Consider the following 137,200-nt stretch of genomic DNA (forward strand, 5'->3'; position numbering starts at 1 on the left):
ATTGTTGAAGGTCTGTGCATAAACCCCCTGAGGGAACTGAGCCTGAGAGGCGGCCCTGCCCTGACCTGAGCACCTGAACTTAATCTCACACTGAATAGCAGCCCTGCCCCAGCCAAAAGCCCTGAGGCTGGAAGCAGCATTTGAATCTTAGACCCCAAACACTGGCTGGGAGGATCAGGAGGTGAGGTGGGTGTGAGGAGAATATTCAGAGGTCAAGTCACTGGCTGGGAAAATGCCCAGAAAAGGGACAAGAAATAAGACTATAGAAGGTTACTTTCTTGGTGAACAGGCATTTCCTCCCTTCCTTTCTGATGAGGAAGAACAATGCTTACCATCAGGCAAAGACACAGAAGTCAAGGCTTCTGTGTCCCAGCCCACCCAATGGGCTCAGGCCATGGAAGAGCTCAAAAAGAATTTTGAAAATCAAGTTAGAGAGGTGGAGGAAAAGCTGGGAAGAGAAATGAGAGACATGAAGTCAAAGCATGAACAGCAGGTCAGCACCCTGCTAAAGGAAACCCAAAAAAATGTTGAAGAAAATAACACCTTGAAAAATAGGCTAACTCAATTGGCAAAAGAGGTTCAAGAAGCCAATGAGGAGAAGAATGCTTTCAAAAGCAGAATTAGCCAGATGGAAAAGGAGATTCAAAAGCTCACTGAAGAAAATAGTTCTTTCAAAATTAGAATGGCACAGATGGAGGCTAATGACTTTATGAGAAACCAAGAAATCACAAAACAAAACCAAAAGAATGGAAAAATGGAAGATAATGTGAAATATCTCATTGGAAAAACAACTGACCTAGAAAATAGATCCAGGAGAGACAATTTAAAAATTATGGGACTACCTGAGAGCCATGATCAAAAAAAGAGCCTAGACATCATCTTTCATGAAATTATCAAGGAAAACTGCCCTGAGATTCTAGAACCAGAGGGCAAAATAAATATTCAAGGAATCCACAGAACACCGCCTGAAAAAGATCCAAAAAGAGAAACTCCTAGGAACATTGTGACCAAATTCCAGAGTTCCCAGGTCAAGGAGAAAATATTGCAAGCAGCTAGAAAGAAACAATTCAAGTATTGTGGAAATACAATCAGGATAACACAAGATCTAGCAGCCTCTACATTAAGGGATCGAAGGGCATGGAATAGGATATTCCAGAAGTCAAAGGAACTAGGACTAAAACCAAGAATCACCTACCCAGCAAAACTGAGTATAATACTTCAGGGGAAAAATTGGTCTTTCAATGAAATAGAGGATTTTCAAGCATTCTTGATGAAAAGACCAGAGCTGAAAAGAAAATTTGACTTTCAAACACAAGAATGAAGAGAACCAGGAAAAGGTGAACAGCAAAGAGAAGTCATAAGGGACTTACTAAAGCTGAACTGTTTACATTCCTACATGGAAAGACAATATTTGTAACTCTTGAAACTTTTCAGTATCTGGGTACTGGGTGGGAGTACACACACACACACACATGCACACACGCACACACACATAGAGACAGAGTGCACAGAGTGAATTGAAGTGGATGGGATCATATTTTAAAAAAAATGAAATCAAGCAGTGAGAGAGAAATATATTGGGAGGAGAAAGGGAGAAATTGAATGGGGCAAATTATCTCTCATAAAAGAGGCAAGCAAAAGACTTATTAGTGGAGGGATAAAGAGGGGAGGTGAGAGAAAAACATGAAGTCTACTCTCATCACATTCCACTAAAGGAAAGAATAAAATACACACTCATTTTGGTATGAAAACCTATCTTACAATACAGGAAAGTGGGGGATAAGGGGATAAGCAGGGTGGGGGGGATGATAGCAGGGAGGGCATGGGGAGGAGGGTGCAATTTGAGGTCGAGGGAGGGATAGGATCAAAAGAGAATAGAAGTAATGGGGGACAGGATAGGATGGAGGGAAATATAGTCTTATACAACACAACTATTATGGAAGTCATTTGCAAAACTACACAGATTTGGCCTATATTGAATTGCTTGCCTTCCAAAGGGAAGGGGTGGAGAGGGAGGGAGGTAAAGAAGTTGGAACTCAAAGTGTTAGGATCAACTGTCGAGTAATGTTCTTGCCACTAGGAAATAAGAAATACAGGTAAAGGGGTATAGAAAGTTATCTGGCCCTACAGGACAAAAGAGAAGATGGAGACAAGGGCAGAGAGGGATGATAGAAGAGAGAGCAGATTGGTCATAGGGGCAATTAGAATGCTTGGTGTTTGGGGGGGGAGGGGAGAAAAGGGGAGAAAATTTGTAACCCAAAATTTTGTGAAAATGAATGTTAAAAGTTAAATAAATAAATTTAATAATAAATAAATAAATAAATATGGTGGTAACTTAGTGCTTGTGTATCAAAAACAGGTGTTCAGGAAACCTGTGTATACTGATTGAACAAATCTATGAGCTGGATCAGGCCAAGGGTCCTATGGACAGAGATCACCCATAGGTGTGTGGCGTTTTGACCGAGTCCAAGTTTTACAGAACAAATCCTTTTATTAGAGGGATTTATGCTGTGAAGTTTGGATTTAGTCAAAGGGTTGCATTTGAGAATCTAGAGAGTCACATGTGGCCTTGAGGTTGCAGGTTCCCTACCCCTGCATAGGTGCTTTGTTTGTTGGTTTGTTTTTTGAGTTTTTTTTCCTGGAGGATTGGTGTTCCAGGTGGGTGCTGCATATGTACTGTCTTCCCTAGACAGTTAGATAAAGCAGTGGATAGAAGGCTGAACCTGGAGTCAAGAAAGCCTGAGTTCCCCATTGGTTCTAATTCTTTTTTTCAACACAACTAATGTGAAAATAGGTTTAATATGAATGTATATGTAGAGTCTATAACAAATTACATGCTATCTTGGGGTAGGGAGAGGGAAGAGGGAGAAAAATTGGAATTCAAAATCTTATGGAAGTAAATGTTGAAAACTAAAAATAAATAAATTTAATTTTAAAAAAGAAGAGGAGGAGGAGAAGGAGGAGGAGGAGAGAAGAAGCAGAAGAAGGAGGAGGACAAGAAGAAGAAAGAAGATCTGAGTTTAAAATTAGCCTTATCTTTGACACTTATGAGCTATTGGACCCTGGGAAAGTCTCTCAACTTCTGTCTGCCTCTGTTTCCTCACAGCGCCCATTGTCTAGGGTTATTGTGAGGAAACAGTGTGATATTTGTCAAGTACTTTACAAACCTCAAAGAACATCTGTCATCGTTATTACTGTTATTCATTCCCTGGTGCCAAAACATCTAGTAAAAACAATGTAAACTTTATCTAGCACTTTCACATTTATAAACTACTTTCCACGAATTATACCTCTTAACTCTCACAGAACTTTAGGAGGTAAGCACAACAGATGTTATTATTCTCACTTTACCGAAAAGGAAACTGAGGCTCCAACAGGTGAAGGAATTTGTCCAGATTCACTCATCTAGTAAATGGTAGAGGTAGAATTTGAACCCAGGTCTTTCTGACTCCCATGCCACCACTCCATCCAGTAGGTCATGCTGCCATGGTGAAATTAAGGGTACAGGTCAGGACCACTCAAGAAAGTGAGCTGGTCCAAGCAGAGTTCATATGTATGATCCTGGCTTTATTAGTAATACCATCAAAATAATTAAGCTAACCGTACTGGGCCCCCCTCATAGAACGTACAGGTTGTAAGGCAATATATGTAAAGTGGTCTGCAAACCTTCTAGTGCTATCGAAATGTTAGCTGTTATTATTCTTTAAGTGAAGAAATACTTCTGGTTTCTTTAGAACTTGTCCTCACCAAGCATCACAGTATTTGGTGATCTCTTCTCTAATGGCTTCCTGTTAGATCATGGGATTTAGAGCTGGGAGAGACCCTCAGGATATAAAAGTAAAGACCATATCTCTTTAGCACTTTACAATAGCCCTGGGAGGTAGGGAGGGTATTGTCATCATTTCATAAATGAGGAAACTTAGAAAGCCCAAGATCACCCAGGGTCAGGAATGAACCTGGGTCTTGACTCCAAGTCCAGTGTTTTTTCCATGATAGTGTCTTGCCTGCGGGCCCCTGAGGCACAGAAGCCATAGCCTCTTTCTCCTAGGGCCTAGCACCTACTTGCTGATAATGGACTAAATAACAACAGCTAACATTTAAATAGCCCTTTAAGCTTTACACGGTGCTCCTGCTCTCCCCCTCTCTCTCTGTCTTTCTCTGTCTCTGTCTCTGTCTCACTCTCTCTGTGTCTCTATTTCTCTCTCTGTGTCTGTCTGTTTCTCTCTCTCTCTCTCTCTCTCTCTCTCTCTCTCTCTCTCTCTCTCTCTCTCTCTCTCTCTCTCCCTCTGTCTTTATCTCTGTTTCTGTCTCTCTCTCTGTCTCTGTATGTCTCTGTCTCTTCTGTTCTTCTGTCCAGGCCCTCTGTATACTGCCCAGACTCCCCAGTAGCCTCCCTTAAAGGGCATTTTGTTTTGGGTCTGTGTAATGCTAAGCAGATGACTTCTGTATCTCTTTAAGAAACTAAGTTCTATGAAGTCAGGAACTAATGTCCAAGCTAAATTATTCCTTTTTCCCAACCCTCACTGTAGCGCTTTACAAACTGTGAGTTCTTTGGAATTCCCCCAAAAGTATGAGGTCTGAGGACAATTAGGGGACAAAGATTCAAAGGTAATGAAATTTTAGCTTGGTATTAAAATCTCATTTTTCTAGCCATATTTTTTTTTGGTGTGTGTGGGAAAAATAATGACTTAGCACTTGCCTCTAGAAGGGGGCCATCATGAGCGGCAGGGCAAAGAAGAGGAGGGTCACCACTTCTGTGTCATGGACCCCTTTGGTAGTCTGGTGAAACCTACAGACCTCAGGAATCATGTTATCAAATAACTAAAGAAAATGCTCAATTTCAGTTTCCATCCAGGTTCCCTTGGGCCTCCCCTCCCCCCCCCAAAAAATATATATACATATACACACACACAAACCTCTACATGTATATTTGTGTGTGCATATATGGAAAAGGGGGGGAGCCATTAACACCTTGTTTAAGAACCACTGAAGAGCATGAGGTAGGGAACTCTTAAGGGGAAGTCCCAATCAAGAGAGATTAATTTGGGGTAAGGAGACTCTCTTTGAAATTTGCCCCTTCCCCATCCTTCTTTACCCGCCCCCATCCCTACCCCCAGCAGAGTTAATGCGCTTCTTTGTGAATTCAATTCCTTTGCTTCCTCCTCAAAGCAGATTGAGATCAGACTAGGCTCTAGTCCTGAGTAAAGCACTGAAGTGAGAGAGATTTGAGCACGGATAGGGGAAGCAGACAAGCACTGGCCACCCAGGGGGCAGTGAGCAAAGGGCAGCATGAGGCAGGAAGACACCCCAGGTGGGCAGTCTACGCTGTAGACTACAGTTGAAAGCATGCTTTTGATTCACAGGCCTCAAAACAGATTTTTCTTTTCATAAGTTATATTTTTTAGGCAAGAAGGGTAGATTTAAAAAGCTAGCATTTATATAGCCCTTTGAGGTCTGCAAAGTGCTGATTTTTTAGCTGAAGAAACTAAGACTGAGATTTAAGTGACTGTCCCAGGGCCACACAGCTTAAGTAAGTGCCTATGGCTCAGACACTTGAACTTTCAAGTCTTTCTGAGTTCAGGCCCAGTGGTCTCTCCACAGAGCAGATATGCTGCAATCATATTATGATGAGTTTTAAATGGAAAAGGTCTGGGGTCTGTACTTAGAGGCAAGAGGGAGCCACTTTTTTGATACTTTTTAAAGGAGCAGTTGTGTAACATGGTCAGAACTTTGCTTTAGGAGGATCTTTGTAAAGTGCTTAGAATAGTGCCTGGTACGTTGTTATTAATATGAGTTTTTTCTGTCCAGTCCAACTCTTCAAGACCCCATTTGGGGTTTTCTTAGCAAAGATACTGGAGCAGTTTGCCACTTTCTTCTCCGGTTCATTTTACAGATGAGAAAACTAAGGCATACAGGGTTAAGTGACTTGCCTAGGGTAATAAAGCTAGAAAGTATCTGAGGCTGGATTTGAACTCAGGTCTTCCTCACTACAGGTCTGGTATTCTATCTACTTCACCACCCTACCTGGTACATAGTAATTAATAAAAACTTGTTTCCTTCTCCCCCCTTCCTTATCAGAAACTGGAAAGTTAAGAAGACTGGGTGGGGAGGCTGTGGGGAAAGATGAATTCTGTGTTAGACATGTTGAGTTAGAGATGCCTATGACACATCCAGCTTGAGATATCCAATAGGTCATTGGTAATGGGAGAGTGGAACTCAGAAGAGACATCAAGGATGGCTATATTGATCTGGAGGTCATCTGCATAGAGATGATAACAGAGTCTATGGGAACTGATGAGATCATTGAGGTAGAGATGTCAAAAGAATGTCCACCACAGAGAGCTCTGCACACTCACAGTTAGGATGACAAGCATGGATGATGAGACAAAACAATGCTCTATCAATTATCTCCAGTTTTCCTGTACATATCTCATTTGTTTATAGTTGTTTTCATGTTGTATGTGTGAGCTCCTTGAGAATAGGGACTGTCTTCTACCTTTCTTTATATCCCCAAATGTGCCTGGCATATAGTAGGTGCTTAATAAATGGTTGTTGACTGACAGTAAACAATTACAGACATTGTATGGATCTCCTATGGACAGTATCCTTGTTAATGTGGTGATATTAGTGAGACTAAGAAATCTTGTGATGAGTGCCAAGTGGAACCCTTTTGGTTAGTGACTTTGAAAGCTTCTGTGGTTGTTGCCTCCATTTCACAACAAGCAAAACAGGGCAAACCTCTTTTGTTCATGCTATCCACCCAGCTTCCTGTGCAGTGTTTCCTGGAAAGAGACTCTTAAAGCATTTCTGAGGCCAGATTTCAGATAGTTCTGAAATCCCATCCTTCCTGAAGGCAGGGGCATGAACTAGATGACCCCTTGAAATCTTTTGTAATACAATGATCTTAGGCATGGGCAGCTTTGGTTTGTCACAAACCACATTCTAGAACTTGGCCCATAATAATGATGCTGCTTCAGATGGGTTAGTTTCAAAATATTATCTATCGTTGACTCCTAGAGGGATTCTGTTTTACCTGTAATTAGAGCAGTGAGCATGGCGCCATTCATTCCTAGTGTCTGAATGAGGGCCACGCTGACAAAGTGATAGATCTTGACAACTGAACTCATTGTAATACCATCTCCGGTCTATAATTATCAGTTATCTCTTATCTATTTCTTGCGGTGGGGCCTAGACTTCTGACTTCATTTGTGAAGGGAATTCCAAGTGTGGGAACTCTGCAGATTTGCAGCTGCTCTGTATGCAGAGAATACCCAGGTTCTGAACCAGGGGTCTGTGAATTTAATTTTTAAAAAATACTTTTAGATTTCAATATAATTGGGTTTCTTTATAATACTAAAATTTATTTCATGCATTTTAAAGACATCATTCTACAGAGGAGGTCCAAAGGTCCAAGATTGCCCAAGGAAGGAAACAAACATGTATTAAGCACCTACTATGTGCCAGGCTACTTATATCTTACATTATTAATATTATTATATATTATACTATGTACCAGGTAACAAATATTTCATTTGATCCTCACAACAGTCCTGGTAGGAAGGTAATATTGTTATTCCTGTTTTACAGTTGAAACTTGTCCAGGATCACGCCATTAATAAATGCCTGGGGTCAGTTCTGAATTCAGGTCTTCCTGATGCCTACCTAGTCTGATGCTCTATCCTCTAACCACTTAGCTGGATCTAAGACTCGAACTTGGTTAAGAACCCTTGTCTTAGAGAGTGACCTGGAGGCACTGAGAAGTTATGTGACCTGTTGGTATTGCACTAGAAACCAGGTCTTTCTGACCCCCAGGCAAGTCTTAATCACCAGTAACAATGCTCCCAGCACCTGTCCTACCCTGCCGTGGGTTATTCTCTACTTTTTTTTTTTTATAGGTTCCTGCTATAGCTTTCTACCATTTTGGAATTGAGTAGAACCTTATTCTAAGTTCTTGAAGGCAAACCTTATTCTTTGTCTCAACCCCTTTACCCCAAGCCTCAAGTGCTCTGACTTAGTAGATGGAATAATTGTGCACCATTTGTAAAGGACATTTTCCAGGGAGGCTTCATTCTAGGGGAATTATTTCTTTTCTTGATCTACAGAGATCCTCAGCTAAAGAACTATTTTAAAATTTGGCCTTTTACTAATGGAGTGAATCCATTTTTTTCTAGCTCGTATATTAAAATTTTTCTCTGAAGGCCTGTTGTAGCATGGAGAGGATCCTGGCTTCTTCGGGTTTTTGCCAAGAGTACAGGCTCTGAAAGGTGCTAACAAAGCTAGATAGGCCCAGAAACAAAGATCGCCAGCTGTCTGACCACTAGGGCGCTGAATTTTCTGGGCCATTTTCTGAGGTGTAGACTGGCCTACCATCTACGTCCCGGTGAAATCACTGTTCCTTTATTTGCATAAAGCTGTGGGATCTGGCATTCCTTGGAAGGGAACTTGGAGGCCATGAGTCCGACCTCCTCCTTTTACAGAGGAGAGAACTGAAGTTCAGAGACACACAGTGACTTCCCCGAAGACCACACGGACCTCGCTTTCCACAAATCTGTAAAATGAGAGTTGACCTCTCCGGTTCCTTCCCGTCCTAAATCTTTGACACTGATACCAGCTGATCTCTAGCCTCCCTAACCAGAATTCTAACATCCTGTTCCAACACTTTCAGAGACGTGTGATTTCCTCGGTGTGGATGTCCCTTCATCTGTAAATGAAGGGGGTGGGCCCAGCTTTCAGTCCTGTAATCCGGTGCTGGAGGTGTGACATTCTCCATCCACTGGGCAGCACGGACTGGGCACCAGCCTTCTAAAGGGCATCTTGGCTTCAGGCCCTCTTCCTCTGCAACTTTCTTTTGAAACGGAATTGGGTGCTGGAGGGTGGAAGCGGTCCTGCGTGGTCAAAGACAGAAAAAAGGAGAACCAGGCCCGAAGCCGGCCTCGAACAACCCGGGGCAAGCCCAAAAGGTTCTTTTGGCAAACTTCAGGGAGCCAGCTTTTAAAATTCCGGGCTGCCATGCGGTCCTCCTCCAGGACACGTCCCTTTCCCTTCGGAAGCCGTGCGCTTCTCGGAGCCTCCTCTCCCGGGGTTTCTAAAACGTGGCCAGAACTGACACCGGGGCGGGGCTGGGGGTCCCGGCCGGCAGGAGCGTGGTTCCGGCCCGTACACAGCCAGACTGGGTCCCGGGACGGCTTCCGAGCGGACGTCGGCTACCCCGGCTGTCAGGTCCGGGCGTGGGGGGATTGTCTTTCCCTGTCCGCCCCCGCCCTCCTCGGGCCAGCGCCCGGACTCCGGCGCCGGGCTGCAGGCGAGCAGCAGCGACCCCTCCGCCAGGAGAATTCCCCAGGCGTGGAGCGGGCTGCCCGGCCCGGCCCGAGAGGGGGGTGGCGGCGTGGGGGGAGCTACGTCACCGGTTCCATTCAGCGCGCGCGAACTCAGCCCGGCAGCGACAATCGCCCGGAGGAGCTAGGGCTGGTGCGATTCGGTAGGGCGGGGAAGTCTAGGGGAGGAGGAGCAGAAGAGGGGCGGGGGCAGAGCCCGGACGGCGCTGCTGATTGGGTGGAGGGGCAGGACGTCACCACGTTCCAGGGCCCGTTCTCATCTCCTAGCTACATTCCCCATCCTTTTTTTTTTTTTGTGCGGCGTTTCTTCGAGGGCTCCCCCCAACCCTCCCTAACACCCCCCCGCCTCCTCCCTTTTTTTTCTTCCCTTCCTCCCTCCGGGCTCGCGTGCGCGCGCACTGCCCTCCCCACCCCGGCCCCGGCCCCTGCCCCTCCCTCCCCTTCTCCCCCGCAGCCCAGCACTGAGGGGATTTGAAAAGCCCGGTCCGCCTGCAGCGCCAGGCTGGCAGCCAATCAGAGGCGCGCACTTTTCCCGCTGCTTCTCTCTCTGCCGCAGCCGCAGGGCGAGGAGCGGGAGGCGGGGTCGGCGCCGGCGCGCGCGGAGCAGCCTCAGCCTCGGCCGGCGAGCCGCTTCTCCCCCCCCTCCCGCCCCCCCCAACCACCCACCCGCCCCCTCGGAGCGCCCGCCGCCTCCGCCGCCGCCGCCAGCCCCCCTCCCTCCTCCCTCCCCCGCCCCCGCCCCGTCCGTCCGTCCGTCTGTCGGTGCCGACCCCTGCAGGAGCCGCCGCCGCCGCCGCTCTCCCTCCAGCCGCCCGCCCGGGAGCCTGGGCTCCCCTCCCTCCCGCGGAGCCGCCGCCTCGCCGCGAAGCCGCCCCCTCGGAGGATGCGACACGGCACAGGTCATTGAGAGCCCCGGGCCGGGGCCCCGGCCCCCCCTCGCCCTCCCCCTCGGCCCCTCCCCGGCCCCCCCGACCCCCCCCGCCCCTCCCCCGGCCCCCCCCGCCCTCCCCCCTCCCGGGCCTAACCGACTTCCCCAACCGCCGCAGGCCGGGAAACGGCGGACGCGCGGGGCGGGCGGGCGCAGGGAGGGGGAGGGGACCGGCGGGCTTGCGGGGGGCTCCGGGCACTGGAGAGGGGGCCGGGGTTGTCTCCTCCGGGCCTGGCAAGGGGCGGGTAGGTAGTGAGGGCTCGGGGGTGGGGGCAGGCTATGATCCCACCCTCCCCTTCCCTCCCTCCCTCCTCTCCTTCCTTTTCTCCACTCCCCCCTTTCCCCACTGCCCCCCCCAGCCTACCCCCCCAGCCTTCTTCTGGGGGAGGCTGGTTGAGTCCCTCTATCTCCCATTGAAATCTGGAGGCTGTAGGTGGTGCCTGGAGTTGCCTCTGCCTCCCCTCCCCCTCCATCCCCCCCACCTCCCGCAGGGTTGGGGGAAAGATTGGGGGGAGCAGCTGCAGGCTCCAGCAGCAGCACCCCCACCCCCACTGCCCAGCGGGCGCTGGTGCGGACGCTCCGTGCCGACCCCTGTGCGGGCTTGGGGAGGGGGCTTCGATGCCCTTGTGCCCCCCACCCCCCATGAAGCGGGATGGACTCGGGGAGGGGATGGTTGGGCCGTCGTGGAGAACGGTCACTTCCCTCCTCGCAGGGCTGCCCCAAGGAAGGCTCGCACACATGCTGGCTCGGAAAAAAATCCTGGGCTACATGAAATGATGGGAGTGGGTGATCCTGCTTTGGGCCCCCCGCCCTCCCGCAGCGCTTTGTATGGCCCTGGCCTTTATTGATCGCTGTAAATGAACCGGTTCCAGGGAGCTCGGGGGCTGCCTTTTTAGACTGCATGAGATTGGGGATGATGATCTGGCAGCAGTCAGGGAAAATGTAATTCTCTAATTCTCGCAGGCTGTATAGAAGAAGGGGGGTGGGGTGGGGAAGCAGCCATGTTAGATCCAGATCCTTTATCCCTACACCCGACGAGGAGATGATCCTCCACGGAGAGCCTCCGTGTCGGTCCCGCTGCACCTGTGTCACCCTCAGCCTCCCAGGAATCCCCAGCTGGAGGGTGTAGGTGACCGAAGGGAAGCCTGCTGCTTCTAACGTGGATGTGATTTGCTCTGCCTTTATTTCTAGCAGTGATACTGGTGATAGAAAGCTGAAGAGCTCTGCAGGTAGAAGAGACTCGTTTTCAAACCCTTCTAGGTAGTTGTTCCTTGGCTGGGATGATAACTTGTCCTCCTGCTGTGTGTAAGGAAGCAAGTAAAGAACGGAATTAAATCTTTGTGGAATGAGTATGTATAAAATTCTTAATGTCTGTTAAAGGAGGAGCAAATTCTAATGAAGAAGATCTACAGAAACACATTTTGCTAGGTCTAAATGAGCCTAGAAGAGAATGAGAGGTTTGTTTCCTGAATCTATTTGGCTTTGCCATTCATGTTCAGTTTTATAGCCATTTGTCGTCTGAAGGGGGAGTTAAGGGCTGCCGCTTCTGCTGAGCATTTTAATTCACAGGAAAAGAAAATAAAGCACGATTTTGAGATATTTCTAGTTTATAGGCCTTGAAGTTTTTAGGATAGCTTGTCATATGTGGTACAAAGTCATGGGGTGTTGGTTAACATTTTTATCTACTAACTTCAAAGTGTAGAATGAGGCTCTACTGCCTAGTTAAACATTTTTGACCAGTTGGCGAAAGCTGTTAAATAATTTTGTCATATTTTGTTAGCATTTTGAAAAGTTATGAATGTTTGCCATTAGTATTTATTTTCAGGGTTCTTTTTTTTATCTAATTACAGATATTGTATTTGGATTCTGCAGAAATTAGAGTACTGCTAAATCAAGATACTAAAAAGAAGGTGTCTCCTCTCTGTAGTTCTGTTTGACTGAAGGGCTGAGAGTAATCATGTACAGTACTGTTGTCATAGAAATGTGTTAAAACATCAGTGTTTCAATATGCCATTTTCATTGAAACAATGTAAAAGATGAAGTAAATTGGTAACTTAGTAATTTCACATATTGGCATTTTAGACTTTGGGGTCATTGTGCTATAAAAACACAGTTTAAGGTTTCAAAGGGGACCCGTGTTAAGGATGGTGCTGTTGTATTCAAACTTGGCCTATTTTATTCAGATAATTAAGGTAGGAGTTTACTGCTCTGATAGAAAGTGAGCTTGCAGGTTGATTTGCAGATGGGTTCAGGGGACAGGCAAAGAGAACTACCTTAATATTAATAAGGAATTCTCATGACCTTGTTTAAAATGTTGTTAAACAGTAAACAATATGTGCTTCTCTTTAACTGCTATCCATGACAAAAAAATAAAACCCTTAATCTGGAATCGAAGGGGGTCATTGTTTATGTACATTTAAGGTATTCTTTGTTTTTACACAAAATGCATATTCATAATTTAAAATGTCCTTTTTCTTAGCATGAAAAACATTATACACTTTTCTCCTGCAGTGATAGTAGTTGCAATTTAGATTTGGAAATGAAGAGGATTACTATAGCTTTGAGTCATTTCCTCTTCTTCTTTTCCATTTTGACATTTGCACAACACATAATTTAGGGTGAGGGTAGTCACAAGAACATTCAAAATTGTGAAATTGTTGCATGATTTTTATAAGGAATATATACTCAATAATCTTTCAGTAGGATTTTCATGCATCCTTGTAGGATAGGTTGGTATCTATAAGGGTAAACGTAAAATTTATATATTCCTCTCTTTAAAGGAAGTGAGGAAATCCTAGAATGATCTGTAGATGATCTTCATGCTTGAATTTTGACTTTCATTTTAACTTTTAAGGGGAGAACTCTACCTTTGTAAAAGGATATTGGACCAGGGAGAACCAATTAGTTTTGTGGTTTTTTAACTGAAATACAAACCAGAGGATGAATTTTTTTTTAGTTGACTAAGCTAGATAAGCGAGCATATCTAGTTCACAGAATAGCAAAGTGCTCTTAAGAGACCGTCTGTCCTAACCCATGCTCCACAATAATCCTTTCTACCATAGTACTTACCTGACAAATATTCTAATCTTTGCTTAAAGACTTCTAGTTAGGGAGAACCCACTGCTTCAACCCATGACACATTTCAATACTTGTAATTGTTAGAAAGGCCTTATTTACTGTCAAGTCCAAATTGCTTCTTTTCACCTTCTCTAGTTAGGGAATTGATACCTAGTTTTCCGAACCTCAGGGGCCAACCAGAACAATTCTCCCTGTGTTTCCTGATAACTACCCTTTTCCAAGCTAAACATACCCATAATCTTGGTCCCCTTCACCATCCTGTTTGCCTTCTGAATATTCTTCTGTTTGTCAACAGCTTTTTAAAAATGGTGTTCCCAGAATGGAATATAATATTTAGTATGTAGTCTGACTAAGGGAGAATAACAGCATATCTCTGAGGCCTAGTAGTTTATATGACCATACACCATTGCTATTCTCTATGCCTCATTTACTGCATCTGCAAAATGACAATAATAGTACCTTATGATAGCCCAATTAGATAATGCATGTAAACAGTTTTGTAAATCTTAAAAGTGTTAATAGATGTCAGTTGTTATTATTTGTCACTTCCTACTGATGATTCCTCTTAAGCTTGCAGTCCATTCCCCACATATTTTAAAGACAAACTATCCATTGTTGTTCGGTTATTTCAGTCATGTCTGACTCTTTGTAACCTCTTTTGGGGGTTTTCTTGGCACAGATACTGGAATGATTTGCCAATTCCCTCTCTAGCTCATTTTACAGATTAGGAAACTGAAGCAGACAGGGTTAAGTGACTTGCTTAGAGTCATACAGCTAGAAAAGTCTAAGGTCAAATTTGAATTTGGGTCTTTCTGACTCTAGGCCCTGTACTCTATCCATTGCGCCACCTAGCTGTGAAAGTACCGATACTTTCTCCCATCTTGAAGAGTTAGTTTTTTTAACCTGAGTTCATGACTGTGTTCATCCCTATTACATCTCCCTCCACCCAATCCAACAGACTCTTTCCTGTAATGACTAGTTAAGCAGAGCAAACCAGGACAATGCAGTGTAACCTTTAACACCCTTAACAAAGGGAAGTAGGTGCTTCCTTTATCTCTTCTCCAACACTTAGCACAGTTCATGGCACATAGTAAGCATCTTTTAAATTCTTACTGACTGAGGAGCCTTCTACAGGGTCAAAATTGGCCATTTGGCTTCATTTTAGATTTATTCTTTTTTGTATTATTATCATTGTATATGTATTGTTTTACTTTACTCCATCAGTTATCTTTCCAAACCTACTAATTCTTTAGGTCTGATCATTTAGCTAGTTCCGAATCAACCCAATTGTGTTAATGTCTAGACTTCATTTCTCCCTGTTTTCCGCAAGAAGAGGAGAAACTGTAAAATGCGTTGCTAAAATATCAAATATCTTTTAAGTTATTAAGATTTAATGCTGCATGAAGACTTTGGGAAAACATTGTATAACTTAAGGCATTTTCTGATATACCCCTCCGCTAGGCCTAGGGATAGGGACCAGACTTGTAATTTCATTATTATTGGGAACTCTTGGAAGAGCTGACCTGGACTTTGGGGGTTAAGGGGTTAAGTGACTGATCCAAGACCACAGAGCCAGTACATAGCAAAGAAGGTCTTGAACCCTCTCTCCACCAAGCTAGGAGTAACTCTAATAACTGCCGGAATGGAAATCTGCTTTTGACAAAACTATGATGATTTCTGTAGTCAACTTTTACTTCTTTAGACATTTACTAACGATACTGTTAATTATGTTGTAGCATTTTGTCAGAATTGTTCACCAGTTTATGGAATGGTATGGAAATCAAGACCAGTAGGAATGGAATGCCCTAGTACATGTGGTACTAATAGTTGAAGACCTTGAAGGATAAGTAAACTCCTGTAGTAACTAGAGGTTTGCTTAAGCAAATTAGGTGGACAGTACTTTTAAATTAATATGCTTTACTTAAATTATAGCATTTCTTTCTCATTATAACTCTGAAGTAGCTACAATTACTATCCCTATTTTGCAGATAATGAAAATGAGCCTGAGAGGTGTTAAATGATTTGTCCAGGTTCATAGAGCTAGTAAGTGTCTAAGGTAGGATTTTCACTCAGGTCTTCCTTACTTCAAGACCAGTATACTACCCACTGTGCCACCCTTGCTGCCTAGATCATAAACTGAGTAAGGCCTGTTTGGGTGTTGAAGATTTCCCTTAAAAGCACTTCAAACTTTTAAATGTGTTCATGAGTGACAAATTGTAGACTTGATGATTTGGTCTCTATAACTCTGAAATATAAGTAATAATTTAAGTTTAGAATTAAAAACTACTGTAAGAGACTAGGAAGTCTCTTCTGAGTAAAAACTTGTGAGTCAATATGTAGTTGACATAGTGTATACAAATGCCATCAAGGATAGTGATCCAAACTTTTTTTTTTGTTTTGTATATTTGTTTTGGGAGGGTATCTTATCTAACTGAAACCTTTAAATCTGGTGACTTGTGGGCATGATTTGAAGGAGTTTGGTTTTATAGTAAGCATATGTTCTTTTTTATGTTTAAATCTACTTAGAATACATAAAATTACAATTTAGAATAAATGCACTACTAGTTTTGTATATTCCAGGATTATGTTCATAAAGTATGCATGCAAAATGAACTAATTTAGAATAGAAGCCCATTTCTCTTTAATAGAATTTTATGACAAGAAAAGAACTTAGAGATAAGTCATTTATATGGTACTTTTAAGGCTTACATAATATAATTTTCTTAAAGCTCTGTGGAGCAGAGGAAGAAATTGAGAAGCAGATGTTGTAATTGCTAGAAGGCTAGAATTTGGACCTGCCTTGGAAGTGTAGCAGTCTTTTCACTATAGCACAAAGCCTAATCCAGTCCCTTAATTGTGCTGATGACGAAACTCCTCAGTCTGGCCCCTTCATTTTACAGAAAAGAACACTTCTGGCCTTTAGGGGTTGAATGATTAATGTGACCATGGGTCACGTGGTAATGGTGGCAATCTAGATAGCTCTTCAGATCTCCTCTTTCCTATGCCAATTTGTTTTTTATTATCAAATTCAGAATATGAAAAGAACAGGTAGAAAAATACTGAGAAAATATCTTAGGTAGACAATACTCACTTCTCAGCCTCCTCTTTCCTTTTTTTCCCTCTCCTATATAATTGGGTTTGATTAAGGTTTTTTGTTTTTTTTTGAATCCTGGGGTCCTAAGCAAAGCCTTATTGACCAAACAAAAAACGAGATTATTTCACATTTTGGATTTGAATCTTTGTTCTACCACTATAAGTTTTGAAGGAGTTGACTATTTTCATGAAGTTTTGTTACGTTGATTATCAGGGCTCAACTCTCAATCAGATTTGTGGTTCAGGTTGCCATTTTAAAGTGACATGATAGTAGACAAATTTTCAGATGCATGTACTTTCCATGATTGTACTGAATTAGATGAGACATATTTCTTTATGAAATTAAATCAGTATGATTCAGGTAGCAGCTAATGCTTGCTGGCTGATATTCAGTAAAGGCATTGGAATCTTGTAGTTCCAAAATCATATTAGATACAACATTGATATTAATACCTTTTCAGTTCCCATATCACAAGGATATGGGATGTTATAGATACTACTATAACCAGTGAATGGTGAAGAGCAAGACTGTAGTGTCATAGAATTAGAACTGAAAACATCCTTAGGGATCTTCCAATCCACTTCCTTTTATAGATAAGGAAACTGAAGTCTAGATACCTTAAGCTATTTGCCTAAGGTCACTCAGGTTGGTAAATGGCAGTGAGGTGAGTTTTAAACCCATCTTCTGATTTTAAACCCATTATTCTTTTTATGATACCATTTTGCCTCTCCATTTCTTTTCAAATTTCAGTAAATCATTATGTATATATTTAGAATCATAGAAACCAATTGATACACATAATCACATTTAAATAGTTATAATTTTGATAGTCAAATATAATGTTAGAACTTTGTTTTTATTGTCATTAAAAATTCAAGATAGCAACTTTGGGGATAAATGTTCTTTGGAAAATCAGCTTTCAATGGTAGTTGGGGCTTTTTTTGGTCAACCATTAACAATACATTATGGGGTACAGTGTGTGTTTTCTCCTTACTTTTTAAGTAGTATAATTGGTTACATATTTTTAAGACAACTCTTAGTTCATTATATAACTTAACCTTCAGTTCCTCCAAAGCAGTTATAGTTGCTTAAGTTGGAAGCATGTTCAAATGGATGGACATTAAATTTTTGTTGAGCATCATACAATGCTGACAGTCACAGACTCTTAGAATCAGATGAGATTTCAGAGGCTATGTATTCCAAAGATAGCTGCACAGTTCTCTTTACTGTGAGCTGCTTATTGGCGAGCAATACTCTCAGGTACGACCAGACCCAGATTAAAATGTAATTGGGAAATATTTAACAAAAGAAATAAAAATAATATAGAGCATAAGTAATGTTAATATGTTCTTTTTGAAGTCACTAATGTGGCTGCAGGATTCCTTACTTAGGGTTTAGTGGTCCCAGTTTCTATTTGTTTGACGCCATTGCCATAGAGCATACCTGACAAATAGTCATCCAGCTTCTATGTGAATATCTTTTTTTTAAAAAAAATAATGCTTATTTTTAAAAATTCATCTTTTTCAAATTTGAGTTCTGAATTCTCTCCCTCCTGTTCCTTCCCCACCCACTGAGAAGGCAAGAAATGTGAAATAAATTAGATATGTGAAATAATGCAAAACATATTTATGAATACCTTTATGAGGTAAATTTTCCCCCTAAAATCCGCTCCTCTTGTGAACCTCTAATTTTGCGGAGGATACATCCATCATCATTCCTGTTACTTGGATTTTTTACGCTTGGTAGAGTCCTCAACCCAAGTACTATGCCTTGCCAGATTTTAACAGTTCATCTTCAACATTCTCTTCCATTAGTCCCTTTCACTCTTATTGCCTGGCCACCACCCTAGTTCAAGACCTTATCTCTTGCTTGAAGACCGATATATTACAAGAACTTTTCATTGCCTCTCCTGTCTTTAAAACATCTTTCACATAGCTGTGAGGAGGAAGCATAGTGTAGTGGTTAGGGTACTGGACTTGTAGTCTGGAAGACTTGGCTTCAAATCCTGTTTCAGATACTTAATTATCTTTGTGACTTTGGGCAAGTCACATAATCTCTCTGGGCTTTAATTTCCTCATCTGTGAAATGAGGGGGCTGGACTTGATGGTTTTAAAAATCTCTTCTGTCTCTAAATATATGATCTTATTTTTCTAAAGGGGTCATGTGTCACTTCCTACTCAGTAAACTCTAGTAGTTCCCTCTTTCAGAATCAAATATACCCTCCTCTTTTTTATAAAAGTCTTTTACAACCTGACCCTAACCTACCTTCCTAACCTTATTTTATATCCCTTTCCTAACAGCCAAACTGGCCTTCTTGCTTTTCTCCCAGACAGTGCTCCATCTCCCATCTCTATACCTTTGCACAGTGACTGTCCCCTTTGCCTGTAATGTACTCCTTGTCTTCTTAGAAACTTATGTTTCCTTCAGGACTCACTTCAAGCATCAGATTCTACATATAGCCTTTCTTGATTTCCCGCCTCAGCTGTTACTGTCCTTTTCCTCCAAAAGAAATTATCTTTTATTAATTTTATATATGCTTACAAATGTACATATCTCCCCCAATGGCATGTAAAGCTCTTGGGAGAGGGTGGAAAGACTATTTTGTTTTTGTCTTTGTATCTTCAGCATCTAGCAAAGTATCCAGTTGTTTGTCAGTTGTATCTGACTCTGTGACCCCATTTGGGGTTTTCTTGACAAATGTACTGGAGTGGTTCTCCATTTCCTTCTTCAGTTCATTTTACAGATGAGGAACTGAGGCAGACAAGGTCATACAGCTAGCTAATAAGTATCTGAGCCCAGATTTGAACTCATGATGAGTCTTCCTGATCCAGGCCTAGCACTCTCCTTTGTGCCACCTAGCTGCCCTAAAGTGTCTGATACATAGGTATTTAATAAATGCTTATTGGTTAATTAAAGAGAGGGAATACACCGAGACATCTTATTGCACTTTTGGATGGCTGTAATTGCTGAGAAATCTTTCCTTACAACATTAAATCTGCCTCTTTCTAATTTCCCGCCATTGTTCTGCCACCTAGGGCTAAGTAGAATAAGCTTTTTTACATGACAGATCTTCCAGTAGTTGAAGACTCTCATCGTTCCCAGATTGTCTTGTCTTCTCCAAGTTAGACATCACCATTCTTCAACTGAGTTTCATATGACATGATTTCCAGTCCCCTAGTCGTCCTGATTGCCTTCTCCGGACATTCTCCAACTTAGCTTTCCTGAAATATGGCTCCCAGAACAGAATATAATAATTTTAAGAAATGGTCTGACAAAGGCAGAGCACAATGGACACTATCAACCTTCCTAAAATCCTCTGATCTTTTTCAGACAAACTGTTAAATTGTAAATGTGAGGTTTAAGGTATATAGGGTATGTAAGAGGTGGGAGAGAAGTAGTAGAAGGTAAGAGTAAAAAGTATTGGGGCCAAATGAGTGAAGTCCTTAAATGTCATGCAAAGGTAGCTTAATCTGCATGGTTTCATGGCATTCTTTAGCTATGTTGTCAGAAATGAAGAAAGACAGTACCCAGAGATGGAAATGCGCAAGTTAGGTATAGTGGAAGGATGGTGAGGGATTTGAGGTTGTTGTGGAAGGTAGAGTTGAGGTAGCTCACCACAGAATCCAAATCGAGTAGAGATGTAGGGGCTAAATCAAGTAAAGAATGCAAATAAAACCAGAAAGGGGCAGATAATACTAGAATGAATGGGAATGGAGTGTGTATGGTGAGAGGAGTGGAGCAGGGTAGGAGGGTGGGAATAGAGAATAGTGAGGGCTTAGGATGCTAGGAAGTGGGAGAGGTGGAAAGATAAACTGTTAGAGAAAAGAAAATTTTAGTACTCATGCTTGGAACAGTTCTGGAGCATAGTTCTGCCTGTAGGTACAGAAGAAAAATAAGGTCAGGAACAGGATTTCATTGCTGCACATCTAGAGTTCAAAGGTAAAAATGTAAGTAATATAATCCAGTCAAATGCAATAGAACTATCAAGATGAGCAGATGGATAAGACATTTATTAAATTACTTTATGGTAGGCTTTGGGATATAAATAAAAGCAAGCAGGAAGGAACAATCCCAGACTTCAAGGAACTTTACATGGCAATGGAGGAAGACATTACAGGGGATCAGAAAAGTGGGACGGAGAGATGTTGGGGAAGCATTGGCTTGACCTTTCCCTGAAAGATAAGACAAAAAAGCTGAGAAACCCAGGGAGGAAAAAGAGGGTGGAGAATGAGATGGAGGCCATCTTGACCCTTTTTCTCTAATCCTTCCTTCTCAGGGATTTGACTGGAAGATTCTTTCTTGGCTTATTATTGCTTACTTGAATTAGAGCAATTTGCTTAGGAGTTGCTTGACTTTAGGAAAGTACTTTGAAATGTACTCTACAAAACATCTTCAAATATCTACAGCATGCAGCTAGCAGGTACTGCAGCTGGATAACTACAGTGGTTAGAGCATTGGACCTGGAGTCACGAAAACCTGAGTCCAAATCCAGCCTCAGACATTCACTACCTGTGTGTGACTCGACAAATCACTTAACCTCTGTCTCAGTTTCTTCATCTGTAAAATAGGGATAATGATAGAACCTGTCTCCCAGAGTTGTCGTAAGGCTAAAATGAGATAACATTTATAAAACGTTTTGCAAACCTTAAAGTGCCATATTAGCTATTATTACAGATGAAAAAAACCCCGACACTGAGATATATTGTGATTTGCCCAAGCTTATAGATGTCTGAGACAGGATTTTAACTAAAGTTTCCTTGACTCCTAAGTCCAGTGTTTTATATGCATTGCACCATCTGGCTGCCTGACAATCTCTTGCTTCCTTTGCTTTTTTTCTTACTTTGGGTTCTTCCATCTTCTGCTGCTGGTGAAAGACACTGGATCTGTTTTGAAAATATACCTAATCTTAAAATAAACACATATGTGAAAGGTTAGAAACACTTGTTGCAGTATGTCAACTCAATTTTCAGAGGTCTGTGAATAGGATAAAAATGTAGCATCAGAAGAAGCAGAAACTGTTAATAGTAACAGCTCAGAAAATGAAACTTTAAAAATGTTCCATGTGGTATTTTTTTTCTCAGTTCCTTTTCTGACTCTGTGATCTTTTATCTTTTCAGTGTGGCAAACAACAGTCCAAAGTCCAGATAACCAAAGTAACTTTTGTTTTGCTATGTAACATTAGTAATTTCTATTTTTATCTTGTACTTATCTCATAACCTAGCAAAAAGCAGAATCTCAGATCCTTATAATGGGTTCTTAGTAGTGCACAAAGTAGATATTTAGTAAGTGTTTCTTGATTGACAGGAGTTCAATTTGTAACAGAAGCAAAACAAATAATTTAAGAAATTTAATAAACTGCTCTATTAATTTTAAATCCATCCTCTCTTTTCTCCCTTCACCATCCAAAACCTTATAATATTTTCTGTGCCTTTAAAATTTGTTCGAATTTTCCTTCTTTCAACTTCACTGAATTGAGAAATTCTCTCTTATAGAAGCTTCCTCCTTTAAGACAAGCTGTTCTTCCCCCCCCAAAAGAGTAAACACATACATATGTACAAATAAATATGTAGCTCAGTAGTAATAATAATAGCTAACATTTGTGTGGTGTCCACTGTGTGCCAGGCACTGTACTAAACACTTTACAAATACTGTGTTATTTGATCTTTACAATAATCCTAGAAGAGAGGTGCTATTTTTATTCTCATTTTATAGGTGAGGAAACTGAGGCAGGCAAGATAAGTGACTTGCCTAAGGTCACATAGCTAATGTTTGAAATTGAACTGAAGCTCAGGTTGTCTTGACTCCAGGCTTGGCACTCTATCCAGTGTTCCATTTAACTGCTCCCAATGAATTTATCTTTTATTTTTTTATTTTTATTTTTATTTTTTAGAAGGTGCAATATAAATCTTTATTCCTTTCCTTCCTTCCCATGAGAAAGCACTCATATCGTATAAGTATAGTCAAGTGAAACAAATCCAGCCAAAAAATTGCTTCCCATTGGACACGCCAGCCCAGATCTTTGCCCTGAGGTGGGCGCTGTTCCTCTTATTCATCAGTCCCTGGAATCAGGACTGATCATTTTGTTGATCTCAGACTTCTTCTTCTTCTTTTTTTTTTTTTTATTAATTTTTAACATTTATTTTCACACAATTTTGGGTTACAAATTTTCTCCCCTTTTATCCCCTCCCCCCCCCAAACCCGAGCTTTCTAATTGCGCCTGTGACCTATCTGCTCTCTCCTCTATCCTCCCTCCCTGCTCTTGTCTCCGTCTTCTCTTTTGTCCTGTAGGACCAGATAGCTTTCTTGACCCCTTAACCTGTATTTCTTGTTACCCAGTGGTAAGAACATTACATTTGGTCCTTAGCTCCCTCCCTCTCCACCCCTTCCCCTTGAAAGACAGGCAATTCAATATAGGCCATATCTGTTTAGTCTCCCAATGAATTTAAGTGGTAGTTTCTACCTCATTAACTATTTCATAGAGGTTGGAGAGGCAGGAAAACGTAAAACTTGTAAACCACTGAGTAAGTGAAGATATGTCAAAAGTGAATATTAAGCTATTCTCAGAACCTTTGTCAGAAAATGTGATGTTTATCAAGATAATACGTTACATAGTGAGACACAGCTGTTACTGTCCCATTTCTACTACTTAAATTTGCCATATGCTTCTCAGTTTCTGACTGCTAGGCACTGGGGGAAATAGATAAGTAAATGCAAAATATATACAAATAAATACAAAGTAATTTCTGGGGTGCACTAGTAGCTGGGGGTGAGGATCAAGTTGGAGATAATGCTGTAGCTGAACCTTGAAGGAGGGCTGAAGGCTAGGAATACTTGAAAACAAAGATCAGAGTGTGTTCTAGGCTTTGGGGAAAATAGCCTATGCATAGATAAGGAGGTAGGAAATGTATTATCATGTAAAGGGAAAATGCAGGGATGAATAATGTATAATAAGCCTGGAAGGATCCTTTGGATGAAGCCAGATTGTGAAGGGCTTTACTTGCCAAATTGAGAAGTTGGTGTTTAATCCTGGAATCAACAAGAAGCCTCTTGGACCTCTCCAGTGAAAAAGAGGGATGTGGTCAGATGGAGGCTTTAGAAAGATCATGTTGTCATTGATCACCAGAAAACTTAAAAGAAAGAATTGAAAAGCAGGGTAGCTTTGAAAATAATGTATAGTATTTATTACATAGTTTTGCAGAAAAAGTAAACAGTGTGAAGTAGAAATTCATGCTTTATATTGAATCCTCTTTTCATGTTTGCTGTGTAGATGGAGTTTTTTTGGTCTTTTTATATTTAAGTTAAAAATGAATAAAAATTTTAGAAATGCACAATATGATGCATTGAATAGGGGAAGTTTTGGAGGCAAAGAGACTGTTAAGGAGTTTCTTGCAATATTCCAGGTGATTGTTAAAACGCTGAAGTAATTTGGTGCCTCTGTACACCGTAGAGAAGGAAAGAGGGAATGAGGGATAGTGTCAAGCATCTTTGAAATGTAGAGAACTTATTTTCTCAGTAACACATATCCTCTGCAAAGGGGAAAAGAGGTATGGAAAACTTAAGAAATGAAGAAAAAGTTTGAAATTGAAAAGCTGTTTTAAGGATTGCAGTATAGTTAATCAGGGAAGAAAAAAAGGATTAGCTTGCCATGGTGTGAGAACAGTTAACAAATGTTACACATTTGGAATGTACCCTGTCAGCACAGGTGAGTGATGTCCTCCACTGTGTTCAATGAAACGTGGATAGTGAAGGGTTGGGGGAGTAAGCTAGAGTTGGAGTTTGGTAAGGAATGAATAGTGTTAGAACAAAAAAAAAAAGCAAAGGATTTGAGTGTAGAGGACAAGGTGTAACTGAAATGGTTAACCATAGAGTCAAGATTAGGAAGGAAAAAAGTCAGTGTGGTGAGGTGGGAAGAAAACTGAATCTGAAGTCAGAGGACTTGGATTAAAATCCATGCTTTTGTCACTACTTGTGTAATCTTGGTCAGGTCACTTAAATCTCATTTTCTTCATATATAAATTAAGAGAATTAGATTAGTCCGCTTTTGAAAAACCACCTGTATAATTGTCTTTCCCTATTAAAATATTGTCTCATGGAGAGCTGGTACTGTCTTAATTATCTATTTGTAACCCCAGCACTTTGCACATAGTCAGCATTTAATAAATGCTTTTTCATTGATTCATTTAAATGAAGTCCCTTCCAGCACTGAATCTGTGATCCTGTGATTGAGCATTTGCAAAAATATCATCATAAAAATAATTATTTGCCAGTGTCTGTTAACACAGGAAAAGGTGGGAGAGAAATCCATTCAAGAACTCTGTAATATCTTCCAAAGAGGTGGGTATAGGGGAGGATGACAAAAAAATATTTTAGAAAATATTGTTCAGCAGTGAAAAAAAAGCCTTTCCAGACAGACATCTCATATCCCATAGACCATTCTTTGAGAAATGAACTGGGAAACTCTGCACATGGTGAACACCAAATAACTTCACCAAAAACAAGCTGTTACTGATATATGAGCCATTCATAAGTGGGTTATCTGTGTAGAATCAGAGCACTGACTTGTTAAAGGACTTACAGAAAGCTAGAAGAAATAATAAAAAATGAGAAAAACATGTGGCATGCAATTAAAATTATTCCAACCCTTATATTTAAATAAGCCATTGATATTGAAGAATGGGAAATGGAGCGAGGAACAGATACCAAAAGAGATTACTACTGTTGCCTTAATATAATACATATAAAAGTCAAAACTCACAATAAGAGTAAAAGAGTCTAGAAATTACCAGTGACAATAAACAACAGCATTAGTTTATAATAAGAACTTGTTTTTGAATCTTGCTGGTAAGGATAGTAAAAGATCATGAGCACTCTAGTACCATTGATGCTTGACATTCACTGGGATTAGGGGCACAGCAATCTGAGAATGTTAAAATTGCAAATAATGCTAGGCCCCACCCTAAATCTTTATTTTTAATAATTCTGATCATATTTATTTAGCATACAAAACAAGTAAAACATCACATTACACCCATATTAAAAAGTTGTCATTTCTGTACCAGAGATTAGTATCTTGCACACTTTGCAGAGTCTTTGAAGCTGTCAGTGTAGCTGCAGCAGCTACTTGATGGATTTCCTTCTCCTACAAAAAGTGCAAGATACAAGGATCATTGTGACTAGTCTGGATGGTAGAGAGACGAAGAAAAAGTGTCCCCAAAGTGCGTAATCTGTAGCTCTTTAGTGCACTGAAACTTTTTAACAGAATTTAACTATTATTTATGAATGTATATTTATGGTAGTAAATGATAAAATGGACTAATAATATATGGCAGTGGTGGGGAACCTGTGGTCTCATGGCCATATGTGGCCCTCTAGGTCCTCAACGGCAAAGGGCCACACTTGAGGACCTAGAGGACCACATGTGGCCTTGAGGTTTCAGGTTCCCTACCCATAATATGCAGTGTTTATGTATTTATGAATTAATGACATTTTTAAAAATTTTCTTCACATATGCATGTTGTCTGTGATTATCCAAAGTATACCACAAATCTCCAAAAATTCCCATTTAGTTATTGATGACCAGCCCACAAATAACCAAAACCACAAACGTGAAACCCTTGAGTGTGGAGAAATGACTGTACTTCATAAAGCAGCTAGACACATTGGAGGACAAAATGAGGTTAAATATAGCTTGGCAGAGGAACTAACTAAACAAAGTTATCCTGAGGGAATTTAAGGATGCAACCAGAAAGGTAACAAATGAGGGGAAAATGGAAAAGATCTGTAAAAGATTTTTTTATTAAAAACTTTACAATCAGCGACAGTGATCCACATTTGGATTTTAACTTCACAGGCCCAGAACGCTACATGAGGAAGTGGAATGGATGAGGGAAAGAAGATGAGAACCTGTAGACTAAACAGTATATGTAGAGCAGGTTCATGGGAGGTCCTTGCTGCAGGTGACACCATTTTGTGAGCTTTTTTTCCTTCTATTATCTCCCTACTGATCTTCCACTTCTTCCTATATTCTGGTTCCACCTTCTAGGCAGCAAATTTTACTTTCATAAGAAATTTTTTTTCAGGCATCAAGCCTAAGTTGACCTCTTGGTAACTTCTATCCATTGTTTCTACTTCCAGTTTCTGGGGCCAAACAGAATGAGTCTAATCCTTTTCCACATGGCAATCCTTCAAAGCCCTACTACTTTCTCAGCCTCTAGTAATCTTACTACTGACCTCCCAACTCACCTGATATAACTCTCTATACGGTAACCACCAGTCTTTTAATTGCTAATTTAGTTGGTCTTTTCTTAGTCATCATCCTTCACCTCTTAGCAGCATTTGACACTTGATTATTCCCCTCTTTCAGGATGCTTTCTCATTCCTTGTTTTTTTTTTTTTAATCACAATACTGGTCTCTTACTTTTCTTCTTATGTGCTTAACCCTTTCTTCACAGTCCCTTCTCCTATCTTACTGTTTGTATCCTGCCCTCTCACTGTGAATGCTAAGGTTCTGTCTTGGGTTTTCTTCTTTTTACTCTATGTCTTCTCCCTTCATAATTTCTAGTCCTCTGGATTCAATGATCATTTCTATGCAGATGAGACTCAGATTTATTAGTATATCCCACTAGTCTATCTCCTGAACTCTTGTCTTATTTCCATAAATGCCTTTTGGACATCTTAAACTCAGTATTTTAAAAATGGAGGTCATTATCTCTGGGACTTCAAGTCCTAGCCTTCCTTGAACCTGTCCTGTTTTCTTTGGCACAACTAAATTTCTTGTCATTCAGTTTCAAAATTTTGGCTTTATTCAACACTCTTCCTTCTCCCTCATTCCTGCTTCCATTCTTGCAGTGACCAAATCTTGTCAGTTTTACCTGTTTAAAAATCACTAACATCCATCCCCTTCTTTCCATTTTCATGGTCACCTCCCTAGGTCAGACCTTCCGTGTAATTATTGTTATAACATCCTAACTGGAGTAGCTTGGTGTAGTGTAAGGAGGTCTAGATTTAGGACCTGAAGACTGGTTCAGATTCCAGATCTGATACTACCTGAATGACCCTAGGCAAGACCCTTAACCTTTCTGAGTCTCACTTTCCTTATATGTAAAATGAGAGGCTTAGACTTAGATGACTTCTAAGCTGACTCTAGCCTTTCTAAGATTATTTTACATATTTCCCATTCATGGATCCAGCCTTCTAGCCAAATTGGTATGCTTGCTAATCCCTGACTATTTCATTCCATTTCCTGTATTTGTGATAGATACCTGTCTGGAATAATGTCCCTCTCTGTTACCTCTGACTTCTAGAATCCTTGGATTCCTTCAAAGCATAGCTCATAAGATATGTTCTATGAGGTCTTTAGTCTTTTTTCATCTGTTTATTTACCTGTTTACATGTGTTTCCTCCTTTCCCTCCCCCAGTAGAATGTCAACTTCTTGATGGCAAGAACTATGTTTTGTTGTGTCTTTGTATGTACAGTGCCTAATTAAAATTGAGGATCACCCAACATTCAAGATAAAAGTACATTGTGGAAGAGAACAAGCTGTATGTAACACATCATAAATAAAATTATACAGGGAAAGTAGGATAAAAATATCATCAGAGAAAAATGGGCTTTTTGTGTAGTGATAACTGATGAACTCCTGTGTATTCCATTGAGATTTATGCATTGGTGAGATATCTCAAAGAAGGCTGTCAGCATATTGGGTGAACCTCATGTAGCATATTTTTGAGAGGGCATAGACACAGGATGAGTTAGAATCTGCTTTGCTGAAGTACCCACATAGATGAGATTATAGACTCATCAAAAAAGTCATTGAATACTGCTTTTTTCCTTTCTGATTTTCATTCTTTGTCCTCTGTTTCTAGTGTACTTCTTTCTGCTTTGTAATGGCCACTGTGATACTAGGACAGTATATATCCTGTCTCCTCACTAAGCACACTTACAAATTTACTGTTTTTTCCCCACGTTCTTGAAATTTTTCATGTTCCTTATACCTATGTCCATTGTGACTTCTAGAATGTTATTAATAGCTTTGCTATGAGTGCTAGAACTAGGTATTGACTTTTTAAAACTAGGGCAAACAGGAATCATTATGATCCTGGGGAATATGGGAAGAATGGAGTGCTGTAGAGAAAATGAGGGTAAGCATGATAAATCATGGGAATAAAATAATTAAATTTTGCCTTCTGTTTTCCTTGTTCTTAACTAAGTGTATAAGGTTCCACGGATCATAGTTTAAACATGAAAAGACATCTACTCCCTACTCCTTTTATAGTTGGGGAAATGGAGACTGAGAAAAATGAAAGGACTTGCCCAAGATTATATATAAAAAGCATAGCTGGAATTGAAGTGCAGATGCTCCAGTGCCAAATTCATTGCTCTTTCTAATTATATCCTCACTAAAATACTTTAGCCTTCAGATAGGCTTACTTCATACTCTGTATCTGTCTTTGTTTTAACCACTGAAATTGTCCTTTAAACCAATTCCTTAATGCAAGATTCATCTCCAAATATTTTAAATTATTTTGCATTGCAGCACTTTGAATTGACATAATTCTGCAGGTCAAACATAGTTACGGTGAATTCAGAGGGTGTCAGAATTATGGATTATACTGAAATTTATCTCATAGAATGCAGAATAAATTATCAGTTTAACAGTTTTATTCTCGGGAGGTTTTGTTAGTGGTATTATTTGTAATGGAATTTGACTTATATCTGGAAAGGTAATATTGTTGCAGAGGAAGTTTATTGTGGCAATTCCTCTTAGCAAGAAAATGGCGTCAAGGAAAACGATGCAGAAAATGAACCGCTAAAAAGTAGAGGAAAAGAATCAAGAGGAGTATGTTTGTATGAGTGTGAGATTTCTTTCAATAATACAGTTTTGAAACTATGCCATCACCCACTTTTTATAGTATGCAAATAATGTCAGAAGGGGTCTCATTTTAAAAGGGGAGAAGAGGGAGTTTCTGGTTCATTTTGGCCTATATTGTGTAGACAGGCCAGATTTGCTTAATCAGGGGCATCTATCTCACACTTTGCTATCCTTACCCCTCTTACAGCAATAGGAACAAAGATCTCCAAAATGCCAAAACTACTGAACCTTAGTTAAGTTTTAAGGATAGTTGAAGAGGCCAGCTATTGACCCCAGGGGGAAGCTCCTAGGGGTGTCCTAGTTTTCACTGATAGATTTTCTTGGTAAAATATTCAAAGGGTTTGTCAACTGATTCCTCCAGGGAATTTATCTTTGTAAAGGGCTCATACCTTTAAATTAAAGTGGGTGTGTGAATGGCAGAAATATATCACTACTGTTGTTGGCATTTTATCGCGGCAAGATCATAGAACACAGATGTTTCTTGCTGAAAAGAGACATTAGAAATCAGTTATTCCAGTACCCAGGTATGTTTTTGTGCCTTAGATCTGTCAGTGGTATTCACTTCTAGGCATGGACGAATTTCTACTGGTGGCTTTCAGAACTAAGAAATTTCTGCTGCTTCCCTAGATTAAAAATACACACTGTGAGGTACAATACCATAGGTCAGAGAAGAGGAAAGATGTGACTAGAAGAAACTTGGACAAGGTTAAGGCTTCTGGGAAGAAGAGGAGAGTCATTGAGGATAGGAGAAAACTTTGACTCGAAAGAGACAGAAGACAAGTTCAAGAAAATAGGGATGTGAGTAGGAAAAAAGTTATGATTCTAATTCAGTGTCTTTGTCCATATAGAGGAGAGTTAGTGTGGCCAGGCCTGTCTTTAGGTATACTCAAATCTCCTTTTCCTGACCAAGTTAGCAAAACTGTTGTCATCAATAAGATATCATTGAATGACTTTTTAAAAAAATTTATTTTAAACTTAAATACACGAAAAGAAAAAGAAATATGTTGTAAACTTAAATATTAAAACTTAAACATGTGCACAGCAGAACTTGAGAGGATTCAAAATATACAGCAATAAATTTACGTTTCAAGAAAGCCTATATATAAGTACTACATTATTGTCAGAGCTGTTCATCTTTTCTTTGCATCCTTGTAAGTTCTCTTTTGTTCTGTGCTCTGCACTTTTGACTGTTCTTTTTCCCCCTCCCCCTCGAAGGTAAAATTAAACATGAATATATTTACATATACTTGTATGCAAACATGTATATACACACATATGTGTGTATATATATACAGACATATGCCTGCATGTACACACATATATGTACACTTACATACACATACTTAGACATCGGGGGGGATGCACGCGTGCGCGTGTGTTCGTCCTTTGTTGCCAAAGAAGACCATGCCATCAGAGAAATAATGACAGGACTTGCATTTGACTTTGTTTTTTAGTGAGGGAGGGCTGTGCAGGTCACCAGCCTCACTTCTCTGCCAGAGCCATCTGAATCCAGTGACCAGATATTCATCAGGATGACTGGAGATGACCCAGGATGAGGCAGTTGGGGTTAAGTGACTTGCCCAAGGTCACACAGTTAGTGAGTGTCAAGTGTCTGAGGTGAGATTTGAACTCAGGTCCTCTTGACTCCTGCACTGGTGCTCTATCCACTGCACCACCTGGCTGCCCCAACTTAGATATCTAGAACCATACTCAAATATAGACATATACATTCATATGCATCTATACAAGACCATACTAATTCGTCCTCTGTTTCTCTGAAGGTGCATAACCTCTTCCTTTATAAGTCTGAATCTTTCCATATTTTTCTAAGTCCACCAACTTGTTATCTCCTATTAAACCACAGCAATATTCCATCCTTCTACCGTCTAGTTATTTTAAATAGTCTAAAACATTGATTAATATGGCTGACATATAGTGTAGTTTCCCTATTTTTCTCTTATGATTAAATCTGTTTTAGCTTCAACTTTGTCTGAGATCATGATTACTATCCCTGCTTTATTTTCCCCTAATAAATGCTATTCCTGATCTTTATTTTGTTTGTGTGTATTTCTTATTCCCTATCCATCCTGACTCCTCTACTTTACTTATACTGGCTACCTTGTCCTCCTATTACTTAACCTACCCCCTCCAAGGATCCCTCCTTTATCTTCCCATTCCTGTTAATCTAAACACCTTTCTATTACCCTCCCTTATCCTCTACCTCCTACTTTTCCTCTTTTGAGGCCTTTTATTTCTTCCTGAATTTGTAAGACTTTTATACCCTTCTACTCTCTTAAACATTTCCTGGTGAAAGTAGGGTTCCAGAACTACCAGCCCTCCTCCATCCAATGTGTCAGTTCTTCCTCTTAGACAAGGCCTGCACAACATGCAGCCAGCCAGAGGATTTCAGCCTCAAAAAAAGAAGAGGATAACATCCTTTGTATGTAGAGGAAATGCTTTAGTGACTGCAGGTTGTGCAGGCCTGTCTTAGACCTTGTTTGTATAAAATAATTACTCTTTTTACCTGTTCCTAAATGGTTTTATTTTTAAAAATCATACCATACTCAGATTTACCCCAGTCTTTCTTATGAACTACCCAATTACTAATAAAAAATCTTAGATGCATGTTTTATATTTCCTTATATAAAAGGTAAGCAATCTGTCCTTTCTCTTGGGTCATATATGTCAAATTTTCTATTAAGTTTAAGGTTTTGTTGCTTTTTTTTTAAACAAAATCCTGAAAGTCTGACAATTCAGTAAATATCCATTTCTTTTTTCATTCAGGATTATGCTTAACTTTGCTGGGTATGATATTTTCAGTTGCAACTCCAGTTCTTTTGCTCTTCAACATATTTCTAAGACCTATGGTCTTTTAGTGTAGCCACTGCTAGGTCTTGTGTGATTCTAATTGTGGCACTGCCATATTTAAATAGATTTTTTTTTGTCATTGCTTATAATATTTTATGCTTGAGCTGGGGGTTTTGGAATTTGCCTATTATATTCCAGTAGGTTTTCTTTGTAGAATCTCTTTCAGGTGGGTTATTTTTCTATTTCTACTTTCCCCTCTTGTTTTAATGCTTCAGAACAGTTTTCTTTAATTATTTCTTATACTATTATATCAAGATTATTTTTTTGATTATGGCTTTCAAGTATTCTTGTTTTCTTTTCTTGATCTATTCTCCAGATCAGTTGTTTTTCTTATGAGATATTTCACATTCTCTCCTGTTTTTTCATTCTTTATATTTTGTTTTATTATTTCTTGGTCTCTTATAACTTCACTGGCACTCTCCCTTACCTAATTCTAATTTTTAAGGAGTTATTTTCTTCCTTAAGATTTTATATCTCATTTTCTAGTTGGTTCTAGTTAGTTTCTTTTCATGATCTTCTTGTTTTTCTTAGATTGTTCTTATCTTCTAAAAAAATTTTCCCCCAATCTCTCTCATTTGATTCTTCAAGTCTTTTTAAAATTCTTCTATGAATTCTTTTTGGGCAGATGACCTTTTGACATTATTCTTTAGGGTAGCAGAGGCTTTTTTTGCTTTAATATTCTCCTCTGAAGATTAATCCCAGTCTTCTCTATTCCCATAGTAACTTCCTATAGTTGGATATTTTCTCCTTTGCCTGCTTTTTAAAAATTTGTAGCAACTTATTTTTTGTAATCACCTCTAGTCCTGAGGTATGGGGGATGGTGCCTCTGGCCTGAGATCCTTCTTCAGTTCTTCCCTCTAGCTTGGAACTGAAACCAAGAATTCTACCCTCTTCTAAATGCCCACAGCCAGCTGAGTGCCCACCCTACTGCTTCTGCACTCCTAGGCATGTACTGGTTCCTTCTTACCCATGGCACTGTTTGGGTAGCACAGCTGGGGTTGGCTGTTTCTTATCAGCAGAAATTCCCTCAGTCCTCCCTGGCTCAGACACCTGGCTCCCCACACAGTCTGGGAGGTGAAAGTTCCTGTGGCTGGAGCTGAGGTCACCTCCCAATCCAGCTAGCCCCAGGGCTCACTGCTTGTTATTTCAGTGAAACTAGTCTGGAGGTATTTACTCTCACAGGGACATCTTGGTCCCGGGACTTCTCTTCCGATTGTCCTTGGAGGGCCACTCTTCTGTCCTAACTCTTGTTTATTTTTACGTTCACCCTGAGGTGCGATTTTGTCTTGTTTGTGGGGAAAATCTGGAGACCTTAGAATTTTCTGACCCTACTCCACCATCTTTGCTGAACCCTTTTCTGACTGACTCTTTAGGCAAACCCTTTTAGTCTGGCTGTTACCAGTTCAATTCAGACAGTTATTAAGTGCCAGTTATATATGTAGTACATTATGCCAGGGCTGGGGTTACAAAGGTTAAAAATTACAGCACATGTAGTCAGGAAGCTTGTTTTTCTATGTAAATTGAAGTTAGAACATGATAAGTGAAGGGCAATGGCCAAACTGAGCCAAAAGTGAGGAAGAAAGAGATAGTTTTCGTGCCTATAGGAGGTTATGGGTATTAGATGATATCCTTATTACCACTTGCCACATGTATCCAGTTAGAGCTTATTTCCTCTATCTCAACATTTTCCCATCAACTCCCTCTCCACTCATCTACCACCACTATAGTTCAGGCCCCATTTCCTTTTTGCCTGGCTTGTTACAATAGACTCCAATTTGGCTTACCTCAGGCTTCTTCCCACAGCAATCCATCCTCTACACGGCCACCAAAATAAAGTTCTGATTATGTTACCCTCTCTGCTCAATAAACTCTAGTGGTTTCCTGTTGCCGCTAGTGTCAGATATAAACTCTTGACTGCCATTTAAATCTCTTTAACAGACTGGCCCTTTCCTACGTTTTCCATCTTCTTACATTTTACTATCTTCATCTCACTCTGCAGTCCAGCTCTGTTGGCCTGCTTGTAGTTCTTCACATGGGGCATTTCCATCTCCATTCATAGCACTGGCTTTCCCTCCAAGACTAGAATATACTTCCTGTTTACCTGCTTATCTTTTCCTTCAGACTTCACAAAAGCATCATCTACCTGCAACATTTCCTGATCCCCCTAGCGGCAAGTATATTGACTCTTGAAATTACCTTGTATTCATTTTTATATATATATATATATATATATATATATATGTATATATATATATATATATGCTTATATATATATATATATATATGTATATACCAGTGTATTCTAAATCCCTCATTAGAATGTAAGCTTCTTCACTTTTGTATCCTTAGTACTTAGCACTATGTGCCTGCCACATTGAAAGTACTTAATAAAAATGCTTGTGGATTGATTGCTTTGAATTTAGGGGTTTCAGCAAGCAGATATCTTGGTTGGGGGAAGAGTGATGGGACCACTGCTGCTTGATATAGTGGATTGAAAGCTGGTCTCAGAGTCTAGAAAACATGGGCTCAGGTGCTGCCTCTGACACCTCAGTGTCCTTGGCAACTCTAAATCTTTGTTTCAGAGAAGGTACTTGCTGACATGTAGAAGGAGTCATGGAGAATTCTCTGAAGAATAGACCCTATACCTAGGGGTGACTACATGAACAAATGCATATTGGGTAGGGTAGTGGTTATAAGTATTATGAGAGGAGAAAAGTAGGATCTCTGGAGCCAGATTGTAGGGCTTTAGATTTAGAGCAGGAAAGGGACCTTAGAGCTAATCTGGTCCACAGACCTACTTCTCCAATATTAATGGAGCCTGAATTCATACCCTGCTCCCGCAACTTCATTTTCAAGGTTTTTGTCTTTGTGCCTAGTTACTTCTCTACATATGTACATACATAGCACATAGATCCCTAGTATGCTTGTTTTCAAGGTTCTATAAAAAGCAATTAAGTTCCTAGTTACATAGCGTTTCAGTTTTCTGTGATGAATATGTAATTCACATAGGGAATAGGTACTAAACTTATGATTTCATTAGTAATAAGGAACTCCCAAATGAGGAAGTTCCCTCTGCCCATGTAGGGCAGCACCTCCTCAGCAATGTAGAGGAGATTCTTGGAGGATTTGCCTAGAGCACCAAGTTAAGTGATTTGCCCGAGGTCATGTAGCTAGTACATATCAGAAGTGAGACTTGAGCCCAGGTCTTCTAGATTCTGAAGCCAGCTTTCTATTCATTGCTCCAGACTTCTATAGTAGGGAGACTGAGAAAAAAGACATAAGAAATCATGAGAGAGAGAGCTTCATTACAGCTTCAGGTATGAAGTGATGAATGCATTGCTGCAATGATTAACAGATGGGTTATGTTTGGGAAAGTTTTGAAAAAGGTTATTGAACTTGAGGGAGTCAACAGAGTTTTAGTCCCTGAAAGCCATTAATGATATGGGCCTTTAGACAAGTTAATTAACTGAATCCTCAGTTTACTCATACGTATAATGATAATAATAAACGCCCTAAGAATGTTGTGAGAATCCATTGAAATAATTTAAAAGACATAACAATGTGATAATAAGATAATGCTAAGAAAATATCTAAGTAGCAAAGTGGATAGAGTGCTGGGCCTGGAGTTAGGAAGATTCAACTTCATGAGTTCAAATCTGGCCTCAGGGAGGTAGATGTGTGACCCTGAGCAAGTCATTTTACCCTGTTTGCTTCAGTTGTTCATCTGTAAAATGAACTGGAGAAAGAAGTGGCAAACCGCTTCAGTATATCTGCCAAGAAAATCCTAAATGGAGTCACGAAGAGTCAGACCTGACTAAAACAACTGAACAATAAGAAGAGAAAAACATTGTCACCCTTTCCTGCTGCTTCCACATCTCTGACTTCTCCTTTAGTGTCCATGGCTCTCTTCTGCTCCAGACGATAAGTTCTGCTTTATCATTGACTACTTTCTTTTTTTATGTACTTTTCTAGAATTATTTTGTCTATGTATACTGATGACACAGATCTTTGATTTTTAGTTGGATATCTCACTTGAATTCTGATCTCCTCTCAGCCCATCTACAAGGGTACATCTTAGATGTCCTGTTTCAATTTAAATTCATTATAGCCCATACCGAATTTATTTCCTACTCGAATCTGGGTACTTTTCTCAGCATCCCATATGTTAATGGCACTGTTTTTTCCCCTTTAACTCAGACTCAAGAATCCTAATTTCATCAGATTCTTCATTTTCCTTCATCTCATATCCAATTAGTCAAGATACATATTTTTTGATTCTTCATTTACCAACCTCTTGAATTTTTCCCCTATTTTCCCATTGACATTGCCTCATTAAGTCAGATCTAGACTATAATATTTTTGTTGTTTAATGTTATTTTTATGGTATGTTTAAGATCTGTGCAGGTATTCTAAAATTAAATAACCCTTATCAGAACCTGGTAGCCCTTATACTCAGCAGGTCAGCATATTGGTGTCAGACTTAATTTAGCAGAAGCCCAGTCAGCTTAGCCTTTCCTGCAGCTCAGAACTCCTGAGATCAAGTGATCTACTAGCATCCTCAGTAGTGGGGATTACAAGCAAGTAGTGTCCCTATGTCCAGCTCCTGAACAGAGGGCTACCAGGCTGCATAAGGAGAAGTGAATTGGCCCAGGTTGGAAAAGCACTATAGGTTACAACTTCCTTACTGATCAGTTTTGGGATGGGCCTCTGGGTAGCCACCAGAATTCCAGCTTGGGCAGGAATCCCTACCTCAAGTGGTTTTATAAATGGTCAGTGTATGAACTTATTTAGAATACTCAATTTTTCAGAAATAACCACCAAATACACAACTTTCAGGAGGAATTTTTTTATTATGAAGTAGATATGCTTTGTCTTTATTATCACTAAAAAGAAAGGGAAGTTATTCTTTTAGCTCAATAATTTTTCAAAGAACTTTGGCAAGAGAAATCTAATATATTTTGCAATAATAAAAAAAGTGGTGTTTTGCATAGAGACTTACTTTTAATGAATTTTTAAAAATAAAATTGATTTTATAAAACTTGAAAAACTTTATAGCCTGTTACTCATATTTTCAATACAAGTAATTATGAAGCATGCATGAGAAACCATACATTTTAAAAAATTAATCCTTTTAGGACCTACATTTTGTCCTGATGTTGAATGAGTTCCACAAAATCAAAGTCCAAAACAATTTTCCCATGTTAGATAATTTCATTTTTGAAAATTCATCAATTATATTGAAATTTTATTGCAAATCATTGCTATTAGTAAGTTTGCAAAGTAAAAAATTTTCCATCTTAGTTCTAACAACATACGTATGTAGCCAAATAAACATCAATACCTGTTTCTTTATGCCTTTGCAGTACAAATTAGAAAGACTGTAATTTTTCAATTAATTGGTTGTAAAGATCTTTAGATATATGGGAAATTATCCTTACCACCTTATTTATCTACAACTGGTATATTGTTAGTTGCAGGGAGCACTATGTTTCTCTTATGGGATGACTGCCACTTAGCATTTCATTAAGCAATGCTATAGGTTAAAAGCAGTCCTCTTTATGTCACTTTTTTTTGAAAAGTATGTTTTTGCTTATTAAAAGCATTTAATTTTCACTGGAAAAATTACCATCTTGCTCATGAAGTCTGCACTTATATTTTCAAGATGTTATTTTAATTTGGTATATTTCATGGTATTTGAAGCTTAAGCATTGTACAAAACAAATACAGTGGTCTTTCCATCACTAATAATACTTTTAAGTCCCAGTAGTGAGTAAGGCAATAAGCCTATGTAAATCTCATTTCTGGATTTGGGTTTTTTGCTCTGTGTTTCTATATTTTGTACTGCTTAAACTGCCTTTATTATCTTTGTACTGCTTGTATCTGTTTCAGTGGAAGACCTCTTCAAACTAATTATATATTATGAAGGAATGTTGTTTCACTTTTTAAAAAAAGTAGACATTGAAAAGAAAGCTGGATAACCATAAATACCTCTTAACAGACAAGTAGCATACTTTATTTCTAAGGATAGCATAGTAAAAAGAGAGCTGGCCTTGGAGTTAGGAAGATCTTAGTTCAAGTTCCCCCTCTGGTGTATATTGGTTTAGAGACTCTAGGCAAATAATACAACATTTCAGTGCCCTAGGCATTTCTGTAAGGTGAAATTTGAAAAGAAAGTATTGATCTTTGGTAGAGGGAATTTTGTCACCTCAGAATAACCCATACCAATAAAAATAATTTTCCTTATTTCCCTTATTTCAGGCCTGAGGACTCCTCTGGAGCCTCCTAGTTTGAGAGTGATTATCAGTAGTAACTGTTGCTATTTCTCACCCAGCCTTATGTCTTTCTTTTTCTTGACCTCATTAAAGGGAGCATGCCCTGGCTACTTCTTAAACAGGCGTATTCAATGAAATGGGCCCTGCCTCACCCTAAGTGAGTACTTGCAAACACCTTGGCCTAAAGGGCCTAAGGTCTCCCTGTGTATCCTGGGTCATCTCCAGTCATCCTGAGGAATATCTGGTCTCTGGATTCAGATGGCTCTGGAGGAGAAGAGAGGCTGGTGACCTGCACAGCCCTTCCTCACTCAAAACAAAGTCAAGTGCAAGTCATGTCATCATTTCTCTGATGGCATGGTCTTCTTTGGCAGCGGAGGATAAACACAACAATTTCCTTATTCCTATCCTGTTGACCTCAGTTTCTTCATTTATAAAATGATGGTGCCTGCTATCATTCTTTGAAAATAATAATTCCATTTTCATATGTAGGTAGAAGGCAGACTGTGAAGCTCTCCATTTACAGCTGGCTCCATCTATCCAACCTTTTCTTTCACTGTTCTCCACTGTATGCTATCTGCCTCATTTGTGCTGATCTCCAAATAATGTTATACTAGCTGCTCCCAACTTTACCCCTTTTCTTGAGGAGTTCCTGTTGCTTTGCATGTAGTCGGAGCACTTAGTATATTTGATGATAACTGATTTCATAATACAATAGGCCCTAAGACACTTAGAACTAAGCTAGACAAAAATAGCTCACGGCAGAGCTTTTGTCCCTGCCTACTTGAATATAAACAGGACAGTCCAGTCCACAGCTGGGTTGTTTATCTTCCTTATCCCACGAACTTCTGTCCCTCTAGGCTGACTGCAGCTGCTGGAGACTTATTCCTTGTGATCAGTGTTATTGAAATCCTTCATAACCTGGAGTCCCTACCTCACATTAGAACAGTTCCACAATACAATATCTACTCTTGCTTTCCTATTCCCATTCTTCTTTTAACATTTGTATTTGGCTACAGTAATAACTCGTATGAATACAGCACTTTAAGGTTTGCATATGTATTTCTTACAATAATACTGTAGATAGTACAAATATTATCCTTTTTTAAAAAAAGAAATAGATTAAGAGCCTAAGTCTTCTGCCTTTCCCACCCCCACCTCCAATAACAATTCTATTTTGTTGGGTGATATATGTGACATATTAGTTAACATTTAATGATATTTTTCTACTTTATCACTCTTATTGACCTTGGAACATGTCCCTTTGTTTCCTTTTCTTTCTATTTCTAGTTATGAGCTTTCTGACAAAAAATTATATAATTGTTAATTAGCAAAGGGACCTCAGTGGTTATCTTGTCTAATTTCTACTCAGAACACCAATCTATATCATATATAGGGTATGCTTACACAATCTCTGCTTGAGGACCTCTAGTGATTAAGAACTCATTTCTCCTCTCCCTTCTCCCATCAGTCCATGCCATTTTAAATACCTGTAATTGTTGCTAAGTTTTTTTTCTTTGTGTTTTCCTCCCTCCGTCTTTTCCTTCCTTCCTTCCTTCCTTCCTTCCTTCCTTCCTTCCTTCCTTCCTTCCTTCCTTCCTTCTTCCCTCCCTCCCTCCAACAATCTGTTCCAAAGAGGTATCTTCTTTTTTCTTATGACTTCTTTTTGCTTTAGCTTTTTACCAATTTCATTTTGCATCCTACTTGCATTTTGCATTTTTGGGGTATTAAACTTGGACTTTGATTACTGTAATCTGAAATTTCTAGTGACCTTTGTTACTATAACATCTGCATTTACTGTGCTTGGGTTGAGCAGACTTTTTTCCTCTTATTATCTTGTATCTGTATGCTACATGATCCTTAGTTCTATACATGTTTTCTGAAAAGATTTATTGCATATTTGGAATAGATACTTCTTAATTTCTTGTGCCAGTTATGCCTTTGAACATACAAATTGATTTAGAGAGATTTTAATCATGTATGCATATACCATTTCTTAGATTTGACTGAGACTTCATATATCTAAATTTCTTCATATATATCCATTCTTTCTTTTGAAATACCAGTGTTCTTAAGGTGATTAAACAATATAATCTCAGTTTAAAAAAATTTTTCTTACTGTCTTATTTTTTTATATCACATTCATTTCTGAATATATCCCTTCCTATACCCTACCCAAGAAACTGTCCTTTGTAACAAAGATTTTCTCATTTCCCATTCTTGATCTCTCTTCTGCATTTGACATGCTGACTACTTACTCTCTTCTCTTGGCTACTCTTACCTCTCTGGGTTTCCATGACACTACTCCCCTGGTTCTTTTTGTATATCTGGCTCTTTCTCGTTCACCTTTGCTGGAACATTATTACCATCATTGTGGATGTTCTTCAGAGCTCTGACCTACACACTCTTTGGGTTACCTCATCATATGGGTTTAATGATCATTTCCATGTAAGCGACTCACAGACTGAGAGCTTGTTTCTCCCTTGAGCTTCAGTCCTTTGCACCGTTTGGTGGGCATTTCAGAGTGAATGTCCCAAAGACAAAACATACGCAACATGTCCAAAACAGAACACATTATCTTTCCCACAAAACCCACCCATCATCATTCTTCCTGTCTCTCTGGTTTGTAACTTTAGTATTCTGCACTCACTGTCCCTCATTACTCATATTCAGTCAGTCGTCAAGTGTTGCCATTTTACCTCTATAGCCTCTCATATTTATTCCCTTTTTTTTACTCACCGTCTTAGTTCAGGCTTTCATGACTTCTACCTAAATTATTATTGTGGTCTCATCAAATCTCTTCATACAATTTCCAAAGTGGATTTCCCTGACCAAGTGGCTTAGTAAACTCCAGTGGCATTCTGTTGTCTTCAGGATACAAGGTAAACTCTGGTTTGCAACTTTTCCCCAATCTATCATTATCCCTAGCCCACTTATTATATTTTACTAATTCCAAATATATAAATATATATATAAATATATATATATAATTTTACTAATTGTCCAGTTCTGTGGATTTTCCAGACTTCTCTTTTTAGTGTTCTTCAGGAACCACTCCATTTCCCACATCTCAGTCTTTGCACTGGCTGTTCTCATGCCTAGAATGCACTCCCTCTTCTTCACTTCTGCCTCATAGAATCCCTTTCTTTTGGATGCAATTCAGGTACTTCTTTCTACATGAAAGCTTTCTTCTTTCCACTCCTAACTGCTAGAGGCCTTCCTCTCTTACTACTTTGTATTTATTTTATATATTTTCTGTATATTCATGTATATATCTTCCCAAATAGACTGTAGTTAGCTCCTTGAGAGAGTAGGGATTGTATCTTTTTTTGTATTTATATTTTCAGCACCTAGCCCAATGCTTGACACATAGTATTAAGACTCAGTAAATAAGTGCTTGTTGATTGAAAGAAGAGACAAAATGGTTAGTAAAAGCAACCACCATATCAACTGTGTCTGATTACATGTGCAGTATGCTGTACCTCTAGTACCCTATCTTTGCAATGAAGGTAAGGAAGTATATTTTCTTATCTCTTCTTCAGGGCCAACCTTAGTATAATTATACAGCATTCAGTTTTCTTTTTCTTTTTTGGTTTACATTGTTGTCATATATGTTATTTTCTTGGTTCTTATTTTTATTCTGCATCAATTCATGCAGTTTTTTCCAAGCTTTATTTAATTTTTTATATTTGTCATTTCTTATGGTGCAATAATATAAATTGCATGAACATTTCACAACGTATTTAACCATTCCCCAGTCACTGAAGGGGGGGAGGAGGAGGAAAGGAAGAGAAAGAAGAAGCATTTATTAAGTGCCTATTATGTGCCAGACATTGTGTTAAAAGCTTCACAAAAAGCATCTCGTTTGATCCTCAACACAACCCTTGAGGTAGGTACAACTATTATCCTCATTTTACAGTTGAAGAAACTGAGAGAAAGGTTAAATGACTTGTCTAGGATCACATAACTAATAAATGTCTGAGGCCAGATTATTTCTCAGGTCTTCTTGACTCGTAGCCTTGCACTCTCTCCATTATACCACAAGGTGCCCGTGGATACCTACTTTCTTTTTTTTCTGCTACAAAAAGTGCTGTATATGGGACCTTTCTTTTTTGTCATTGATCCACATTCCTACCAGTGGGATCTCTGAGTCAAAGAGTATGAACATTTTATTCACTCTTTTTTAGCATAATATCAAATGACTTTCCTTAATGGTTAGACTACTTCACAGCTCAACCAATAATATATTTGTATGCTTGTCTTCCCACAGCCCTGACAATTTGTATATAATTTTAATATTTTCTGATTTCAGTTCTTAATGCTATTGGAGTTGTTCCTGTTTTTGTAGTAAAGTAATTCAAAACTTGTATTGAGTAGTGCTGACATTTCCTGAGATCCACCTTCATAAAGCAAGTAGTACGGTTTTTTAAAATAGTTTTTAAGATCAGTTTTAGAAAAAAGCTCAGAAACAATCCAGATTAATCACTGAACTCTGAATAAAGTTTGCAGTTTTTTTAAAAAAATGATTCTAATTCCTGGGCAGTATTGCTTTTAAAAACCTTTGTTTGCTAGCATTGTCTACATCTTTTTTATGTATTTATTTTTCATGGGAATGAACATAAAGTAAATATTATTTATAAAATGTTTTATAGATTAGACTCAATTTAATTATTTTCTTAATTGCCATTCAAATCAAGTATTAAGCTCTTAATATTCTTGGCCCTTATAAGGAACTCAAAAGAAGCTGTTTTGATCCCTTGTCCACAAGTCTTGGGGTTACAACATAGATACATTTAATTCAGTAAACATTAAACACCTGCTGTGTGGGACAGTCTGTTAGGCCTTGGAGTTAAAAAGGTTAGATAAGGCAAAGACATTAAACTCACAATCTATGAAACAGAAAAGATATTCAAGCACTAAAATGTGTGGTACTGAAAACTGCTTTGGAAAGTTGAGAGAACTGTGGATGTAAATAATATCTGAGATTTGATAAGAGATTTGAGCTGGTTTTTTTGAATGTTGACTAGGATTTGAATCTATCACAAAGTGTAGGAGGCAGCAGCATGAGATCTGTAGATAGCAATGAATCTGCCTTGTTTGGGAAACAGTGAGGAATAAGATTGCTGAAAGTGGAGGATAAGTTTTAGAGCTAGGCAGAAATGATGGAGGTATTTAAATGACAGAATGAGGAATTTGGAGTTTAAATCTATTAATAACAGTAATTTATTTTAGAATCTTTAATAGAATTATCATTACTATTGTTTTTAATCTCAGCACTTTTGATGTGATTTAGGTAAAATCAATTCCAGTAGAAGTCACTTTCCTGATGCTTTTCCTTTATATTCAGTGTTCAATAGATTTTCCACAGATAAAATAATGGCTTTTGTAGTTGAATTAAAGTATTAGGTTATAAGTATATCTTCAGGAAAATTCCTATGGCAGATAGAACAACAGGTATATAATCTGGATTTCATCTTAGTCCCACATGATTTTGATTTCCTCAGCTTGGTTTCTATATTTTGAAAGCTTTTTGTTGTATTTATTTTGAGGACTGGATACTTGGTGTGGCAACATCTATTTAAAATGTCCTTAAGTTTCTATGAATGGATGTTATGTCTTCTTTTCAATTAATTGTATTTATTTTCAGTGTTCTACAATCACTGCCATACAACTTAGATTTTTTTTCCCCTCCCTCTCTCCTCCCTCCCTGAGATGGCATACAAATTTTATTTAGGTTCTACATACACATTCCTATTGAATACATTTTCACTATAGTCATACTGTGTAGAAGAATTAAACTGAATGGGAGAAATCATATAACAAACCAAAATGTAGTACAAAAGAAAATGATCTGCTACATTCTGCCATTGAATTCTATAGTTCTTTCTCTGGAGGTGGAAGGCATTTTGCCTTAAAAGACCACTGGGAATTTTTTTTAAGTCCTTGCATTGCAATGAAGTTCCAAGTCTACCAGAAAAAACTCTCGCACACTGTGGTCGTTGCTGTGTACAAAGTTCTCCTGGTTCTGCTCCTTTCGCTCAGCATCAGATCATAAAAGTCTTTCCAGGCCTCTCTGAGGTCTTCTTGTTCATCATTTCTTATAGCGCAATACTATTCCATTACATTCATATACCATAATTTATTCAGCCATTCCCCAATTGATGGGCATCCCCTCGATTTCCCGTTCTTGGCCACTACAAAGAGTGCTGCTGTAAATATTTTTGTACATGGAGGAGCCTTTCCCATTTTTATGATCTCTTGGGGATACAGTCCTAGAAGCGATATTGCTGGGTCAAAGGGTATGCACATTTTTGTAGCCCTTTGGACATAGTTTCAAGTAGCTCTCCAGAATAGTTGGATGAGCTCACAGCTCCACCAACAATGAATTAGTGTTCTAACTCTCCCACATCCTCTCCAACATTTATCATTTTCTTGTTCTGTCATGTTTGCCAATCTGATAGGTGTGATGTACCTCAGAGTTGTTTTAATTTGCATCTCTCTAATCAAAAGTTATTTAGAGCATTTTTTCATATGATTATAGATATATTTAATTTCTTCCTCTGAAAATTGCCTGTTCATATCCTTTGACCATTTATCCATTGGGGAATGAGAGAGGGAGATATTTTTAAGAATCACCATCATCCATGGTTCATTGGTAACTTCTGAATTTAAACTCAAAATCTTTGGTCTCTATTTTTCCTTGAAGTATTTTAAGAATTTTACACTTATATGCAAGAATCATTGATAGTCTTCCTTAGAATATAAGGAAAATTTTTAAAAAGTATAGAAATTATTTTGGCATAAGGAAACATTACTTCACCAGTCAAGGCTGATAACAAGTACATGCTATTGGATTTGTCAGAAGTAATTAAAAGTAGGTTATCTCCACATGGAGCTTATGAAATGATTCAAGTGACATTGATATAACTGGAAAAAGATTTCACGAACTTGTTTAATTTGTTTTTAAGTGGAAACACAATTTGTGAAAGGTAGAAAGTGTGTCTCTGAGTTTGTGGAAAGTAGGAGAGGAACTTTGATGACGTATAGAGCAGGAATTTTTAACCTTTTTGTGTGTGCAATGGATCCATTTGGCAGTCTGGTAAAACCTATGGACCCCTGCTCAGAGTAATATTTTGAAATGGACAAAATAAAATACTAAGAATGAAAAGAAAACCAATTATGTTGAAATAGAATTATTAAAAAAATTTTAAGTTCATGGATTTCAGATAGAAGAAACCTGGCACAGATAATACGCATGATCTGATAGTGAAGGCGATTTTCAGGATCTGTGGAAGCTCTTACTGCCCATAGCAGAGCAACTAGACCTAAGTCTCATCAATAATAAAATAATTGGGATAACAGTGATGGAAACTTTTAATAGAAGTGACTATTTTAAAAAAAAGTCACCATTTTATCTTAGGATCTACTGTAGAGAAGGACAAAATTGGACATAGTTTGACTACCATCCTAGACTGTGGGAGAGGAGAGTTTATAGAATCCAGAGACAGGATCGTTTAGGATTCCATGGTCAGTAGTCAATAAACATGTATTAAGCTTCTGCTATGTGCCAGGCCCTGCGTTAAATGTTGGGGATACAAATATGAAAAAGACAGTTCCTGCCCGGAAGGAGTTAGTCATCTAATAGATGAAGACAATGCAAAAGAAAATGGAAAAGAAGGGAGGGGAGGGTGTCATGGTGGACAAAGGCAAAGAAGTCCAAAATGAGTGTTCTGGGCAGGAAATGAGGAGGTGTTGAGGCCTAGAATTCTACTGGGCAAGTTGGCCAGAAGGAGAAGAGGGAGCCCTTAGGAATGAAACTGTGAAGATGCAAGAAAACATTTTTGAAAGTTGTCTGAAGAGTCACAATGGACTTATTAGCCAACTTAGATTTTTTTAAAAAGTATACAGAAAATAACAAGTGTAGGCAAAAGAGGATGATGACAAAAACATGTTCTGCAAAAGACAATGTCACGAACGCTAAAGCTTAGCATGACCTGAAAGTGGAAAGAAAAATTAAGGACCACAAAAAACTGGTTTGCTTGTTTTTAGTTATTGAGAAAAAAAGAGGAAGATGTAATATTATGCAGTGAAAGAGCCCTAGATTTGGAGCTAGAGCACCTGGGTTCATTTTCTGTCTGCTACTTTTATGACTTGTGTGATCTTAGGCAAATTCTGAGCCTCAGTTTCCTCATTTGTAAATTAAGATTTTTGGTTGGATACCCTTAGGTCCCTTCATCTCCAAATCTTCGAAACTATATGAAGTCTTAAAGTATTACAAAAATGAGAGCCATAATCTAAAGGAGTGCTTCAGAGGGTGGGTAACTTGGATTATGTTTCTGTTGATCTTCTGAGAAAGTAAACAGCAGCAGGATATAACAAGCTTGAAGCAATTTTTATTTCTCATCCTTAAATTTAAATTATGCTTACAAAGTAAATATTCAGTATTAAAGGGTGAGGGAATGAATATTTTACATGATTTTATACTTTGCTTTATTTTTTGGAGTGATTCCACATCTCTTTCTGCCCCCCCTTTCATTGTGTTCTACCAACTAAGACTTTGATAGATACTTTATACTAGGACTATATTGCATAGTTTAGAGGCTTCTGAGAGTGAAATATATCTGTTATGTAGAAATTTTCACATAATAGATTTGGTTGAAAAACACATCAGTGAGTCTCTTCTTATGGCTCTATCCTGGAACTTGGTAATTGTTTGTTAAACAGAGCCCTATATTAAAATGGTTACAAAGGTTCCTTTAAAAAACTTCTTAAACTTCACTTTCACCAAACTGAATGCCATTCCCTGTAGGGCAAGGGTCCTTAATCATTTTAGTGTCATGGACTCTTCTGGAAGTCTGGTATAGCCAATGAACCCTATGTAAGGAAAAAAAAGTTTTTAAATGCATAAAGTAAAATGTGTAGGATTAAAAAGGAAGCCAATTATCTTGAAATACAGTTGCCAAAGGTTTTTTGAGGGGGTTTTGTGTGTTTTTTTAAGTTTACAGACTTAATTTATGAACTTTAGTTTTTGGTTAAGAATCCCTGTTCTAGGGATAATTGAGTGACCAGTTTATTTTACTCCTGCTACTAAAAGCCAAACAGCTAGAATGTGAAATAATTTTTCATATGTGAAGACCATATCTTTGAATGCACTGTTAACTTCTTTATGAACAAACAGATCATTTATCTATAGTTCCCTGTTTCTTACAGAGAGAGATATAGCATTATTGTTTTTGACCTGGAAGATACTTAGTGCTGTTTTTCCTGATGTGCTTAGAATTTAGTTTCTATTTCCCTATGCATTTCATCATTCTCTCCTTCTTGTAATGTTAGATTTATAAAATATTTGTTTTTCTAGATCCTTAGAAGTTTGAAGCTGAAGTTGAAGAATGGAGCCAAGGACTAGCTAGCATCATGGCAACGTTTAGTACTTAAAGCTCTGCTCTTTTTTGTGTGACCTGGAGCAAATTACTTATGTTCTCATGATCTAAAACTTAAAGGTACCAAAGCAATCATCTAGTCCAACCTCTTTGTCAGTGAGGAACCTGAGGTCAGGGGAGATGATTTGCCTTAAGGTCACACGGTAATAAGCACCTAGGTCTCTAATACCTCATATTTCTGCAACCTTAGGCAAGTTACTTCCCTAGACCAATTCTGTCATCTCTAAAACAAAGACATTTGACTACAGGATGTCTTAAGATCCCTTTCAGCTCTAAATCCTTTCATCCCAAGCAAAGTATAGAATAGGTTTTGAAAGGTAATATTTGACATGTGACTCCTTAATCAGTCTTTAGAAGATTGGACTCTTTTAAGATGGAAACACCTATATAAAATTTCTGTTCTGTTTTGCCTAGCAATTTACAATTACTGATTCCTTCCCTAGAGTCAACTCTATTTAGTGATTACCCTGTCAATGTGCTGTTAACTTAAATGGTATTTATTTCACTTAGCTGCTATACTATTGTATATATTGTTCCCTTTTGGGAAGAAAAATCTATTGAATTCTTAATCATCTGTTGGACAGATTTCATAAGAAAATAGAGTCTATAAGCCAATAAATGTAATAGGCTAATTTATCTTAAAACCAGATGTTAGTGTACTTTTAGTGTTTTTAAAAAATACTTTTTGAGTGAGAAGTTATCTTAAAAGTTTATTTAACAATGTACCATTTAGAATGCCACAATAAGTCATTTGGATTTAAGTTACTAAGTTGCTTCATCTTTGGAGTTCTGTCCCAGTGTATATTACTTTATATATCATTTGGATGTGCTTTGTATTTACTAATCAATATTTAAATTCTAATCCCCTTTTCCAATCCCTAAATGCCAGTAGAATGTAAGCTTCTTGAAACAGGGATTATTATTATTTTTTTGTCTTTGTATCCCCACGGCCTAACACACTGACTAGTACATAGTAAGTGCTTGACAAATGTTTATTGAATTGTACCCAGTAAGAAAAATTTAATATTTCCCCAACTGAACTCATCTTCTCGCCTAAAATCATTTCTTATTCACTATTTCTGTCATAGGCACCACCTAATGAATCAATCAATGCTAAAATAAAACTATTCTTTTTTATATTTCTGTCTTCCTAAATTTCTATTCTTTAGCTTGATTAATAGATTTTTTAAAATCCATTAGAAAATTTAGCTGAGGACTTTGACTTAGTTCAAAGAAGGTATAAGAAATTTCATTTTGGTAGATTATTGTTTTTGACTAGCCCCCCAGTCTGAGGTAATAAATATAATGATTTCAAGTGGCATATGTAAAAATGATTTCTCCAGTTTATTATTTTAATAGCATAATGAATATTTTTTTATTTGCCCCTTAAAGATCTAAATTTTTTAATATCCTTTTCCCCTAATCTAATTTATTTAAGCTTTGTAATAAGTGACTATTTTAATTTTGACCTACTTTCAATTTATTAAGCATCTATTATATGCCTATTATGTGCAAAGTTCTTAAGCACATCGTAAGCATATATGCTTGGGAGTGTGTGTGTGTGAAGCTCCTTTGGAAGATTGTAATAAATACACCAGACATGCTCAAAGGCAAAGGATACTTTTATGGTTGTTTAAAAACTGAAGTATATGTGTTTTTAAGCTAGTTGCACTTATTTGTGTCATGCAAGTTAATTTTCAATAATTTACAAGTGTTCTTACATCTAAAGGGTTTTTTTATGAGTGAGCACTAATAAATGCAGGCAAAATTGTAGAATTTTTAAAAATTGTAGACTGGCATGGTTAGAATAGGCTTTGATTAAATACTCATTTTCAGTTCCATTCAACAAAGCTTAAATGCATGCTATGTATAAAGCTCTATTAGATACTAGATAATGATTTCTGAGGTCACTTCCAACTCTAAGTCTATTAAATTATATTTTTCATGTTTGAAAGCTTTATTTTGGAGATATCTGAGTCATCTTTGAATTGAAGAAAATATAGTACTAATTACTGAGTGCAAGCTACTCTACAGGGCTTTAGAGACTGCCCATAGTGTAGTAAAGTGCCAGTGTTCAGTAAATGTTTGTACTAGTAACATTTTTTTTTCCAGGGAGTCTATTTTTGAAGACCTATTTTTTTTTGAATTTTTGCCTTTTGGATATATTACTCTAAAGTTTTATTTACAAATGGGGAATAATTAAGAAAAACCTAAGATAAACATTTCCTGGCCTTATCCACTAGGTTAGTGAAGTTCTGCTGTATCACATGTCATTTCTAACCACAAATTTCCCAGAATCTCTTGACATCCTATAAGTGTAGGCCTGTGGTGTTTCCTGAAAGGTATAGGGTTAGGAACTATAATAAAAAGGGATGTTGCATTTTAGGAACCGAACTTTTGTTGTCATCTTAGCCTTGTTCTGTTTTCTTCTCATACTTTATGATCTTGTCAATTTGTTATTATGTAACAGTAACTACAGCTGACCCATTTTTGCCTTTTAAAGGAGGGACAAAGATTGGTGATAAGAATCCATGCTAACATCAGAGTTGGGCAAAGAAAATGGATGGTTTTAAGTTGCCAAACTTTTTGAAAACAAGAGTCAACTATACTAGTGTTTGTCAAGAAGATTTCTCTCTCTCTCTCTCTCTCTCTCTCTCTCTCTCTCTCTCTCTCTCTCTTATCCTTTTCTTTACCTATTTTTGGTACATACCTAGACAGTGGTTTTATAGGGGTTTTTCTAAAACATTAATACTGTTTTTTTCATCTTTGTTATAATAGGAGTTATGTGTCTATGTTTTGAATTGAATAATAAACTTAGTTCATTTCCATTATTGGATTTTCTTTTTACTAGTGCTACTAGCCAGGCAGTTAGTAAACATTTATTAGGCACTATGTGCCAGACATGGTGCTAAGTGCTGGGGATATAAAAAAAGGGCAAGAGCTCTTGTCCCTGCCTTCAAGGATCTCAATGTCAAACAGGGGCGACAACAAAGCGAACAAATATGTGCAAACAAGTATAGATAGGATAAATAGGAAATCATTAAAAAAGGAAATAATTAATAGATGTTGGGAAAGATTTCCTGGAGAAGATGGGATTGTAGTTGGGATTTAAAGAAAGCCTCGGAAGGCAGAGATGAAGAGGGAGGCAATTCTAGGCATCTGGGCAGCCACAGAAAATTCCTGGAACCAAAAGAAGCAGTATCTTGGTGGAATAGCCAGGAGGCTAGAGTCACTGTATTGAAGAGTGCTTGTCTAGGGAAAAAACTATAAAAAGACTGTAAAGATAGGAGAAGGATAGGTTATGAAGGACTTTGAATGTCAGAGAATTTTGTATTTGGTCCTGGAGAAGATGGGGAGCCACTGGAGTTGGGGTTGAGTTTGGGCATGACATGATCAGACCTCTGTTTCAATAAAATCACTTTAGTGGCTGAAAAAGGGATGGATTGGAGTGGGGGAGGGACTTGAGACAGGAAGATCCACTGTCAGCATTTTGTGGTGCTTCAAGCTTGAGGTGATAAGAGCTGGGGTGGATGGAGGGGTAGGAATATTGAAGAGATGTTGCAAAGGTGAAATTGATAGGCCTTGCAACAAATTGAATGGGGGCTATGAGTGGGAGAGTGAATTGAATTTGGGGAGAGAGAGATGTTGTTAGTCCTTTGTTTTGAAATAGGACCAGTGACATCATGACTCATGACTTGTGAGTCAGTTGTATTTAAGTGAGACAGAGTTGCTCAGTCTTCAGCAGTGAGAGATAGCAATGAGTTAAAGAACAAAATAAAGTGGTTTACCCAAGACTATGTAATTTTTTTAGTGGCAGTTTTTTCTAGTCTAGTGTGGTTCACTGTCTTTCTTTTTCCTACCAACTCTTCAGTAAAGAAACGGTTCCTAGATATGACACTATTTGCATAACACTATTAATTCATGGGTTTGTGTTATAGTATCCGAAATCTCCTCGAATCTCTGAAATTATACCTCCTTCTGCCCCAAATAAATAAATATGATCTTCCTATTTTGTTTTGTTTTAACTTAGAGAGACTACTGTAGAATGGCCTAGAAATTATCTTCAAATATACTTCAGTACTTAAAAGGGTTGTTGTATATATCTATGCTCTTCAAAGATTGCACTTATGTCCACACTTCATCCTATGTGATTCTTGTCTGTGTCCTCACATGACTTTTCTATGGGTGTTCTACCCAGTACTGTCATTGGAGACCTTTTAATGTTTTGTAGGTTACATTTTTTTTCTGGTATGATCTTCAAGTGTATAAAAGTTTATTACAACCTTGCTTATGTAAAAATATGTTAAGTTGCCTTGCTTAATGAGATAATATTTATAAAGCACTTAATATGCTGCCTAGTATATAATAAGCATTTAATAAATGCTTATTTTCCACCCCACCCCTCCCTCCTTCTAAGGGGCACATTGTTTAAAAAATAAATAAAATCCTCTACCTTTACCACTTAACTGACAGTATTAGTAAATTCTTTAAGGTGTTGTTGCCTGTCATCATAAAGTAGGTCCCAACTATAATTCCATCTTCTACAGGAAATGAGCAATTATTTATTTTTTTCCAGATGAGAATAGAATGTTTCTGATTAAAAATCTTGTGTTAATCAGTGAGTACTTTTTATTGTAGGTTTGAAAGGAAGGCTAGATGATTACAGTATGGTCTTAATTCTTGGAGGACCAGATTTTAGGCATTTTCAACTAATTAATATTTTGTTGTAATTTATATTGTAACTGCATAATAAATGTGGTTTATTATGTATGTGACTTATTATAATAAGTGTGATTTCATCTAGGTTTCAGTTGAAATCTCACCTTTTTCAAGAAGCCTATCATGGTCCTACTTAATACTAATAATGCCTTCCCTTTAAAACTACCTTTAATTTACCCCATATATAGCTTGCTTATACATATTTGTTTTTGAGTTGGCTCCTCCATTAGCTTGTGAGGTCCTTGAGGGCAAAAAATCTGCCTTTCTTTGTATCCTCAGCACTTGGCACAGTACATGGCATATAGTAGGCTCTTAAATGAGGCTTGACTTGTCCAGTTTGAAATATAATCTTAGTCTAATCATAATAAAGGAATATCTATAAAAATTCTTTGGTATTAATATTATTAACTGTCTGCTTATTATAATTATCCCAATCTGCATCTTAAATTAAAATGTAAAACTAATAAATGAGCAAATGCTTCTTTTATTAAGATGTCAAGATACTTTACTTATTTGAGGGTCTAAAAAATGCTTTTTTTTTTTTACTATAGTGTTGTAATATTGGAAGCATCTGGACTGAATGAACTTTAATATTAAAAGAAATTCTCCATCAATAACTCAGAAAATTGTAAGTCAGCTGAAAAATGAAGCAAGTTCCAGAGATCCTTGGAAATACCAATGGGAAGACTCAGACTTGTGAAGTCAATCGGGAATGTTCAGTGTTCCTCAGCAAAGCCCAGATTTCTACTACCCTACCAGAAGGTGTCATGCAAAAATTTAATGGCCATGAAGCTCTACCATTCATTCCAGCTGACAAATTGAAAGATCTAACCTCTCGTGTCTTCAATGGGGAGTCTGGTGCCCAAGATACCAAGCTGCGCTTTGAATCTCAGGAAATAAAGGGAATTGGAACACCCCCTCACACTACTCCTATCAAAAATGGCTCTCCTGAGATTAAACTGAAGATCACCAAAACTTACATGAATGGAAAACCTCTCTTTGAATCTTCTATTTGTGGAGACAATGGTCCAGATGTGTCCCAGTCAGAAGAAAATGAACAAAAACTAGAAAACAAGTCAAGAAGGAATAGGAAAAGGAGCATAAAGTATGATTCCTTACTTGAGCAGGGCCTTGTTGAAGCAGCTTTGGTGTCTAAGGCTTCAAGTCCCTCAGAAAAAAAGGTAATTTTCAGGGAGAAGGGAAGGGTGGGATTAAAGAGACAGACATGACTATAGGCTCATGGACTTCAAGAGGTTATGGCAAGAGCTTGGCTTACATATCATGAGAAAAACCCCATTTGGGGTAGGAAAATGGAAAAATAGAGGAAATGTTGGCAAAAATGTGCTTTCCCTTTCCAACATGTGGATGACTTTTTCCACCTCTTAGGTTTATAAAGGACTCTGATAAATTTGTGGTTGCGTTATATTTGAATGTGCTATTTCTTATGCTGTATTATCTGAGAGTAATTAGATTAGAGGATTCTTTCTTTCTTTAATTATTAAATTTATTTGTTTTCAGATTTCACAGTCACTTCATAAGTCTTAGATTTTCCCCTCCTTCCTTCCCCTTCCCTCCCCAATACAGCATACAATCTTACGTGGTTTCTATACATACATTCTTATTAAGCACATTTTCACTCAGTTGCATAGAGGAATTAAAATGAATGGGGGAAACCATGAGAAAAAAAACAAAACATAATACAAGAGATATTCTGCTTCATTCTGCATTCCAATTCCATAGTTCTTTCTCTCGATGTGGATGGCATTTTGCCTCAAGAGTCCTTTAGGAATGTTTTAGGTCCTTGCATTGTTGTGAAGGGCTAAGTCTACCAGAAAAATTCCTCTCATGCTGTGGCTGTTACCGTGTACAATGTAATAGAAGGGTTTAAATGAAAATTGTGTTTGTATATTAAAATTGAGACTTGGTATAGAGGATTAGATCACCCAAGAATCTGAAAGAATTTGTCTTCTTGTGACGTAAATATGAAGAATCACATCAACTCTAGTCCTTTGTGGTATCTTAAGTATCCCTAATGTCTAATTAATGAGGGTAGAAGCTAGGGAATAGACAGAATTTGCTTTTCTTGGCCAGTAGAATTAAAGACAGAGAACTTTAGCTTCTTTCAGTCCTTGGGTTTCATGGGGGTTTCAATAATTACTCCTCTGTTGAGTAGCATTTGGAGGGTGTTTTTCCTCAGCAGTATTTAAAAACACAAATATTCACAACAGAAAGAGAAAGCAATGAAAGAATTGTTGAGAGAATGAGATGGGGGCGGAGATATGTTATTTAAGTAGTTAAATCACAGAAGATACATTCACTTAGTAATCTAGGTGGGGCTGGCTATATAATGAATAATACTGTGGCAATTGTTACACTTAAAATTTTTTTTTCATGTTATTTGATACTTTAGGTCTTGTGTTCAAACACTGTAATAAATGAGCAAATGTAAAAGATTGCTTCAGAGGGCTTGGAGAAGATTTGGAACACATTTACTTATGATTTTAGTTGGTAGTTTGAGAGTTCAGAAGGGAAGGGATGGGAGAAATTTAAGTGTAGTTGCTCTTAGATTGTGGAACTATTCAATTTAATTGCCCTGTGGATGACAATAACTGCTGTCTAATGTAAGGAACTGTTCAACAAGACTCAGAAAACATTTGTGTGATGGAAAACTTTACAACAGTTTTTGATGATTTAGCATTTATACATTTTGTTTGTTTGTTTAAAGATTCTAGCTAAGAGAGAGTCATATCCAAACATCAGCAAAGAAAAAGATCATCTGTTGAAGTACAATGTTGGAGATTTGGTATGGTCAAAAGTTTCAGGTTACCCTTGGTGGCCATGTATGGTTTCAGCAGATCCTCTCCTTCACAGCTATACCAAACTAAAAGGTAGGGTTTATATGGGTTGTTTTCTGTCCCCTTACTTTTCTCATTCTTCCTTCAACTTGATCTTTGTTTTCATACTCAAATTTTCATATGTATTTTATAAGCACTTTTTGCTATGTAATCTTTGAGTTAGTGTTTCTGCCTTTTCTTAGGGCCAGGTAGATGCTATTGTTTATAAATAGATGATTTATTTTACTATAATCTATGTCACATTCACTTTCAGGAAACTTTAAAATAGGGAATACATTTTACCAGTTTCCATGTACCTTAACTCATATCCTTCCATTTTCATACTTTTCCAAATCATATTCATTGAATTCATTGTTTCTTGGAAATATTTCCTAATGATTACAAATACTCGTATATCTTGCACCTCCATTTAATTTTATTTTGTACTTGGCCATAAATTTCTCTGTAGTTGTTTAAGTTGACTTTCTGTACACACACGCGCACACACACACACACCCCTACATATATGTATAATATTTTTTTCAATTTGATTATAAATTTAGTAGGTTATGTCTTGGTGGAGGAGGGGCAGTATTTACTGTAACAGTATAGGGTTTTGTACATGGGTGCTCAAAAATATTTGTGGTGACCTATCCCTGCACCTTTTGGGTGGTGTTGAGGATTAAAGGAGCTTAATCTAGGTTCCCCTTTAACCCCTTCACCATAGTATAATTGAACATACTGCCTAAAAACAAGTTGTTTGTGGCTGTGATTCTTTAGCCTGCTTATCTATCTCTAAAGAAAGGATAAGTTTTTCATTATCATATCATCATATTCACATAACCTTTGTCAGATTTCAGTTTTCAAAAAGTCTTGCTTGTTTCACTTAAATTTATGTAGAAAGGTATAGTCAGTTACTAGGATGGGTCTTGGACAATCTAAATTTTACTCTTCCCAATACATCATATAAAGTTTGTCCAGATATTAATAGCAAGCAATGGAACCGGGGTGGGGAAACTTCTTTTCTGTTGAAAGTCTTTGATTCACAGCAAAGAATCATTTAAAGACCAGAAACAAAATAAATTGATTAGTATCTATCAGGGGTTGAAAGTAAGGAGGAATAGATTGGGTGACACAGGACCAAGTTCTAGTCCTATTTTAGTCATTAACGTTTTGTGACCTTGGGCAAATCACTTAATAGCTCTGGTTCTGTTTTCTCATCTGTTAATGGAGATGGAAGCTGGCAGTTAGTCAACAAACATTTGTTGTTGTCATTGTTACTTGTTCATTTCAGTCTTATCCAATTCTTTATGACTACTTTTGGGGTGTTCTTGGCAGTGGTACTGGAGTGGTTTGCCATTTCCTTCTCTAGTTCATTTTATAGATGAGGAATTGAGGCAAACAGGGTTAAATGACTTGCCCAGGGTCACAAGCTAATAAGTGTCTCAAGCTGAATTTGAGTCTTCCTGACTTCAGACATTTACTAAGCCCTTTGTTTTTGCCAAGGAACTGTGCTAATTAAATGGTGATTCAAAGAAAAGCACCAAGTTTCCTCTTACTCCTAAACAGGATTTTTTCCTGAGTCTTTGATTTTCAAAATAACATATATTTTACTATGCTAATATAAAATATACTTCACTTCCATATTGCAATCAGTTGAGGCATAAAGCAATATATGGGGAAGGAAAGTATATGTCATATAGCACAGAGAAGTAGAAAAGCAGAGAAACAAAATAAGGCAAGATATTAGGAAAGAAGAAAAGGCACCACTCTAGTCCAAATATCTGTAAACCTGCTCTTCTAAGCTTTTGTTCCACTGCTTTGGTCTCAAGTTTCTCTTATTTTATTTTCTGTTTTATTAATACATTTTGGTTTGTTTTTATACCACCATTACTGTCCCGTAACTCCACAAAAACACTTAAGTAATACCAGCTGATGACTGTGATTAACTACTTAGTTATGTGAATCTTCTGTAATTTGAGTCTATCCTCTCTACTGGGAAGGAAGCATTTCCTAATATCTGTCATCCTGAATCAATATTGGTCATTGCATCTGATCCAAATTTTGTTGTCTTTTAAATTTATCTTCATTTAGATTATTGTAAGTTGTGTATATTTTTTTCCTGGTTTTTCTCTTTTCTCTGCGCATCAAGTTTATATAAACCTTCCCAGAAAATATTTTTCTGAAATCTTCATATTCATTATCCATTGGCTGTAAAAATATCTCATAACTCCATATGCCACAATTTATTTAACCATCATCCCACTGATGGGCACCTGTTTTGTTTCTAGTTTTAGGGGTACAAGAGGCTCCTTCTACAGAGAAGTGTGGCTGTGAATGTTTAGTATATATGGTACCTTTCTGTGATTGGCCTGTGAATAGTAGTGGATTTTTGGTTCAAAGGCTGTGAACAATTTGGTAATTTCTCTCACATAATTTCAGATTGTTTTTGAAAAGTGTTATCAATTCATAGCTTCACCAAAAATATCCAATTTGAGTGGTAAGATGGAACCTAAGAGTTGTTTTCATTTCATTAAAAACTATCATGTTTGTTGATAGTTTTCTAAAGAAATGCAGTCTGTTTATGCTACAGGCTTGCCAAAATAACTCCATGCCTCTGAGTTCCTGAATTTCCCTTTTATTCTACTGGTACATCCTTTATATGTTGTCTTCTTTATTAACTCTTGTCACCATGATTGTCGGGTAATTCTGGTGATTCTATGGCTGGCTACTTCTCTATCGTTGGTTTTTGGACCAACTGATTATTGGTTCTTTTTCAACTATAAATATTAGGGTAAAAATAAATAATGACTGCGGTAGCATTGTGCTAGGTGCTGTGGATCGATCCTTAGAAGCAAATCTTCAAGGAGCATAGCTGAAGAGAACAAGACATGCTAAAAATATATAGACTGGTTTTATATTGTTAAATCACCTATAATTGGTACAGAGAAGTAGTTGTATAGGCTCTCATAGAGAGGAGAGATAGGGCAGTCAGGGAAGAATTGGAACATATGCTGGGCTTTGTGGCAAAAAAACAAAAAGAGATAAAATGGAAAAAATATTTCAAGTTAAGTAGAGACAATATGAACACATGATGTTTATTTTTAGACGGTCTAACTTGTTATTATATTATATTATATTTTGTTATTTAACCTACCATAATTTGTGGGCTTGTCTCTAATCACAGAAATGCTTCCCACATTTCTCAGTCAACTGTGTGGTATATTTGCTTGGTGTGCTGTTTCACTTAGATGTTTCTTATATGTCCATAATTCCTATGGCTTGACTTTTTAAAAAGTTAAACCATTGGTTCAGTTTATGTCCCATTTTAGGAATCTTTTTCTTATCATTCTGATCATTCTGATCATTGTTAGTGCTTTTTTTCCTCCTCAAATTGTATTGTCTTCATTTATCAATCATATTGAATCTCTCAGTAGGTTATAAACTTCTTTAGGGTATGGACTGTTTTCAATTGTATCCTTAGTGCTGAGTACTGTGTTATATAAATTTGGCATTTTATAAATGCTTGTTGAATTAGAGTGTGACTTTATTGTTGAGTACTTTACCTGTCTTCCTATATCCTCCAGTAGTCTGGGGGCGTTATTCTTACTCTCTTGAGAGAACTTCCATTTTTTTCATAGTACTCTAAATCTCTGTTTCTTTAGATCATTATTTATTGTATCATTCAATTTCAATTTGTAGCATCTTCTAAGACCGGGAGATTTGTGTGTTTATTCTCTTTCTCTTGAGCATTCCTGAATCTTCCCCACTTCAAGTCTTTGACTGATAATCAGAATTTTATTTCCTTCAGTACTTTATTTTCAGATAGTAGCTTATCCTTCTGACACCCTGCTAGGTAGCATACTAAAACAGTATTAACTTTTTCATTTAAAATTGATTGGATCCCTTATCTCTAATCCCCCTTTATCAATTCCCAAATAACCTACACAAATTTGCACACTATAGGTGCCTAAATAAGTGACCTCCAAAAGTTATAAAGATTGGTTTAATTCTCTAGTATTAATCTAACCAGCAAGTTAAGTCAAAACTGTGTTTGTTAAAATATCTTTCACCTTCATCACTTCTGAATATTTTATCCTTTTTTAACTTCCTTAGTGGAGTTTCTCTATTTCCATTGCTTTGGGAAATAATGAGATCAGTCTTTTGATGGGAATAGAATTTGCTAATAAAGTATAAGGCAACTTGGTGGTTTTTTTGCACTTGAATAGTGTAAAAACAATTGGATATTTTCCCAATTTCCTTCCAGTATCTATCTTCTAATGTACATTTATCTTCTTTGTGAAATTAGGACAGAAAAAGAGTGCTCGCCAGTATCATGTACAGTTCTTTGGTGATGCTCCAGAAAGAGCTTGGATATTTGAGAAGAGCCTTGTATCATTTGAAGGAGAAGAGCAATTTGAAAAATTATGCCAGGAAAGTGCAAAACAGGCGCCCACAAAAGCAGAGAAAATCAAGGTAATCAGTGTTGCTAAAAAGCTTTTAGATGAGTATTTTAAAAAATCTTTTGTGAATTCCCATAGAAAGCCTCTTCTGATGCTTTATCCTGGTGTGGAGAGGACCCTGAGTTTTAGAAGCCTTTGCCAGTGGAGCACGAGCTCTTTTTTTTCCTTCTTTCTTTTCAATACTATTTTATTTTTTCCAATTACATGTAAAGACAATTTTTAACATTCATTTTTTAAAAACAATTTGGAGTTCCAAAATTTCTTCCCCTTTCTCTCCCTTAATTTCTTACCCTGTCCTCCTTATGGTGGTAAGCAGTTGGATGTAGGGTTTATATGGAGCACAAGCTCTTGGAATTCTAGGCCCGGTGATGCATCATTTGGCTGTGGTCAGTAATTGGCCTTGTCAAGTTTGGAGAGGCTTATCGCCATTCTTCAAAGACATTGAATTTTCATCTGTATCATCTCTCAAAAACCTTGATGCAGTGAAAGTGCAGGTCCTTGAAGTATTGCTATAACTAGTATTTTGTAGTATTTTAATCTTTTAGAATTCACAAATGTCTGAATTGTATGGTAGAGGTTAGTTGTGGTATGTGTCCTTTTTAAAAATTATTACACATTGGTCTAAAAATGCTTCGTTGAAATATGCCTAAATTTAATCATATATACTTTAAAAAAATCTTCATGGACACTAACACCCAAGCTAAATAAATATTTTCTTGGATATTTTTTCTTCATATGTACAAATATCTTAAATTTAGTTTTGGGGTAGAAATGGAGAGCTTATCACAGATTGGAGACTGAGTTCTTGACTTTGAAAAATCAATTCAAATGCTTTGCTAGTACATTAGTGCTCCTAACAAAAATTGTCATTCCTTAATTTATAGTTTTGTGTCTCTTAAGTATTCATAACCTCTTCTGTTTTCTTTCAGCTGTTGAAACCTATTTCAGGCAAATTGAGGGCCCAATGGGAAATGGGTATTATTCAAGCAAAAGAAGCAGTGAGTATGACAGTAGAAGAGCGGAAAGCCAAGTTTACCTTCGTCTACATTAGGGACCGACTTCACCTTAATCCTCAAGTAGCTAAGGAAGCTGGTATTGTTGTGGACCCATTAGAAGAAGTAGATGAATCTTCAGATGTAAGTGAAGAAACTGCTCAAAATCCAAAGCATAAAGAATTAGGCATCCCCATCAAGAGGAGGAGGAGATCAAAATTACCAACGTGTACAGATAACCAGGAAAGTGATTCAGGGGCTAAAAACATTACCCCTCAAAGGGCAGCTGAACAGGCAGATTCAAAAAGAGGATTGGGCTCTCCTGTTGGTAGAAAGAAGGCTGCAGCATCTACTCCACGAAACAGAAAGGGAGATTCAGGGTCTCAGTTTTTGGTCTTCTGTCAGAAGCACAGAGATGAGGTTTGTATCCCATTGAATTTAAAAGTTATATAATAAATACACAAAACTTATTTTTAGTTCTTGGAATAATACCAATCATTAGATCATTTTCTTTGTTAGAAATTTCCAACAAAAAAATCATAAGAGAAAATAAATTTTATCACTTAGTGATAAGAATCACCAAAATTGGAATATCCCTGTAATTTCAGTATTTAAAAATATCAGCCTTTGGGCAAAAATACATATTATTTCTTTTCTCCTTGCACTTTTATCAAATTGTTCTTATGAGATGTAGATAGGTGAGATGAGGGAAACTGAGTGGGAAAGTTACTTCCTGGGTGGAACCTGCTGAGATTCTGGTAGATGTAGAGGCTTCTCACCAAAGTACGTTGTTATTTTAAAATTTCTAATGGTATTATTACTTCTAGTAGAGAAAAGGGAAATATTAATATCAAGAAGTCTTTATTTTTTATGAACATTTTAAAGGTAATGCATTGTCTGTATTTAAAGTACCATTATAATTTCATTATCTTTTTTTTCCTTTCATTCAACAAACATTTTTGACAACCACTTACTATTCTAGGGACAAGGAAGATACAAAGATAATAATATGATAGTGTAGTGTTTCAAGACACAGTTCATATCTTTCCAGAATGAATCATCTAGTAGGGGGAGATAGGATTTGTACTCAGATATTTTTTAGGGAGGTATTATAGATAGGTGAATAATTGTATTAATAAGGCACTATGAGTTTGCTAGATGGAAAGTTTATTTCTAGCTGTAGAGCTCAGGGAAGATACAACTTTTGTGGAGATGACATTTGAGCTGAACCTTGAAGAATGGGAATTACTTTAGTAGACAGAGATATAGAGAGGAGGATATTCCCAAGACAGGGAGTGGTATAAAGTTGGGAAAGTGCTATATGTGGTTAAGGAACAGAAAATACCCTTTTAACTTGGAGGGTAGAGTATATAAAGGGGAATGGTATAAGATAAGACTTGAAAAGTATGTTGAAAAGAGATTCTTTCTTAGTTTCATTGTACTGTGAAGACAATATCATAAACCAAATCCAGTTAACTCTGAGGCATTGTGTTAGTTCTTTTGGCCTACTCTCTGGATTATAGAACTAAATATAAGGAAGTGAACTATTAAAAAATTGGAGGGTAAAAGGGAAGAACAAATACATTTTAAATCATCAAGTGGAGAAAAAGTAGATAGTTTCCAAACTAATTATAATAATTGTAACCAACATATGAGATAAAAAACATCTAAAATTGAACCAATAAGACTATTTAAGGACAACACAAAATCACCATTGGATAAATGGTCAAGTCTTATACATATTATTTAAGAAATTTTTGAAAAAAAATATTTAGCCTGGTTAATACTCAGAAATGCAATTTAAAACAATTCTTAAGTACTATTTCACAGCTATCAAAGTGGCATAAATAAAAGCAATAATGTAATGTTTGTGGACTTGTTAAGAAATAGGTATACTTATACACATACTGACATAGTAAGTTAGTAGAATCTTTTTGGAGGCCTATCTGATTGGATAAAGTAGGTCATAAAAATCATTTTATCTTTTGGCCCAGTGTTTACATATTTGTGAGTATACTTTAAAAGTGTATCATAGAAGAGACCTGTTCTTATAGCTTTTTCTTTGTCCATATGTGTGTGTGTGTGTGTGTGTGTGTGTGTGTGTGTGTGTGTGTATGTGTATATATTTATGAACACAACATTATTTGTAATTCCAAAGAACTTGAAACAAAGTAAACAAATACCACTGATGAAGTGGTGAATGACTATATTATTGTATATCAATGCAATAGAATACCAAAGTGCCATTAATAATTTGAAGAACAAATACATTTGAACAAAAAAAGTAATGCAAAAGGAGATCCAGGAGAATAGCATGTGAACAGATTTAGGCCTATGTGAAAAAAATGTACTCCCAAACACAGAAATGAATTAACAAATGGAAGGCACTAATCCATTTTTAAATGCAACTGGTTGTAAATGCATGTTTGGGTTTGTTTGAGCTAAGCGCATTGTCATTATTATTACCATTATAATTATTATTACTACTGTTATTAGAGTAATTTGATATCTGTAGGTCCTAAGGGGGAACCCTTGAGGAGAAGTTGAAATGAAGGAAACAGTGTTGTGTAAGTGAACAGTACTGGATTTGCTGTCACTAGACCTGAAATCAAGTATCATCTCTGCTTATTTAATATATTTATGACCTTTATTGGAAAGTTGCTTCAACTCTTTGGATCTTCTTCCTGGTCTGTAAAATGAGAAGAGTTAGACTAGTTTTCTTATTTTTCTGGCTCTAAATCTGTGATCTTATCTGGATCAATTAATTGCTTTACAGAGGCAAAAACCAATATGTAAAGATGTAAATTTGTGTTCAGTTGTTTAAGCCATGATATTAACTGCATTGAAAAAAATAAGTATAATTAGAATATATTCAATTGGTGGTGTTTTCACTTACTGGTTTTCAAAGATTTCTATGTTGTGTGAATGGAATAAATTTTTTCTTTTCCCAGTATTACTGGCTCACCAGTTTAGTCGTTTTTAAAAATTATAGCTTACTACTTTCATGAGATTAGGTGCCATCTATTAGCATGAATATTTAAGGGTCAATAAATGTATTACTTTTAAGTAAAGGCACTGTTTAAAAAAATAATACTCCTAATAATTATTTAATGTTTGTATTCATAGGTAGTTGCTGAACATCCAGATGCTTCATCTGAAGAGATTGAAGAATTGCTTGAATCACAGTGGAATATGCTTAATGAGAAGCAGAAAGCTCGTTATAACACAAAATTTGCCATAGTGACCTCTCCCAAATCTGAAGAAGACTCTGGTAAACGTAAAACTGTGCTAGTGTACTCTAATTAAAATTGATATGTATAGTAATATCAAACTAAGCACATATATTTGAGATCTGTAGAAAAAGCAGTGGTTCAACTGTTTTCTAAGTTTAGTTTTTTTGGTATTTGTGCCAATAGCAAAAAATTACAAATGATTACAATAAAAAAGCACTCTCTGAAGTCTACATTTCTTGCTTATTGTTATGAAGAGCTGTTACATGTACATACACCCTCTGATGTTTTGAAATTGTAGGTTTCTCATTCTTCTTTTGCCTATAAGCAGCTGCACTGTAGCCTTTACTATCTACAGCAGTGTGTGAGAAAGATATGGAGAGAGACAATTAAGATATTTTCTCTGAGTGCAAATTTATGGATCATTTGGTTTAAGAAAGACAATTAAAATAGTAGTTATACCCCTATTTTGCAAGTAATTGGAGCTGTAATCCCAAGGAACATATTCCAAAACCTATAAAAAAAAATTTTCACTGTTGCTCTGTATATGACAACATTTGCAATTGTAAGATGATTCCTGAGAGTTGTCTTAATTGACATTTGGTTTTGATTCACTGTTTAATGAATATTTATTGCTCTTTTGAGTAAGTTACTAAAGAAAGAAGTTATAAAACTATATTAAGCTGGCTTGATCTTTAAAATTAAATGTTCTTTGACCCATTAGTTCTTTATAGCACTCTAAGAAAGGTTTTTTTTCAGTATTTGAAAAATTTCCATGTGACACTTTGCTTTGGGCAATGACAAGAATGAGGGAGTGTCATCAGAGTTTTTTAAATGTATAAAGATGGTCAGATTTCTTGTCGTATGTGTGTGCAAAAATGTTTTGTGGGGAAATTGACAGCATTTTAAGAATAAATGTCAAATATTTGGATATCAGTTTAAAAAACAAAAAAATTCTGTATCTCTCAAGGTTCATCATTGAAGAATATTGGAGAGACCAAACGTAAAGTGTTTCAAGATTCACCTAAAAGGAGATCAAGATCCAGAAGTAATTGAAATTTGTATTGTGTACACTTAGCTCCTCATTTTAAGTAGCGATTGAGTATATCTTTTATGTAATCATCTACGTACCATAACATCTTCATTTTTTTTCCCTCAGATACTGTTGTCTTCTTTTTAGGATTTTTAGTAAATCCCAGATTAAATTTCTATATGCTGTAGTATTGAAATTGTTACTGTAGTCAGTGTCTTTTGAAAGTAATGTGATTAGAATAGTGAATAGTCAATAAATGGAGATTTTTTGACTCTTAGACTTCTTCAATTAAGTTCAGAAAAGTGTTATGATTTGAAAGTGTAGCATGTTTAACTAAAAGTAATAGAAGAAAAGGTGATTCTCCCCCCCATTATCTTAACTCTGAAAAGTAAGCTGTGAATTTGAAATAACTAGCTTGATGATAACTAAAGATAAAAGTAATCTTTGCTTTTATCTTTGCTTTTTTTAAAGAATATCACAAATTGTTGTTAAAAATTTTTGTGCTTAGAGAACCAGTAGAATTTAAGTATTTGTATGTAGTCCTCTTCTGCACATGGTGTTTAGTTCAAGGTATTTGTTTTCAGATGTCTTTTAATCTTAATTTTAAAATTGCTCTGGTGCTAATAAAGATGCAGAATGTTTGTGGTATCTTACCTTGAGTATTAGTTTTTGAAAAGTATTCAGAGAATCTATGTCTGAGCTACCTCTTTAACCTTTAAAAGCATTACAATTACAGATATTTGAAAGAAAATGTGATTTATGGAAAGGATTTCTGAATAAATTACATAGTTTACTACCATCTAGAGCAAAGACTATGTTGCTGGAGGTTAATAATGGTTTAGTGATTGTATTGAGGTAAACAGATGCCTGATGGGGGTGAGTGGTGGGTCTCTGTTTTAGCTTAACTTTGTCAACAAAAAAAAGTGAACAAGCTGGTATCTACATATTCTTTTGTGTATTAGCATAATTCAGACACAAGTTTGAAGGCCATTTTTTGTATATTGTCTGCCATCCAGCCAGTGAGTTTCTGGAAGCAGTATACAGTATACAGTCATGGATGCTGAATCTAACAGGCATACTTTACCTTTCAGCTAATGTGTCCATATTTGATTTGTGGACAGACCTTGCCTTTGTTGGTCCATTTGCTGTTGTACCCATGGAACATGCATTTACGTTGGGCTCTATGCACAATAGTTGTTTCTGTCTTTTAGTTTGTTAGGCAGATAGATATCTACACCGGGATCTGGAGAACATATTTCTGCTCCTCTGGGATCTGATTCTATAGCGTAGACACCAGATGCCAATAAAGAATTGGTGCATGGGCAGATTCCCAAACTAGTGGTGATTTCGAGTAAGCTTAGATTAGCACTCAGGTAATGCTTTTTTTTCCCATGCTAGTGGGTTTCTGTCAGTGGAGTCAGTGGGGGTAGGGTGTCTACGTATCTAGGTGGACCTCTTTCTCCCTTATAAAAATCTAAAGATTTACTGGTGAAGGTATACATTTTTTCAGAATTCCTTATCCAGTGTGTAACTTTCTGCTTCCATAAGGCAGTCATGTAGATGAAAATATTTGCTCTATATTTATGGAATATATAAATTTCCACATCAGGAGAGGCCAGTTATTTATCTTTTTGAATGTCTGATTCCTTCATGTGACTCTTAAATTGATGTCTTCAGATTTTTTTATATCCTGGAAAGATATAATGTACTTCAGACTAGAGGACATGTTAAGAAGCCCGTAATCTACACACAGAAAAAGCGGGGGGAGACACTTGCTACTTTACATAGATAGTTAAAATGAAAAGAGAATTGTGAAGAATTTATATACACGGGTGTACATAGATATATACGTGTGTATGTGTGTGTGTGTGTATCCAAAGAGAAATACAGTCTTTACTTATCAAGGAACAAAGAATTTGTTTAGTTTTATTGGGTGCCATATTAAAATTAGTACTGTATCAAAGAGGTTAGATACTATTGTAACAAAAATGATTACTAAATAAATCTCCAGATAAAGAAAACACTTTAAAGCTCCAATAAATGACATGATGTGTGTGGTCTTTTGATATTTTACAAGAACTTGGACAGTTCCTTGAAATTTTGGTAAATGAATTTGAACTAGGCTAGCCCCTAGAGATATATTAAATTTAAAGAAACTTTTAAAAGCATCAAGGAACATTTAAGTTTTAAAAATTTGCTATCCTAGATAGGTTCACAATACTTTTAATTGAGCTTTAAGAGTATTTTTTCATGTAAGTTTCCCCATCCCCCACTCCAAGGTAACTTACATGGAAAAAAAAGAAACCATACAAAGAGGACACAACACCCTACAGAAGATTTTGAAGTTCAGGAACCAGCTAGGAAAAGACTCAGGATGGATAAACACAATAATCGGAAGGTAATTATGTTATTGGTTTGTTTGAATTGTTTATAAAAATACCAGTCATATGACTATGGTTAAATTTGTGTTTCCATTTTTTAAGACTTATTCTGTGAAATTGGGATTTGTCAACATAGTAAACTAGTCAGAAGATATTTATTTAAATATTTAGCTTAGGGAAATAAATCTGATTAACCAGATGTAGATTTCGCTAGGAACATATTAAATTCATCTAAGTGGGATCTGAGAATCAGTTGTTATTAATACCTTATAATTTTATAAAATATTGTTTTTGCTCTGTAAAAGGCAGTACTTCACAGTTGGTCAAGATGTATTTCCATTAAATGTAGAAGACAATTAAATACAAAGAAACTATAATGTTTTTTGAAATCTGAGTTCGTTAGGAGAGAGCAGAAGAGCAAATAGCTGACTTTTAAGTCAGGAAGACTTGCTTTTAACAAATATTGACTCTGTGACCCTGGACAAGTCCCTTACCTTTCCAGTGCCTCATGCGACTTTGTAATACTAGAGGTTGCAGAAAAATTGAAGTTCAGCTTTGGTAGAAGGATCTTACGTATTGGAATTTCCCTATGAAATCACAAGTTTGGATCTTCTTCCTCAAGGAGGTCCTCAAGTTTCTTATTCTATAACAGGTTTTCATAAATTTTTGAGAATCAGTATTGCAAAACAGATTTGGAGTTTGATCTTAGTTAAATCCTTAACTGTTGTTTTGTGTAATTTTAAACAAATTATTTAACTTCTGTAGACCTTCATCTAGTTTTCCAATGTTATTATCTGTGACCTCCAAAATATGATAAATTGATAGTAAAATATACGTTATATCTAAGCACCTTGTACTGATAAATAAATCCTTTCCCTCAATATATAATACCTCAGAGGATAAAACAAAGAATTGACTTCATTTATTCCAGGGACAAATTATCCATTAAAAGGTGGATTATTTCTTTGGTAAACCTAGGATTTTACATATTATATGAGCATAGCAAATGCATATTAACCTATTGAAATTTTTGTTTCATGATATTCCTCAGTTTTGTTTATTTCCCTTATGTGTGTATGTTTATATATAACTTATTTTAATATGAAAATATTTTAAAAGAATAACTATTTCATAGAAACATAGAGTATAGCATTATACCTTAATTTATACTGAAATATAGTTTGCTTTGGCTTTTAACAGAAGAGTTGACTATATATTACTTTAAATGAAGTTCTGTTCCCTCTTGCAGATCTAAAGTAGTCAGCTTACTTTTTATTTGATTGTTCTGTTTTTATTAGCAGAATATATACACCTATTCTGAAGAGCCCAAGGTTAAAACTGATCTTAACATGAGGAATAAGAAACCTTCCTTTCTTTTTATTGCTCAGTTTGTTCTTATATTTTAGCCAATGTCTGTGCCTTTCTGGATGCTTTTGATTCGTTGATAAATTAGATGAATGAACTAGATAAATGAACACTGCTTGGAAAGACATTAGCACTACTTATAAAGCTCTTGTTTACTGAGCACATACTTGTAGTCATTTTCAGTATTCTGTCTTGAAAAATGAGACTTTCTAAATCTTTGTGTGTAAAGCTTCCCTAAGAAGTGTTATCTTAAGACATTTCATTTAAAAATCAATATTTATGTAAAATATCAAGACAGTATTTCTCTTATGGCATAATTCCAATGTAAAAATTTCGAAACATTTATATAAACTTATCAGAAAGGTTGAGCATAGCACCTCTTAACTGTAGTTCAGTTATCAAGACAGTGTTTCAAACACTCTGAAGTGGAGTTGTACTTAACAGATTTGGAAAGATACATGAAAAATGTTTGTGCTCCCCAGTCCACAATGCTATTTGGTAAATAACTTAAACTACAAGTTAATCTGGAGCCTGATTTCAATGAAAATGTTTACATTAAGTTGACAATCACCAGTGCAAAACAAGAGTGGTCTTAAGGAAGAATTTAAATTAGATAGGTCAGAGTGCATAGAGAAATACTTTTCCCAATTCCTTTCTGAATTTTTATATTGGTATCTTAAATACTAACATGAATAGTTAATAGGAAATTTATGTAAATCTACTAAATTTCAGGTTGCAAGTCACTATTGAAATTAAAATCTGTGTGTTTAAGATTTATATGTTGAGACTGTAATTCCTTTATGCCTTGCCAGATATTAAAACTTGTGTATATATGAAGGTATTGGTTGATAAGTTGTTTTGTTTACTTTGAGGGTATTAAATATTCCCTTTTGGATTGTTTATATCAAACTTAATTTTGTGGGAAACCCATAAACAACTCTTTTGCTCAGAACATATTTGAAATTTCAGACAAAGAAAAATGTATTTTTCAATAACTCTCCAGAAATAATTTCTACTTCTATTCACTCACAATGGGAGTTTCTTTTTTCTTTTTGTAACAGAGGGAGACAAGCAATGACAAAACAGCCAAAACAAACTCTTCTAAGGTCACAGAAACCTCCTCCTCTCTAAAGAACCAGTCAGGTAATATGGTCAGAATGGTTTACATTCTAATATTTAAACAAATCATTTACATTTAATAAATTTATTTTAAATACTCAACTAAATTTTGCTGAAGCTATTTCTTAACCAATTCATATTTTAGGGCCAATAATGGACTTTTTTGTTGTTAAATTAATTATAGGAGCATGTCAGACTTTGAAAACAGCTGCTTTTATTTTCTTCTTTTGAGAATGCCCATTGCTGCCTAAATATCTTAAGCATTATCCAGTGGCTTAATTTACCATTTGTTTAATGATTATGAACTTAGAAGATAAAAAGAAGAAATATTTAGGTTTTTATGAAGTTGCTTAAATATATTCTATAGAGCTGTCCAAGATGGGAAAAGTTCTTGGATAAATGTAAGCTTTTTCAATGCTTTTCGTATAAAGATTTGCTCTTGACAGATTTCTGTAACTTGTCAAAGGTTATACAGCATGAAAAAATTGTTCTTTATCCAAGAGAGCTTATTGAAAGTTGTAGCATTATTAAATTTCAGTACTAAAATGCTAAACAAAAGACAAAATCCATCTCCAATCCACTTCCATTTCTCCAGCATTTTATTTAAATATTTTTTAAATTAAAGTAAGACCAGAAGGGCAAACATAAATTTATTTGAGATTGTATAATATTGTTATGTAGTTAATCAAAGCAGTACATATAAGTTCTTTAAATTTAGATAGTGAAACACTAAAAAAACCAGGGAATCTCTCATGGTATCTTTATTGAATCTTGGCCTTGCTGTACTAAGTTAACTTTAAAAATAAAATGTGCTTTGAGTACTACACAGGAATTGAGAAGACTCATCTTTAGAACATCTTCAATTGTTAAGAAAGGGACTATTTTAAAGTAGAAACAAAGATAGTCATCTTTAAGTGTTCCAAACTTCACTTTGTAAACAAAAATTATTTTACAGCAACGAAAAATCTGTCTGATGCATGTAAACCACTGAAGAAGCGAAATCGGGCTTCAGCAGCAGAATCTTCAGCTCTTGCGTTTAGCAAAAGTTCATCTCCTTCAACTTCCTTAACTGAGAATGAGGTAAAAAAAAAGTGGCATTTACATGAAAGCCATTTAGTTATCAAAAGTCTGTGATCTAAAAATCCATTTTTAAAGAAAAAACAATCAGACTCAATTTTAAATTTAATGCTCCCTTTACCTCTCTATATGAGTTAAAGCTTTTTGTCTCTGTAGCTCTGTTGAATTAACGTGCATTGTGACAATACATTCACTGTAGTGAAGATCAAGTTGGGTACTTCAAGTATATATACATATCTATATATCAATGCAATTTAATTGTACTAAGCATACACATTTTAGAGATGTAATTTTCAGAAACAAAATGTTAATGGTGTGCATTTTCTTCTAAAACTGTTTTTTATTCATCTTCATGTCATAATTTTTATATGGAAGCAAGTGTGCTTTTTGTTTTATGTGACGTAGAATGGTCTCTTGGTCCTGAGCACAAGCTCTGTACTCTCATAATGGTGATATATGTGGGTGTGTTTGTGTGTGTATACAAACACACATATAGATATAGAAAAAAGTCAGGTTCTTAACATTTTGTTTTTTATGATTCCTGTTTTCTGTGCACAAATAGCAAATAATGTATCTTTTTCATACCATAATTTGACAGATTTTAAGTTCTATATATTTAAATTTTAGTTTATTTAGAATATAATTAGATTATAATTCCTTGAACTATTAAAATATTTGGCAGAAGATAATAATGAAATTGAAATAGATATGTTTTCTTAGATAAAATGTAGGCAAAAAGCTTAAAGTCTTTGTCCTTGCCAGGAAAAAAAACGCTCAAAATTCAGGAATGACAAATATTTCTTGCTTGAGAAAGAGAAAGGTTGAGTCCATAGTTTGCTAAGTGATCTCTTGTCTGTCTCTCTTTATTTTTCTTCCAAATGTCTTCCATTTTTCACTGTAGTCCCAGTTCTTTCATTGCGGACACCCTTTTTTTTTCCCTATGTGAAAGGCATTATGCTATAATATTTACTAGTGGTTTTCTCATTAGTTCTAAGTAGTTAACTAATTGTTAATTCAAAGTGTATTCTATTGGGGGGTGGGGGAGAGTGAAGAAAAAGAAAACATTTCCATGTTTTCATAGTTCAACAGTAAATGTTTAAATATAGACAAGTCTGATTGGGCGATGGGGTGGGGTGGGTGGTTAGGTGGTATGATGGCTATTGTTGAATGGGACATTTCAGTGTTTAATATAAGCTAAGAGGAATTCTTGGAAATAAGAAACCTAGTTAAGTTCTCTCATATAGTGTATATAGTATTGACATTGGTGATGTTAGTAAAGAAAACATACCAGTTTTCCTCCTATAGTTTCTAATGGAAGTAAGAAAATATAATTGAATTTGAAACTTAACAAACATTTAGTGCCAAGGCCCTGTGCTAGATAATGGGGATACAAAGACAAAAAAATAAAAGTTTCTGCCCTCTAGGAGCTTATATTGTACTTCTTCTAAATATAGAAGATTAAGAAGCCAAGTCTCAGAGTATACTCTAAACATAGGATTTTAAAAATACTTAACAATAGCACTAAAAATATAGATTTAGGTACTATAAGAGAATTATGGTAGGAATTTCCTTCTGTACTGTGTGAGTTCACAAAACAATGTTAAAATGTAATCTTTCCTAGTTGCATAATGTTATTTAGTCTTTTGCCATATTTTTTGTTAGAGTTTTAGACTTTTAGACAAAGGAGTTAGTGGGAAAAGCACCTCCAGTTTGTAACAAAATATTTAATAGTTGATGTTACTGCACTTCCTTCCTATCCCTATCTTTAGTTAATCAAGGGAAAGGGAAACCTTTTTAGTTAGACATAATTTACTTAATTAAACTGCATCTGATTTTTGGTCATTTTATATATTTGAATCTACTGTTCATGTCTTCCAATAAAACTGAGAGTTTGAAAACAGAATAGTCATCCTGGCCATTTTATTTTTAATCAAGAATGCTACAGTCTAGATACATAGATAATAGAAAGGTCAGAGCTTTTAATATACTATAAATACGTTAATTTTTGGCATACTACTACATCAGCATACACTTTTTAGGTAATACCTTGCTAATATTTTGAGATGTTTTTTTGTGGTAATTTTTTATTTTCCTGGACTAAATATTTTAGAATTTTCTTTTGACTCATAAAGGACTCATATTTAGGAATAGAAAACAAAACTACCAGATAGAATTGCTATATTAAACTCTTAGTAGACAAAATAGAAACTTTGAGGCTTATCCAAGTATCTTTGAGTGTATAGGCATCCTGTTCGCTTGGGCTTATATTGTCACTTTTGTGTGGGTTTTGGAAATTCATCATTAAAACACTTTTTTACTGAATTATATTGTTGTAATTAAACACTGTTAAAACCTTAATGGAAAAGAAGTCTTGTATGCTATGTTTAATAATCTGGTATTGTCATAAAAGTATGATATTTGTGAAAAGCGTTAATTGTTGTGTGCTTAATATTCTGGCTTATGAGGCAGAAAGTAGTCTGCACCCGTCACCTTGAAAAAAAATGGGAGAAAAAGTAAGTGGGCCCACTGCTAGTCTTAAATGCATCAGTCCTTCTAAGTGACGTTTTACAAGGAGATTCCCTATTCAGTTGTAGTCTTTCTTTGAAACATTTCTTCCTTATGTTGAAGGATATCTGTGATATTTAGCTACACATCTTCATGTTCTACGGCTGAAAACACAGTGAGAAATAATGATGATAATAATATTTATATAGTGCTCATTACTTACTAAGGCACTGTGCTAAGCACAGCTTAACTTTGTTATCTCATCTAATCCTTACAACAACCCTGACAAGTAGGTGCTATTATTGTCTCTATTTTACAATTGGGGAGACTGAGGTAAACAGAGTGACTTGCCCAGAGTCATACAGCTAGTAAGGATCTGAGGCTGAATTTGAACTCAGGTCTTCTTGACTCCAGGCTCAGTGCTCTATCCACTGCGCCATCTAGTGGCCACTGTAGGAAATTTTGTTGAAGTAAATACTTGAAGATGTTACCAGGAATATATATTTTTTTACTTTTTAACATTAACAAAGAAATTAACAGATGGTGAATATGCAAGCTCCATGTTTGCTTGGTTTTTATTTTTGCAGTTACCACTTTAACAAAAAGAATGGTAAATTTCCACACCTGCATGACAAAGACCTATGAAGGAATAAATGTTATTTAAGTGTTTTCATAACATTAATACTTTTTCCCTTAGAGAAAATTCTTATTTTTTTCACCTTCACGGGTAACAGCTTTTATTGGAACCAGCATCAGTCAAGTTGGACTTGAGCTCTGCTGCAATGTACTGCACATAAAATGATGTAATATTCCAAGATGTCTGCTGCAAGTTGTACTATCATCGTATACACTAAAATGACATTTCTATCACAATCATTTTATGGAAGATGTATGATACTCTGTTTTTACTGGTATTAATAAACACACACAATGAAGAAAACAGATACACAAATTTTAAGACCAAGGTAAGATGCCTAATCAAGGTCATTTAATCAACCACATTCATCTCATAATAAAAATGCATTCATTCCAATGATCAACATAACATTCAAACTGATTGAAGTGGTACCATTAGGTTGTGAAACTGTCTAAATTGTAAATGTGGATGCAATTCCACATTAAAGACAGTTAATTTTATTAGAGGTAACTTCTCCTACTTCTTAGAGATTTTTGTGTTGGAAAAATATCCACATGTATATTCTGTTTTTTGCCCCCTTTCTCCAACGGTATATATCAACATGAGTATTTTTATTCAAGTGGTCAGTCTTTATACCAGTTTAACCAGTGAGATATATTCAATACAATAGACATAAATTAGTGATCCACATTTAACATGCAGGAAATACTTTGTTCCTAACCTTTTTACTAAGCAATTTCAATAAAACACTAAATGTAGTATGTTTTGTTAGTCAGATGTTATAGAACATTTATATTACCTTAGCCTGTTGATTTCATTTATAAAACTAGCCAGAAGATGCCATAATAACATTAACTACCTTCCCAGATACATTAATTGCTTACTTAAAATGATACTATATTCCAGTGTTTTAAGCATTGATCATTTGTTGTGATATTTCAGCATGTTTGCATGATGAGTGAAATTCCTTAGCCTCTTCAGCTGAGACAGCACAGGACATGTTAACATGTTACATACTATTACCATGAAACATTTCAGTGCTTATATTGTAAACCATAGTTGTATCAGAACAATATTAACTTTCCTTTAAGCCTTTAACTGGCATATATAGAACATGTAGAATATATTTTCCAAACCATTTTCCCTTTTTATTGAAAAATAAGAAGATTACTTTGGCATATTACTCTATTTGAATCAGTTATACTAGAGGATAAAAAGAAAACAAAATCAATTAAACAATGACAGTTTTTGTTCATCTGTAATAAAACAATTTTATGAGAAGTTAAAATGTTGAGCTAAATTAAGATCAGTAGCATAATTATATCACATAAAAAAATCTAAGGTATAAAGACCCTGACCTCCTACTGACATTCCAAAAAGCTCAAGAATAAATTCATAGCTCTGAGACAAGTAGCAAGTAAAATACCAAGTATTACTAATATGAGAAAGTTCTTTTTAATGTTGAAGACCATAGTAATAAAATCAGGAGGAAAACTAAGGATGTCATACTAAATGACAACTATGAATTTTATATATAGGGGATGTGCTAAGTAATAAGTGGGATAGAGTGTTTCACCATCTATTTCCTGCCTTCTATATGCAGAGTACTGGTAGCAGTGAGGACTGTTAAAAAAAACAAAACGATAGTCTAGTTGAAGAGATTACACACATAAAACATGAAGAATTACTGTACCAAACCTCATGACGTTAGTTTTATGAACAGACTAGGGGGAACATCCATGAGTAAAGTCTTAAATAATACAATTTGGGAAATAGCCAAAGGTTTTTGAAGAAGGTGAGTTTGTATTCATTAGGAGGGACCAGAGATATAAGTAGTTTGTACTTCCAGTTATTATTATTTTTTAAGATTTATTATGCTATTCAGCCAAAGTGACATCATTCTGGGAAAAAAAAGTGCTACTCTTATGTGCTAATTAATTACTATCTGTAGAAATGGGGATCCATTTTGTACTATGGATTCATCATATAAAATTTGTGTCTGAAGTACTGACTCCATTTGATTTTCTTAGAAACATCTATCATAAAATATTTGCCCTTTGAAGGCCTGCAGATGTATTGGACAAAGGTATGATAATACCTCACTGATTCTAGCTAATAACAAATCAGAATTGGTTTTTTAATCCAATTTACAATTTTTTAAAAGGAAATGTAATCTTATTACTTTGAATACACAGTAACCTGTGTACTTGAGTAATGTCAAGTTGAGCATCTGTCTGGCCTTCCTTTATGAATGGATGTTATTTAGTATATAATTTTTCTCTTGTAGTCCTTACGTGCTTTAAAATTTTGTTCCAAAGATTTGCTTACTAACAAAAAGAAACAACATTTTTATGTATTTTATATTTGCTAGGCACTGGAGGAAATTCAGAGTTTAGATAGAACAGTACTTGTAATAACTTTGAGAGCTTACAATTTGATTAAAAATAAGACACAAACCCTGATAACTGATATAATTGATAAGTATTTTAGAGAGTTGTTAAGCAAAGTTAATAGTTAGCTCTTGAGTTTCTAGGGAGCTCTGGGAAGGTCTCATGAAAGTAATTCAGCTTTCTTCATAGATATTAGAAGTTATACTTCAGCCCTGTCTAGATGTATTGTGAATTCTTAATTAGTGTTATAAGCATACTCCATATAATTTTGTCCTAACCAATGTCTACTTACATAATTATAATTAAATCCCATCCTAACATTACGAAACTGGGCTATAACCTTATTTGACCAATCATCTGTTCATTCCTATGGAACTATTTAACCTCTAGAATATTGTTCTGAAAGTTTTTAAATGAAATCAGTTAAGATTATAGTATACAATTAACAAATTTTATTCTGTTCATCTATTTTTGTTATTAGTCTACATCCTAAGAAAAAAATCTGACTTGTTTATATTATATCTAATTTAGTTTAAAGAAAATATACTAGAAAACTAGGAACTTTTTAAAAGTCAAATAAAAATAAGCAAAGGACACGTCTACAAAGTATAATGTGTAATAGAAAATTCAGTTGCCAAGAGATCTCATTATAATCATTACTCTGCCCTTGCTACGTGACTTCTGACAAGTCGAGTCTGTTCCTCATTTTGAATAGATGTTCTACCTCTAACCTATGACTCTTATGTGTTGAAGTTTAATTTCATGAAAAAAAATGAGTCCTTAATGTTGTTTGTTTTTTTTTCAGGGAATTAGAGAAACAGTCCCTTCATGGATATAGTAATAGTGTACTGCAGCTTTCTTTTATAGGTGAACATTCTGAGATAGCAGGGAGGCTTTAACAACTAGCCAAGCTAAAGGGTCATAGAGAGAGAAGCCTCAGTAGATTGTTGTACCATTGCTGCAGACATGTTGATTTGTTAGTAAAGTTTTCTACTGAAATGATGGTGTTATGTATGGCTAAAGCAACAACCTGAAAAAAATTTTTAAGTGTGACTAATTCCACCTCAATCTTCTTCCAAAACAAATAAAATGATTGACCTAAAATCATCCATAAAAAGTTACTTTTAAATGTAAGCATTCTTGCATCCTCACCTAATTACCCAGGTTTTTCAGCTGTACCTCAAAAAAAATCACATCTAAAGCTGGAAGAGACCTGAGAAACCTTTGTAGTCCAACCCCTTCATGATCTTCAATGAGGAAACTAAGGCCCAGGGAGGTTGTGACTTGCCCATACAGGTCATATGCATCAGATGTGGGATTCAAACCCAAGTATTCTGACATCAGGACTTCTAAGTCCTTACATATGATACTGACTATTTCACTCAGTTTCAGGTGCCAAAATTAGGCAAAATATTGAATATCAAATGGTAAATTATCAAAACAATAATAATTTACTGCTAAAATGCTAGTATATGTGCAAAAACAACAGCTTGGGAAATATTAATTCCTTTTTTTTTTTTAAGAAAAATTTTACAAATGTCACAGAAGTCCTATTTCAAGAGGTGATGGTATGGCCACATGTTCTGGTTCCCATGTCCTTTTTGTAGTAGTCTTGTAAATGATGGTTTCATTTCTTCCCTCGAAGTCAATATAAGAAAAACCTTTTAAAGACTTTTACTGTGAAAGATCAATTTGAGGGAGCTTTAAAAATGTAAGGCAGTTTTTCAGTAATTTTGTATTTTTTTTGTATTCTAAATTGGGCACCTCAAAAGAAACTTTGAAATGATTTTTTTTAACATTAAAAAGGTCTCCGCAGATGTCTTACTTTCTGCATAATAATGGTAGATGTAGAAAAGTTTCTGGTGCCTTTTTTTACTTGTTACTAGCGCATATTGCATTCATTTTGTTACATATATTTAGCCTTTTCTAATTACAAATTAACATTTGAGTTGGCTTAAAGGTTATTTTAGAAAATCCTGTGAGAGTTTATAAAGTTCACATTTGTATAGTGTTTAAAGGATTACAAAGTAAAAGAACATTTTTGGTTTCCCTTAATACTTAAAAAATACAGATTTTTACCCTCCAAATTTCAGTTTCATTGAATTCATTATTGGGTGTTCAGGAACATTGTGTAGAGTAGCAGTGAACCAAAAAACGCTGTATAAATCATTCTCTAGTAAAAGAAAATGCCTGCCCTTTAGAAAATTGATAGAATAAGTATAGCAGTACAAAAAAAGATTGTAGAATCTAATTAGCGGGTTAATACTTCTGTCCATCTGCGTTTAATTAGAGGACCAGAGGAAAAAGCTAGAGTTCTTTATCTTTCTCAGGATAGTAGAAAAACTTTCATAATTTAGAGTTATGATTTCATAAGTATGGATATTCTTTCTATTCATTCAGATTGCAGCCCCTCCATACCTCAGCCTCTTGAAATACTTGTATTTCATTAATACAGTCTTCTATGTCATTGTCTAGTACATTTACTAACAACATTTATGCTATTAGGGGTCTGAATATTCTCAAGATATAGTTTCTACCAAAAAACTTTTTTTCTGCCCCATTCTTATTTTTTCCCCTTCTGTCAAAAAAAAAATGTGCATCTTCTTTTGGAATCTTTGATTATTATATTATTCTATTTGATCTGATCTAATAAATATTATTCCTACCTGCCCAGGATAAAAGATTTATTTTTAGCAAATGGAAAAGATATCTGTTGTTTTTGTTTCACTACCTTGTATATCTTTGATGTGATAGGGATAGGAGGGTCCGGATGTGTTTTGGTTTAGGGTTTTGCATATGTTTAAAGTTTCTCCTGGTAATTCTTTTTAAAAGCTGTCGTGCAGTCTCACTAATAAAACTTTTTGTTAGCCTTTCCAGGGTTGAGTTTGAGAGCTTCCCCTAGTTACTACCATATATTTCTACTTACACATATGTGTGTATGTGTATACATAGACACGTGTCTATAAATAAACATATATATTATATATAGACATACATATCTTGAATGGTCAGATTTAAAATTTTATCTCTTTTCTCTTCATTTTTACATTTACTAAATGACTTAGTAAACTTTTGAAGAAAATTTAGGTAGGCTGTGTTTTGAAATATAATTCCAAATCTAGCACACAGTATTTTTTAAATGGTTTTTTTCATTTTTTTTCCATTAGTGAAATGTGACCATTTTTGAAGAGTTTCTTGTTGTAGGAAATTCTAAATATACATTTAAGCATAATACCGAATGCAGTTTGTGTTAGTAGCTAGATAAGCATGTCTTTTTCTGAATCTTAAAAGTGTGGCCAGTGAAAAGTATTTCTCACTTAGTTTTTGAGTTTTTAATTTTTTAGAAGATAGTGAAACACAAATACAATATTTTTATTAGAGATTTTAATTTGTCCACATTATTCAGATGTTACTTGTAATTGTATTGCTTGTGAAAAGAATCAAGAGGTAGCTGATTCATTTGTGTATTGCTCTGACATTCTGTAAGTAAGGTGGTATGAATGTAGCCTGTACTTTTCCACCAAATCTGGCTTGTATAATGCCAGAGTGTCACATATAAATCAGAGTTTTTTGGAGGGGTGGGGTTATTGTTGTTTTTCCTTCAGGGAGATTTCATTTTGGAGTATATTTGGACCAGTAAAATCTTATTTAGGTGTTGTTTTAGACATTAGGTAGAGAAGCATTGTGTCAAGGTCCAGAAAACCTGGGTTCGAGTCTCACCTCTGACACATACTGGCTATGTGACCCCAGGCAAGTCATCTGACTGCTCAGTGCTCTAGGCTCTAGGTGAGAAAGTACCAACCTGGATTGGTAGAAGAAATAGTTTCTCACTGGGAGCTCCTTATAGCAAATCACTGGTGCAATCCCTATTCTTAACCCTGTTCTGAAATGTGATCAGTTACTCCAAAATCATTTGCCAATTCTAATAATTAGCTTTATTTTTAAAAAATTGAATCTGCAAGAGAATTATACTAAATATCAAGTTAGTGTGAATCACTTAGCTGAACCTAAGCATCTTAAAATTATTAAACTTTATAAACTTATCTCCCCAGCTTCCATTGTAAAATCATATAGCCAGGGATTCAAGAAACCTAATTTGTTGATATGTTCGTTATTTGCAAATCATGTAGTAATTGTGATTGAAAAAAAGATTTAGTCCTCACCTTGTAAAGAGATTTGTCAAAAGTTTAAGTGGATTTTAATTCTTTAAGAGGTTAGATAAAACGTTTTTGCATTAATACCAAACTATTATTGGCAAAATTATTCCTGTCTTAAGTGGCTCTATTGCTTCTGGATAACTATTTAAATGTGTTAATTATACTCTTTATCAGATTGGTCAGGTTATTTTAGAATATTCTGAAGGGTATATTTTAAAAATAACACTTCTCTTCCCACTCAAAAAAAGTTTAAAAATTTTAAAAATATGACTGGTTGACGTATCATTAGAAAATTTATTGGAAAAAGTATTTCCTGTTTGAAGAAAATTGCTAAAAATTAAATTTTAAAAATGGAAAGAGCTACAAAATCTAAGTACTTAAAATAACTTTGGTAAATATGAAAAGCAACTAGAATAGTCTTTAAAACAGTCTTGTGTCCATTCAACTACTACATTTTTCTTTTTCCAAATGCATCATATTGGATATGGAATAGTTCATATATATCGTATACTGGGATTTTGGGACTGTGTTCATAGGATCCATAAAGGTGAATTTATCGTTTTCACAATTGACATCTCTGAGTAAGTAATGTTATATGGTAAAGTAGAAGTGAAGTCTGACTCTAGTAAAGAAACTATATCCTGTTATTTATCTGTCTACATTTGCTAGTGGTTTGCTAAATAGTCGTTGGAATACAGTTCCCATAAAAATGAATGGAAAAAGGGTGGAACACATGGTACAAGTCAGAATATCCTGGAATTGTACTTTGACTGATTGTAACTTTGTAAGGTTTCATTTTTATATATTATCCTATATGTATATCCCCTCCCAAATATTAGAAAATAACTTAATATTTTGTCTTTTGAAGTTTATACATGCATTAAAAAAGTGTATTCACTGTTCTTCCTTAAACACACTTTGTTAATTTTAGGAAATATCTTCTCCAAGTGGAAACATGCTAACTTTTTCTGTAAATTTTAAATAAAAGGTGCTGCTTCTTCCTCTGTACCAGGACTGATGTGTGTTTTCTGTCTCTATCCCCACCCATTTTTTTCTGCTTCGAAATTTGTTTGAAACTAGTATCAACATGGTTTTGTGGATAAAGCACTGCCAGCTGGTTTATTTGAGTTGAGATTTGGGTTAAAGTCCCTTAGTATTCCTTGTTGTATTTCAATTTGTCTCTAAGATGGTTTGTAAAGTGCTTTGAGGGCCTCTTCCCCCCTGAAAGCTACCTGTAGTGTATAAAGTAACAGCACATAATTCTGTTTGTGTTTTGAGAGGCAATCCCAGTAAGAATGGATTATTAGCTTGTACCAACATGAACAGGATACTTTGTGTCCCTACACGTAGGAATGCTATTAACTTGATTTGGAACTTTATTGATCATATAAATTTGGGACTTAAACTCAAAATGTTTTTTCGTTGCTGCTTTGTCCATATCTGCAGAATGCAAAAGGAATACTAATGGAAAATAGGGGAAAAAAACTTACTAATGTAAAATACTGAACAAAAGCACATTTTTTTAGAACTACAGCTTAGATATATCAAAACATATTTAAATATGTCAAATCAAAATTATATTCACTTATTTTAAAATTTAGAGTTAGCTTCTTGTTAGTTCTGTTCCTGTTTTTCTGGAAAATAGTTGGTAAAGTCAGGATAAAAAAGTTACTAGAAAACTTCTTTTAATACTGATTTAAAATCAGGAAAACACTTAGTGATATCTCTGGAATTTTTTTCCCAACATGTCCTATTAAATAATGTAAATTCCATAAACATACAAGTTAAACGGTTTGCTTGAAGTCACTTGTTGATGCATAAACCTACGTAACTGGCCAGATCATGCCGGTGTTCTTGCAGTGGTGTAGACCCATCACTTAATTCTAAACTGCAGGGTTTTTGTATTCAGTTTCTTAGGTCTACTCCTTTACACAATGATAAATGAATGTGGTGATGTAGGCTCATGGAAAAGCTTCCACATATGGTGTCTAAAGTTTTGTTTACAAAGATCATTGCAAATCTTTAACAGAGAAGCTAAATGGCAAAAGGTTTTCCTGTTTTCAATTAAAAGCATGTACGGATTTAATTGGAAGTCTGACATTTGAAAAGATTCAGTGGTGGGTGGGGAAGTATTAGCCGAAGCTAGATTATGTTTGATAATAAGAGGGTGGGAGATATAGTATGGCTACACAAAACTTCCTAGATTAGTTATATTATTTGGCCAAGAGTTTGAATTTCTTCCTCCCAAACTTTTCTTTCTTTTTTTTTTTTAAACCAGAACTGTTAAGTAAAATGGACAGATTTGACTTCACCTTCTCTTCACCTTCTCTCCCTTCAGCTACCCACCCTCTGGGGGAGGTACTAATGAGCTGTGAAATGTCCCAAAGACAAGCATTGGGGAGAAGAAGAGAAACAGAGGACATGGATAATCCACAAACTTGATAATAAGTCTCAAAAACTAAGTTTAGTGAATATTTTTAAGAAACATTAGAAAAGGAGTATATCCCATTTTGAATATTTTTCTGAAACCCTTTAAAGCTGAGTTTTGGCATTGAAATAAAACAAATAGGAGTACATTTGTGGGGCTTGAACTTGTGTTCCAAATTTTACTTATTTAAGAAAAAAACCACCACATACTTGGTATTAACATATTTTACTGTATACATTTGATTTTGTTTGGGACTGAAGTGGTTTAGTGGGGAAAGTCAAAGCCCCAAATATTTAAAATGTGTTATAGTTTTCAAATATAAAATAGTACTGATATTTTTGGTACTAAATATAGTTAGTTAAATATAAGGTTATTTAAGAAAGTTGCTAAATCTTAGGCATAATACAACTTCTATACATGTATGTATAAAAGTTGTCACATTGAAATTCAGTAATAAAGGGAAATGTTTATAAGGTATTGTTTGTACATTAAATCATGTAACAATAACTAGTGCCTTTTTTAAAGCAGAATACAGCCCCTTGTTTCTTCCCTTGGCTATAGTGAAATATAATCCATACGCTTCATCTTCAGATCTCAGATGGTCAAGGAGATGAACCTTCAGAGTCCCCATATGAAAGCGCAGATGAGACTCAAACTGAAATATCTATATCTTCCAAAAAGTCTGAGCGAGGAACCACAGCTAAAAAGGAGTATGTTTGTCAGGTAAGCTGAAAGCTTTCATTCATCAGTTATGAATTATTAAGTGATGACGTACTTTTGGCCAAGCTTAAAATGTCCCTGCTTTGCCTTTTGTGAACCCTCGTATTTTGGATTATTATCAAAGATACATAATCTGCTTTAAAACAGGCAATTAAGTTGCCCTGACTGGTTGTGATCATTGACTTACGCTTGAATCCCGCTGAGTGGAAATTCTGATCGTGAGAGGTGAAGGAGTGATAACTGTTGTGGTCCAATTATGATGCAGCTATTAGTTGCTTAAAATTAGTTGTTTATTAAAGCAGCCTTTACCCGTAGAAATGTCTTATGAATTAGACATCAGTGGTTTTAAGCCACAAATTTATGATGTGACATTTTCTATGAAGAGTTGGTTTGTGTATCTGACTTGAAATTTTTTAGTAAGGCCTATATACTTTTACTTGAATTTGAGATTGGCTAGTCAGCAGTGTTTATAATTGACCGATTTATTAATATTTTGCAACCTATAGTATTTTGCATGTGTGCCTTTTCCCCTAAATAGCAGAATGGGCTTAGGAAGAGCAAAATGGGGAGAGTGGAGAGATCTTTGTATATATTCAACATTCCTGCTTTCTGTTTAAAAGCTTTGTGAGAAATCTGGCAATCTTCTACTTTGTGAAGGACCCTGTTATGGAGCCTTTCATTTATCCTGCCTTGGGCTTTCTAGAAGACCAGAAGGAAAATTCATTTGCAGTGAATGTACTTCAGGCAAGTTTTTTGTTCAAAACTTAAAAAAAAAAAAAGTTTTTATTTTTAAAAAGAGAAATTGACAGAATTTCTCGGGTGATAGAATTCTAGATTGTATGTATGTAAGCATGTATGTGTGTGCATGTGTTTGAACTATTTCTGAAATTGTTATACCTAAAAAATTCATAGACACAAGTAATGCTTTTGATGTTAGTGTTACCTGTTCCTTTTCTTTAATCCTGAGAACTTTCCGTCTATCAAAATACTCTAATCCCTGATAACTTCATAGAATTTTTCACCTTATTGCAAGTTGAGTGATTGCTGTTTGTGCTCTTTTCATCTCTGCATTATAACATTGAGCAATAAGTAATCCTACATTTTAAAAAATGTTTTCTTTAAAAGCGTTTGATATATTTTTTAATTGTTGAAGTGAAATTGGCTCATATATACTTTTAACTTTTGAGTCTTGAATTTTTTGCAGAATACCTTTTACTCAATTGTCAGTTTAAAAACTAGAATGCTACAAAGTGTACTTTCTTGGCTTAGACTACCTTGGAAGACTTTTAAAAAATAAAACTTAAAATTAGATCCAAAATTTTGTACAAATAAAATTAACTCAATGTAAAGAATGTTAACTATCTGGCTGTGCTAAAACTGTGATAGACATTCTAATCAGGCCATTATTTGAAATTTGGAAATGTTTCATTATAAAGGTTAGTACCCATTGCAAGAAATAGTCATGATAACCAAAAACATTCGTAAATGATTATCTCAGTTCAGATTTGTGACCCATTCATTTCAAATTAGAATATCACAAAATTATAATACTACCAGAGAATTTGATGAGCTTGTGACATTTATTTGATTTGAGGATTTCAGAGAATTCTTTTTAACTGTAGTGAAACCACATTAGTTCCAAATGTAAAATGTTGCAGTTTCTGATTAGTAATATTTCACCTTGGTTTTCTTTTATCTATGAAGAAAGGATTTTTTGATGAGGTCATCTGGCATAGTGGAATAGAGGGGCTGGCCTCTATTTTTTAAAATTAATTTATTTGTTTACAGTTTTCAACAGTCACTTCCATAAATTTTAAATTTTCTCCCCTTCCCTCCCCAGGACAGCATGTGATCTTATATGGGCTCTACACATACATTCTTATTAAACACATTTACACATTAGTCATGTTACATAGAAGAATTAAAATGAATGGGAGAAATCATGAGAAAAACCAAAACATAACTAAATAGAAAATAGTCTGCTTCATTCTGCATTCTGATTCCATAGTTCTTTCTCTGGATGTAGATGTCATTTTGCATCAAGAGTCCTTTGGAAATTTTTTAGGTCCTCGCATTACTGGGAAGGGCTAAGTCTATTAGAAACAGTCCTCACACACTGTGTCTGTGACTGTGTATACTAGTCTCCTGGTTCTGCTCATTTCTTTCAGCATCACTTCATATAAATCTTTCCAGGTTTTTCTGAAGTCCACCTGTTTCTCATTTCTTCCAGCACAGTAGTATTCCATTACAATCATATACCACACCTTGTTCAGCCATTTCCCAGTTGATGGACATTCCCTCGATTTCCAGTTCTTGGTCACCACAGAAAGAGTTACTATAAATATTTTTGTACATGTGGGGTCCTTTTCCCATTTTTATGATCTCTTTGGGATACAGTCCTAGAAGCAATATTGCTGGGTCAAAGGGTATGCACATTTTTATAGCCCTTTGGGCATAGTTCCAAATTGCTTGCCAGAATGTTCACAGCTCCACCAACTGTGAATTCATAGTGTTCTGACTCTCCCATATCTTCTCCAACATTTATCATCTTATTGTTTTGTCATGTTAGCCAATCTGATAGTTATGATGTGGTACCTCAGAGCTGTTTTGATTTGCATCTCTCTAATCAATAGTGATTTAGAACATTTTTTCATATGACTATAGATAGCTTTAAACTGCCTGTTCATATCCTCTATCAATTGGGAAATGACTTGTATTCCTGTAAATTTGGCTCAGTTCTCTATATATTTTAGAAGTGAAGGCTGGCCTCTATCCTTGCCACAGACATACTTACTGTGTGACCCTGAGCAGATCACGGAGCCTCTCAGCGCCCCAGGCAGTTTTTAAGAAATGAGTTGTAGAACAGGTGCTGTTCTCCATTAGTGAGGGGAGTTTTTTAACCAGGAGATCACTCTACTGATGAAAGCACAGCATCCTCAAATCACAAGTGATGCCAACCTACCCTCCTCACCCCAAAAAAGCTTATTTAAAGAAAAGGATGTGTTAGGCAAATTATGTAATAAGGTTAAAGGAGGAATGGGCACAGAAATATTATAAATATAAATATTATATATATTATAATCTCTTTGAGAAACATTTGTTTTTATAAGCCATAAATTCTAATGCATTATCAGATGGTACTTTTCCAATAGTACTATTAACAGTTTTAGCTACTCAGTGCTCTTAAGAGGTGTAAAATAACATTTCTTCCAAAATATTCCATAATTCAAACTTTACACTAATTTAGTTAAGCTTCCCCTTTAATTATCCTGTCATTTCACAATATGCATAATAATTCATAACACTTTTCCCTGAATCATAACTACATCTCTTCAAAAGTACAAATGATTTCCTCAAGAAGTTTAAGTTTTCCCTTCAGTAGAAGTCTTCAAGCAAATTCAGAATGACTGCAGATTGATGTTATTTTAGAGTGGATTATTATTAATATTTGATCTGGAATTAGGTAGCTTTTTTGATCTCTTCCAACTCAAATATTCTATGATTGTGTGAGAAAATGAGCTGCATTTTTATATTCTTTGTTTTTCCAGCTATCTCTGTGTGTTCAGGCAGAAACTTTGAAGAATGCCTCCCTCCTTACCAGGGCTTAAAGTAGTAGCTAGTTTCTCCCCCACCTCCAAATTTGAAAACGTGATCCCCTTGGACAGGGAACATTGCTAGACTTAGTTGGTTTCAGACTGACTTAAGTACATAACTGTAATTTAACTTAACGCTAATACTTGTCTATACTCAACTTTCCCTTTAATCATTATTAGGGATTCACTCGTGTTTTGTTTGTAAAGAGAAAAAAACAGAAGTTAAGCGCTGTGTTGTATCCCAGTGTGGAAAATTTTACCATGAAGCATGTGTGAAAAAATACCACCTTACTGTATTTGAGAGCCGAGGATTTCGTTGTCCCCTCCATAGCTGTGTAAGCTGTCATGTAACAAATCCTTCAAATCCAAGATCATCAAAAGGTATTTTCTTGTTGTTCAGTTGTCTCAATTGTATCTGACTCCTCATGACTCTGTTTGGGGTTTTCTTGGCAAAGATACTGGAGTGTTTGCTATTTCCTTCTCCAGCTCATTTTTACACCTGAGGAATTGAGGCAAACAGGGTTAAATGACCTGCCCAAGTCACACAACTGTGATGTCTCAGGCCAGATCTGAACTCAGGAAGATGTCTTCCTAACTCTATCCACTGAACCATCTAGTTGCCCTTTAAAGGGTAAAATTAATTTTTCTCTAAATAAGATTGAAAAAAATCCATCTTAGAGATACATAATAGGACTTTTCCAGTTTCATAGACTTTTTCTTTTTCCTTTTGAACATGTAACACTAGACAAGTGCAGTTGATAACCTCCTCTCCCCAAAAAAGCCCAAATCTTTTCATCTTGTTTTTTGTTCTCTTAATCTTAAATGAATGGTTAAATATTCTCAAAAGAAGGTTTAAAGTTTTTATTGATTGCTTTCCCCTTAAAAGTCACTGCTGATTTTTCTCCAATGAGAATTTTTTCCCCCTACCTGAAGACCTTTTTTTTAAAAAAGTGTATGTGACATTTCATGAATGATTAACTTAACAAAGCAAGTGTAGTACTCTTCTTGGCATAATTCAGTGTCTTATCTCCTTGATAATGTGCAACTTGTCATTTTTTGCTTTTGTTTTCTCTATTTTTTAATCAGAGAAATGACTCAGCTATATTAAGTATTATTAATACATGTTTGAAATGTCCCCATGTAGTTTAACACCTCTCCCTGCCCCCTGGCTCTAGTCTCTGAGACCTTACATATATTTATTTTAAATAATTGGAGCTAATATGGAATGATCCTTAAACATTTTTTAAGTTATTGCTTAAATACCCTTCATGAAGTTCTGCTCCAGTGTTGGATTATGGCATAAAGATTATTGTGAGTATTGGAAGGTTGTATTAATGGAGAGCATCAGGCCCAGTAACTCCTACCTGACTTTCTCACATTTAAGTACAGGCCTGGGGGCAGACTATTTTTATTTGTTAGAGGATCAGCCTAGCTGTATCAAGACAAGTTTATCAGTAGAAAGCTGGCTGTACCAGGTGATGAATTATTTTAGCCACATAAATCCTTGATGACCGTGTCCTAAGGCAGGCCCGCACAACCTCTTGCCCGAGGGCCACTTGTAGCCTGTGGGCCCCTTGTAGCCGGACAAAGGATTTTGGTGGGTAACTGAAAAATGTAGAGAAAAACATCTACATTCCTCTACATTTTTCAAGGTCCCCTGCAGAATCCTTTCGGGTGTCTTCCAGCAGTAAGTGGCCCAAAGGCTGCAGGTTGTGCAGGCCTAGTCTGAGACATGGAAAGGTTGTGGTTTGCACTGGGGAAGGGAAAGGAGCACCTGTATGGATCGAATGAGATCTTTGAAGTGTTGATACATTTAAATATTTGTGTACTTGATAGGTAAAATGATGCGATGTGTTCGCTGTCCTGTTGCTTATCATGGAGGAGATGGCTGCTTGGCTGCAGGGTGTTCAGTGATTGCTTCTAACAACATTGTTTGCACTAATCATTTCACTGCTCGGAAAGGAAAAAGTCATCATGCTCATGTGAATGTGAGCTGGTGCTTTGTTTGCTCGAAAGGTAAGGCATTTTTTGTTTCATTTATATTTAATCTATTGTTTGGGTACCTTTTTATCGTTCTACTGAGAGTAGTTTTTCAGTGAAGTCACTTTACAATTGTCACATTTTTAAAGTGCTAAAATATGCAGCAGCAGCACGTAAGAATCCTTTGATGGTGACTGTTGACAGTTGTCAGCAGGCAGACACAACATACTAACATTTTTGCAGTTGTTGGTACCATGTAAGAGAATATTTCAGACTAAAATTAGAGCAAAATGTAGTAGTGGTGTAAACAGTAAAAACGTTAATGTATTAAGATGTCAGCATTTACAATGTCATTTTTCTTGAATTAGTATTTCAAAGTCAAATATGTCGCAATTAATTTTGTTCTACCTTATGAGAAGTTAAGTCAAGACCTGAACTGGAGTAAACAAAAGCTAACTAAAGTTTGCCGTTTCACATAGGGGGAAGCCTGTTATGCTGTGAGTCATGTCCAGCAGCATTCCATCCAGACTGTTTGAATATTGAAATGCCAGATGGCAGTTGGTATTGCAATGACTGTAGAGCTGGAAAAAAGCTTCATTTTCAAGACATCATTTGGGTCAAACTTGGAAACTACAGGTCTGTCTGATGAGTAGAAATTCATGCTAATTATGTCTGCGTGGTTTTTTCCCCTCTTCTCAGTTTATTTCTGTTAAATTAAATTGCAAAATATTTAAAATTTTCATTCCTATCCATGAAAGGTTTTTAAATATGTAATTTTTAAAATTTGTCATATAGATGGTGGCCAGCAGAAGTTTGCCATCCAAAAAATGTTCCTCCAAATATTCAGAAAATGAAGCATGAGATTGGAGAGTTTCCTGTGTTTTTCTTTGGGTCTAAAGATTATTACTGGACACATCAGGCACGAGTCTTTCCCTATATGGAAGGAGATCGAGGAAGCAGATATCAAGGAATTAAAGGAATTGGAAAAGTCTTCAAAAATGGTATCAAGATGTAAAATATGTTGTTTAGTTTTTTCTAAAATGTCTTATGTTCACTCTGTTAATTGACAATCACTTATCATTTTTTTTGGAAACTAGACAGAAAGAGGAAATAGAGCAAACATGTTGCATTTGCATTTTAAGGCAAATAAGAGAAACTAGTTTGTAAATACCATAGTGAGATTAGAAAAGTATTAGTGTGATGATTTTTTAGTAAACAGTTTGTATAAAATTATATCCTGTGGTACCTGTACATGATCATTATTTTCAAGAATTAGTAATTTTAAATATTTTCTGGATTCTTTCATATAAGTTTCATATTTATGCATTATTTGATACTCAGGGAATCTGGGGTCAATAAAATACATTTTTCATGTTAGTCTGGTTTTACTGCAAAGGAAAAAAGAGAAGTATTGTCATATCTCTGTGCCTATAAAGAACATAGTTTAAGCTGCAATATAGTGAAATTCATAATTTGGTAAGATCCTTTATTATAAGGTTTTACTGCAATTGTTTTTTCTTTAACGTTTCCCTGGGCATAGTTAGCTTTGATCCTTATCCACCCCAGTAGGACCATAGTTTTAGAGCTTGAAGGGACCTTAGATATCATTAAGCCCAATCCCTTCATTTTGATAGGACTTTCCCGGGGAGTGGAGTCAGTGACAGGAGTCAAATTCCTGTCCTGTGGTTCCAGGGCTCTTTTCACTGTATCACATTACCTTTTATGTTCTATTCTTATAATTATGTTCAGCTATTCAAAATCTATTACAGAATTAGTCTATAGTGTTCTCTACATTTGTCATAAAAACATATGAAAGATTTTCCTTTGTTCAGATGTTTAGATTTGTTTTTAGGATGAGTATAGAAATATCCTTCATAACCCTCATGGGGTTCAGTTATCATCTCTATACAGATGACTCTCATGTCTACATATCGAGCTTTCATCTGTCCCCTGAGCTTCAGTCCCACATCACCAATTTTCTGCTGGATATGTCAATTGGAATCTCTTATAAACATTTTATCGCACCTCACACACACCATATTCTACCTTCTCAATCTAAATTGGCCAATTTGTTCCTCCTTAAACATAATATTCCATTTCCTGAGTCAGTGGCTTTACACAGCCCAGTTTGAGGACCTTGGATGCTTTTTTCCTTAGCCTAATTATAATATCTCTAAGTCATAAATTTTTCCAAATATCTCCAGTTGTTAATATTGTCTCTCCCCCAGTCAAAGAAGGCAAAAAAAACCCCAACCTCCAGACTTTGTATAGATTTTAATTGTCTATATTTTCTCTTTTACCTAAGTAAAATGTACACTCTCTAAAGATACTGTCTTTTTTTCTTTTTCTTGATGTTTGCATTCCTAACACCTTGCATAGTACCTGGCACTTATCTATTGATACTTAATAATTCTTGTTGAATTAAATTTGCTTTAAAATTAAGGATACAAATAGGGATGAGACCTATGATTTCACTGATACTGGGAAGTTCAAAAAGAGGAAAACTCCCTCTACCAATGCAGATGGGCACTTTCTCTAATTTATAGTCTTGGAGAATGACCTACACATCTGAGAGATGAAGATTTTCTCAGGCTCACACACTCAGTATGTGTCATAAACAGCTCTCTTGCTTCAAGGCCCAATACTTTGTCTGCTAAACCACGATGACTTTCAGAATTAGATTTCAATATTTGTCCAGATTTATGAGCTACTACTGAGTTGTCAGATGTAACTAAATACTGATGTTACTAAAAAGGGCAGTTTTAAAAAGTAAAAAATCACTAATAAATCCAAAATATAGGAGTTTAGGCAAGGTGGATCTATTTGATTATGTAAACGATGCACAACTACAAACAATATATACAGAGTAAGAAAGATATCAACTAGGCGAAAATCTTTGTATAAACACATTTGATAAAATTCTGGCATTTAAAATCTATAAGAAATTTGATTGTAGAGCCATTCTCCAGTAAGCAAATGGTCACAGAACATAAACAAGAAGTTCTCAAAAGAAAAAAAAAACTGTGAGCAATTATTTGAAAAAGAGGTCCAGATCTCTAATTTGAGAAGTGAAAATTAAAATAGCTCTTTTATAACCTTATAAACATTAAATTAGCAAAGACAATAATATTAGATAATAGAATTCAGTGTTCGTGTGACTATGGAAAAACTGACATACTAATTGACTTGTGGCACTGTGAATTGTTTCAATCTTTTTGGGAATAAATATAGAATTATATAATAAAAGTTACAAAGTGTTTGTAGCATACCACTTCATATTTTATACCCCAGAGATGTTGCTGATGAGAAATAAAAAGACCAAGATGTATAAAGATAGTCCTAGTTGCAGTATTTTGTATAGGCAAGCAAACCCTAGAAATAAACAGTACACTAACAACTTGGAAATGATTAAGACTAAATTATAGTGTATGAGTATGATGGAATATTATTATGCCGACAGAAAGTAGAAATAGGAAAAATTCATAGAACAATACTATGACCTAAAGTAGAGAAGGAAGAATTAAAGGAAAATGTATCCAGGATCACAGCTATCTATCTATCTGTATCATAAATACAGACAATATTAAGAAACTTTAAAATATTTAAGTCTATGTTACATACGTGAGATAATTTTGCTCTCTAATTAATATATACAGTTTTTCAATCAGTAAGCATTTATTAAGTGCCTTCTGTGCCAGGCATAGTGCTAAGCACTGGGGATACAAAGGCAAACGATAATCCCTTACCCTCAAGAAGCTCGCAATCTAATGGGAAGACAATATGCAAACAATTAGGATAAATAGGAAATCATCAACAGAGGGATGGAAATAGAATTAAAAGGTATTAAGAAAGACTTCCTGTAGGAGATGGGATTTTTAGAGGCAAGAAATGAGGAAGTTGGGCATACCAGGCATGGGGGACAACCAGTGCAAATACTCAGAAGATACAGAATATCTTAATAGGAGGAAGAGCAAGAAGGTCATTGTCAGAGGACGAGAGTTGAATAAGGTATAAAAAGACTGGAAAGGTGGGGGGAGCGTCTGGGATAAATTATGAAGAGCTCTGAACACTAAACAGATTTAATATTTTGTCTCGAAAGTGACATGGAGCTACTGGTATACTGGGTGTGGGGGAGAAGAGTGACATGGCTAGATACCCACTTTAGGAAAATCACTTGGTTGGCTGAATGGAAGATGGTTTGGAGAGGAAAAAGACTTGAGGCCGATTAACCCAATAGCAGGCTATTGTAGTTGTCTAGGCATGAGGTGAGGATGCAGTGTCAGAAGAGAGAAGGGGGCATGCATATTCGAGAGATGTTGCAAAGGTGAAATGAATAAGCTCCAGCACCAGATTAGATATGGGAAACGAGATAGTGAAGATTGAAGGATGAAACCTAGTTTGCAAGTCTGAGTGACTGAGAGGCTGGTGATGCCCTCAACAGTCAGAGGGATGTTTGGAGGGAAATGAGTCAGTTTTGAACATGTTGAGTTAACATTGAGTTCAAGGTCGAATAGGCCGTTGGAGTTGTGAGAATGGAGGTAAGCAGAAAAGTTGGGGCTGCATAAGTAGTGCATCATCAGCATAGAAATGATAATTGAGTCCATGGAAGCTGATGAGATGACCAAATGAAGTAGTATAGAAGGAAAAGAGAAGAGAGTTCAGGATAGAGCTGTGTGAGACACACATGGTTAGTGGACATGACCTAGATAAAGATCTAGCAATGGAGACTGAGAAACAGTGATCAGATAGTAGAAGGAGAACCCTAAAGAGAAGGAAAGTATCAAGAAGAAGGAGGTACTCAACATAAGCCATGCTGGGCTTTTAAAACTCTTCCTAACCCAGCCCCTTTCCACCTGTCCATTTTTCTTACATCTTAAATCTCCTTTCCATTTTCTGTAATCCTCTAACTAGCCTCTTTGCTGTTCCTCAAACAACACACTTATCTCTCAACTCTCACGGTCTGTTCCCCATGCCTAGAATTCTTTCCCTCCTTGTCTCTACCTCTTGACTTTCTCTGCCTTTCTTCAGTTCTCAGCTAAAATCTTGTCTTCTGTACAATTCCCCTTGATGCTAATGCTGTCTCTTCTCCGAGTTTATCTCCAATTAACTTGTATATATCTTATTTGTGCACCACTGTTTTCATATTGATTCTTCCATTACACTTAGCTCCTTGTAAACAAAGATTCCTTTTGGCCTTTTTTATCCCCAGTGTGCCTGGCACATAGTAGACATTTTATAAAGGCTTATTGACTTGACTTTTTTGTTTGTTTTTTAAAATGTTCTCTTTTCTCTTATCTGTGAATCTTTGTACTTGTTGATGGAATTTTAAACTTTTATTAATAAAGTTTTGTAATTAATGATAGTATCTGAGTATTAAATTGAGATGAAAATGTATTTTCAATTATAAACACACACTTATTCACCTTATTCAGAGTAAGAAACTAGGAAGTATTTATTCTTTATTGAGAGTAAATTATAAATTTTTAAAAATAAGTTTTTATTGATACCTTTTGTTTTTACAAAATCCACATTTCCTGTAGTATTACCCTTCCCTAATCTCAGAGAGCCTTTATAACAAAGAATTTTTTAAGAAAAAAAGGAGGAGACAATTCAGCAAAATCAATGAACACATTGAAAACATCTGATGTTTTATTCTGTGTTCTGCACCCATGTTTTCTGTCACTCCCAAGAAGTAGGAGGAGTTGTGTTCTTATCTGTTTTCTTTGGGCCCAAGCATCATCTTTATGATTTGACAACACTTAGTTTTGATTTTTCTTTCCATTTACTTTGCTGTCAGTGTATATATCATTTTCTTGGCTTCATTTTGCATCAGTTTATATAAAACTTTACATGCTTTCTTGTATTCATCATTTTTATCTTTTCTTAGAGCACAGTAATATTCCATTACATTCATGTTTTGCAGTTAGTTAAGTCATCCCCTGGTTGATGGCATTTACTTTGTTTCCACTTCTTCTATCACCACAAAAAAAAAAAAAACTGCCAAAAATACCTTAATGTATATTCCTAGTGCCCTTTTCATTTTGTAACGTAAGCCAGTATTCTGGATCAATTTAGCCATAAAATGACATTTCAGTAAGACAGATTGTTAGGAATATAGAATAAAAGAGAGATGAACTGTTTACATTAACAAGATTTCTTACCCATATTTCATCAACTTTTTAGCACTGCAAGAAGCTGAAGCTCGTTTTCGAGAAATAAAGCTTCAGCGGGAAGCTAGAGAAACCCAGGAAAATGAACGTAAACCTCCACCTTACAAACATATTAAGGTGAGACTTTTAAATACAAATATTTGAAAAAATCATTAGAGTATACTGTTGAACTCAACACTGATACATTGATACATTCGATATTAATTGAAGTTTAAATTGCTAAACATTTGTGCAAATAGATATGAATCATCTCAAGAATGGACAGTTTGTATGGGGAGGCACACGTTTATTATTCTGTCATCATATTCAGTAAATACTGCCATGTAATACTATGGCACACGCTGAACTAAGCCCAGGACAAATATAAAAGAACTTCAACACCAAGTTGTATGTCAGAAGTGCAATATGAATAGTGTGGGTGATAATTTTTGTAGGAATTCATTGAAAGATCACCCAAATAAAAAGCAAAATGGTGACATTTTAGACTAAAGTGTGTAGGAATATAATATCCCTTGTAAGGTTAAGGTTAATGCATGGAAGGGATGTGTTTTAAGCTTTACTTGCCATGATTAGTTAGGATTTCAACAAAAAGCATTTCAAACAAATAGTCAAGGAATTTACAGTTGCACTCAGGGGACATGGTCTACTTGTCTCCATGTAAATAAGTAAGCAGATAATTCTGTTATATTAGAGGAAAGTAATGGGAGGAAAGTAATGGGATGAGGTAGGTTAGAGCCAGACTGTGGAGGACTCCTCTTTTGAGCATGGTCTCTGACACCATGAAAGTAGCTTTGTGTAGCTTTGATCATTGGAGTTTGAGATGAAAGGTAAGTTGGAGTACTCTGAGGGTAAGAAAAAAGAGACCCAAATTAGAGGGATAGTGTTGGAATTAAAAAGACCTTATAATTGGATTTAACTAATTGAATATTTTTGTTCAGCACCAGTTAATGATGCATAAAAAACATGTGCTTTCTCTTCTTAAAAAGCTCATACTGTTGTGGTCACAATCTAGAGATCAAAACCAGAAAGAGCAAAAAGAGATCTCTTTGCCCCCTTTACATATTCTTTCTTTTTAGTTTCAGGGGTCCATTGACAGGAACTCAACTCGCTACCTTGTCTCCATGTCACTTTTCTCTACTGCTGATAGTCTTTTACTTTTTGTTTTGTGAGATCTGTGATTCTCCTTAAAATAAGTAAATACATACATACATTCGTAATGTTTATATATATGTGTGTATATATATACATATATATACACATCCATGTGTATACACATACACACAATGCTACATAAGCATATACTCTGATTTTTAATAAAAAAGGATCCATCAATTATATTTGATAATGCCATACCTCTAGACCCTTTTGACTACCTTCCATTATTTCATAGAGATGAGTATGCAATTGAATGAAAGTAGAGGAAGAATTGTTTTCATTGAACACTTTTTGGTTTTTCTCTGCTTCTCCCTCAATTGCTTTCTCCAGACTGGTATTAACTGAATTTAGAGAATTGGGAATTACCCATCTATCTATGTTTTGGTAAACTCTTGTACCCTGATGATGTCCAAGGTTCTGTTCTTTAGCCTCAGAAAAAAAGGCAAATAATTAACATGAGTAAAATGTTAGCTGGATTTCTCATTTCAACTATAATGTATAAAATTTAAGGAACCTCAATGAAAGTGAAGGCATATGAGCAATTCAGGTGTCCTGCCTTCCTTTAAAGTAGTTCAATTTCTACACTCAGGTGAATAAACCTTGTGGAAAAGTTCAGATATATACAGCTGATATTTCTGAAATTCCCAAATGCAACTGCAAGCCCACAGATGAAAATCCCTGTGGTTTCGACTCAGAGTGTTTAAATCGGATGTTAATGTATGAGTGCCACCCTCAAGTTTGTCCAGCAGGAGAGCAGTGCCAAAACCAGTGCTTTACCAAACGTCAGTACCCAGAGACAAAGATCATCAAAACTGATGGCAAAGGCTGGGGCCTGGTTGCCAAAAGGGACATTAAAAAGGTATGTAATATTTTTTTCCTTATAAGAGAATCAGAAAAGAATGGTCTTTCAGAACTTTATTTAAAATGGTCCCTTGATCTAAAATTGGAAAACTTCTCAAAGTATGATTAAACTACTTACCTTGAAAGTTTCAGTTCTGAAGTAAAGATGGGAGTACTAGTTTGGTGTTGTGGAAAAGAAAGTCTAACTCAAAACAGCAGCCCTAACGTAGTAGTCACTAATTAGGAAGAACTGTGCTGTTGAAAGGATCAGTATGGAAAAGAGTGCTGCTTTAATACTATACAATCCCAAGTAGTAGGATTGAGATAATATATTTAAATTCTTCTTTATTCTACTACTTTAAAAATGTGTCTTCAACTTTTTAAAATGCCTTTTTATCTTTTCTGCTGTGGTTCCAGAGTCCAAAAAAGTGTACTGGCCTAGATGCTTTAGTTCAACAAATAGTAAATGAATATCTAGTCTGAACAAAGTGATAGATAAATAGCAATCTTGTTTTCATAAGAATCACCAATTGAGCAAATGTAATAGAATTCTTTCCTTACCTCTCTAAATTTTTATTTCACCCAGTCCATTTCGCTGTGTTATTTGATAAACTATACAAAACGCTTTCCCCGCAGGAAATATAATGGTCATATTTAAAAGAAGTTGTCATTCTAATACAATTTTTAAAGACCATTCTTATTTTCTTGGTACCAAGAAAATAATTAAGGGTATTTAGAGGAAGCAGAGGCACTACCAGCGAATATCCTGAATGATTAATGATATATTTATTTTATGTGATAAGGGAGTTTCCTCTATCAGAGTTCTTTATACCAGTAAAATTACAAGTCTAGTTTTATTGAATTAATCAGAAATGAGGCCTAGAGAGATTGCTGTGACATTCCTGGAGCCCCTAAAGTTTCCTGGGCCTTAGAGAAGTAACTTGATCTGGGAAGGGTAGAGCCAAAAGGCAGATTGCATGTCACTAAGGTGTTTGTGGCTCATTAGAAGTCTGATTATTCTCTTTTAATGAACAGCATAACTGAGAGAAAGTTTTCTTACCAAGGCAACAATTACCTAGAGAGGTGACTTGGGTTAGAAATCCTTTAAAGCCTAAGTGGCATGTCATTTGAAATCAACCCTTATTTCAGCTCTTCATTCTTAGGATCAAACAATTCCTGTTTGGTAGTCTAAGAAAAGGTTACGTATGTGAGCTGGGACATGCGATTTTTGTACTTCAACCAAGTGTATTCTAAGCCCTTGGCCTTCTATGACCCATCTGAGGAGAGATTTAGCTCACAGGGTATCTTTTGATCAGTACTTCAATATTAAGATGAGACCCCGTTCCTGTCCTAATTGATATTGATGTAGTATATAAAATGTTCTTTTTGTGTGTTGCATATTGTTTATTATAGCTACATTTTTCTACCCTACAGGGAGAGTTTGTGAATGAGTATGTTGGTGAATTAATTGATGAAGAAGAATGTATGGCAAGAATCAAGTATGCACATGAAAATGACATCACACATTTCTATATGCTTACTATTGATAAGGTAATTCCAGATGAATTTTCATGGTAAATTTGAGGCTTCTTAATATTTTGTACCATAATAGTATTAACACAGTTAATCCATTGCAAATAACACTTTTCCTTTCTTTTATGACATTATAGCCTCTCTTCCTTCTTTACTCTTTCTCAGGGTGAGGATAAATCTTTACCTTTAAGGCATCTAGGTAGCATAGTGAATAGAGCTCGGGATCTGGTGGATAGACCATAGCAGATAGACCTCATGAAGATCTGGGTTTAAATCTGGCCTCAGATGCTTACCAACTGTGTGACCCTGAGCAAGTCACTTCTGCCTTCGTCAGTTTCCTCAACTGTAAAATGGGGATAATTAACAATACCTGCCTCCCAGGGTTATGAGAATCAAGTGAGATCATATTTGTAAAGCACTTAACACAGTGCCTCATACATAGTAGGCACTACATAAATGCTTATTTATTCCATTATCTTTATTAACATTATCCTCAGAGTTAAAAAAGCCTTGGATTCAAATCCCACTTGTGCCACATTCTAGGTGAGTGACCCTTGACAGGTTACCTAACTACTCTGTGTTCTAGGCTACTCTCTAAGACTATGAGTTGCAGAGCCAATGCCAACTTGCATTGGGAGAGGAAATCTTCCTTCAGGAGTACTCTGTATCAATTTAAAAGGGGCAGCTAGGTGATGCAGTGGATAGAGCACCAGTACAGGAGTCAGGAGGACCTGAGTTCAAATCTCACCTCAGACACTTGACACTCACTAGCTGTGTGACCTTGGGCAAGTCACTTAACCCCAACTGCCTCATCCTGGGTCATCTCCAGTCATCCTGATGAATATCTGGTCACTGGATTCAGATGGCTCCAGAGGAGAAGTGAGGCTGGTGAGCTGCACAGCCCTCCCTCACTCAAAACAAAGTCAAGTGCAAGTCATATCATCATTTCTCCGATGGCACGGTCTTCTTCAGCAATGAAGGACGAACACACATATCAGTTTAAATCACAGGTCCCGTCCTATCCTATTAACATCAAATTTCTTTAGTTTTTTACTCTGGAGTGACCAGAGCAATCCAGCAGCACAAAAAAGAGACTTGATTTATCTTCTTTTGAAGCACAATATTTCATCAGCTCCCATTTAATGCAATAAATATTTGTTAAATACCTACTGTGTGCAGAATGTTATGGAAACAAAGATAAAATGAAACTGTCCCTAACATGAAGACTTACGTTCTTCCATTCCTTACAGAAGGACAGTAACCTCTTTAATGATTAAGAGAGTGAAATGGATTAGTAATGCAGGCATAAGAATCAGAGGGAAGTTGTGTATGGCAGCAGGCAGTGTTCGGCCCAGGATACCCAGTCCATGGCATTGAGGTCCATCTATGCTCAGATGCCAGAGCAAGCCCTGAATGTCAGCATTCCAGGGGAGCTAATCACAGGTCAGCACAGGAATCAGGTGACCAAGCAAGGTGTAAAGCACTCACCCTAAAAGATCAGCAGGGGAATATACCAGAGCCTCACACAAAACTGACAACAAGATGAGTAAACTGAAGAATACATCAGCTGGTACAGGAAATTATTGCAAACTGAGAGATCTCCCAAAAAGATGTAGTAACTATGTAACAAGCAGAGAGTGACAAGAAAACAAGGAATTTTCCCTAAGGACTACAATACCTGGAAGACTGAAGAAATCAATAAAAGCTTTGAATGAAAGAATTAGGAGAATAAATATCTTGAAAAAGAAAGTGGCAAACCTCACCCAAGAAATGGACTCCCCCAAACTGGGATAGACCAAACAGATCAGTGACTCCATGAAGCAGCAAGAAATGGTAAAAACAAGATCAAAAGACTGAAAAAAGAAACTGTAAGACAGCTGATGTTAAAAACAACTAACCTGGAAAACAGATCAAGGAGAGATACTTTAGGAATCTATCAGACTCTGAAAAATCATGATTAAAAAAGTAATCCTGAAAACTATAATTCAAGTAATCCTAAATAAAATTACCAAGGTATATTAGAACTAGAAGGCAAAGTAAAGATAGAAAGAATCCACCAATCACCTCTGGAAAGAAATTCCAAAAGGAACAATCCCAGGAATGTCATAGCCACAACCCAAAGCTCCCACATCAAAGGAAAAATGCCATGAGTATCTAGAAAGAAGCCTTTCCAAGTACCTAGGATCATATAAGAAAGTGTCACCTTTTGCCATTAAAAAGGACGAGGCAATTTTGAAATGCAATATTCCAAAAGACAAAAGAGAGAATTTTGTAACCAAGAACAACTTATCCTGCACAGTTGAGTGTTTTCATATTGGTTGGTGTTGGGGAAAGGGAGGCGTAAACGCACCTTTAATGGATTAGAGGACTTCCAGATATTTACAGTCAGTAGACCAGAGCTGAATAGCAGCTTTGAGATATCAATGCAAGAGCCGAGAGAAACCTAGAAAGGTAAATCTGCTCTTGAGCATTTGGAGCTTGATAATGATGTGGCACTAACATTCTAATTGGGGAAGAAGAAACAAGTATACTTGCAGAACCTAAGTATCTTCAAATAATATTAAGGGAATTAAGTTTAAAAAATTCAGGAGGAGGGGTTTACTGGTTCTTTTCTAAGAGTTCCAAGAAGGGAAGAGAAAAGGAAAAATAAACTAGTGTAGAAAAGGAGGACAAAATGGGTGGGCTTGGTGTTTCCCATGATTGGGATCTACAGACACAGAAGGAATGGGAAGAATGTGCATCAGATGAACCTCCTATCTGAAATGGACAGAGGAAGGTTGAACACATATACACAAAGTCTGGTGTAGAAATAGTATCACATGCAACAAGAAAACAAGCAGGAATGGGGAAAGGGGAGAGATGCTTAAAACAGGATAAAAACAGAAAAGGAGCAGTTATAAGCAAAACTAACTTCCTGATCCTAAAGGCTAGAGTAAAAAAAAAATGGAAGAAAAAGAAAAGTAAGAAAAAAAATCTTAGCTTACCTCAGACATTTGGAGAGTGGCAGAACAAATGTGGTATATGAATATAATGGAATATTATTATTCATATGAAATTACAAAAGAGATTATTTCAGAGAATTTTAGCAAGTACAAAATTATGCAGAGTAAAGTGAGTAGAACCAGGAGCACAATTTCCACAAGGACAGCAACGCTGTAATGAAAAGCAACTTTGAAAGACTTCAAAATTTTGATCAGTGCAGTCACCAGACATGTCTGCAGAGGGCTGATGGTGAAGCAAGTTATCGACCTTTTGGCAGAGAAGTGATAGATATGAGGGGCAGCAAAAGACAGGCATTTCTGGCTGTGGATTCGTTTTATTTGACTATATTTATTTGTTACAAGGTTTTCTTTTTTTCTTTTTCTTTTTAATTGGGGGAGGGATTAGTAAGAATAATGCCCCAAAAGAGGGCCACTAAAATATTTTTCAGAAGGAACAAAAAGAAGCAGACAAGAAGGACCATTTTGAAAACTATATATCTACAAAATTGCGTATATATGTGTATATTTGTCTACACACATATAAACATATATAATACATGTGTGCAGATATATATTATATAAAGTATTATGAAATAGGTTCACAGGCTTCATTTAGAATTTCTTTTTTTATGTTCTACTGTGTATACAGACAGGCAGGCTTCCATTTTTTTGAATGTTTAAATTCAGAATTAGAAAAAAAATTTAAAGAAGAATAGAGGAAAGTCCAAAGAATAGGAAAATATATATATACATACACATATATATCTATATATCTATATATCTATATATCTATATATATATATCTTAAGACATAAGCCTTCACATTGTGATTGGGGTTTTTGGGTACTAAAAATATTGGTCTGACATGAAGTTTTTAATCAGTTTTGAATTGATGAAAAATTCCTAGAACATCAGATTTTCCCATATTTGAATGTAAGGATAAAGACAGCCTTAAAGCATTTATTACCTGTCCACTATGTGCACAGGTACCGTGCCAAGTACTGAGAAATGAAAAGAAATTGAAACAGTTGCTGCTCTCTTGCAGCTTATATTCTATCTGCAGAAGACTTGTTTTTACGTATTTGTCATATTCCTTAAAATGTGTAGTGGCTTTCTTAAAGGGAAGTTAAATGAACATCTTTAAAAAATAGCCTTCTGGGTTTCATTAACACTGTACCTTTTATATAAAGTAAGAGATATTAAGAGTCTGTTACCAGTTAGTGGGCAAACATTGAAGAGAATCCATCACCTACTTATTTAAAAGGCTTTATGGTTAAGGGAGCTCTGAACATAAAATATTTTTAGAGGAGATAATCCAAGCCATACTAGGGTGCTAGAGGACACCTTATCTTTGTTGTACTTGATAGAGTTAGAAGGTGAGCTCCTTATGGGCAGGGGCTGTTTTCTCTTTCTTTGTATTCCTAGCACTTAGCATACAGCCTGATGCATAGTAAGCACTTAATAAATGCTTGTTGACTGACCAGCAGACCTCATGTTGCTCATTGCATTGTTCTCAGGGGAGTCTCAGGGGATAGTACTCTTTCTCAGGCACTTAGCAGTCATTTATATCATACTATGTTTTCATGCACAAGTGAATGTTTGGCTTCTGGGAAACTAGCATCACTGCTGCAGAGGCCAAGCCAAGAACAAATCCTAGCAACCTACTGTGTATCAGTGTGTGTTAGTGGTTGTAGCACGATGGACCATAACAAGAAAGATAAGACAAGATCCTTATACTTTAGGACAGTAAAGAGTCTTCAATAATAGGAAGTGACTAAAGCAAGCTGACTGCTCCTCTGAGCTACATCTCAAAGTTTGTCTTGTTAAAATACATATTGATATAAAGCTATATATGACTACTAAGGAAAGGATATTAGAATCAAGTTTTGTTGTTGTTGAGCCATGTCTTTGAGACCCTATTTGGGGTTTTCTTGGCAAAAATACTGGAATGATTTGCCAGTTTCTTTCTCCAGCTTATTTTACAGATGAGAAAACTGAGGCAAACAGGGTTAAGTGACTTGCCCAGGGTCACATAGCTATTAAGTATCTGAGGCCAGATTTCAACTCAGATTGAACTCAGGAGTATTCCTGATTCAAGGCCTGGAGCTCTATCCACTGTGCCTCCTAGCTGCCCAAGAAACAAATACTTAAAAGATGTGCAGATTTTTTTTTCCAACCCCTATATAATTTAGATAGTCTTTGAGAGGTTCTATATGTGAAAAAATTTTGGATGCTATACTATTGACAAAGTTTCCAGACTTGGCCAAATTGATCCCTAGATCAGTGGCCTTCAATCAAAGATCAAACTTATACTCAAAACCTTTCTGGTTTGTTAAGATTTGCCAGAGCTCATACATTTAGCTGACATATGTTTCAGGAACCCAGGGTCATCTCCACACTCCGTTTAGGTACTGGAGCATGAGTCTAGTGGAAAACCTTAGAAACAAAATAAAAACAAACATTATCCTAACCCTTGACATTAATATGTACCATTAACAGAAAACACTGTTGGGTTTTAATTTCTTATTTTGAGTCAGTTATTCTATTTTTTCACTGTAAATACTGCTAAACTTAGATACATTATTATTTATCTATGTAGTTATTTTTAAAAATTTGATCCCTTCTATAATAATATCTATTGGTATCTGAAAGTGAGTATGGAATTTGGAATAAGAAAAACCTGAGTTCAAAGTAAGCCTCAAACACTTACTAGCTTTGTGACCATGGACAAGTCATTTAACTTCTCCCAGCTTTAGTTTCTGCATCTGTAAAATGATAATAGCACCTGCTTGTCAGGGTTGTTGTGAAGATAAAATGAGGTGTTTGCAAACATGAAAGCTCTACATAAATACTAGCTATTATTAAGTCACTAAATAGTCCATTTTATTATGTGACTAAATTGACTGAACCAGTATCTGCATAGGAAAACAAATGGTACTCCCAAGTCCATGGGGGAATTGGGGAACTATGAAGGGATAGCTTGGGTGAGGTTGCCCAGGAGGAGTGAAATGGAGGATGAAGAAGAGGTCTAAAAAGGGAGGAGAGGGATGTATTCTTGTGGGAGCAATCTCAGGATTGGTTTTATCAGAGTGGAGGGAGTATGAGCATTGGGAAGCTGTCTTCCCTGGGAGAATGTAGACTTCTATTGGTAGCACCCTGCGCCAAAGAGAAAAGGATATGTGAGTTTGTAGCGACAGATGGCACCTAGAATGGAGGGTGGGGTGGAGGACACAGAGCTGAAAATGAGACAGTGCAGTCTTTGGGAAGGAAATGCAGGAGGGTTGGGACTGGGCTGCAGGATTTGAGCCACATGTTAATTACCAGATGGCATTCTTGCTGCCATCTTCCCCCACAAATTAATATTTCTAAGATGGAGGTATAGCAGGAGAGAAAGGAGGATGGAGAACAATATATTAAGGTAATAATATAGAAATCGGTTAGAAGAGAGAGTGCAAAATTGAGACTTCAGAAGAGTTCAAAATTGAGATTTCAGAAGTTTTCACTCCATGAAGAACTCAGAAAGAATGAAGGAGTAATAGACTGTAATGGAAACTAAATAATGAAGAGGACAAAGAAAACTACTTAGAAAAAGAATCAGGAAAAGAAAATCAAGAAAATAAAAGTAAGTTTGAAAGGAGAGGGAAAGGATTTTGAAATAACCACTTGGTTGAGCAGGGAAGGGTATGCATAGAAGAGGAGAGATGGTTAAATATGTAAAATGAAGAAGGTGAAATCATTGAAGTAAAATCCAGAAATGAGGGGAAGAGAGAGCCCATGTGGTTATAGATTGGCTCAAACTAATCTTGGGGATACTTATTTTAAAGGGGAAAGAGATGAAAACAGAGAGCCATACTAAACACCCCAAATGAAGAAGAACTTAGAAGCCTAAGGATCACAGTTTTCAACGTGAATAGATTAATCAATCCATCAAACTTTTTTAAAAGAGTGCCAGAATGGTTCAATTTACCAAGCATATTATAAACCAGGACTGCTTAAACTTCTTCCACTCGCAACTCCTTTTTGCCCAAGAAATTTTTACATGACTCCAGGTATATAGGTATATAAAATAGGTATACAAATCAAACACTTACTGATAATAAATCATAAAGAAATATATTTTAAAACAATTCTTTGATATATATATATATACATATATAAAATTTTACCATTAATTAAACATGAAAGCAAATTTACATACTAGTAAGATGGATGTATTTGTTTATTTTTGCATAAAGAATTTAGTCTTGTGGAATATTTGATACTGCAGGACATAGAGCATCTTTAACGCTTTTCAGAGTTGATTGACATTTTGATTTTATAATTTTAAGTGCTGAGAACAGTCCTTCACATAAATATATAGTACAAAATGGTAGAAGTATGTTTAGAGTAATTTCAGAAATTGTTGGAAATTTGTCCTAATCGCAAGCCAAAATTCATTTTAAAATTGTGTATATACAGTAAAAACACTGCAATTCCTAACATGCAGCAGTCTTGAATTTAAGCTGAGGTTTCTGGTAGTGTTGGTTGGCGCTCAGCGGTGTGACCGCACGCGCAGTGCAGAGTGTGGATGTTGTGTGTTCAGAATCCAAGCCAGCACTGCCAGAAACACCTTGGGTTCATTATGTGCTTGATTTTGGATTAATTTTTGGTTGTTGCAAGTTCAGAAACCTTTTACTATTGCCATATTTTTTTGCAACCCCAAATTCAGTTATATGACTCCATATGGGATCTCAACCCCCAGTTTAAGAAGCACTTCTGCAAACCCCCTGCAACAGGGGATTGCAATCAGACAAATATAATCAGAAAAAAAAACAAAAATAAAAACTCACAATACCAATAGAAATAAACAAGGAAATGGTTATGCTTAAAGGAACTATAGATAATGGACAAGTGTTAAATACTAAGCATATTTATCAAATGGCATAGTATTTAAATTCACTTTAGAAATTTCAATTGAACTTCAAAGAGATGACTAGTAATTCAGTAGTAAAAAGAGGCTTTACTGATCAGAAGTATTGGGCAAACAACACAGATGAACAAAAGAGAAAATACAGAACTAAATAACACTTAGAGATTTTTTAGAGAGACTTAAGGTATCTTCTGAATAAAATATTAAAATTAACATTTTTAGTACTATACATTATCTATCTATATATAATTCTCCCCCCAATTACATGTTAAAACAATTTTAACATGTTTTTCAAGTTTTGAGTTCCAAATTCTATCCCTCCCTTTCCTTCCCTCTCTTTCCCCCTCCATCAGATAGTAAGCAATCAGATATAAGTTATACATGTGCAATCAGCCATATCTTTACAAAAGCTGGTAACAGAGAAATTATAAATAAATGTAAAAATATCAATACTAAGATACTTTAATTGCAATCAATACAGGGAAAACAAACAAATAACCCAAATGGAGACTTGATGACATTCTGAACCATAATTGGGTTAAAAAACAAAACATAGAAACTATCAGTAAATAATAATTGTGAAAATGTAATGGTGAAACAACATACCAAAATTTCCATAATGTAGCAAAAGTAGCCCTCAAAGGAAAAAATTTATGTCCCTGAGAATACACATTAACAAAGTAGGAAAAAAGAGATGACTAAGGAATGAAATATGAAATTTAACAGAAAATCAGGAGATGAACCCAAAGCACAAAGAAGGGAATTTTGAAAATAAGGGAAAAAATAGTTAAATTGGAAGACAGAAAAGCTGTAAAACTAATAAAGCCAAAAGCTAATTTCATTAAAAGGAAAAGGTAGAGAAAGTTAACAAAATTTAAAATGAACAAAAAAAAGCATGACAAAGAAATTTCTAAAATGATCAAAACCATAATTTAAAAGAAATTAAGAGGTTTTTTTTTTTTTTTTTAAATGCCTAAATAACAGAATACCAAATAAGGAGTTTACTTCAATTTTGGAGAAATTGAACTAGAGGGGTGCGGGCGGGAGTGGGGAAGGTCCAGATGGATTTCCAGAATTCCATCATGCTTAACATTACACAGATTAATCTCAGAAATCAAAAGGGAAAACAAGCTTCTTTTTTTTATAGTCTTAATACCTTTAGATAAGGATAAAGTAAAAAAGGCGAAATATATAGACCAATATTACTAATTCATATTGATTTTTAAAATATAAATATAATCCAGGTAAAAAGACTAAAAGAATCGATTTGGATTTATAATTAGGATGATTCAGATTAGGAAAACAATTAGCACAATGATTTTCTAGAATTCTGCACAAAGTCTGACACATAGTGAACATGTATTAAATGCTTGTTACTTTCTTGTCCAGTCTTTTCAGTCATGTCCAACTCTTTGTGACCCATCTGGGGTTTTCTTGGCAAAGATACTGGAATGGTTTGCCATTTCCTCCTCCAGCTCTTTTTACAGATGAAGAAAGTAAGGCAAAGTGACTTGCCCAGGGTCACACAGCTATTAAGTGTCTGAGGCTGAATTTCAACTCAGGTCTAACTGACTCCAAACCTGGCTCTCTATCCACGGAGCCACCTTGGTGCCTCTTGTTTTCTTGGTAGCCAGTTAATCTTACTTGTCAGTAAGTACTCAGTCAGCATTTATTGCCTATGTGCTCGTCTTTGTGCTAATCACTGAGGATACAAAGAAAGGCAAAAGAGAGTCCGTGCTTTCAAAGCACTCACTGTCTGATGGAGGCGACAACATGTAACAACTGTGTACAAACAAGATGTACACAGGAGAAATTGGAGATAAACGGTAGAGGGAAGATACTGCGGGATCAGGAAAGGCCAGTCAATGACAATTAAGGGCACCAAAGATACAAACAAAGGCAAAAGATAGTCCTTTCCTTCAAAGAGCTCAATCAGATGGAGAAAACAGCTGTGCACAAACAGGCTCTATACAGGATCAGTAGAAATAATCATCAAAGGGAAAGTTTTATAAATAAGAGGAATTGTGAAGGCCTTCCTGGAGAAGGTGGGATTTTAGCTTGGGATTTCAGGGAAGCCAACAGGTGTTGGGAGATAAGGAGGGAGGAATAATATTTTAGGAATGGGGAACAGCCATTGACAATACTCTGAACTTGGAATATCTTGTTTGAGGAACAGATAGAAAGCCATTGTGACACAATTTCAGGGCGAGAGGGGGAGTAAAATGTGGAAGGACCAGTAAGTTAAAACCACATAATTACAATTATATACAAAGGTAAAATACTAGAAGATTTCCTAATAAATATAGGAATAAACTAAGAATGCATTTTTTATTTTCTCCCAATTACATATTAAAAGTTTGTAACATTTTTTTAAATTTGTGAGGTCCAAATTCTATCTCTCCCTCCCCTCTTTTATTCCTTGCTTGAGACAATAAGCAATTGGATATAGGTCACATATGTGCAGTCATGTAAAATATTTCCATATTAGTCATTTTGTACAAGAAGACTAGAACAAAAACAAAAAAAATGAAAATGAAAAATAGTATGTTTCAGTCTGTATTCAGACAGTATCAGTTCTTTCTCTGGAGGCAGATAGCATGTTTCATCATGAGTCCTTTGGAATTGTCTTGGATCTTTGTATTGCTTAGAATTGCTAAGTCATTCACAGTTATTTATCGTACAGTATGACTGTTACTGTGTACAACATTCTAGTTCTGCTTACTTCATTTTGCCTTAGTTCATCCAAGTCTTTACAGGTTTTTCTGAAATCACCCTGCTTATCGCTTATAGTAAAGTAGTACTCCATCATGATCATGTCCCACTGTTTGTTCAGCCCTTCCCCAGTTGATGGGCATCCCCTCATCCAATTCTTAGCTACCACAAAAAGAGCCGCTATAAATATTTTTGTACAAATAGATCCTTTTCCCTCTTTTTAAAAAATCTCTTTGGACTACAAACCTAGTAGTGATATTGCTGGGTCGAAGGGTATGCACGGTTTGATAGTTTTTTGGGACATACTACCAAATTGATCTCCAGAATGGCTGGATCAGTTTGCAACTCCGCCAACAGTGCTTTAGTGTCCCAGTTTTCTCATATTGCCTCGAACATTTATCATTTTCCTTTTTTTGTTATATTAGTCAATCAGATATGTGTGAGGTGGTACCTCAAAGTTGTTTAAATGCACATATTTCTAGAAATGCTAGCAGTAGCAACGAGAAGACACAAAGAGGAGATGACAGTATAAATCCTATTTCCTGTTAACATGATGGTTTATTTAGAAAATCCTAAAGAATTAAGAAAGAAACTAATTGAAACGATAGCCCTCAGTAATGGATCAAGATACAAAATAAACCCCACAAAATCTTTACATTTCTATTTAGCAATTACAAAATGTAGAAGAACAGAACCGGAAAGGAAATCCAATTGCAAATAACTATAAAATGCCTGGGGCTTAATTTACCAAGAGTACAATCAGACTGGTATAGATATAAAGAACAATTTAACTAGAGGGATGATCAATGCTTACAGTTGGACCATGCCAATATAATAAAAATGACAACTTAAATTAGTTACAAACCAAATGCTATATCAATCAAGCTACCAGAGGATACAGTGTAAAACTAGACAAAATTAATTTGGAGGAGCAAAATACCTAGAATCTTAAGGGAAATAATGAAGAAAAGTGGGAACCAAATGGGAACAGCACTTCTACTCCTCAATTTATACTGCAGAGCAATATTCAAATCAGTTCAGTTCTGCTATAAAACATGTTCAAGTAGAATGACTGACAAGTAGAAAACAGTCAGATGCACATGGATTTGATAAACTTCAGGACGTTAATAACTTAGAGAAACTGCTTACTTGATAACTGCTGGTTAAATTGGAAAACAGCTTGTTAGAAATTAGCTGGATATCAACAACTTATATACTACAAAACTCCAAATAGATGGGTGACTTGAATATGTTAAAAGTCATACCACAAACAAATTAGAAGAAAATCAAATTAGATAGCTTTATACATGTGTATGTATACATGTGTGTGTGTACATTTTGTATGTATACATATATATACTATGTAACAATATTAGATATCTTTTATGTACAATATGGTGGAGAGTTCTTAACATCACAAAAGATAAAGCAGGTAAATTCAGTTATGATTTTGCTATCAGGGCTTTGTTGAAATCAATTAAATTGGTTTCCTTTTTAATTTGATGGCTTACGTTCTTTCATTCTTCCTCATAATTCGATACTGATTTTTATATCTCTACTAATAAATCAGTGGTTTTACTATACATACACAGATAATTCACAAATAACTCCTGTGAAGGCTAATGATAATGTGGCTTATGTACAAGGTTAATGCTGAATGTGTTTTTAAAATGTCTTAGTCATTCTGTTACTTTTAACAGTGCTCACTAAAAACTTAAGTCCCTTCCATGTGGTTGTGACAGCCAGTAAGTGAGCTAGATAATTAGTACTGGATTGGGGGTGTCATATACCAGCTCATATGATACACCACAGTTTTCAGTACAACAAATAAATTCTACCTGCAGTTTTTATTTTCTTTAAGAAAAAAAGATACAGCTTTTCAAAGTTTTACCTAACATGTCTTAAAATTGGTATTCTAACTTTTAGGACCGGATAATTGATGCTGGTCCCAAAGGAAACTATTCTCGATTCATGAATCACAGCTGCCAGCCAAATTGTGAGACTCTGAAATGGACAGTAAATGGAGACACTCGTGTGGGATTGTTTGCTGTATGTGATATTCCTGCAGGTATGTGGGGTTTGGGGTAAAGACCCCATGGCCAGTATTTGTGAACAGGCTCAAGGAAACTCCATCAGTTCTAAGAATTTACTATTTTTAAAGCACTAGCTATCCCTGGGCCATTCCCCTGACCTCTGTCAGCTGTAGTTTCCTCATCTGTCAAATGGAGATCATAATAATAATCTGCCTCCCAAGGTTGTTGTGAGGATCAATTGAAAGAGCACGTGCAGAATGCTGTGCAAACCTTAAGGCTCTATCTAAATAGTAGCGATTATTACCGTCATCATCATTATTATTGATTACACAGTCTAGATTAGTCTTGGTTCCTGTTCCATGGAACTGATAGTTCAGGAAAGGGATAAGATATACGCTGTTAAGTATAAGTGTAGAACCCAGTAATACATTAGTTCACTAACAAGATGAAAACCAATGTTATATAAAACCCAACGTGGGAGTATCAGCCAAGATCACTTACCAGTAGGAGAGATCAAAGACTTCATGGGGGAGGATATGACATTTGAGTTGTGATTTAAAGGGAGGTAGCCTAGGATGACATAAAGAGGCTTAGGAAGACAGAATATGAATGGAAGTGCCATGAGTGTAGATTGTGCGGTAAGCTAATATGACCTTGAAAGGTGAGACATACCAAACTGCGGATGGTATTGAATACCAGGCAAAGGGATTGGAACATATAGTAAGTTGCTTTCTTCTCTCCTTCTTGATAAGAGAATTTGTATAGTTTCTACAATAGGATTAAAAAAATAGGATAATATACTCCCCACCATGTCCATAGTTTTGTTTCAGCACTTAAGTTACTTTATTGTGAAGGATTTTATTTTTCTTGGTCTTTTTCTAATAATTTCAATAAACAAATATGGAGATTATATAAAGTATATTTAAATATACATACTAAAACCAATAGAATATTATTTGTGGTCATAATGCAGAACAATTTATTATTGTTGAAAGAAGATAAACATTTTCATGCTAATGAGTTTCTTTTCCCAGGGACAGAACTGACTTTTAATTACAACCTTGATTGTCTGGGCAATGAAAAAACTGTCTGTCGATGTGGTGCCTCTAACTGTAGTGGATTCCTTGGTGATAGACCAAAGGTACAGCAATAATTTAATTAAACTTTCTTTTTTTTTTAAAGCAAGGACAATTAAATTGTACAGCAAGATGTGTGGCAAGATAAATTTCCTTAACGCATACAGGAAGGTACATGTTATGTGGTACAAGTTATTTCTCTACCTTGCCCCCTACCTCAATGAACTTTATTTGCTTCAGATAAATATACCTTAATAAATGGTGGCATTTAGAAATTTGGTCATTGGTCAGTCCTAAAGAGAACTCCTAAAAATTGGCAGTTTTCTCACTTAATAATCAACATGACTGGAATAGGAAGGGTATACAATTCTTAGTGTTTATTGGGAAGGTAAGAGGCAAAAGTCGTTGAGAAGAATCAATGGAAGACACCTAATTTTTCTCTACAGATTTTTAGAGAGGTAATATTTCTTGTTGCTTAATTAAAGGTCACATATAGTTAATCAGTTAACATTGTTATTTAACTTCTTTGCTCAAGAATATCATTGAGTCTGGCAGAGTTTAAAAAAAGCCAAAACAAACCATTGCCTGAGCCAGAACTACTCTGCAAGACCATCTAAGGCAAGGCTAAGGAACCTTGGACCTGAGGCTCATTTCCAGCTCTTTATATAATGTCACCTGATTTTCGGAGTATTGTTACTCAAATTACTTGTCCTGCAGCCCAGAGCTGATACTTTTAAATTATGTTCTGTGTTCTTAATTTTAGAAGTTGGTAAGTATAACATTTTATATTTTTATTTCTCATAGGGAGGAGAGTGGGATTGATAATGGAAAAGTAAAGCACTAATGTAAATTGTATTTATATGTGACCTTCAGTGATTTTTTTTCTATGTTTCAATCAGAAAATCTGGCTTTCAGTCTGGCTCCAATTCCGACAATGAGCAAGTCATATCAACTCTCCATTATTCAATTTCTTTTTTGTGGTTGAGAGAAAAGCACTTTGTGAACAATAAAACATGAATTTGTTGTCATTAGTTATCCTAAATGGGAATTGAAAAAAAGTTCACCCTTTCTATAATGTTAGCACCTTTGTTGCAAGAGGGCTGTCTCATTAGTTCTTATACTTGTTGTTTTTCAATTTCATTGTTCTTTTTAGCATATTAAGGTAAATTAAGCCTAAGATGAATAAGTTTTACCTGAGATACTTTTTTATTTATTCACACTGATTTAGTAAGTTGTTTTAAAAAAAATCTCCCCCCCATATGGAATTTATCCTAGTTACTTTCATGTTCCAATAGGGAATTTTCTAAAAATTTCTTGTGATTTTGAATCTCTTGAATTGTCAGCATTCCCTCCGTGGTTTTTTTTTTTTTCAGTTGAGAGGTGTTTTATTTTAAGTAAACACAACTTATTGTTTACCCTAGAACTCAGCTGCTCTTTCTTCAGAGGAAAAGGGCAAAAAGACCAAGAAAAAGACAAGGAGACGTAGAACAAAAGGTGAAGGAAAGAAAGAATCTGAAGATGATTGTTTTCGTTGTGGTGATGGGGGTCAGCTGGTACTATGTGATCGGAAATGTTGTACTAAAGCTTATCATCTCTCCTGTCTGGGTTTGGTTAAACGACCTTTTGGTAAGTTATAACTAGATTGTTATAACACATTGTCTTTCTAGAATGTTTTTAAAATTAGCATATTTGTATGCTTTCAGATACTACTTCAACTTAATATGTTTCATCTTAATTTCATCATATTACATGTAATAATACATCATTATTTATAGATAGGATGAAGAAAATGATATTGGTTTACAAAGATTTCTTGACTCTCAAATCATTGCTTTTAATCAGTTAAACATTTGCTTGCTTTCAGTTATAATCGTATTTTACTTAGTTTTTTATCCATGTTTTTCTTTGTCAAGCAGTTTTTATATTCCTCCTTTGGTTTATAGTGTCTGTACAGTTAGGCAGTGATTCTTTGTAATTATAGAATCTCACAAGTTGAAGGAATATCCCAGATCATCAACTTTTCCTGTTAGGAATAAATTTTCTCTATAATCTCCTGGTCATTCAGAAGGCTCTTTCTGAACTGAAGACTTCAAGCAGTGATGACCATACCAGTCCTCAAGGCAGACCACTTCACTTTGGAGATTTCTGACTGTTATTCTGGCAGTTATTCTTTATTTTGGCTGAAGCCTACTTCCTTGTGATTTATATTCATGGATCCGGGCTCTGCCTTCCTAGGCCCCAGAAAATCACAATAATCCTTTTTTCCAGATGAGATTCCTTTAGATAGAGGAATAGCTTTTCCCATCTCACTCACAGCGAAGTCTGCTTCAAGTTATTAGATAGCCTGACATCTTTCATCCAATGCACATGTCTTAGTGCTGAATCCCCTTGTCTCACTCCTTTGCCCACACTGTCTTGTCCACATTCATTTTATGCAGCAGTCCTAGAACTAAACATAGTAGGCTAGATGTTGTTTAACCAGGATAGAGAACTGCCAGATTATTACATCCTAGCTTCCAGGCATTTGACTTCTGCTCATTGTTACCAGTTTACATTCATTGTAGGGACCACAACCTGATGTGGGCCCCCCTACCCCTGCCACCCATTCTTCTCATGTAAACTTTTGTCTAGCTGTATCTTCTCTCTTCTGTTCTTGGAAAACTGATTATTTGAACCTGATTCAGTTCAGAAATTCATAGGTTTCTCAAATGATGTCATATTACAATCTGCCCATTGTTCTAGCCTATTGAGTTTTTTTACTGTGATTTCTGTCCTCCATTGTATCATACTTTTCCCACTTTTGTGTCATATTCCCGGTTTCAAATAAGCTCTCCACCTTCTCCTGAATCTCAGTCATTGCTAAAAATAGTAAACAGAGCAAGTTGAGGTCAAAGTCCTGTGATACTTCACTGGAAACCTCCTTTAGGGTGACATTTATCAGGTAATACTCCTTGGAACACTCCACACTTTATGAATCTGCTCTGTGTTACTGTCTAATCCTCCTCTCTTCACCTGGTTCATGAGGATGTTTCCAGAGACAAGGCCAACGCCTAGATGAAACTTGGGTCTTTTGTATCTACCACATTTTCCTGTTCTTAAGGTTGGTTCAACATGACCTTAACGAAACTGTGCTGGGTGCAGATCCTCTGGCACAGGGGAAAGAGCCCTGCATGTGAAGCCTCAGGACCTGAGTTTGACTCCTACCTGTGTCACAAGGCCTCCACTTCCTCACTGATCAAAAGGTGGAGCTGGATTCCATGACTCCTAACATTTATAATTCTAGAGCTGTTCCCAAGTACTCCTTCTTCCCCTCCCCCTTGCCCCCCTCCTCCTCATGACAGCTCAGTTTTGTGCAAGGATTTAAGGCAAAAGTAGAATCCCTAACCCTCACCAAAACCCTGTAAGGTAGGTTTGTCAAGTTCTGCAGAGTTAAGTGACTTGCCTATGATCCAACAGTTTTATCTATGCATGCTGCCTTCCATAAGGATCTTGGCTTCACTTTCTAAACAATAATCAATAGCCATTTTGATAAATACTCAAAATGACAGTTCAGTATTTGGGGGCTCCCTCCAGTGATAAAGAATGCCCCCCATCCTATGGGAGTTATGCATTTCCTCCCAAAAGTTCATCCCAGAAGATCCACCCAATGTTCTGGAGACTTTCTTCATAGTTACCATAGAATGATCATCTTCTCTTTTTGTCATGAAAGAGGTCATCTTTTACTCATGCAATTAGGAGTTTGTTGGTTATATGTAACAGCAGGCTTATACAACATACAGCCCACAGGCTACTTGCGGCCCACCGAAATGGCACATTGTGCCATTTTACATCCTCTATATTTTTCGCAGGCTGCCCAGAATCCATTCAAAGGCTGCAGGCGGCACATGGGCCATAAGCAGCCCGCAGGTCGAATGTTGTGCAGGCCTGTGTCACTGCTCTCTCACACCTACCACGTACCTTTCTTTTGCCCTGTTCAGGGCACCCTATATATTTAGCACACTTCCTTATTTGTAACAAATGCTTAATAAAAGTATGATTAAATTTGATGGGAAAAATGAAAAAATAGATCCTTTTCTGAGAGTCAACATCATGTGGTTATTAGCTACATATGCAGGTTCGAATATACCCTTCCCCCACTAGATGGCACTGTTGAATCTTTAGGCAAAATCCTGACTTTGAAAGCGGCAAATTTGGCAAAGCAGTACAAAACTGTGTATTTGAACCTAGATGTGCACTATGAATGCTTAAAGAATCAATCTTTCTACTATATTCAGTTCTATTTCAAGAGAATTTTAGGTACCTTACTGATACAAAATCTGAGGTACAAAGAGGCCTTCATCTGTACTGCCCAGTCCATCCCTGAGCAGGAATACTTATTATAATATTTTGATTTCGTGTTCCTTTAGCCTGTACTTGAAGACTTCCAGTTATGAGGAACTGACTGCCTGGCAATTTTTTTTCTGTTAAAATGTTAGCTAGTTAAAACAATAAGGTACTATCACAGATATCAATCCTTTTTTAAAGATGTCTTTATAACAAAATTAGTTATAAACATAGCCATTTGTTAGAATATTTTAACTTGATCCCAGGGTCTTCTTAAATTCCATATTCTTTGAACTGCAGTTCACAGCGTTCTAGCCTATTGAGATCTGTGATACATCTCTGGCTTATAAGAAGTGACTAGACTTCATCAGAGTCTGAATGCTATATTAAGAAATGTTATCCTACTGGAGTCTCTGAAATACTTGTAGTTGTGGAGCACATGAAAATCCAAGTAACCAAGAGGCACCTTTTCATCACAGATAAAGAGCTTTTTGGAGGGTTTGAGATCACACAGCTTGTACTGCATTTTTATCCTGGTCAAACCAAAACATGCCCTTAAGGCCACTCCAGAATTAAGTGGCAGATCTAGTATTGATCTACATTAGTACAGAGCATGTCCTCACCAGGAGTTCCTTATATCAGTGAAATCATAGCTGTAGTCCACAAAACATTTTGTTTAAGCAACCAGAGAGAATCAGTGACTCCTTGGTGCAGGACCTTTGTGACCTGTTATGATTGTGGCCTTTTTCATGGACCTCTGTGAAACTCATGATTTTTTTTTTTAAATCAATTAGTTTTCCTGATTAGTGCTACACCAAGGTTCTTCCAGTTGTTACAGTGGTTTTTTAATTTGTCTTGAGTGACATAACTGACATATGGGAAGACTGTCATATCTATGGAATTTGATGAATATGCCATTGGTATAAGAGCTAATTTGAGACTTCTTTTGAAACTTGTTCTACGTCAAATGGTGTCACTATATAGGCAAAAGTCTAAACTTACTGACATTTTGTGTTTGGGGATTTAAAAAAATTCTAACATTTATGAATATTAATTTTTTATTTTTGATTACAGGGAAATGGGAATGCCCTTGGCATCATTGTGATGTATGCGGCAAACCATCAGTTTCTTTTTGTCATTTTTGCCCAAATTCCTTTTGCAAGGACCACCAAGATGGGACAGTCTTCAGCACCACACAAGATGGACGGTTATGCTGCTCTGAACATGAGTTTGGAGTAGAATCTATTAGAAACCCAAAGACTGAGAAACCCTTCCCAGAACCAACCAAGTTGAAGCCCAAGAGAAAGAAAAGAAGGTGTTGGAGGAGAAAAACAGAGTTCAAATAGTGACAGACTTCAGGGGTTTTGTGTGTTTGTGCGTGGTTTTTTTGTTTTGTTTTGTTTTTAACTGCCAACACTATCTTGTAGATACAAGGGTCTATCTTGTGAATAGGGTCAACGAAGGACACAGTTTTACATATCTAATAAGTGTACAGGTTTCATTTTGGGGGAAAGCATTTTTAAATCCACTGAGCCATCTCTAGCAGTTTCTGCTGTATCTGCACTGATAATGAATTGTGGTAGACACAATTCAGAATTTTTCAGGACAAACAAAACTTATTACACAACATTACAGTTACACTTGAATTTCTAAGAATGTAATGGTTCCCTCCTGCATTTGGGGATAAAAAAGGCATGATTGAAAAAATTTGACGCCTATTTTCTACTTCACCTGAAAGGTATGTGAGGTGGAAAACCATATTTCCTAAAAGAAAACACTTTTAGTGTTTAACAAAAATAACTTGACCTTTGCTCAGTGTCTTTGTTCAGAAGATACCACAGTGATGTCTGTTTCAAAGATTTTAACTTAGTTTCCTCTGAAACAGTGAGCTTGGTCATCTCTCCTGCTTTTATAAAAACAGCAAACTGTAAAACTTTTTTTGTTAATGTGAAATATTTTCTCAGAAATGTATATCCCTTTATAAGGAGAGGAGCACCCTAGGATAGTGAGGGGGGAGTTTAGAGGATTTTTCATATTCTTTGTTTTCCTATTTATAGATTACAACTAAAATATAAGTAACACTTTAGTCTTCAGAGCTGTAAGAGTCTCAAACTTGGAACAACTTTTCCTAAAATGGCCACCATGGTGAAAATCATATCACCTCTTATGGGCATATTTTTTGAATGCACAGTCATCTTGTCATCTTCACCATTTTGGGAAAACGCTTTATTTGGTTTTTCTTTCATTTGGTTTTTCTTTAATGATTTTTTTATTTTGGCTTTTAATCTCAAAATATATATTTGCTAAGTCTCATTTCACAAATTATTACTAATTGAAATGTACGTTTATTGATGATATCCTGATTTTTCATTAAAAAAAATGTGAACTTGACTGTTATAGGGACATTAGACCTGCCATGTGTATGTTTCTGTTTAGGCTAAAAGATAAAATAAATAATTGAGGGAAAAAAATGATTTTATGTACTGTTTCCTGCCCCATAGGTGTTTTGATATAAGGATGGATGGGCAGAGTTGCTAACAAGTTCTGACCTGTGCAATCATGATCCAACCCAGATGCCCCTAGTTTATGCCCATTTAATGTTTTATACGTACTAGCATAGTTCGCCTTTATAGTGCAGATCTGTTATGTAGCCCTTTAAAAAAAATGAAGCATAGTCTATCATAAAAATGTATATTTTTTCAAAAGTATTTTTTCAGGGTTTGAAAGATTTAGATTTTAGAATTATTGATGATTAAAGCTATTTCCATTACATGCAAATTTTGTGGGTCTTTTTTCATTTAAAACTTGAAATGATACTGGTCTAAAATATGCCATTATCCAACATTATAATAAGAAAGCATTTGGGGGGTATAGCTGAATAATTGTTTTGCTTTGATTGTGGAACAAAATTTATAAACAATAGGGGGAAGGCTAGCTTTACCCTCTTTCAGTTCTTTTCTCTGTTTCAAGTTAACGATTTTTTTTAAGATGGGACAAGTCTTAACACTGATTTCCATTGTGAGATTTTTTTTTGTTTCTATTTTTTCAACAAGTAAAAGAGCACCCAGCCATGGTATTAATATTTGAGAGATAATAAGTTCCCTTTTTTAAAAGTTTTTTTCCTGCTCTGAGAATTCATTCTGATATTTGGAAGTTTGAGGTGTAAATTCCAAAGAGCTCACAGTTTATTTCTTATCCCTCTAGTCCCTCTCTCTCTTATTCTACCCAAGGTTACCTGGTATAAAAGAAGGGAAATAGGGAAATCACAAGGGATAGTAAGGTGACTGAATGAAAAGAGGTAAAGGAGAAAAAAGTGAGCATCTCTAACAACTTTTTTTCCCTAAGAAAGAAGAAAATACTTGAGAAGCAACTACTTTTAACATCTGCTGAGAATAAAATCCATCTTGAAAAGGAATTTACAAAAACCTACTTTTGGTAATGATAGTTATGAAAACTGACCCTGAAGTCAAGTGGATTTTGAAATTCAATTCCACTGTCTTCTTTGCTTTATTAGGTTGCTGTGTATCACTGGTTATGAGAAATAGAACATTGTAACTACCCATTTTGTAACCAGGCAGGTTAACCTCAGGAAGCACCTCAGAGATGACTTCAGCATTTCTCTGCAGAAACTGCCACATGTTTGAGGTAGATCACGGATAGATGGACCTGGCATGCGGGGAGGCCTTCAAAGCCCCGTAAATATGAACCCGCCTGGGGACATGGAGCCTCTTTTTAACAACTTTGTTGAGCACTGAATCTTTAAGAAAAAATTGACTTCGCTGATGGTAACTGTGGTGCTGTTCCCTGACCTCACCGCTTCCACCCTCAACTAAAATACATGTATGTGCCCCTAAAAGACATTTTGGGCCACTTAGTCACTTAGTGGCATTAACATTCCACATGTTTGTGTTGTTAATTTCTAGAAATTATACTCATTCAGTGGGAAATTGTTACCTAGATAATTTTCTTCTTAGAATTAGCCTCTTAGAAATATTTGAGGCAGATGTAAAGGATTTGTTCATGAAAATAATCTGCACCTTATCCCCCAGAACTGAAAAAGTGTTATAAGGAAAAGAACCTGACCATTTCTCTTCTCCGGAATTCAAACATCATGCAAATTACTGTGTACTAAAACCAAATGTGTCACATGATAGAATTCACCAAGGCTGATTGATTTTACAGAATAATAATCCATTTTAAGACTTTAAAATACTTACCTGTTGTGAAGGTGGCTGACTGGTTTCTTAAAATTTGGATTGTTTTAAAATCAGTCAAAATATTCTATTTCCTCCTAATTAATGCGCAAGCTTTCAAACATTATAGTAAGTAAACTGTCAGTATTTTTAATACTAAGAAGTATATTCTGTTGGCATCATTTTAATTTTTTCAAATTCTTTTATGATCTGGGTTAGAAAGTCTCTAAAAAAGAATGAACTTTTTTTTACAGATTTCTTTCTAGAAGTGATCCTTTTTTAAACAAATGAATTTTCTATATTGTAATTTTCCACATATTTATATTTCAGAGTAAGGCCACAAACACTGACAAAATGAAATTTTCTTTTTTTGATGAAACAACTAGCTATAGCACAAGTTAGCTTTTTTCAAGTTAATATTTCAAAGTTTTCACTTAATTGGTTCTCAGAGAGTTTTGGGAACATTTATAGAGATTTTGATTATGACTACCCCAAAATCAGCTTCTATCTTTTGGGTGCTTCTGTCTTTGAATTTCTTAGAAGAAAAAACACTTATGATATTACTTTAATCTTTTGGCACCAGGGATTGACAAAAGATCTGAAGTTAGATTTTATAAATATTGCAAAAGCTTTCCCAACCATCTTTAATTAGATTTGTTTTAAAACCAGTTCTCTATAAAGTATCTAATCCTAGTCCCAAATATATGCCTTCTCAGGCCTTTGTAAGTAAGATATGGATGCTACTCTTAACTATTGTACAGATTACAACTGTTTAGTTAATGAATTCTCCAAATGGGACATATAATATTTGTGGGATAGTTGGGTCTCTGAACTTTTAATGAAATTGTCCAGTCCTCTAAACAGTTGAATATAATAGAATACAGTTGCATTTTTGCTTATATCCCAGTTACACTAAATGCTACTCTTTTCCTGGATGTTTATCTATAATAACATTAAGGACTGCATGCTCAGGTTTGAGTTTGTGGAATTTATTGAAGTATTTACCCTGATGAGCCCAAGGTATATACATTCCCCCAACTTTCAGACTGTATTATTTTCAGGAAATTAAATGAATGTTAATGCAAAAAACTTTGTATTGGTTACCAAATATCTTCATCCTATGTGAAATGAAACCTGCATGGTACTTATATGAATGTTGGGAAAAATAGAGTCAGATTTTTGTACAACCCATTTTGGTAAATGGTGTATAAATTCTATCCTGTTGAGATGTGAAATAATATTGTTAGAAACAACCACAAAAAGTTATGTTTTTGTTTGTTTACCTCTAAACAAGTTCCATTTACAGTAATGTCAGGTATTAGAAAGTTATATGACTGTTGAATGATGGCCCCAAATTCAATTTGTTAGCCTAGGAATCGATATTCCATTTGGGGGACGGACTGAGACGTAGAGTTTTTGAATTGCCTAACATTGCAGGGGGAGGGAAGGGAGTGGAATGATAGCTTTGAAAGGGGAAATGTGTTTGAGAAAAGTGTATCATTTTTCTGTAGAAAATGAAGAAGAGGTTTGTCTTTAACCTTCTTTTCTACAGAAGTCTGTTTAATGTTTTTCATTGCCTTTTGACTATTTCTATTACTTTTTATTAGGACTGAAATGCTACTGACTCAGTGTTTTTCATCCCAAGGATTCTGGTATAAATGACTAAATTAAAAGTGTTGTAAAGAAAAGTTTCCGAGGAAGTTTTGTTACAGTCAGTGCTTTAAAATCCCAATTAATTTGAGAAAGAATCCTCAACCTGTACAGAATGCCAACGTTTACAAAGGCAGATATAATTGGCCCTCTAAGAAGAATCACCTTTTGGAACAAAATTTAAAAGACCTTTCTGTTGGGGCAACGAGAAACTGAATGAGGAAGGTCCTAGCAACTCTTCTATTTGTTGTGACTGTAGACTCAATTCTCAGTTTCCAAACCATGCTCTAGAATTCTTTACAAAATTATCCCTTTATTTACCTTGTTTACTGCAACATATGTGGCAAAAATTAACCCCATTTATAGCTTGGTGCATGGCATTGTCAATGCTGGCAGAGTTCTGTATTCCAGACATGTTATGCACATGTTCCATAGACTCATAACAGTGCCAATAAGTATAACTTTTCTACTTGGGCTATTATATGTGGATTACTGTTTTATTTTGGAAAAATGTAATTTTATAGTCAATTTGGTTCAAGAAGTACTCATTAAAGGTTTAATGTTCACATACCAAAGACCTAATTGGAATTGTTTTTATTACCATTTAATTCAGACTTTGCATGTAAGAAGTTACAGGGAAAAGCTGACCATCTATTGAGGGGGCACCATATAGATCCAGTGTGTAAAGTGCTTCAGTTAATCAGATTTTCCAAAATGGATCTTACAAGGGAAAAAATATACATGTGCAGGCACAAACTCAATAGTAGGGCCCCCTGATCAATATTTAACAAGGGATTATGTTAGGAACAACTTCCCATGGTGTTAAAAACAAATCTTGTAATAAAGTGCTTCAGTAAACCTTCCTGAAGTACCGTTTTGGTGACGAGAGGCAAGCTGAGCTACTATCAAAAGTCTTGGAGCATTTAAGAGCAGAAAAAAGGCCTTCACGATCATCTCATCTAAACTCCTCATTTGAAGTCAAATGACTTGCCCAAGGTAACACAAGTAGTAACTAGTATTGATGAGTTTTCTGGACTCAAGCTCTTTTTACAAGTTGTCCGAGTTAGTCTGTTCACTGTCCCATTTATAACACTGTTCTATAAGATTAAATTTCCTTGAGTTTTTCACACACAAAAAAGCATTTATCAAATGCTACTCTCTTGCCACGTGCTGTTGTAGGGATACTAGAGACAAAAATGAACCAATCCCTGTTCATCAGGAGCTCATATTCTGTCAAGAGATGTGTACTAGGTTCATACAGAGTTAGACAAAATAAATGGAAGGTAGATGGCAATATTGAGCACACAGTAGGGCTTTGAGAGATCAGGAAAAGCTTTGTGTAGAAGGGGGTGCTTGTGGTCTTGAAGGATGTGAAGGGTTTGGAGGCAGAGATGAGGATGAAGGACTTTTAAGGAATGGCCACGAACACAAGGCTGTAGAACCCTGTGGTTCTTTGTGTTTGGCCAAACCAGCAGAGAACAGTGTATGATGAAGTAGGAAACTTAGGCTGAGGGCAGATTATCCAATCATTTTGGACTCGAAAGACCAAACAGGAGTTTATTTTATCTCAGAGGTAATAGGTAGAGAGACGATATCTGGGCTGGAGGAAAATCACTAGGGCAGTTACTTGTAAGTATAGGTTGGAGACCAATCAGGCCATTTAAGTAGTCAGGCAAGAGGTGATTAGAGTCTGAAATAAGGTGCTGGCTATGTCAGGAGAAGAGCTGAATAGGAGAGATATTGAAATAGAAATGGTAATATTTGGTAAATGATTAGATATGGAGGGTGAGAGGAAAGTAAGGAGGATACCACCAAAATTATACTAGTGCTACCAAAGACTTGTTACTGAAGTAAACTCACAGAACTGAGAAGACTAGAAAACAAGTGTAAAAAAAATTAGACTAAACATAACATTTACCAAAATTAGCTCCAAATAGATAACTTAGATAATGAAAGGGCATATTATAAGCCAATTAGAGAAACAAGAATATTTCTTTTTGGATCTGTGAATAAAGAGAAGAATTCTTTAAAAGCTGTATAATTTATTTTCAGTTTTCAATATTAACTTCCACAAAATTTTAAATTCCAAATTCTCTCCCCATATCTCCCCTCCCCCCAGCCCAGGACAGTATGCCCAACCACCCTAAAGGGAAGAATTCTTGATCACAACAAGGGATCATAAAATAGAAAATTTTGCAATGTAATTTTGAAGTTTTTGAATCAAAACCAATGTGGCTAAAATTAGAAGGGAGACAAAACTGGGGGGAAAAAACCTTTAAAACAAGTTTCAGTCATAAAGGTCTGATTTATAAAATATTCAAGGAATTGGTTTAAATTCATAGGAATAAGAACCATTCTCCAATTGATATGATCAATGGATATGAACAGGAAATTGTCAAAGGAAGAAATTCAAGCTATCAATAGCCATGTTTTTAAAATGCTTTGCATCAGTAATAGAGAAATGCACGTTAAAGCAACTCAGGTTTCATTTCAGATCCATCAGATTGGCAAAGATTTTGGAAAAGGAAATGATAAATGTTGAAGGGGCAGCAGGAAAGTGGGAAAATGGGAGCATTTCAGTCATTCTGGAAAGCAATTTGGAACTATGACCATTAATTTATTTTCTTTCCCTCCCACCTGCACACTCTCTTGCTAATCGGAAAATATTTAATTTTTAAAAATAATGATGCCTTCAACAGAAATAGGAAGTTCAGAGGGATGGATTTTGAGGGAAAGATGAGTTCAGTTTTGGATTTGTTGAATGTAGGCTATCCAGTTTGAAATGTTCAATGAACAGTTTTGTGCTGTGTCAAACAGAGGGGCTAGACTATGTATGGATCTTTGAGTTACCTGATTACAGGTGACAAATCCAGGGAAGCTGAGATCACCAAAAGAAAAGAATAAGATCTAGGATAGAGCCTAGGGGATACTTTGGAAATGTGATGTGGATGATAAGGAGACTGAAGAGTGGTCAGGTAGAAGGACCAATAGAGGATAGTGTCATAGAATCTCAGAATATCTAGAAGATGGTTAACTGTCAGATTTACTGCAGAGCTGTTCAGTAGGAATTAAGAGATGGTTGGTGATTTCAAAGGGAACAGTTTTAGTTGAATGATGAGGTCAGGTGCCAGATCAAAGAGGGTTGAGGAGTAAAAGAAAAGGAAGTGGAAGCAATCAGTTTAGACACTTTTGACTTAGGTTTTGGGTTAGGTAGGAGGCATGCAGGATGATAGTTTGATGGGATGGTAGACGCCAGTGAAGATTTTTTAAGGATTGGGGAGAGCTGGGCATGTTTTATGAATAGAGAGGGAGCCAGCAGCTTAGGACAGATTAAAGATGGAGGTGGAAGGGATATTTTGAGAGGGGAATCTACTCGGAGTGATAGGATCAAGAGCACACACAAAGGGTTGGCTTTGGACAGAAGAAAGGAAGAGTGAGTGGGGGTTATGTATAAGGGACTTGAGGATGAAAAAGAGAATGGGGAGCTCATGGCAAACAGCCTCAATTGTCTCAGTATAGTACTGACTACCTGTTTTAAAATGCAAAAGTTGGCCTAGATGATCTCAAAGGCCCTGTAAGTCCTTTGAAAACCTATGAATATCATTCAATGTGTAATATTTTTCTATAATGTCTGTATGAATAGGGTACTTTACCACTTAGGTTTTATTAAAATGAGGGACAATGACAATAAACTTTTACTGAGTGCCTCATAGATGCCGGGCACTGTGTTAAGACAAAGAAAAGTGCCAAATAATAGCGCCCATCTCTAAGCTACTTTAAGAGTTTGCCAAGGGCTTTCTTCCAGTGAAAGAGGGAAAACAAACACTTTATTACTGTATTTCAAATGAGGAAATAAACGGTCTTAGAGATTAGGAAATTGTCCACCCAGTCAGTAAATGGCAGAACTGGGATCTGAACCTAGTAATGAATACTCCTGATTTCACAGAGTTACACTGAGAAAAGGGCTTTGTAAACCTTCCGAGTGTTTTAAAAACTGGAACTACTGTTCTTAATGATTGAAAGGTGACCAGTCTGCCTTTTACATGGTGTTATATAAACTGTCCTTTGGTGATTAATACTATGAATTTCAATACCATATATAGTGTTTTCACATCCTTGATCTTATATTTGATGTTCACAATCCCAATAGGTAGGCAGAGCAGTTTGTTTTCATGTCTGTAAAATAAGGATAAGACCTAGAAAAGGAAAGTATCCTAGCCACCTTTGTGTGGCAAGTTAATCTAAGAGCCCACAGGCCCTCTCCCCTGTCAGCCAAACTGATAGCCAACTAAGTATGACAACTGTGATATCCTAGATCACGGATCCCCTTACCCCAACGCTGCCATTTACTCCACTCTAGCTCAAGCTTTCTGCCATCCTGGACAATGCAAGTTGCCATTTAGTCAAAGGACACACCTCAAGTCCTCTTAGTTTTTACATGGTGCTTTCCTCATACCCATTCTGTGTCACAGAGAAGACAACAAAATGTGATCATTCCTATTTTAAAGATGAGGAAACCAAGCTTAGGTGAAGTTAATTTGACAGCTATATATATATTTCTTGAGATATTTCTCAAGATATATCTGTATATTATTCTTATATAACATATAATCTATCTATATATTACATCAATATATAGCTGGGCAAATTGCCTACATAAATATGTTTGTATATTTACATATATCTGTGCATATAGCTAAATATATGGATGGACACATATTTCTCTGTGTTTACATATCCTATACTTATATATCTTTATATCTCTGTGTATACATGTGCATTATCTATATGTATGTACATAATGTACACACATCTGTACGTTTAAATTATATCTGTGTATGTCTACATATCTGTACACATTTCTCTCTCTCTACATATGTGTATCTATATATATGTATAACTATATCTATACATCTGTGTATATTCATACATCTCCAGAATGTATATATTTGGATCTACATATAAATATGTGTGTGTGCATCTATATATATAGGTATTCATACACATATACACACATATGTACATATATTTATATATGTGTGTACATATATACACGTATATATATCTATATCTCCTTAACTACAGAAAGAGATAGCTGAGCAAGTGACACCTCCAGGGCCTCAATGCTGTCCAGGACTTGAGAATACAAAACTTAGGCCTGTAAGACTGTGCCATAAATTGGAGGTGAAGTTAAGATGGTGAAAAAAAGGCAGTGACTTGCCTGATCTCTTCCCAAAATCCCTCTTTAAATAATGCCATGGAGCAGCAGAACCCACAGAAGGTCAGGGTGAAATAATTTTCCAGCCCAAGACAACTTAGAAAGTCAGCAGGTTCACACTTGGATGAGAGTGGAAGACAGTCCAGCAAGCCATGAGCAGGCCTTGGGAGCCACTGAATCAGCAGTGGCAGCTACTTCTAGAGCTCTCAGCCCATAGATAGTAAGGAGACTGAACAAATGATCAGATTATAGGCATATCTTTGCTGGCATTAGGGGCAGGACTATGTTGCTTTGCCCATACCCAGATCTGGGCTACAGTCCTGGGTGGCAACCTCAGGGCAAGGAGGAGCACTTAGCATGCCAGAGCTTGCAGCCACAGTGGAGCAGGGCACAGTTCCAGGGCAGGAAAGAGTGCATGTGGTTGCTCACAGGCCAGGAGAATAATAAACAGCCTCTCCTTGGATCATACCACTTTGAATGAATGAAAACTTACAGGGCATATCTCTAAAACATATCTCTGAAAACAACTGCACAAAAACCCTGAAGTTTGGGACAGTGTGTCCTCCACCTTGAAAGCAGAGCCCTACTTTTACAGTTAGAAGTCAAGAAAAAAGGCTGGGAAAATAAGCAAATAACAGAAAAAAAAAAATTTCACCCTAGAAAGTTACTATCGTGACAAGGAAAATAAAAACACACACTCAGAAGAAGACAACAAAGTCAAAGTTCCTACATCCCAAGTCTCCAAATACATATACATACATACACACACACACACACACACACACACACACACACACGGATCTATCTATCTCTCCATCTATGAATTGATGTCAGGCCATGGAAGACCTTAAAAAGGATTTTGAAAATCAAGTAAGAGAGATAGAGGGAAAATTGGGAAGAGATGAGAGTGATGCAAGAAAAACATGAAAAATGAGTCAATAGCCTGGTAAAGGAGATACACACACACACAAAATACTGAAGAAAAATAACACTTTAAAAAACAGATTAGGCCAAATGGAAAGAGAGGCACAAAAATTCTCTAAGAAAAAAATTCCTGGGGGATGGAGTCAAGATGGCAGAGTAGAAAGATGCACATACTCTAGCTCTTCCCCCACAGCCCATAAAATACCTGTAAAGAAAGACCCTCAGCAAATTCTAGAGTAGCAGGAGCCACAGAACAATGGCGTGGAGATTTCCAGCCCAGGGTGACCTGGAAGGCTGATGGAAAAAGTCTGTCACACCAGACACAGAGCAGAGCCCAGCCCAGCCTTGGCTGTGCAGCACCAGGAGGAGCAGGACTAGAGCAGGCTTTGGGGACAGAATCCCCGGCAGCAGTGGTAGTTCGAAGATCCCTTAACCCACAGGTGCAAAAGGTCAGAGAGAGGGCTTTTTCAACCCCAGCAGAAAAGGGAGCAAAGTCCTCCCCTAGCTCCAGTCCCAGGTAGTGGCAGCGGTGGCGGCAGCAGCAGCAGGTTGGCGGCTGGTGTGGTCATGGCAGCAGCCAAGGTCCGTTGTTGGAGCAGCTCAGCTTAAAGCCCCTGGGAGAACTGAGCAGCTGATCTGAATCTCAGCCCTGAGCACATTCCTGGGGCATGGGGGAGCTGGAGGCCCCTGAGGAGTAAACTCTTCTCCCTTGATTGTGCCACCTTGGAGGAACTGAGATCTTACAGGTCCAAGAGTATACCCTACTCTTGACAAAGGATCCAAAAGTCAAGTAACTGGTTGGGAAAATGCCCAAAAAAGAGAAAAAAAAATAAGACTATAGAAGCTTACTTTCTTGGTGAACAGGTGTCTCCTCCCATCCTTTCAGATGAGGAAGAACAATGTTTACCATCAGGGGAAGATATAAAAGTCAAGGCTTCTGCATCCAAAACCTCCAAAATAAATATGCAATGGTCCCAGGCCATGAAAGAGCTCAAAAATGATTTTGAAAATCAAGTAAGAGAGGTGGAAAAAAAAAATTGGAAAGAGAAACAAGAGTGATGCAAGAAAATCATAAAAAGCAAATCAACAACTTGCTAAAGGAGACCCAAAAAAATACTGAAGAAAATAACACCTTTAAAAATAGTCTAACTCAAGTGGCAAAAGAGGTTCAAAAAGCCAATGAGGAGAAAAATGCTTTCAAAAGCAGAATTAGCCAAATGGAAAAGGAGGTTCAAAATTTTACTGAAGAAAATAGTTATTTAAAAATTAGAATGGAGCAGATAGAAGCTAATGCCTTTATGAGAAACCAAGAAATTACAAAACAAAACCAAAAGAATGAAAAAATGGAAGACTGTGAAATATCTCATTGGAAAAACAACTGATCTGGAAAACAGATCCAGGTGAGACAATTTGAAAATTATGGAACTACCTGAAAACCTCAAAAAGAGCCTAAACATCATCTTTCATGAAATTATCAAGGAAAACTACCCTGATATTCTAGGCAAAATAAATATTGAAAGAATCCATCAATCACCTCCTGAAAGAGACCCAAAAAAGAGAAACTCCCAGGAATATTGCAGCCCAGAGTTCCCAGGTCAAGAAGAAAATCTTGCAAGCAGCTTGAAAGAAACAATTTGAGTATTGTGGAAATACAATCAGGATAACACAAGATCTAGCAGCTTCTACATTAAGGGATTTAAGGACTTGGAATATGATATTCCAGAAGTCAAAGAACTAGGCTTAAAATCAAGAATCATCTACCCAGCAAAACTGAGTATAATACTTCAGGAGAAAACACGGTCTTTCAATGAAATAGAGGACTTTCAAGGATTCTTGATGAAAAGACCAGAGCTGAAAAGAAAACTTGACTTTCAAACACAAGAATCAAGAGAAGCATGAAAAGGTGAACAGCAAAGAGAAATCATAAGGGATTTAATAAAGTTGAACTATTTACATTTCTACATGGAAAGATAATATTTGTAACTCTTGAAACTTTTCTCAGTATCTGTGTAATTTTCTCAGTATCTGAGGGATTACACACACACACACACACATACATATATATATAGAGAGAGAGACAGAAAGACAGAGAGCACAGGGTGAGTTGAATAAGAAGGGATCATATCTAAAAAAATAAAATTAAGGGGTGAGAAGAACATATTGGGAGGAGAAAGGAAGAAATGGAATGGGGCAAATTATCTCTCACAGAAGAGGCAAGAAAAAGCTTTTCCAATAGAGGGGGGAAGGGGGAGGTGAGAGGGAAAAAATGAAGCTTACTCTCATCACATTTGGCCCAAGGAAGAAATAATTTGCATATTCAATTTGGTATGAAAATCTATCTTACACTACAGGAAAGGAGGGGAGAAGGGGATAAGCAGGGTGGAGGGATGATGGAAGGGAGGACAAATGGGAGGAGGGAGCAATTAGAAGTAAACACTCTTGGGGAGGGACAAAGTCAAAAGAGAAAATAGAAGAAATGGGAGGCATAATAGGATGGAGGGAAATATAGTTAGTCTTACACAACATGACTATTATAGAAGTCATTTGCAAAACTACACATATATAACCTATATTGAATTGCATGCCTTCTCAGTGGGGATGAGTGGGGAGGGAGAAAAGAAGAGAAGTTGGAACTCAAAGTTTTAGGAATAAATGTGGAGAACTGTTTTTGTGTACAAATAGGAAATAAGAAATACAGGTAATGGGGCATAGAAATTTATCTTGCCCTACAGGACAAGAGAAAAGATGGGAATAAGGGAAGGGAGGGGTGTTAGAAGGGAGAGCACATTGGTGGAAGGGGCAATCAGAATGCAAGGCATTTTGAGTTTAGGGGAAGGGAGAGATGGGGAGAAAATTTGGAACTCAAAATTTTTTGGAAATGAATGTTGAAAACTTAAAATAAATTAAAAAAAAGAAAAAAAATTCCTTAAAAAGTAGAATTGGCCAAATGGAAAAGGAGGTACAAAAGCTCACTGAAGAAAATAATTCCTTCAAAATTAGCATGAAGCAAATGGAAGCTAATGACCTTATGAGAAATCAAGAAATTATAAAACAGAACCAAAAGAATGAAGAAAAGGAAGACAATCCTTCAGGGGGGAAAATGAACACTCAATGAAATAGCATATATATATAGAGAGAGAGGGCACAGGTATGAGTTGAATATGAAGGGATATCTAAAAACATAAAATTAAGACATGAGAGGAATATATTGGGAGAAGGGAAAGAGAGAGATAGAATGAGGTTAATTATCTCAAATAAAAGAGGCAAAAAAAGCTTTTATAGTGGAAGGAGGTGAGGGGAAATGAGTGAACCTTATTACCAGAATTGGCTCAAAGAGGGAATAACATACACACTCAGTTGGGTACAGAAATCTATCTTACTCTACAGGAAAGTAGGAGGGGAAGGGGATAAGAGAAGGGGTGATGAAAGGAGGTCAGATTCGGGGAGGGGGTAGTCAGAAGCAAAACACTTTTGAGAAGGGACAGGGTGAAAGGAGAGAGAGAATAGAATAAATGGGGGCAGGGGAAGAATAGGATGGAGGGAAATACACTAAGCAACTGTGAAAAAAAATTTTGAAGCAAGTTTCTCTGATAAAGGTCTCATTACTCAAATGTAGAACTGAGTAAAATTTATAAAAATAATTCCCCAGTTGAAAATGCCACATGGAAGAATGCTCTCACTCACTATTAACTGAAGAAATGCAAATTAAAACAATTCTGAGGTACCACCTCATACCTATCAGATTGGCTAATAGGACAGAAAAGGAAAATGACAAATGTTGGAGAGGTGGGAAAAATGAGACATATTAATGTCACTGTCATTGGAGTTGTTAACTGATTCAACCACTCTGTAGAGCAATTTGGAACTATGCCCCAAAGGCTATAAAACCATGCATACCCTTTGACCTAGCAATACCACTAGGTCTGTAGTCAAAAAGAGATTTTAAAAAACAAAAAGGAAAAGGACCTATATGTACAAAAATAGTTATGGCAGCTCTCTTCTGGTGGCAAAGAATTGGCAATGGAGGGTATGCTTATCAATTGGGGAATGACTGAACAAACTGTGGTATGTAATTATGATGGAATACTATTGTGCTATAAGAACTAATGAAGGAGCAAGCTCTCAGAAAAATCTACAACGGATTCATCTAGAATGAACTGATGTAAAGTGAAACGTAATGTGTATAAACTAACAGCAATACTGTAAAATGATCGGATGTGAACGACTTAGCTATCCTCTGCAATGCAACGATCCAAGACAACTCTGAAAGGACGTAAGATAAAAAATGCTATCCTTCCCCAGAGAAAGAACTGATGGTGTCTGAATTCAGATTAAAGCATACTTTTTTAAACTTTATTTTTCTTGAGGGTTTTTTCTTTTTGGTCTGTTTTCTTTTACAACATGACGAATATGGAAATGTTTTGTATGACTACACATGTACCTACATAAAACCTATAAAAAACTGCTGGAAGGGATAGAATTTGGAACTCAAAGTTTTAAAAATGAATTTTAAAAATTGTTTTTTTAGAAAATGTTTAAATTTTAAAAAGGGGGGGGGGGCAGAAAAAGACCGTTCCATAATAGTGAGAAGAGAGACCAACCTGGACAAGGTTAAATCGCTGTGCTATAACAGTTAAAATTAAGTTATTTTAAAGTCCAGGAAACATCATTAGTGAAAATGAAAAACTGACTTTCATAAAGACCCATGTGTATAATGCTTTTAATTCTGTATATAGTAACTGTAATGTAATGTAAGATTTCTGTATATAATAAAACTGAATAATCTATGTGATCTGAATGATCAGAAATTCAAATCACTCTCTCCAAATCATCAAGGCTTTACTTGGTTGTGCTATATGAAATAACTGCCTTGTTTTTTCTCCCTATTTCTTTCTCACACATTAGGAATGCATATTATTCAGTGGTACAGTGGCTGCTGACTAAGGCAACCAGAATGGGGCAGAATTCAATCGACAAGCATTTAGTAAATGCTTATGCCTACTGTGTGCCAGGTACTGTGCTAAGCAAAAATCACCTTGAATCTCTGCCCTCAAGAAGCTCACAGTCTAACAATGGTAGGTGAATCATACCTAAGGCAGCTTCCCAATGTCCTTCCTGGCTTTTTCTCCCAGCTCACCAAGTGCCCAACATCATCATACATTACCACCAGCTCATGTTATAGATGAGGAAACTGAGTCAAGCAACTTGTCCACGGTCACACAGCCAGCAGCTAGCACAGTCAGGGTCTTGTAAGTCCAAGACTTGTTCTTGTGATTTTCACTGAGATGTGATATGGTAGCTGGGCTACAGTGAATAGAGCTCTGGACTTGGAGGCAGGAAGACCTGGGTTTGAATCTTGAATCAGATATATTATATAGCGGAATGACTGTAGGCAAGTCATTTAATATTCTACCACCTTCCATTTCATCAAGTGTAAACTGAGTCAATGGGAATTGACGGGTCTCTCTAAGGTCCCTTCTGTCTCTAAATCTATGCTATGTCGGGATTGGCAGCCGCTTGAGACCTGCCCCACTTGTGAAACATCTGCCCCAACCCACCATCGATATCCCACCATCGAAGTTACAAAACTACTCAAGCAAAATCTCATCCTCCTTCATCAAGACGAATACAAATTTCTTGAGGGCAGAGACTTTATTATTTTTGAATCTCATAATAGCTAGTATGCATCTAGTGCTCTGATGTTTGCAAATATCATTTTCTCTGATTCTCCTTCCAACGACCCTGGGAGGTAGGTGCTATTATTATCCCCATTTTACAGAATAGGAAACTGAGGCAGGCAGTGGTTAAGTGACTCACATCCAGGGGTTTATGGCTGAGGCCAGATTTGAACTTGGGTTTTCCTACTCCTAGGCCCAGCACTCTATCCACTGCAACATCTAGCTACCTCACTGAGAGGCTTGCCATGTTCAAGAAGGTCCATCATTTGGAAGAGGTAAGTAGGTTAAATCTGCTTCACACCATAAGGCAGTATTAGGAACAAGAAAAGGAAGGTAAAGGAAAGCAGATGCTGTTTTCACAAGAGGTACACCTGAAATCCTCAGAACTGTTCAACAGTGGAATGAATTACCTTACAGTTCAGGTGGTGAAAAGCCCCATCCAAAGAACCTCAGTTACTACTTACTAGATATGTGATGATGGGAAACTCATTTCTTCTCTGAGCTTCAGAGAAGCTCACCTTTCCTCACCTGTAAAATGATGGGGAATGATTTTTGTACTGATTAGGCAGCCTTATGGGGCTATCATGATAAAGGCATTTTGTAAGCCCAAAGCAATTGTGACCCTAGAGCCAAGGTATGAAAAGAAGTGAAGGAAACCAGGAAGGAACTAATAAAGAATAGGGAGGTGTTGAGGGAATAGTCAATACCAGGTTGGTTAGGAATGAGACACAGAGGTAGAAGAATGAGGGGTTGAAATTCAGAGTTTGAGTTCTTAGAAGTTATTACAGAATTGGAGGGGTCCTGGACAGAATGTTTAGTCCAGAATCTCAGCCTCTCCCCACACCTCCCATTTCATTTTATCAAGGGGGAAAAGTGTTAAGAAATCCAAAAGGTAATGAATCCAAAAAGTGGTGGAGCTGGGACTGGAACCCATATCTCTGGATTCTCACCTCCTAGCTCTCACTATTACACACAAGATCTCAGAGCTCGACCTCAGACAGTAACGATCTCACCCATCTTATGCATGTATAAACCCCACTCTATGATAGTACCTTGAGGTATGGTTGGTTGTTCAGGTTCTATTGGAAGACTGCCAGAGGAAGAGAACTCATTAAACTCTTGAAGTCCATTCTATTTTTGATCAGTGCTAATTGTTAAGATGTTCTTCCTCTCATCAAACTGAAATTTTCTTCTTGGCAATATCCATCCACTGTGCCCTGTGAAATGAAAAAAAGTCTAATCTCTAGCCCAATCTCTCTTTTACGGGTAGCTACCAAATGTGGCACAGTGGATAGGGCTCTGGGTTCAGAACCAGGAAGACTCCTTTCTCTTCATGAGTTCATTTCTGGCCTCAGACACTTTCTAGCTGTGTGACCCCAGGTAAGTTACTTAAACCTATCTGCCTCAGTTTATCATCTGTAAAATGACCTAGAGAAGGAAATGGCCAAGCAATCCAGTATCTTTGGCAATAAAACCCCAAAATGGGGTCATGAAGAGTTGGACACAACTGAACGACAAAATCCCTTTTATATGCTAGCCCTTCAAGCATTTGAGCACAGGGAACATTCCTCCTCTCCAACCCTCACTGTATGCTCCCCAAGGCTCTCTTAGGTTCCTCCAAATGATCTCCAGCTCCTTCCATTCCAGTTATCCTCCTCTCGATAGGCTCCAACCTATCAATGTCATGCCTAAAATGTAACTCCCAAATAGAATAAGACGTTCCAGATACAATCTGAACAGAGCAGCGGACTCAGCTTCCCTCATTCTGGATTCTGTAGCTATGCTGTAGCTCTCAATGCTCAATCATTTGCATTTCTCACACCTTTTGATTCATATTTAGTTTATAGTTCACCAAACTCCTGATATTCCCTTTTTTCCCCACATGAATTCCACCCTTTTATGAAAATTGGGACATTCATCCATTTCCAGCTCCGTAGTCTCCCTCCTTTCCTTTAGTTCCTACCAGTTTACATAGACTGCTTTGTTGGGTTAGCTCCAATGGTGAGAGTGGTCAAGAAATATTTGTCAAAGCCTCTGTGATATTCTTGTGACTGAGATGCAGAGAGGGGCTCAACAACAGTACTGCTATGGGGACTGAGAACTGGTTGAATGGGTGGATCTAAAGAGATGTCATTAGTGGTCTGATGTCAACAGGGAGACTTGAGTAAAGAGTCTCATGAATCTGGCCTTGGCTTTATGTTATTTTTTTCAGTCACTTGAATAAAGGTATCAATGACACGCAGAACACACAAAACTGGAGGCACAGCTACATGTTGTATAACAAAGTCAGGATTCCCC

General features: G+C 36.3%; 1 protein-coding gene and 1 non-coding gene across 3 annotated transcripts; both read left to right on the plus strand.

The window, feature by feature from the left end:
• The first annotated feature begins 10,066 nt into the window (after positions 1 to 10,066).
• Positions 10,067 to 120,017, plus strand: NSD2 (nuclear receptor binding SET domain protein 2). 2 transcript variants are annotated; one of them, XM_072620015.1, is made up of 23 exons: positions 10,067 to 10,234; positions 53,155 to 53,784; positions 55,329 to 55,491; positions 59,747 to 59,913; positions 60,830 to 61,312; positions 64,019 to 64,163; positions 65,093 to 65,170; positions 67,435 to 67,553; positions 69,963 to 70,044; positions 70,976 to 71,100; positions 83,806 to 83,937; positions 84,555 to 84,678; positions 87,708 to 87,908; positions 89,364 to 89,543; positions 89,987 to 90,143; positions 90,303 to 90,508; positions 95,691 to 95,794; positions 97,422 to 97,691; positions 99,107 to 99,223; positions 111,734 to 111,875; positions 112,875 to 112,981; positions 114,338 to 114,542; positions 118,314 to 120,017. In XM_072620015.1, the coding sequence occupies exons 2-23, from the start codon at positions 53,248 to 53,250 to the stop codon at positions 118,583 to 118,585; spliced, it is 4,116 nt and encodes a 1,371-aa protein (XP_072476116.1). In that variant the 5' UTR covers positions 10,067 to 10,234; positions 53,155 to 53,247; the 3' UTR covers positions 118,586 to 120,017. The 2 variants fall into 2 exon arrangements, with proteins under 2 accessions (XP_072476116.1, XP_072476117.1); XM_072620016.1 differs by lacking the exon at positions 10,067 to 10,234 and adding an exon at positions 10,445 to 10,508.
• LOC140512945 (small Cajal body-specific RNA 23) lies at positions 111,507 to 111,633 on the plus strand. Its single transcript, XR_011969997.1, has one exon.
• Positions 120,018 to 137,200: the final 17,183 nt, after the last annotated feature.

Source organism: Notamacropus eugenii, chromosome 6, assembly GCF_028372415.1.
Source record: "Notamacropus eugenii isolate mMacEug1 chromosome 6, mMacEug1.pri_v2, whole genome shotgun sequence".
Classification (NCBI taxonomy): domain Eukaryota; kingdom Metazoa; phylum Chordata; class Mammalia; order Diprotodontia; family Macropodidae; genus Notamacropus; species Notamacropus eugenii.

What these genes read in the sequence shown, in the direction of transcription:
- NSD2 (XM_072620015.1), top strand. Translation starts at nt 53,248, where the DNA reads ATGAAGCAAGTTCCAGAGATCCTTGGAAATACCAATGGGAAGACTCAG. An exon ending in AAAAGGAGTATGTTTGTCAG is followed by an intron (nt 83,938 to 84,554) that starts GTAAGCTGAAAG and finishes TCTGTTTAAAAG; the next exon opens with CTTTGTGAGAAATCTGGCAA. An exon ending in TGGAAAAGTCTTCAAAAATG is followed by an intron (nt 90,509 to 95,690) that starts GTATCAAGATGT and finishes TCAACTTTTTAG; the next exon opens with CACTGCAAGAAGCTGAAGCT.